The sequence below is a fragment of the Callithrix jacchus genome, chromosome 7 (genome assembly GCF_049354715.1).
Source record: "Callithrix jacchus isolate 240 chromosome 7, calJac240_pri, whole genome shotgun sequence".
Lineage (NCBI taxonomy): Eukaryota > Metazoa > Chordata > Mammalia > Primates > Cebidae > Callithrix > Callithrix jacchus.
In genome coordinates this window covers 100,233,121-100,355,893 of record NC_133508.1, presented here as the reverse complement: position 1 = coordinate 100,355,893, position 122,773 = coordinate 100,233,121, and the positions used below count along the sequence as shown (strand labels likewise).

The 122,773-nt window shown below is 38.8% G+C and overlaps 1 long non-coding RNA gene across 1 annotated transcript; it reads left to right on the top strand.

The window, feature by feature from the left end:
* The first annotated feature begins 8,006 nt into the window (after positions 1-8,006).
* LOC144577163 (uncharacterized) lies at positions 8,007-83,732 on the top strand. Its single transcript, XR_013520506.1, has 5 exons — positions 8,007-8,196; positions 73,077-73,165; positions 73,603-73,657; positions 75,291-75,393; positions 80,582-83,732. It is a non-coding gene; the product is annotated as an uncharacterized LOC144577163 (long non-coding RNA).
* The last annotated feature ends 39,041 nt before the right edge of the window (positions 83,733-122,773 follow it).

Here is a 122,773-nt window from a genome sequence, read left to right as displayed (position 1 = left end):
CCTCTGAAGGGTATCTTTATGACAGCAGTCCTTCTATTACTTGATGGAAGATGAAAAAACAGCATCTTTTGGGGCAGCCGCATTTATAAGTTCAGAAAAAAACTGCTTGAAGTTTATGTGATCATTCTCAGTAGTTCAGCACTGGCTATTAACGCTATACTGATATAAACAAAGAGTCAAGAGGCTTGGGTTTTAGACATTTTATGATCATTAGCTCTGCTTCACCCAACTTAGGCTGCTATCACAAAATATCATAGCCTGGGTGGCTTTAAACAACAGAGATTTATTTCCTCAAAGTTCCGGAGGCTGGAAGTCCAAGATCAAGGTGACAGCATGGTGAGTTTCTGGTGAGGCCTCCCTTCCCGCTTTCTAGGTGGCCACCATCTCACTGTATGCTCACATGACGCTTCTGGGTGTGTGTATGCAGAGAGACAGAGAGGGCATCTCTTCTTTCAAGGACACTAATTTTAAGGTATCAGGGCCCCATCTTTATAACCTCATTAACCTGAATTATCCCCTTATAGGCCCTGTCTCCAAATAGAGTCACGTTGGAGGTTAAGGCTTCAACATATGAATCTGGGTGTGAAGTAGGGCAACATAATTCAGCCCGTGGCAAGCTCATTGTGTGACAAGGCAAGTGCTTTGTCTCATTTTCCCTTCCTATAAATGGGAGCCCATACTTTAATGTCACCTTATAAGGTTACCAGTACATCGAGTGAAATCATGGATATTAACACATTGAAATGTTTAAAGTGCCATACCTATGGCATTATTTTTATTTACTTTTGAATCTAATGGTTACTGAGGGCCACCCTTAGTTCTTATTCTGTTACCTGAGCATTTCTAGGTGGTAGATAGGAAGTTGGGTAATGCTCGATTATGGTCTCACTCCCTTAAGAAAAATCTTCTGCAGGCAGAGGACAGCATGAAGTAGACATTTCATAAAAGGAAATCTGATTTTCCCGTAATGACTGAAAACATGCAGCAACTAGATTCCACAACAAACCCATCCTCTGGTAAGAAATTAGAGTTTAGTTTTATTTTGATGATATTTTTGTAGTTTTTTGTTTTTGTGTTTTTCTGAGGCAGGGTCTAACTCTGTTGCCCAGGCTGGAGTGCACTGACATGATCTCGGCTCATTGCAGCCTCAACCTCCTGGGTTCAGGCAGTCCCACCTCAGCCTTCCAAGTAGCTGAGACTACAGGGACACAACACCACTCCCAGCTAATTTTACAATTTTTAAAAATTTTTTGTAGAGATGAAGGTCTCACTCTGTTGCTGGCTGGTCTTGAACTCCTGGGCTCAAGGGATCCTCCTGCTTTGGTTTCCCAAAGTGCTGGGATTACAGGTGTAAGCCACCATGCCTGGCAAAATTTTTTTTGTTTTTTGTTTTTTTAAATCAAATGCATGAAAGTTTAAGAGACGAAATCTGCGATAGTCCATCTCCAATTGTACTGCAAATGAATATCATGTGAGCACTGGACAGAGAAAATTAAGGCAGTGGGAGTGTTTTCTCATTTTAGTGAGATTGCTTCTGAACTCAGCAGCTTAGCGTTAGGTATATGCAAATGACTAGAGTCCATTTTGATGAGTTGCTGCAAGAAAAGAATTAGTTTTAGTCATTTTTCTGTGTCATATTTGGCATTTTCTTCAAAGTGATTCAGTTAAGATGTCTCTTGGTAATAATCTCTCCGTATTTATTTTGGAAGCAGCAGTAAATGACGATGCAACTAATATTTTAGAATATTTTAATAGCAAATAAGTTCTAAAAACTTGAAGAACTTGAAGCTTATCTATTTGCTCTTTTTAAATGATTGTAGCTGAAGCTTTGCTTCAGAAGGAGAGGCAATATGATTCTTATCAGGAATGTGAAACTGTTCAGTAACACAATCTGAAAATGGAATGTCTGAGCTGGTCTGTGAAGGTCATTGATAACAGGAGGAGTATCCAGGACCTTTCTCTGTGATCAGCCACCATGAATGAATATGGGTGGAACCAACAGGTAGAAGTCAGGTATGACCATAAGATTTCCCACATCAGCAACATGGAATTATAGTACCAGAGATTTTGCATTTTTCTGAATGCCACGAACATAGAATTTTGGCTAGTTGTTCTAGCAAGGTGTTGGGCTTACATACAGCTAAGAGTTGAAGACTTGAAGAAGCAAAATCTATAAAGTGGTATAACTCTCTTTAAAGCTCCCCACCGACCCACCACACTTACAGATAACAAAACCAAAACCAAGAAATATTAAACGATTTGTTCAAAATCACCCAACAAATTAGTGATGGAGCCAGAACCACCCTAAGTTTTCTCCTTCCAGCCCAATATTTTCTATATGCAAGAAAGGGGCAGATGGTTTTCCCATGGAAAAAGTTGAGGCAAAGGAAGCCCCTTGTCTGACCACCAGACCATTAGGATCACAGAGTCAGATTATCTGAATGTTTAGCAAGACTTTAAGTTAGGGTTTTTGTTTTGTTTTTTTTCAGCGATGAGTTCTCATTATGTTGCCCATGCTGGAGCTTGGTGGCTGTTCACAGTATACTGCAGCCTCAAACTCCTGGACTCAAGCAATCATTCTTCCTCAACCTCCGGAGCAGCTTTGACTACAGAAACCCACCACTGTGCCTGCTTTAAGAGTAGGTTTTGTTTGTTGGTTTGAGACGGAGTTTCACCCTGTCACCCAGATGGAGTGCAGTGGTGCAATCTCCACTCACTGCAACTTCCACCTCCTGGGTTTAAGTGATTTTCCTGCCTCAGCCTCCCAAGTAGCTTGCTTGGATTACAGGCATCCACCACCATGCCCGGCTAATTTTTGTATTTTTAGTAGAGATGAGGTTTTACCCATATTGGCCAGGCTGGTCTTGAACTCCTGTCCTCAAGTGATCTGCCCACCTCAGCCTCCCAAAGTGCTGGGATTACAGGCGTGAACTACGGCGCCCAGCCAAGATTAGGTTTTCAAATGTTGTCTAATCCAGTCACCAACAGAACACTTGAATCCAGTCTATAAAATCCCTCTCAAATGGTCAGTCTATGTTTATACACTTAGAATGATGAGAAACTTGGCCTTTGATTTTTGTTTAGCTCAGACTGTTAGAAAGTTTAGTCTTATATTGGGCCTAACTTTGTCCTTCTATGGCTACAACTCAGGTTTTAGTTCTACTTTTTGGTAATTCAAAAATCACACAATTAGCCATGGGAGTATATTATCCTTTACCCTCTTTCATGTGTATTACCTTGTCTTTCCTTTCTTTCAATGCTTTACGTTTTAGTAGGACATACTCAAAGGCCCACTGGACCAATCAAATCTAAAATATGCCTATTACCAACGTCTTTCAAGTTCATTGTGTAAAACAGACCTGAAAACTCTCAAAGAGGGATAATGAAAGGGGAATTAAAGTCTGATTCAGGCCAGTTGTTTGACATCCTTGAGGTCCTTTGCAAATGCTGATTTCATGTGGGTCTCAGTATGACTAATATAATCTACTTGGCCAGGTTATCCCAACCCATTTTCTAAAACTCTTTGCTTGCTTTGTTATCTCTATGTATTTTGTGATACTACAATTTCCATTGTTCATGATAGTAGTGAGCAAATTATATAAAGGTACTATCTTTCATCCAGGTCTGCAAATATACTTTGTTAACAATTTGAGTTTTGTGTACCTTATTTATGTATTATTATTATTATTATTATTACTGAGACAGAGTTTTACTCTGTTGCCCAGGCTGGAGTGCAGTGGCACGATCTCGGCACACTGCAACTACTACCTCTTGGGGTTTAAGTGATCCTCCCGCCTCAGCTTCCCAAGTAGTAGGGATTACAAGGGTGTGCCACCACGCTTGGCTAATTTTTTTTTTTCTTTTTTTAGTAGAGGTGGGGTTTCACCATGTTGACCAGGCTGGTCTCAAACTCCTGACCTCAAGTGTTTTGCCTGCCTTGGCCCCTCAAAGTGCTGGGACTACACTTCGTAGTGCCTGGCCGTGTACATTGTTTTCAGCAAATTTGATATCTAAAAATCAGATTTAGACCCCAAAATTCAGAAAATGGGCCAGGCAGGGTAGCTCACACCTGTCATTTCAGCACTTTGGGAGGCCAAAGTGGGTGGATTCCTTTAGCCCAGGAGTGTGAGACCAGCCTGGGTAACATGTCTCTACAAAGAAATAAAAAAAAATTAGCCGGGCTTGGTGGCACATGCCTGTAGTCTCAGCTATTCAGGAGGCTGAGGTGGGAGAATTACCTGAGCCCTGAAAATTAAGGCCACAATGAACTGTGGCATGCAGAGCCTCCCCACTGCACTCCAGCCTGGGCAACAAAAGTAAAACCCTGTTTAAAAAAAAAAAATTCAGAAAATGATTTCTTTTAAATAACAAGTTCCCCAAATGTCCCTAAAGTATAATTAGACAGAAAATGTTCTGTTACAACCTATGAAATACTTCAATTACTAATGGAACAAGATATAGACATTTGAAATCTCCGTGGGGAAAAATAGAATTACAGAAATAAACTTGAAGATGAACAAATAGAAATGAGGAGATGAAATTCAACATCGAAAGACAATCTGAATATTCTCATATTTTTTAGGGCTACAGACATGCTCCAAGCTTTACTGTTTGAAAGTTAGTGGAGCTTGTTGTGGCTCAACCTAAGAAGTTTAGGTATCATTTCAACCAATCAAATGTTCACAGTCTTGTAGAAAAGACAGGTTGGAAAGAACTAAAACAGATTTAAAAGAAAAAAAAAAGCCCATTCAAAAGTAGGCAAGGGATATGAAGAGACAATACAAAAGAAGACGTATATGAGGCCAACAAACATTTGAAAAAATGCTCATCATCACTGGTCATTAGAGGAATGCAAATCAAAACCACACTGAGATACCATCTCAAGCCAGTTAGAATGGCGATCATTAAAAAATCTGGAGACAACAGATGCTGGAGAGGATGTGGAGAAGTAGGAACACTTTTACCCTGTTGGTGGGCATGTAAATTAGTTCAACTATTGTGAAAGACAGTGTGTCCATTCCTCAAGGACCTAGAAATAGAAATTCCATTTGACCCAGCAATCCCATTACTGGGTATATATCCAATAGATTATAAATTGTTCTACTATAAGGACACATGCACACGAATATTCATTGCAGCACAGTTTACAATAGCAAAGACCTGGAACCAACCCAAATGCCCATCGGTGATAGACTGGACAGGGAAAATGTGGCACATATACACCATGGAATATTATGCAGGCATCAAAGATGATGAGTTCGTGTCCTTTGTAGGGACATGGATGAACCTGGAAACCATCATTCTCAGCAAACTGACACAAGAACAGAAAATCAAACATTGCATGTTCTCACTCATAGGCAGGTGTCGAACAATGAGAACACATGGACACAGGGAGGGGAGCATCACGCATGGGGTCTGTCGGGGGGAAACAGGGAAGAGTCAGCGGGGGGTGGGGAGTTGGGGAGAGAGAGCATGGGGAGAAACGCCAGATATAGGTGATGGGGAGGAAGGCAGCAAATCACACTGCTATGTGTGTACCTATGCAACAATCTTGTATGTTTTTCACATGTACCCCAAAACCTAAAACGCAATTAAAAAAAAAAAGATAGGTTGGGTGTACATCAGAGTCTACTAGGATTATATCCCAACCATCTAGTCAAAGCAGAAACTGGGCTGGGCATGGTGGCTCACACCTGTGAACCCAGCACTTTGGGAAGCCGAGGCAGGAGAACTACATGAGCGCAGGAGTTAGAGACCCACCTAGGTAACATATAAAAGGTCTTTTTTTTTTTGAGACTGAGTTTCGCTCTGTTTACCCAGGCTGGAGTGCAATGGCGCGATCTCAGCTCACCGCAACCTCCACCTTCTGGGTTCAGGCAATTCTCCTGCCTCAGCCTCCTGAGTAGCTGGGATTACAGGCACGCGCCACCATGCCCAGCTAATTTTTTGTATTTTTAGTAGAGACGAGTTTTCACCATGTTGACCAGGATGACCTCGATCTCTTGACCTCGTGATCCACCCGCCTCGGCCTCCCAAAGTGCTGGGATTACAGGCGTGAGCCACCGTGCCCGGCCCAAAAGGTCTTTTTTTATAGAGAGATCCTATCTCTACAAAAAATTTAAAAAGAAATCAACCAGGCATGGTGGCAGGTGCCTGTAGTCATGGCTACACAGGAGACTGAGGCAGGAGGATCACTTGAGCTGAGGAGGTCAAGGCTGTATCAGCCATGTATTGTGCCACTGTATTTCAGTCTGGGTGACAGAGTGAGACCCTGTCTTACAAACAAACAAACCAGAAACAGAATTTGAAACTTTCAGAAAGTTCCACTATTTTTGTTTTTAATCCATTCCAATGTCAGGAAGCTTTTTCTTGTGATGGAATCTAAGCCTCTATTTTGAGTCTCATGAAAGAAAAGTTGCAGCTGGTCAACACCTCTTTGTAAGATCCTATATGCACAGATTCCATTTCTCTCTGGATCATGAATAACTGAACTAGTTATAAGGATTTTATGAGGGCCTAATGAGTGGGAAGATTCTCTTACTCAACTTATTCCCTATGTCCAAGTGAATAAGAGCCAATTAAGGCATGGAGGTAGTGCTCACAGTACTTGTCTGGTTTAGGCTTCTACCTCTGCACCGGCAGGGACCTAATTTGATATTTTATAGTGATGTTTTAATGGCTGAGGCTAAGTACTACTATTATAAGAAGAATAGGAAACATCACTTCATAAGGTCTATAAGTAAAGGGTATAATTATAAAATTTCTGAAATCTTTTATGCTTAGTGGCAAAATTGACTGTATTAGGTTGAAAATTCTTTTTAGAAAATATTATGGGCCAACATCATAGGAACAAAGCACAAAACTGACTTTGGATCAGGTCTAGACCATTTAGTCATTCCTCAGTATCCGTTGGGAATTGGTTCCAGGACCTCTTGTGGATACCCATATCTGCTCATACTCCAGTCCTGCCATCAGTCCTGCAGAACTTGTGATATGCAAAGTTGGCCTCCTCTTTACACGTGGGCTTTGCATCCCTCCAATACTGTATCTTCAATCTGTGTTTGGTTGTTAATTTGGAACTGGCTAGTATGGATGGCTGACTATATTGCAAAAAATTCTTGCGTTAAAGGGACCCACTCAGTTCAAACTCACATTGTTTGAGGACCAAGTGTATTTTGTTTTTTACTGGAGACATTTAAAATATTTTCAAAATTCACTTAAAATTCAGGGTATTTTAGGCTATTTAATTAGTGATATGTCTTTGTATAGCTTTTCTCAGGTTTCATGGTTGTGTTGTTTTGATCAAAATTTAAAAATTTGGGGTCATTATTTCTTCAAATTGCTTTTCTTTTCCCTTCCACTCTCTCTTCTCCTTTTGGGACTTCAATTACTCATATATTAGGTTGCTTCAAATTGTCACACAGTTCAATGGTGTTCTGCACATTTTTTTTTTTGTCTGCCGTGTTAAACTACTGTTAATTCTACATTTTTTTTCTTTCTTTACCTAAGACATTGTATTTTTCATCTTCAGAAATTTGACTTAGGTTATTTATGTATCGTGTCTCTTTTTACCATGCTTTTGCTTTCCTCTCTCTTTTTTTAACATATGGGATATATTTATAATCATTGTTTTAATGTTCCTTTTTCCTAATTCCTAATCTTGGTAATTTCTTGGTCTGCTTCTATGGATTGATTTTTTTTCTGATGATTTTAAGTCATATTTTCTGATGACTTTTATGACTTTGTGAATTTGGGGCTAGATATTGTGAAAATTACATTGTTTGGTGGTAGATTATTTTGTATTTCTAAATATTTTTGAGTTTTGTTTTAGAGTATTAAAATAATTTAAAAGTAGGTTCATTCTTTTGATGTTTGTCTTAGGTTTTGTTAGGCAGGACCAGAGCAACTTTGTTTAGGGCTAATTTGCCCCAACTACTGAGGCAATATTTTCCTGTTGCCTTATATATTATGAGGTGTTTATTTTTAACTCTGGCTATTGAGAATGTGAACTATTTCCAGGCCTTTGTGAGCTCTGAAAATTATTTGACCTGCTCCTGGAAAAGTGGTTCTTTTTCCAGCTTTGAATGATTGCCTCACATACATGTGCTGATCAACACTAAGCTTAAGACTTGAGGGGGACCCTCCACAGAACTTTGGGTTCTCTTCCTTTGGTGCTTTGAGACTGTCTCCTGTTTGGTGAGTTACAGCCTAAATTCTCCACTTTGTCTCTCAACTCAGGAAAACTACCTCATTCCTTTCCTCTCAGCGATCATTGTCCGGTATTGCCTGTTTTCTAATGTCTGAAAAATATTATTTCATCTATTTATCTGATTTTTTTAGTTACTTCATCTTAGGCAGAAATAGCATCCTGAAGGTCAGTGTATTTTAGGACTCCTAAGTGAGAGGAATAGTTTCCAACTTTCTATATTAGTATATCCTAAAAATGTTTAACATACAATATTTAAAGGCATTTATGTAAACAATTGAAATCTTTCTTTGAGGAAATTAAAACAACAAAACTTGATTGCATATTGTGATTTCATATTTTGCAAATGTTAATATTTAATCATATGCAGAGCCATTTAGCTTAAGTGCATTAATGTAACTCATTTAAAAGAGGCCAGTAATTGTCCTATTAACTCCCACTCTGGATATTATCTGCTCTGCCCTGCTGGTAAGGCCAGAGGGGGACTCTTCTATTGGCACCCACAGAGATTGCTCTGATCTGTTGAAAATCCTGTTAAAATCTAATTACTTAGGAGAATCAGCCAGGGAATATCTAATGAGCTCCAGGAAACCCACTAGAAGAAATTCTGTGTTACTAACGAATGGAACGTCTTCTGTCTTTCAATTATACTGATACCACATGAACATAATTGCTGCCTTATAAAATGTGACTCTTGTTTGTTGTTTTTTAATTGCGTGTCATGAATTTTTTTTGATCATGTGAAAATAACTTAATTTCCCATGGAGGAGAAATGGTGCAAAGCTTAAATAAGTGTACTTCATATCCTCACAAATATTTGATTCTTGTTATCGAGTGCTTATAAAAAGTATGTACATTATTTAGTGAAGCCACTACACAGGTGTAAATAAACAAGATGATTAAAAAACCTTGAATTTTTAATCTAGAATGAAAAATATGTTAATCAGGAAACTGAAAAGAATCATTCTCTGCAATCATTTTCAAATATTGCCAAAAGAAAATGATTTATTAAAAATGAAAATTTATTTATCTTATTTTATAAATCTTCTGTTGCTCAGGTTGGCCTTGAACTCATAGCCTTACCTCCTCAAGCACCAGGACAACTGACCAGAGCCACCACAGCTCCCTTATTTTGTAAACCTAACTTTGAGAATCTTACATTTCTGTGGTTTACGTTTCCTTCTCTCTCTAACAGCAACATCTTTTTCTTTTGTTCCCATATCTTACCTAATTTTATATTTCTACTTTGTTGACTTTCCACTTCCCTATATTTGGGACTTGTTTTCTTTTTCCTGTCTTTTTTCCTTTTTTTTTTGAGGCAGAGTCTCATCTGCCAGGCTAGTGTGCAGCGGCACAATCTCGGCTCACTGCAACCTCTGCTTTCCAGGTTCAAGTGATCCTCCTGTGTCAGCCTCTCTAGTAGCTGGGACTAAAGGCACGTGCCACCATTCCTGGCTAAGTTTTTTGTATTTTTAGTAGAGATGGGGTTTCACCATGTTGACCAGGCTGGTCTCGACCTCCTGACCTCAAGTAATTCTCCCATCTTGACCTTCCAAAGTGCTGGGATTTACAGGAATGAGCCATTATACCCAGCTGGGACTTTGTTTTCTTAAAGTTGAATGAGTAATACATCATATTGATTAAGAGCACAGGTTTTGGAATCAGATAGGCCTGTTGTATTCAAATCCTGGCTCTTCTCTTATTTATCTAATATTTACAACAAATTTCTTAACCTTCTGAGTCTCAGTTTCCATTTCTGTAAAATGGGGACACTAATTTGTACATATGGCATTGCATAAGGTTCTTGTGAAGACTCTGTGAGGTATGTAAAGTTCTTAGCACAGTATCTTGCATGTTGTAAGAGCTCAAGAAATGGTAGTTATTATTTTTGAAGACTAATTAAATTTTGGAATATGAAAGAATTGTGATATCTAAGATTCATTAAAAACTAATGTAGGGTGAATTTCTATTATCCTAATGTACTTCTATCACCATGTTCCTATTAAATTTGTTGAAAAAATTAAAATGGGTCTATTTTTAGTAACATGTCAGTGAACTTCATTCCAAAGTTTATCAAGTTTTTAGTCAATGTGTCATTTTATAACATGGATTGATTTCAGCAGATGACACTAGAAACAAAATGTGGTTTGGTGATACATTACTTAGAAAAATACCTGTCTTAGTGACAAATTATTATTAGAATGTTATATAAGATTTTAATGATAAAGGAGAAAAAAGACTATTACATATTATTTCAACAATTAGCAATGTAACTATTAGTTAAAATTATTATCTGGCCTATAGAACTCCGGCAGTTGAAATACTTGTATTGCCAGTGCTTTTATTTTCAATCTTTTAGTAACATTAAAATTAGATTTTCTCTTTTGCTTAACATGTAGACTAAAATATTTTTTTAATCAGACTATTTTGAAGCTTATAAATTGTCTTGTAAAATGGTTCTTTGCATTATAATTAGATAAGGAAGTAGAATTGTTACTATAATGTTTTCACTTAGAATAGGCTCTTTAAACTTAAACTTTCTTTCTTTTTTTTTTTTTTTAATTGGATTTTAGGTTTTGAGGTACATGAACAGAGCATGCAAGACAGTTGCATAGGTACACACATGGCAGTGTGCTTTGCTTTTCTTCTCCCCTTCACCCACATTTGGCATTTCTCCCCAGGCTATCCCTCCCCACCTCCCCCTCCCACTGGCCCTCCCCTTTTCCCCCCAATAGACCCCAGTGTTTAGTACTCCCCTTTCTGTGTCCATGTGTTCTCATTTTTCATCACCCACCTATGAGTGAGAATATGCGGTGTTTCATTTTCTGTTCTTGTGTCAGTTTGCTGAGGATGATGTTCTCCAGATTCATCCATGTCCCTACAAACGACACAAACTCATCATTTCTGATAGCTGCATAATATTCCATGGTGTATATGTGCCACATTTTTCCAATCCAGTCTATTATCAATGGGCATTTGGGTTGATTCCAGGTCTTTGCTATTGTAAACAGTGCTGCAATGAACATTCGTGTACATGTGTCCTTATAGTAGAACGATTTATAGTCTTTTGGATATATACCCAGTAATGGGATTGCTGGGTCAAATGGAATTTCTATTTCTAAGGCCTTGAGGAATCGCCACACTGTCTTCCACAATGGTTGAACTAATTTACACTCCCACCAACAGTGTAAAAGTGTTCCTTTTTCTCCACATCCTCTCCAGCATCTGTTGTCTCCAGATTTTTTAATGATCGCCATTCTAACTGGCGTGAGATGGTATCTCAATGTGGTTTTGATTTGCATCTCTCTGATGACCAGTGACGATGAGCATTTTTTCATATGATTGTTGGCCTCATATATGTCTTCTTTCGTAAAGTGTCTGTTCATATCCTTTGCCCACTTTTGAATGGGCTTGTTTGTTTTTTTCCTGTAAATCTGTTTGAGTTCTTTGTAAATTCTGGATATCAGCCCTTTGTCAGATGGGTAGACTGCGAAAATTTTTTCCCATTCTGTTGGTTGCCGATCCACTCTAGTGACTGTTTCTTTTGCCGTGCATAAGCTGTGGAGTTTGATTAGGTCCCATTTGTCTATTTTGGCTTTTGTTGCCAATGCTTTTGGTGTTTTGTTCATGAAGTCCTTGCCTACTCCTATGTCCTGGATAGTTTTGCCTAGATTTCCTTCTAGGGTTTTTATGGTGCCAGGTCTTATGTTTAAGTCTTTAATCCATCTGGAGTTAATTTTAGTGTAAGGTGTCAGGAAGGGGTCCAGTTTCTGCTTTCTGCACATGGCTAGCCAGTTTTCCCAACACCATTTGTTAAACATGGAATCCTTGCCCCATTGCTTGTTTTTGTCAGGTTTATCAAAGATTGTATAGTTGTATGTATGTTGTGTTGCCTCCGGTGCCTCTGTTTTGTTCCATTGGTCTATATCTCTGTTTTGGTACCAGTACCATGCTGTTTTGATTACTGTAGCCTTGTAGTATAGTTTGAAATCCGGTAGTGTGATGCCCCCCGCTGTGTTCTTTTTGCTTAGAATTGACTTGGCTATGCGGGCTCTCTTTTGGTTCCATATGAAGTTCATGGTGGTTTTTTCCAGTTCTGTGAAGAAAGTCAGTGGTAGCTTGATGGAGATAGCGTTGATTCTGTAAATTACTTTGGGCAGTATAGCCATTTTCACGATATTAATTCTTCCTAACCATGAACATGGAATGTTTCTCCATCTGTTTGTGTCCTCTCTGATTTCGTTGAGCAGTGATTTGTAGTTCTCCTTGAAGAGGTCTCTTACGTTCCTTGTGAGTTGTATTCCAAGGTATTTTATTCTTTTTGTAGCAATTGCGAATGGCAGTTCGCTCTTGATTTGGCTTTCTTTAAGTCTGTTGTTGGTGTAGACGAATGCTTGTGATTTTTGCACATTGATTTTATAACCTGAGACTTTGCTGAAGTTGCTTATCAGTTTCAGGAGTTTTTGGGCTGAGGCGATGGGGTCTTCTAGGTATACTATCATGTCGTCTGCAAATAGAGACAATTTGGCTTCCACCTTTCCTATTTGAATACCCTTTATTTCTTTTTCTTGCCTGATTGCTCTGGCTAGAACTTCCAATACTATATTGAATAGGAGTGGTGAGAGAGGGCATCCTTGTCTAGTGCCAGATTTTAAAGGGAATGCTTCCAGTTTTTGCCCATTCAGTATGCTATTGGCTGTTGGTTTGTCATAAATAGCTTTTATTACTTTGAGATACGTTCCATCGATACCGAGTTTATTGAGGGTTTTTAGCATAAAGGGCTGTTGAATTTTGTCAAATGCCTTCTCTGCGTCAATTGAGATAATCATGTGGTTTTTGTTTTTGGTTCTGTTTATGTGGTGAATTACGTTGATAGACTTGCGTATGTTGAACCAGCCTTGCATCCCTGGGATGAATCCTACTTGATCATGATGAATAAGTTTTTTGATTTGCTGTTGCAATCGGCTTGCCAATATTTTATTGAAGATTTTTGCATCTATGTTCATCATGGATATTGGCCTGAAGTTTTCTTTTCTCGTTGGGTCTCTGCCGGGTTTTGGTATCAGGATGATGTTGGTCTCATAAAATGATTTAGGAAGGATTCCCTCTTTTTGGATTGTTTGAAATAGTTTTAGAAGGAATGGTACCAGCTCCTCCTTGTGTGTCTGGTAGAATTCAGCTGTGAACCCATCTGGACCTGGGCTTTTTTTGTGTGGTAGGCTCTTAATTGCTGCCTCAACTTCAGACCTTGTTATTGGTCTATTCATAGTTTCAGCTTCCTCCTCGTTTAGGCTTGGGAGGACACAGGAGTCCAGGAATTTATCCATTTCTTCCAGGTTTACTAGTTTATGCGCATAGAGTTGTTTGTAATATTCTCTGATGATGGTTTGAATTTCTGTGGAATCTGTGGTGATTTCCCCTTTATCATTTTTTATTGCATCTATTTGGTTGTTCTCTCTTTTATTTTTAATCAATCTGGCTAGTGGTCTGTCTATTTTGTTGATCTTTTCAAAAAACCAGCTCTTGGATTTATTGATTTTTTGAAGGGTTTTTCGTGTCTCAATCTCCTTCAGCTCAGCTCTGATCTTAGTTATTTCTTGTCTTCTGCTGGGTTTTGAGTTTTTTTGATCTTGCTCCTCTAGCTCTTTCAATTTTGACGATAGGGTGTCAATTTTGGATCTCTCTATTCTCCTCATATGGGCACTTATTGCTATATACTTTCCTCTAGAGACTGCTTTAAATGTGTCCCAGAGGTTCTGGCACGTTGTGTCTTCGTTCTCATTGGTTTCGAAGAACTTCTTTATTTCTGCCTTCATTTCGTTGTTTACCCAGTCAACATTCAAGAGCCAGTTGTTCAGTTTCCATGAAGCTGTGCGGTTCTGGGTCGGTTTCTGAATTCTGAGTTCTAACTTGATTGCACTATGGTCTGAGAGGCTGTTTGTTATGATTTCAGTTGTTTTGCATTTGTTGAGCAGTGCTTTACTTCCAATTATGTGGTCAGTTTTAGAGTAGGTGTGATGTGGTGCTGAGAAGAATGTGTATTCTGTGGATTTGGGGTGGAGAGTTCTGTAAATGTCTATCAGGTTTGCTTGCTCCAGGTCTGAGTTCAAGCCCTGGATATCCTTGTTGATTTTCTGTCTGGTTGATCTGTCTAGTATTGACAGTGGAGTGTTAAAGTCTCCCACTATTATTGTGTGGGAGTCTAAGTCCTTTTGTAAGTCATTAAGAACTTGCCTTATGTATCTGGGTGCTCCTGCATTGGGTCCATATATGTTTAGGATCGTTAGCTCTTCTTGTTGTATTGATCCTTTTACCATTATGTAATGGCCTTCTTTGTCTCTTTTGATCTTTGTTGCTTTAAAGTCTATTTAAAAGAGATGAGAATTGCAACTCCTGCTTTTTTTTGCTTTCCATTAGCTTGGTAAATCTTCTTCCATCCCTTTATTTTGAGCCTTTGTGTATCCTTGCATGTGAGATGGGTTTCCTGGATACAGCACACTGATGGGTTTTGGATTTTTATCCAATTTGCCAGTCTGTGTCTTTTGATTGGTGCATTTAGTCCGTTTACATTTAGGGTTAATATTGTTATGTGTGAATTTGATACTGCCATTTTGATGCTAAGTGGCTGTTTTGCCTGTTAGTTGTTGTAGATTCTTCATTATGTTGAAGCTCTTTAGCATTCAGTGTGATTTTGGAATGGCTGGTACTGGTTGATCCTTTCTATGTGTAGTGCCTCTTTTAGGAGCTCTTGTAAAGCAGGCCTGGTGGTGACAAAATCTCTGAGTACTTGCTTGTTTGCAAAGGATTTTATTTTTCCTTCATTTCTGAATCTCAGTTTGGCTGGCTATGAAATTCTGGGTTGAAAGTTCTTTTCTTTAAGAACGTTGAATATTGGCCCCCACTCTCTTCTGGCTTGTAGTGTTTCTGCCGAGAGATCTGCTGTGAGTCTGATGGGCTTCCCTTTGTGGGTGACCCGACCTTTCTCTCTGGCTGCCCTTAGTATTCTCTCCTTTATTTCAACCCTGTTGAATCTGACGATTATGTGCCTTGGGGTTGCTCTTCTTGCGGAATATCTTTGTGGTGTTCTCTGTATTTCCTGCAATTGAGTGTTGGCCTGTCTTGCTAGGTGGGGGAAATTTTCCTGGATGATGTCCTGAAGAGTATTTTCCAGCTTGGATTCATTCTCTTCGTCCCCTTCTGGTACACCTATCAAACGTAGGTTAAGTCTTTTCACATAGTCCCACATTTCTTGGAGACTTTGTTCATTCCTTTTTGCGCTTTTTTCTCTGATCTTGGTTTCTCGTTTTATTTCATTGAGTTGGTCTTCGACTTCAGATATTCTTTCTTCTGCTTGGTCAATTTGGCTATTGAAACTTGTGTTTGCTTCGCGAAGTTCTCGTATTGTGTTTTTCAGCTCCTTTAATTCATTCATATTCCTCTCTAAGTTATCCATTTTTGTTATCATTTCCTCGAATCTTTTTTCAAATCTTTTTTCAAGGTTCTTAGTTTCTTTGCATTGATTTAATACATGATCTTTTAGCTCACAAAAGTTTCTCATTATCCATCTTCTGAAATCTAATTCCGTCATTTCGTCACGGTCATTCTCCGTCCAGCTTTGCTCCCTTGCTGGTGAGGAGTTTTGGTCCTTTCTAGGAGGTGAGGTGTTCTGGTTTCGGGTGTTTTCCTCCTTTTCGCGCTGGCTTCTTCCCATCTTTGTGGATTTGTCCGCTGGTCGTCTGTGTAGTTGCTGACTTTTCGATTGGGTCTCTGAGTGGACACCCAGAATGTTGATGATGAAGTATTTCTGTTGCTTGGTTTTCCTTCTACCAGTCTAGCCTCTTCACTGTACGACTGCTGAGGTCTGCTCCAGACCCTGCTTGTCTGGGGTGCACCTCTAGCAGCTGTGGCACAGCGAGGGATGCTACCAGTTTCTTTTTCTGCTATCTTTGTCCCAGGATGATGCCTGCCTAATGTCAGTCTTTTGGATATAGAGGGGTCAGGGAGCTGCTTGAGGAGACAGTTTGTACTTTATAGGGGTTTAATTGCTGAGCTGTGCACTCTGTTCCTTCAGGGCTGTTAGGCTGCTATGTTTGATTCTGCTGCAACATAGCTCATTAAAAAACCCTTTTTTTTTTTTTTTCTCAAATGCTCTGTGTTGAGGGGTTTGGGCTTTATTTTTGGATGTTCGATGAGGTGTCCTGCCCAGTTAGAAGGCAGACTAGCCACTGTTTGGTTGCCGAGGCTCCGCCCTGCTGTTGTGTGATTCGCCCTGTTCCTGCAGGCTCTGCTGTGGTCTCCGCCACGCCCTGCGGCGGAGTCTCTTCGTTGTAGCGTGTTGCCTCAGCAATGGCAGGCTGTGTCAGCCGTGGGCGTGTATCTCAGTAGGGACGGGTTGCCTCGGCAATGGCTGGCTGCGTCAGCAGTGGGCGTGTATCTCAGTTGGGGCGGGTTGCCTCGGCAACGGCTGGCTGCGTCAGCAGTGGGCGTGTATCTCAGTTGGGGCAGGTTGCCTTGGTAGTGGTGGACGCCCCTCCCCCACAGAGCGTCTCGGACCGTCTGCTCGGGATAGTTTGAAGTCGCGGTTTTGTTCGTCCCACTGGGTATCCCAAACGATCTGTCCCTGCAATCCCCTGGGCTGGGCTACTGTCCAAGTCTCGTTCAGTCTCAAGTCCAGCCCTCTCAAGTCTCAGGTTGCCGGTTCAACAAGGCACCCGGACAAGCGCGCCCTGTGGGGATTGCTGGGTAGGGCTGGCCGCCGCCGCCCCGGCTGCCGGCTTCGCCAGGCAGACCTACTGCCTGGCGTCCCGTGTCTTTTTATACTTGGGAGTTTCCCCATTCTGTGGGCAACAAAGATCAGTCTGGAAATGCAGCTCTGACTCACCATTTGCGGATTCAACGCGAGCTCCAATCCTGGGTTGTTCTCACAGTGCCATCTTGAGTCCTCCCCCTAAACTTTCTTTCTTATATAATTCATTAATTCTTATAGAAACTTTATGAACTAGCCATATAGTGCTGTATTACAGGCAATGAAAGGAAACAGTTTTTGTATACATGCAGTTCTGATTATATTTCAGGTATAAAAGATGTATAAAATTATGTAAGAATTAGAATGTTTCAACAAAATATTTAAATGCTTAAAATATTTTGTTAGTTAACACTTTACATAGATTTTGTTTGGCTTGTGGTAGCTCACACCTGTAATCCTAGCACTCTGGGAGGTCAAGGTGGAGGCCAGGAGTTCTTCACTACCCTGGGCAACATGGCGAAACCCTATCTCTAAAAAAAGGGAAAAAGGCTGGGTGTGGTGTCTCATGCCTGTAATCCCAGCAGTTTGGGAGGTTGAGGTGGTAGATCCCTTGAGGCCAGTAGTTTGAGATCAGTGTGAACAACATGCTGAAACCCAGTCTCTACTAAAAATATATAAATTAGCCAGATGTGATGGTGCATGCCTGTAATCCCAGCTACTCGGGAGGCTGGGGTAGGAGAAGCACTTGAACCTGGGAGGCAGAGGTTGCAGTGAGTTGAGATCATGCCACTGACTGCAGCCTGGGTGATACGGCGAGACTCTGCCTAAAAAATAAATAAATAAATAAAGTAACATAACAAAGGAAAAAAACAAAATTAAATTAAAAAATCCAGTAGAGAGATAATGGTAATATTTGGTAGAGAAAGACGTCAGAATTAATGAATTTATGGTGATTTTAACTGTTGGTTGAAAAGTTTTAAGCAGTAAATAAACATTGTGAACTTATTTTTTTGGCAGAAATTATTATACTATACTTGAGGACCAAGCATGAGCTAATTTGTTCATACAACAAATATTTATCGAGGGCTTATTATTTGCCAGAATAGGGATAGCTAATTCAATTCACCTATTGAATGTATGTGTCCCCAGTGGAGACACTCTACCTTCAGAGGACAGGATACCTAAGATTTAGATGTTCAGTAAGGGTTTATTGAGTGAATGAATAAATCCCAATTTCTATGTCTCTGTGCTAGAATCATAGAATGTTATAATTGAAAGAAACTTGCATGAACACTTACACTTTCATTTGATAGACATAGAAAATACACCATACATACAGTAGCAGCAGAGGTTAGAGGAGACCCTAGGTTTCCTTGGTCCTGGGCTGAGAAGTTTATCACTGAGCACATTGTCTTCTTAGGGTTATAACGGGGGGCGCCATGACATAACACAGAATCAGAAAGAGCCCTGAATCAGAGACTTGAGGATGTTTGTTGGTTGTCTTATGAGGCATCGTTTTAATAAATGGTTTCAAAACTGTTTTCTACCAATTCTAATTCAAGTAACACTTAAAATTTTTGTGTGAATAATATTTTGTTTTTATTTAAATCTTCAGAATATCCCTGGGCAATTTGGACTGAGCCCTTTTGAAGAATACTCATAATTTTATTTTGTGAATGAGTAGACTGGAAAATGTTTGGGTCCAGCTGAGGATGCACAGTTGGAAAGCAGGAGGAATGCTGACTGGTTGATGAAAACCAGCGCAAGAGCATTCATTTGACCCATGAGATCAAGGGAACAAGAGTTTTTGCAAGAAGCCATTATGAGTCATGGAAAACAAGCTGATGAAACCTATGGAAACAGTGAGAGAATTCCTAATCTCTCTCTTTTCAAAAAATCTATCATTATACAGCACAGAACGGAGCCAAGATTTTAATTTTGAGGAACCATAAACAGGATCAAGTATGAAAACCCTTTCTTCTCTTGGCCCACATTGTAGATAACTGCTTTGATAATTTTTTCCTATACAGGTGGATTATTTCTATTTTACAGATTATTTAAGAGGGCCTGAGTTGTTTGTTTATACGTTTGTTTGCATTTATGAATCTTGCCACCTTTTGGCACCAGGATATTTTTTAAAAATTCAAAGATACCAAAATAAAATGAATTTAAATAAAATACTTAAGTACTTAAATCTAAAAAAAAAAGAATATATGTGTCCCTCCAAAATTTATATGTTGGAACTTAAACCTCAAGGTAATAGTATTAGAAGGCGAGTCCTTGGGGAGGTGATTAAGTCATGAGGGCTCCTCCCTCGTGAATCGAATTAATGCCCTTACAAAAAAAGCTTCAGGCCGCTAGGCACTTCCATCCCATCAGCCATCTGAGGACACATTGTTCATTTCTTGTGCCCTCTGCTTTCTGCTCTGTGAGGACACAGCAACAAGGCGCTGTCTATGAAGCAGAGAACAGGCCTTCACCAGACATCAAATCTGCCAGTGCCTTGAACTTGGATTTCCCAGCCTCCAGAACTGTAAGGAATAAATTTCTGTTGTTTATTAATCACCCAATCTAAGATATTTTGTTATAGCAGCATGAATGGACTAAGACTGGGTTGTAGTGTTGAACAAGACAGGTAAGGAAGAAGAATTAGCAGGCTTATTATTAAAGTGAATACTTTGTCACAGTGTCAATTCATGAAACTTCACTCAATCTAAGTCCCTGACAGAAAGTGCTTTGGTTGTTGATATTAGCTTGTTAAACTGCTGTCTAAGCCTGGCTTTGCTGGGGAACTCATATATAACTTACTAAGTTAACACATCTTTTTTTTTTTTTTTGAGACTGAGTTTCACTCTTGTCTCTCAGGTTGTCCTGATCTTGGCTCACTGCAACCTCTGCCTCCCAGGTTCAAGTGATTCTCTTGTCTCAGCCTCTCAGGTATCTGGGCTTACAAGCATGCGCCACCACGCCCGGCTAATTTTGTATTTTTAGTAGAGATGGGGTTTCTTGATGTTGGTCAGGGTGATCTTGAACTTCCCACCTCATGTGATCTACCCACCTTGGCCTCCCAAAGTGCTGGAATTACAGGTGTGAGTCACTGCACCTGGCTTTTGTTTTGTTTTGTTTTGATGGAATCTCCTCTCGTTGCCCAGGCTGGAGTGCAATGGTGCGATTTCAGCTCACTGCAACCTCTGTCTCTTGGGTTCAAGCGATTCTCTTGCCCTAGCCTCCGGAGTAGCTGGGATTACAGGTGCCCACCGCCATGCCTAGATAATTATTGTATTTTTAGTAGAGACAGGGTTTCACCATGTTGGCCGGATTGGTCTAGAGCTCCTGACCTCAGGTGATCCACCCACTTCGGCTTCCCAAAGTGTTGTGATTACAGGCATGAACCACTGCACCTGGCCAACAATCTTTATTAAACCAGTTTCTGTTTAGTAGAAAACAAATACTTCACTTTGACAACGGAAGTAAAAGCAAAATAAATGAAATTCATTTCCTGTATAAAAACGGATACAATGGTTTCATTTACTTAATTAAAATGTATTGAAGATTATAGATATTTGTTTGAACTATTTGTTCCTTAAAAATTTATTTTCATTTTTTGATTTTTTGACTCTTCAACTAAGACAGCAGAAGAGGTGATTTATCCTATGCTTATTACACTCGGCAAATGGGGTCTTTAAACACAAGCGAACACAGAAATGAGTCCAGAATGTTACAGGTCCAGGGTAAATGACCCACAGGGACTGTTTTGGTATGAAAAGGTAGGTGTCTCAGAGGTGGTGTTGGTGATCAGATGGTGATGGAGCTTCTAGGTCCTTTGAGAGACAAGTTCTAGACTGTAGCATGCAGTCCAACAAGGTATACCGACATCCCCAGCCTCTGGCACTCCATGTTTCTGCTCCTGGGGCCTCCATGGGTGCACAAGCTAGTGATTTACCTGGGACCTGTGCCTCATGTTTGAGCTTCAGCCTGCACATTTGATTTTTCCTCCACTTAGCTCTGGTGGAGAGGAGGTTTCCAAGAGGACGGTAAGAAAGCTTCTTTTTTACTTATTATTATTATTTTTTACAAACAGGGTCTTGCTCTGTCACCCAGGCTTTTCATGGCTTACTGCAGCCTCAGATGCCTGTGCTCAAGTGATTCTCCCACTTCTGCTCCCTGAGTAGCTAGGACTAAAGATGTGAGCCACGTGGCCAGCAGGTTGAACTATTTGAAATAGCTGACATTTGATCATATTTTTGACCTACGGAAAAATAAAAATTTTAGGCAATTCAACCTAATAATATTTGCTAAGTTGTTTTGACTTGACCAAAAATGTCAGACAGCTACCAAAATAATCACAACTCCAAATATGTTAGTTACATTACTGTTTATAGTTTTCTTTCTACCTTTCTTTCTCTTTCACCTTGATTGTTGATATTCGCCTTGCTGTCTTTACTGAATGGTATTTTATTGCCAAAAAAATTAATTGGGTAATATACCTGTCACTCTAAATACTAAACTATATATTTTTTAATATTAATGAGCTTAGAGTCAATAGGGTAGGCCTAGCAAGCAGTATTATTTGACTTCTTTAAGGACTTTTAAGCATCAGGGTGTAGTGGGTAGTATTTAATTTCCAAATTTAGTTACAGTTTAAAAAATATCAATTTCTTTCACTATTAGAAAGTATATATAAAACTAATTTTCATTGCTTCTGACAAATTAGAAGACTTCATTAGTTTATAATTTGGAAGTTATTACTATGTTTACCCTGAAAACTAAAATTTCAAGCCCTGTTATGCTCATATCTGATTTATTCTGGTAATGCCATGGAATAATCTTATAACCTTTGCAAAATACAGTTATGACAATATGATATTTTCTCCAGAAATTTATTCTTCTATATCTGAAGAAAACGTAACATCCCCAAAGTTCTTTTTTTTTTTTTCCAGAAAGGTCAACGATTATAATTCTTTTCTTTTTTAAATATAAAGCAACCCCACTGAATGAGCTAAAGTTCCCTTAAGGTAGAGAAGAACATGTGTTCTCTGTTTCACATCTTTTTTTTTTTTTTTTTAATAGAGACAGGGTTTCACTTTGTTAGCCAGGATGGTCTTGATCTCCTGACCTCGTGATTTGCCTGCCTCCGTCTCCCAAAGTGCTGGGATTACAGGCGTGAGCCACCTCGCCCAGCCTGTTCCACATCTTTTAAGGCAAGGCAACGTAATTTAATTTGCCTAGCATTTGCCAAGAAAGATGACTGAAAAAGAGAGATGTAACCTCATTATTTATGCAAATATCAGGAAACCCTAGCAAGTAACTCAAATTAGTGGACCCCAAATTTAAGACTTGTGGCTAGGCTTTTATGGGTTGACAGCAAAATGAGGAAAATAAGAACCATATAAATTTTCCATAATGCAACATTTATTAAACTTAAATGAATGTTTATTTTTTTCTCCTTTTTATTTTTAATATAGGCTATCTTTTATGAAATTATACTTTTTTTTTTAATTGTTTCTATTTGCCAAGATAAACAGCAATCCTATGTGACTTCCCCAAGTCTCTTTTGAAATGTCCTTGAAATCTTAAACTCTTGGAAGCCCTTATTACATTTATATATCTGTTTTCTCACCTGTTAAATGGAGGGTATTGATTCTTATTCATTGGATCAACGTGAAGGTTATATGAGATCTGTAGGTGGAAGCGGCTGGGACAGTACCTGGCATTTTATACATGCTCCCAACATTAATTCTATCTGAAACTCTGACGGAGGTCTCAAGACTTCATCCAGTTTTCTTTTGTGGAGAACAGAGATCATAAGTTCAGATTGGGACACTACTTGGCACATAGTAGATGTCAAATAAATCTCTTTAGTCTATGGAATACTAAAGTAGAAGGGTCTTGTAGGCAGATTGATAGGAGGGTCAGGAGTACTAGAATGAGTTCTGGACAGGGAATCAGTAGAGCATTGACGGTAACTAAGAAAAATACGAAGATGAGAGGCCCTGGGGCAGACAGTAATGATTCTAAGGCCCACGAAGCGGCATTGCCTCCTCTACAAACATAGAAAGGAAGCACAAAAGTTCCTGACATCCTACAATGTCCTCATAGCAGTGGTTTGGACCATGTTCCTCTTAATTTTTTTGACTTTTTAATCTTCAATGAACATCTGAAAGTCTTTGGACTCCCTTTGTTGAATCCTTAATTCCAGAGATAGAACCTCTTTTCTTGTGAGGCTTCAGCCACTTTGGCATTAGAGATAATTCTTTGTTTTGAGACAGAGTCTCACTCTGTTGCCCAGGCTGGAGTGTGGTGGTGCAATCTTGGCTCACTGTAACCTCTACCTCCTGGGTTCAAGCAATTCTCTTGCCTCAGCCTCCCAAGTAGCTGGGACTACAGGCTCATGCCACCATGACTGGCTAATTTTCGTATTTTTAGTAAAGACGGGGTTTCACCGTGTTAGCCGGGAAGGTCTCAATCTCCTGACCTCATGATCCACCCGCCTTGCTCTCCCAAAGTGCTGGGATTATAGGCATGAGATAATTCCCAGCCTAGAGATAATTCTTTATCGTGAAAAAATATGTCAGAACTAAGAGATTATTTAGGGGGTTCTTGAGTCATGTGGGGGTTATTCCCTGTTAAGAATGATATTATTCTTGACAGTATGCAGCTGAAGAAGAGACGTACATGGGAAGGCAAGGGGGAAGGAGATCCTAGCCTAGCCAGCCAGAACTAATGAAGCCAGCCTGGCAATCAATGGGGTGACAGATGTTGTAGCCAGATCACTCTCACACCCAAAAGAGATGTGTGATTTTCCTACTTCTGTATAAAAGGGCAGCCAGAAAGACCTTTTTACAGCCCAGCCTTTGTTACCAGCTGTCTGGCTGTTGCTAGAACTTGCCTTTGTTTAAGGTACCCTCCCCATTGCATCCCAAGGGTCCATTTACTTCACAAACCTCATTCTCATGTGCTGGGTCAGTCTGTCAGTTTGAATACTTTTAGTTTTCTTAGCCTGGCTTTCCTTCCTAGATTTCTTCTTATTGAGAGTGGGTTTCCACTAAATTGTGAAGTTGACAAAGTTCTGGGATTGTTCTGTGACCCTCACTCCCTGGCCCCCAATGCCTTCTCTCCCTTTCGAGAGACCATACACCATATTTGTAAAAACCTTGATTTTGTGGAGATCAGAAAGACAGTTTAATAAATCAATACACTATAATATTTACGGCAAATGCAACTTTCTCAGATCCTAACAAGCTAAACTGTGTTCACATCCACCCTTTACTTCTAGTTTCAATGTGTATTTAGTCAGGGTTCTCTAGAGGGTTAGAACTAATAGGATATATGTATGTATGAAAGAGGGTTTATTAAGGAGAACTGACTCACATGATCACACGGTAAAATCCCACAGTAGGCCGTTTGCAAGCTGAGTAGCAAGGAAGCCAGTGATGGATCAGTTTGAGCCCCAAAACCTCAAAAGTCAGGAAGCCCAGTGCAGTCTTCAGTCTGTGGACAAAGACCTGAAAGCCTCTGGCAAACCACTGGTGTAAGCCCAAGTGTCCAAAAGCTGAAGAACTTTGAGTCTGATGTTCGTGGGCAGGAAGCATCCTGCACAGGAGAAAGATAAAGGCCTGAAGACTCAGCGAGTATGCTCCTCCATTTTCTTCAGCCTGCTTTATTCTAGCCACACTGGCAGCTGATTAGATGGTGCCCACCCAGATTGAGGGTGGGTCTGCCTCTCCTGGTCCACTAAATAAAAAAAAAATTTTTTTTTTGAGATGGAGTCTTACTCTCTTGTCTAGGCTGGAGTGCAGTGGCATGATCTTGGTTCACTGCAACCTTCGCCTCCCAGGTTAAAGCAATTCTCTTGTCTCAGCCTCCCAAGTAGCTGGGACTACAGGCACATACCACCATGCCCAGCTAATTTTTGTATTTTTAGTAGAGATGGGGTTTTGCCATGTTGTCCAGGCTGGTCTCAAACTCCTGACCTCAAGTGATCCACCCTCCTTGGCCTCCCAAAGTGCTGGGATTACAGGCATGAGCCACTACACCTCGCAAGACAAAACACATTTAACTAAAAAATGTTTTTCAGTGATCGTGTCTTGATAATTTATAAAATATCTCATTTTCATTCTTCTTCCTGCTGACTTCTCCCACCTTGTCATTTACACTGATATGTGAATTTATTGATGTCTCCAAACAAATAAGTCCAGATGGGGACAATATATTTGAGTAGATGTGTGCCAACATCATTCTGAAAAATGTTCCCAGAGGTACTGTCACCAAGATGAGTCTGTTTAGAATTTTGTCTACGTAAAGAGAAGAAAGCAATGCTTATCCCATAGAAATTAATCTTTTGTGATAGGATATAAGACCCCTGATTGGAGAAGATGCTTTGGGCTGAGTTGCTGCTCTGAAGCTTTCAAATAAAATCATATAGATGATTGTGTGGATGAAAAGGCAGTGAATGAGGTTTCAGTGCCTGTGTACCAGCTGCAGTGCTGAACCCCTTGCTTATATGGAGGAAAGTTGACTTGGAAAGAATTATAGGACCTAAGAGAAGGATGTTGGTTTCTTAATGACCATACAGAGATAAGAGATTTGGCTAATAAGCCTATGTAAGCTGCAAAACCTGGAATTGTTTCCCCTGTATACAGCCTAGAACTTAGAGGTTCTTACACTCACAGGCTAGAAAAGCTCTTCCTCTTCTTTTGTCCCAGATATGTGGTAAAGAAGTTTGCCATCTGTCTGGGGGCATTGCCATCTGTCCAGGAAATTGAAATCTCAGGCTTATGCTATAGGTATGTGTGGGGTTTAAATTTATTCTACCTGCATGATGTAGGATTGGCAATTCAAGAAACTATTGATACCGGAACTATTGATAGCATTGGAAGAAACGTGTCTGCAGAAACAACGGAAAATATTGTGTTACCATCCATACCTTTACAACCCAGAGGCACCTATCACTGCCACAGAGCATATAAACTCCTCTAAACATGGAATAGAAAGTATTACAAACCGCCAGGCACGGTGGCTCAAGCCTGTAATCCCAGCACTTTGGGAGGCCGAGGCGGGTAGATCACGAGGTCAAGAGATCGAGACCATCCTGGTCAACATGGTGAAACCCTGTCTCTACTAAAAATACAAAAAATTAGCTGGGCATGGTGGCGCGTGCCTGTAATTCCAGCTACTCAGGAGGCTGAGGCAGGAGAATTGCCTGAACCCAGGAGGCGGAAGTTGCAGTGAGCCAAGATCATGCCATTGCACTCCAGCCTGGGTAACAAGAGCGAAACTCCGTCGCAAAAAAAAAAAAAAAAAAAAAAAAAATTACAAACCATATAAAGAAAAAACCCTCCACGAGGAACAGTTAACAGATATAACTGATAGTATTTGCACCCTAAGAACCAGAAATAATAGAATAATTTAGAAGAGCTTATAAAATAAATGTTTATAATGATATAAAATTAAAGGAAGAATAGAAAATATACTGAAGTAAGAGTAATTGTATAAAAAATGAACAAAATATGTCACAAAATCTATATGAGGAAAATCACAAAACTTTTATAAAACATAACTGATTAACGAATTCAGCAAAGTTGCAGGATACAAAATCAACATGTAAAAATCAGTTGCATTTCTTTCTTTTTCTTTTTTTTTATGATGAGGTTTCACCATATTGGTCAGGCTGGTCTCAAACTCCTGACTTCAGGTGATCTGCCCTCCTCAGCCTCCTAAAGTGCTGGGATTACAGGTGTGCGTCACCATGCCCAGCTAATCAGTTAATTAACATGAACAATTCAAAAAGGAAATTCGGTAACTTCTACCTATAATAACATCAAAAAGAATAAAACACTTAAGAAGAAAGCTAACCAAAGAGATGAAAGACATGCACACTGAAAACTACAAAACATTGCTGAAAGAAGTTTAAAAAGACAAAAAAATGGAAAGACATTCCATGATCATGGATCAGAAGACTTAATGTTGTTAAGATGTTCAACTACCCAAATCAATCTACAATTCACCATAATCCTTTCAAAATCCCAATGACATTTATTGCAGAAATAGAAAAATTTATCCTCAAATTTATATGAAATCTCAAGGGAGCCCAAATAGCCAAAATTTTTTAAAAAGAACAAAGTTGGAAGACTCACACTTCCTGCTTTTAAAGTATATTACAAAGCCATGGTAATTAAAACAATGTGGCATTGATGTAAAGACAGACAAATAGAATAGGATAAACAGCCCAGAAATAAACCTCCCATATATGGTCAAATAATCTTGACCATTCATAAATGAATTCAGCAAAGTTGCAGGATGCAAAATCAACACATAAAAATCAGTTGTATTTCTATACATTAACATGAACAATTCAAAAAGGAAATTTTGAATTGCTGAAGTAAGAGCAATTGTATAGAAAATGAGCAAGTAAAGAAGTATGGTACAAAATCTATATGAAAAAAATCATAAAACTTTTATAAAAGCATTACTGATAAATTAATTCAGTAAAATTCATTTACCAAGAATGCCAAGACCACTCAATGGAGGAAAGGACAGTGTCTTCAACAAATGGTGTTGGTAATGGAGATATTCAAATGCTAAAGAGTGAAGTTAGACCTTTATCTTACACCATACACAAAAATTAACTGAAAATAGATTAAAAACCTAAACATGAGACTCAATACTATAAAATCCCTTGAAGAAAGCAAGGGAAAATTTTATGATATTGAACTTGGCAACAATTTCTTGGCTATGGCAGTGAAAGCACAAGTAACAAAGCAAAGATAGGCCAATGAGATTACATCAAACTTAAATACTTTTGTACATCAAAGGGCATAATCAACAGAGTCAAAGGCACTCTATAGGATAAAGAGAAAATATTTGCAAATCATAAATCTAATAAGGGTTAAATTTATAATATTTAAATAATTCTTATGACTCAAAAACAAAAAAGCAAATAACCTGATTAGAAAATGGAGAAAAGACTTAAATAGATGTTTCTCTAAAGAAGATGTACAAATGACCAACAAGCATTTGAAAAGATGCTCAACATTACTAATCATTAGGGAAGAGCGAATCAAAACAACAATGAGATATACCTGATACCTATTAGGATGGCTACTTTAAAAAACAATAGCAAGTGTTGGTGAGAATGTAGAGAAATTGGAATCCTTATGGGATTGGAGAATGGTGCAACTGCTATGGGAAACAGTAGGGAGTTTCATTTAAAAATTAAAAATAGAACTACCATATAATCTAGCAATTTCACTTCTGGGTATATATCTGATATGGTTAGGCTTTGTGTCCCCATCCAAATCTCATCTTGAATTGTAATTCCCATAATCCCCATGTATTGAGTGAGAGACCTGGTGGGAGGTGATTAGATCATGGAGGTGGTGTGACCCATGCTGTTCTTGTGATAGTGAGTGGGTTCTCATGACAGCTGATGGTTTTATAAGCATCTGACAGTTCCTTCTTCACACACTTTCTCTTATCTGCATGTAAGATGTGCCTCTTCCCCTTCCTCCATGATTATAAGTTTCCTGATGCCTCCTTAGCCATGAGGGACTGTGAGTCAATTAAACTTCTTTTCTTTATAAATTACCCATTCTGAGATATATCTTTAATGGAGGGTAAAAATGGACTATTACAATATCCAGAACAGAAAGTAGAATATCAGAGAGACATTTGTGTACCCATGTTCATAGCAGCATCCATTTATGCCTAGTGTTCCATTATTGAAACACCAATCATGTGGGAAACACCAGCAATATCCTATTGCTCAAGGTCATTGCCAAGGTCTGATTTTTCTCACGTCTCAAAATTCAAAAAATTGCAACCTCAAACATAAATGGGTTAAGCAGCATTATTCACAATAGTTAACAGTTGGAAACAACCCAAATGTCCATCAATGGGCAAATGAATAAACAAAATGTAGTATGGACATGCAATGGAATATTATTCAACCTGATAAAGGAAGGGAATCTTGTCACATGCTAACATAGATAAACCTAGAGGAAATTATGCTAAATAAAACAAACTGTCCCCAAAAGACAAATACTGCATGATTCTACTTATATGAGGTATGTAACATTACTAAATTCATGGAAACAGAAAGTAAAATGGTGATTACACACATTTACCTATGTAACAAACCTGCACATCCTGCAAATGTACCTTTGAACTTGAAAAGTTAAAAAAAAAAAGAATGGTGATTACAAGGGACTAGTGGGAGAGAGGAAAGGGCATTTGTTTAATGTGTATAGTTTCAGACATGCAAGATAAAAAGTTCTGGAGAACTGTTTCACAACAGTGTGAACATATTTAACACTACTAAACTGTAGAATTAAAAAGTGTTAAAATGGTAAAGAAAGGGGAATTATGAATCAATTAAAAATTATATAAATATACCTCAATATTATATATAATTTATAAAATATATAAACACACCACAATGACAATATTAAGTGTACATGAATGTTTGTTACATTATTCTGTGTAACTTTACATACATTAGAAATATTTCATAATAAAAGTGTAATTCATTGCTCTTAAAAATTCTGATGAAAGAAATAAAAGTACAATTAAATAAAGGAAGAGATATTCTATGTTCATGGGCAGGAGACTATATTGTCAAGGTGTCAGTTCCTCCCAGCTTGACTTATAGATTCGATGAAATTGAAAACACTGCAAGTTATTTTGTAGATATTGACAAGCTGATTTTAAAGTTCATATAGAGAGGCAAAAGACCCAGAATATATAACACAATAATGAATTAGAAGAACAAAGTCAGAGGACTGATACTTTCTGACTTTAAGACTTACTATAAAGCTACAGTAACCAGGACAGTGTGGTATTGGTGAAAGAACAAATAGATCAATGACATAGAATAGAGGGCCTAGAATAGACCCACATAACTACAGTCAACTGATTTTTGACAAAGGGGCACAGGTAATACAACAGAGAAATGACCATCTTTTCAACAAAGGGTGTTGGAACAACAAGACAACCACATACAAAAAAGTGAATCGACACACAAATTTTACCCTGTCACATTAACTCAAAGTGGGTTACAGATCAAAATGTAGAACACAAAACTATAAATCTCCAAAAAATAACAAAGCAGAAAATCTAGATGGCTTTGGGTATGGTGATGACTTTTTAGCTGAAACAACAAAAACAGAGTCCATGAAAGAATTAATTGATCAGCTAGAATTATTAAAATTAAAATTTCTTCTCTGCACAAAAGACACTATCAAGAGAATGAGAAGAGAGGACACAAACAGGGAGAAAATATTTGCAAAAGAGATATCCAATACAAGGCCTATTTTTTAATTGGGTTGTTTGGTTATTGTTGATTTGTAAGAGTTATCTGTTATCCAAAATATACAGATAACCCTTATAAATCAACAATAAGAAAACAAACAACCCAATTAAAAAATAGGCCAAAGATCTGAACAGATACCTCACCAAAGAAGGTATACAGATGGCAAAAAGCATACAAAATGCTCAATATCATATGTCATTAGGTATTTGCAAATTGGAACAAAGAGATACGAATACACATGAATTACAATGGCCAAAATCCAAAGCAATGATGAGACCAGATGCTGGCAAGGACATGGAGCAACAGGAACTCTATTTCATTGATAGTGAGAACGCAAAGTAATATAGCCACTTTGGAAGATAGTCTGGAAATTACTTACAATACTAAACATCCTTTTATCATACAATCCAAAATTGCAGTCCTTGGTATTTACCCAAATGAATTGAAAACTGTGTCCTCACAAAAACCTGCACACAGATGTTTACAGCAGATTTATTTAATTGCCAAAAACTTGAAAGGAACCAAAATGTCTTTCAGTAGATGAATGGATAAATAAACTGTAGTACATCCAGGCAATGGATAGAGGTGCTGAAAAGAAATGAGCTATCAAGCCAAGGAAAGACATGGAAGAACCTGAAAGGCATATTACTAAATGAAATAAGCCAATCTGAAAGGGCCACATAGTATATGATTTCAACTACATGACATTCCAGAAAAGGCAAAATTATAGAGACAGTGAAAAGATCAGTGGTTGTCAGAAGTTAGGAAGTTGGGAGGGATGAATAGGCAAATCGCAGGAGATTTTTAGGGCAATGAAACTTCTATATAATACTATAATGGTGGACATATGTCATTACATGTTTGTCAAAACCCATAGAATGTAGAACACCAAGAGTGAACCCTAATGTTAGCTACAGACTTTGAGTGATAATGATAGGTTAATTGAGATTCAATTTCGGTTCAACTGTACCACCCTGATGCAGGATGTCCAGACTGAGGAAGCTGTATTAATGTGAGACAGGAGATATATGAGAATTCTTTATTCTTTCTGCTGTGAACCTAAAACTGATCTTTTTTTTTTTTTTTTTGAGACAGATTTTCGCTGTTGTTACCCAGACTGGAGTGCAATGGCAGGATCTCGGCTCACTGCAACCTCCGCCTTCTGGGTTCAAGCAATTCTCCTGCCTCAGCCTCCTGAGCAGCTAGAACTACAAGCATGCACCACCATGCCCAGCTAATTTTTGTATTTTTAGTAGAGACAGGGTTTCACCTTGTTGACCAGGATGGTCTCGATCTCTTGACCTCATGATCCACCCGCCTCGGCCTCCCAAAGTGCTGGGATTATAGGCGTGAACCACCGAGCCCGGCCCTAAAACTGATCTTTAAAAATCAAGTCTATCAAGAAAAAGAGCAGGGGCAGGGCACATTGGCTCACACCCATAATCCCAATACTTTGAGAGGCCAAGGTGGGAGAATTGCTTATGCCCAGGAGTCTGAGCTTGTGGTGAGCTATGACTGTGCCACTACACTCAGCCTGGGAAACAGAATGAGACCCTGTCTCAAAAAGAAGGAAAATAAAATAAAATAAAAGAGAAAAAAAGCAGGAATTCTGAAACAAACCAAAAAACAAACACACACGCACATACACAAAGCAAAACCCAAATCTCATAGAACTAATAGAAATAAAAAGCTCAGTGGATGGTGTGGCAGCTATTTCTACTATTCACCAACATTGTTTTCTGGATACCTGGAAAACTATACTTCTTAGCTCCCTTGAAGTTGGCCATTTCTGCTCTGCACAAAAAAACACTGTCAAGACAATGAGAAGAGAGACCACAGACGGGGAGAAAATATTTGTAAAAGGCATATCTGATACAGGACTGTTATCTAAAATATACAGATAACTCTTACAAATCAACACTAAGAAAACAACCCAATTAAAAAATAGCCTAAAGATCTGAACAGATGCCTCACCAAAGAAGGTATACAGATGGCAAAGAGCATACAAAATGCTTCTGGATTTTGGACCGTATGATAAAAGTATGTTTAGCTTTATAAGCAACTTCCAGACTGTCTTCCAAAGTGGATATAGCATTTTGTGTTCTCACCAGCAACGAAATAGAGCTCCTGTTGCTCCCTATCCTAGCCAACATCTAGTGTCATCATTGCTTTGGATTTTGGCCAGAACAGCCCCGTCGCTAGTTCTGGCCAATCAGTTCTAAGAAGAGGTCATTTTTGGGATCAAAGTATTTAATTGCAGATATGAAAAATGTCAGTGCTTGTTTCCTGTTTTGTTGACACAGGAAGCCACTCATTTAAAATAGTGGAGTTTCCTCCACCAGAGGAGATGCATCATGGCTATCTCGTTCTACCTTCCCATATAATATTTGCTTTCTAGCTGCCTTGCAGCTTGGGATGGCCATGGGTCTCATTCTGTCCAATGAGACGTAAGGGAATGCCTGATACAGGGCTTTGAGGAATGTTTTCCTTCTGTGATGAAAGAGAACAGCTTCATGAGGAGAAAGCTTTTTATGCCCTTCTTCTCTGCTTCATACAGTGGTGTAAGGACATTATGTTAGGAACTGTGGCATCTCCATCTATGCATGAGGCAGCAAGCATAAGACTAAGGACAGTGAGGAGCAGGAGAATAGAAAGAGCCTGAGTCCTCAATGACATCATTGACTGCTCTGAGCTTTCAACTCCGAAGCACCCAACCTCCAGACTTCTAGTTCCATAAGATAAAGGCCATTATTGCTTAAGTCTATTAATAGAATATTCTGAAACATTTCACATTGTTTCCAGTTGTCCATGTAATATTTTTAAAAATTGACTTATACTGGGCCAGAAGGAAGTTTAACATATTCTTAAGAACCAAACCCAGACAGAACACACATTCCAGTTATAAGATAAAAAATGAATATCAAAAGAGTGTTCAAAAGCCCTTATATTTTAGAATCTCAAAAACGTACTTGTACTTTCATATTTATTGATCTAAGAAGAAATTGCAATGGGAACTATGGAATATTTAGAACTGAATACCAATGAAAACACTACATATCAAAACATAGAGCAGCAGAGGCATACTTAGAGGAAAACTCAGTGTAGCTTAGACTCATGTATTGGTAAATAAGAAATATTAAAAATTAATGAACTAGAGACAGAAAGTAGAATGGTGGTTGCTAGGGGCTGGCGGTAGGCAGGAATGAAGAGTAAATTGTTTAAGGGGTACCAAGTTTCAGTTTGGGAAGATGCAAAAAATTCTGAAGATGAATGCTGGTGATGGTTATACGATGTAAATGTACTTAACGCCACTGAACTCTATCCTTAAAATAGTTAAAATGGTAAATTTTACAGCAATAGAAAAATTTTTGTAAAAAATTGAGTGAACTAAAGATTAGTTCAAGAAATAAGAATAAAAATAAACCCCCAAAAGGAAAAGGAAGAAATGATAAAGATAAGATGATAATTAAATAGAGAAAAATAAGAGACAAATCCTATGAACTAAAAGACGGTTAGGAAAACTTCTAGATAGATTTATTAAGAGAAAAAAAGAATAGAAATGACAAGGGAGTGGCTTATTGAGTCCATTGTCTCAGTGATGTCTAATAAGATAAGGACCATGACATGTCCCTTTGAATCGGAAACAAGTGTGGAGTGGCAAGGGCAGTCTCAGCAGAATGATAAGGTCAGATGCTTCAGTCACTGTTTTTGTTTAATAAATAGGTCGGAGAATTGGAAACACTGAGCGCAGCTAATTTTATTTATTTATTTATTGTTTGAGAAGGAGTCTTGCTCTGTCACCCAGGCTGGAGTGCAGTGGCATGATCTCAGCTAACCGCAGCCTCTGCCTCCTGGGTTATAAGCAATTCTCCTGCCTCAGGCTCCCGAGTAGCTGGAATTATAGGCATGCACCACTACATCCTAATTTTTGTATTTTTAGTAGAGGCAGGATTTCACTATGTTAGTTAGGCTGGTCTCAAACTCCTGACCTCAAGTGATCCTCAGACTCCCAAAGGGTTGGGATTACAGGCATGAGCCACCACGCCTGGACAAGTATAGATAATTTTTTAAAAAAACTATTGTGAAGGAAAGGAGAGAGTGTGAGAGAACTAGAGAAGAAGGGAGAAAGCAAACTAACCAGAGTGGGAGGAAATCATAGCACTCCTACTCATGGTTGAGGGATTTTGCTCCAATCGTTTCCAGCAACCTATGTAAAAGAAGGAAAGCAATTGGTGTAGCATAATGGTTGGGGACCTGCCGTTTGTGGCCATTTTTAATCACATGACACTACTTTTCCTGGCCATAGCTAATTAGTGGGGGTGAGGCGACCACTCAGATTCTCTCTCAGAATTTGTCCTAGGAGACAGAGATCATAGACATTTGGTGTGCTGGACTTTTGTGATAAAGACCTGGGGCTGGTAGGCATGCAGGATTTGTGTACCCAGAAGAAGCTTATTGAGAGAAAATAGGAAGAAGAGTGGATGGGGGTGGGAGGGAAAGAAAAGAGGTGAAAAAAGAGGGTAGGGAAGGACAAGAGAGGGGCAGAGGGGAACCAAGAAGACAAACAGACAGGAAAATAGAAAGAAGCAGCAGAGGTGAGAAAATTCACAGGGGCTCTAAGAGAAGAAAGTTTTGATTATTTTTAAAGCTTCATTTCTAGATCTTGTTTCCATAAATTCTGGCTCTATCAATATGTGGATCAGGAAAATTGCGCTTTTCAGATCTTATAATAAAAATCTATTATTTGCAACAAAACAGCTTGACAATTATGGTTGCATTATCTTAGGCATTGAGAATGACATGAATAAGGCCATAGGCATAGGCATGGGAATTTAAATCCAATTGAACTAGGGAGAACTCATAATGAGAGTGGTACCTAACATCAGTGAAAGTTAAAATTGCAGGAATAGGCCACCACAAGTTAATGACAGAAGGAACGCAAAGTATGAATTACCCAACCAACTAATTCACCTGTCAATCAATCTCAGGGGTAAGTTTAGCCCAGATTGATCTAACTAAATATTGCCATGTCACCTGTCTCCTTACCAAATCAGTCTTTCCCTTTTACTTAAAAATAGTTAAATAAAATTCTTTAAAGAAAGTGCTTTACACAAGACTGCAACTAAATGTCAGCCCCAATTAACAACAAGTTTAGAAGAAGGGGATAGAGTAAATTAAAGCTTTTGGCAGTAGGAAACACTCTGTATTTTTCTCCTTGCTATGGCATGTTATAGTTTCCAAAGGTGGTAGCAGCAGTACATTCCCTATCCCACATATTCTTCTTACTATATAATGCTGACATGCTTTTATTGAGAGGCGGCATCTATGTTCCCCTTATTCAAAGCTGTGCAGAATTTTTTAACTGCCTTGGTCAATAAAAGCTGCATTTAAGAGATGTTGCATTACTTCTGAAGCCAGTCATAAAAGACAGCTTTCACAAGGCTCTCTCTCTTGGGATGCTTGCAGTTGGAGCCCAACTACCATGTATTGAGGAAGCCCAGACCACAGAGAAATGGTATGTATGGGTGTTCTGGATGACAGCCTTAGCTGGACCCCCAGGAAAGAGCTAGCATCAAATGAGAGTAAGTGACCTTTCAGATGATTCCAAATTTCCAGTCTTCTAGCTAAGGCTGCAGGAATCACATAGGGCATGCTGTCTCCACTGTGCCCTGCCTATATTTCTGACCTGTAGAAACTATGAGAGATAAGAAATAATATATGATTATTATTGTTTCAAGTCACAAGGTTTTGGGATAATTTGTTATGCGGCAAAGATAACGAATACATTACTCACATATAAAAATTCTCATTACTTGTGTAATGAATAGGCACTTCTCTTACAGTGAGAATTTTCTCAATATAAATAGGATATATGGAGATAGAGTAATTAGAGAACATGATTTGTATTACACGCAGCTGTTGGTTATACATCCATTACAAGAGAAAGATTATTATTCATGCAGCATTGGGAACACATGCATGTTTGTTTTGAGTGGCTGGCTGTTTGTTTGACAACATATTCTTCTGATTCTTCCTTGCATTTATGAACTGTGCTACTGTTTATTTGGATTCTGTGCTTTTTAAAATACCAAGTTATTAACATTTTTTTGTTTTGTTTCTCATTTGATAACAATGAATCTAGAGTCTCATTAATTTTGATATAATCTTATATGCTGTTAGAATTTGCTTAATGGAGATTTGACTAATATATTTTTAACTTTCAAAACTAAAATATGTATTATAATTCCCATGTTTCTTCTTTGTTGCTAGAAATCTGAAACTCTGTAGCAGAAGAAACCCTCTTTTATTTCCCATTTACACCATTGTTTTTACATTGTTTTCATACCACTGTTTTACATTGGTTTTACAGGAGTGCAAGAAATTACATTATAAAAAGCCAGCTGCACTTCAGAAAAAACACACACCAATAGAGGAAGAGAAAGGCCTCATTTCTTGTGAAAACCATGGAAGGTTCTTTTCAAAAATATTTTCAAAAAAATCAGTATATTCAGAGAGCCAATAGAAACTTCATTTTAGTTTAGTTTTTTTTTTTTTTTTTTTTTTTTGAGACGGAGTTTCGCTCCTGTTACCCAGGCTGGAGTGCAATGGTGCGATCTCAGCTCACTGCAACCTCCGCCTTCTGGGTTCAGGCAGTTCTCCTGCCTCAGCCTCCTGAGTAGTTGGGATTACAGGCACGTGCCACCATGCCCAGCTAATTTTTTGTATTTTTAGTAGAAACGGGGTTTCAGCATGTTCACCAGGATGGTCTCTATATCTTGACCTCGTGATCCACCCACCTCGGCCTCCCAAAGTGCTGGGATTACAGGCGTGAGCCACCACGCCCGGCCTATGCTTTCCTTTTAAGAGATTAATCAATAAACCTAAGTAAACAAGAGCTTCTCAATAGGAATGCGTGATTAAATGTGTGTACTTCTCTTCAATAGTGAATACCATCATGAAATCTAGAATTGTGAAAATGAGAGCATACCTGGTCCCCTAGGCTTGTCTTATTACGTTGTATAAGGGCATCCCAGCAAACAGACTACCTCTACATGGAAAACATTAAATAAATACCTCCTTGTATAAACAGGCTATCTGGAGGACTTTGCTTTGGACCCCAAAGAGGAGTGTAATTATGAATAGAGAGGGAAAAGGGATGATGGATAGTTGCATGTGGATTGTGATGGAGAGGGTAAGAACAGGACTTCTATTTTTCTAGGCAAACATGAAATATTATGATTGCTTTCAGCATGCTGGACACACCCCTATCACGATCCCAAAATGTGTTGTGGCTTTATTACTACCATCCGCTACCTTCCCCATGTTCTTTTCTGCCAACAAATTCGTATCTCCTAGGTAATTTTATTCAGGAAAGAATGCTGTTTACCAAACTTACTATCCTTTATTTTTGACCCAAAACATCCAGTGTCACCTCTCCTCAACCATTTTTACCTGCAGTCATTTAGCCTGGGAATAGTCTCAGATGCCCCATGGCACACCTTTCCTCTCCATTTAGACTGCTGCCAAATCTCTTGTTCAGGGTCTAAGTTCTACTTTATCCTGCCGTGGCTACTTCTTTCTGTGTTGCTTAGTTCCCAGTATTCCTATATTTCGAAGTACAAGAGAGCATGTGAACCGTCATAATAAATGATCATAAATAGAGAAGTGGGAAGGGATGAAGAGGAAAATGCATATGCCTGTAGGGATTTCTGTGGTGACTGTCACAGAGGGACTTACTAGCCTATCTCTTTTTAAGTACAATACTTAGCCTAGTCCCTAGCATACAGTAGGTGTTCAAAAACGCCAGCTTGAGACTACTCAAGTATGAGAGTCCTGTATACCTTACACGATCTCTTTTGATTTTTTTTAACAACACATGATGATTGTACATATTTAGAGGTATATAGTGATGTTTTGATACATACAATGTGGAGTAATCAGAGCAGGGTAATAAGCATATTCGTATTCTCAAATGTTTATCATTTCTTTATGTTGGGAACATTCAATATCCTCTCTTTTAGCTATTTGAAAATACATATTATTGTTAGTCATAGTCATCCTATGGGACTACAGGATAGTGGTATAGGACACCACTACAGTGGTGTAGAACACTTAACTTTTTCCTCCCATCTAGGTATAATTTTGTATCTTTTAACACGTCTCTCCCTATCGTCTCCTTTCCCCTACCCTTCCTTGCCTCTAGTAATGTCTATGGTACAGTTTACTTCTGTGAAATTGACTTTCTTCAGCTTCCTCACATGAGAGAAACATAAAGTGTTTAAACCTGTGTCTGGTGTATTTCATTTAACATAATGTCCTCTACTTCCATCCATATTGCTGAGAATGACAGGGTTTCATTCTTGTTATTTTTAAAATTATTTTTTGAGACAGGATCTCTCTGTCACCCAGGCTGGAGGGCAGTGGCACAATCTTGACTGACTGCAACCTCTGCCTCCTAGATCAAGTGATTCTCATGCCTCAGCCTACTGAGTAGCTAGGACTACAGGCATGCACCCCCATGCCTGGCTACCTTTTGTATTGTTAGTAGAAATGGGGTTTCACTATGTTGGCCAGGCTGGTCTTGAACTCCTGGCCTCAAGTGATCTTCCCGCCTCTGCCTCCCAAAGTACTGGGATTACTGGTATGAGCCACAATAGTTGGCCTCATTCTTTTTTATAGCTGAAAAATATTCCATTATGTATATATACTATATTGTCTTTATTCATCTGTTGTTGGACACCTAGGTTGATTCCACATCTTGGCTATTGTGAATAGTGCTGCAATACACATGGGAATGCAGATATCTCTTCAATATACTGATTTCCTTTCCTTTTGATAAATGCCCAGTAGTGGGATTGCTGGATCACATCGTAGTTTTCTTTGTAGGGTTTTTTTTTTTTTTAATAGAAAACCTCCATACTAGGCCAGGCATGGTGGCGCATGCCTGTAATCCCAGCACTTGGGGAGGCCGAGGCAGGCAGATCATCTGAGGTCAGCAGTTCAAGACCAACCTGGCCAACATGGTAAAACCCCATCTCTACTAAAAATACAAAAAAAATTAGCTGAATCAGTAGCCTGTAATTCCAGCTACTAAGGCAGGAGAATCGCTTGAACCCAGGACACGGAGGTCATAGTGAGCTGAGACTGCGCCACTGCACTCCAACCTGGGCGACAGAGCAAAAAACTCTGTCTTAAAAAAAAAAAGAAACCTTCATACTACTCTTCTTAGCGGCTATACTAATTTACATTCCCACCAACAGTGTATAAGAGTTTCCTTTTCTCTGCATCCTTGCCAGCACTTGTTTTTTGTTTGTTTGTTTTGTTTTGTCTTTTTGATAGTAGCTATCTAACTGGGGTGAGATGGTATCTCATTGTGGTTGAAATTGGAAAGAGTCTCTAAACATCATCTTGTGGTTTTGATTTATATTTCCCTGATGATTAGTGATATTGACTATTTTGTCATATATTTGTTGGCCATTTGTATATCTTCTTTTGATAAAAGTCTGTTCAGATTATTTGCCCATTTTTTTGATTGGATTGTTTGTTTTTTCTTGCTGTTGAGACGTTTGGTTGTTATACTAATCCAATGAGGAAACCAAGACAGATTTTATTATCTTCACTTTGGGGAAGAGAAAACAGGATACCAGAATCTCAGGATTTTCAGATTTATAGAATCTCAGAGATTATGTAACTTCCCAAGATCACCCATCAAGGAAGTGGTTGTATTAAGGACTTTAGAGGATTCTCCTAATCAAGGTGATTGACAGGGCTGGGCTCCATGGCTCACACCTGTAATCCCAACACTTTGGGAGGCCAAGATGGGTGGATCATTTGAGCCCAGGAGTTTGAGACCAGCTTGGGCAACATGGCAAAACCTTGTCTCTACCAAAAATACACAAATTAGCTGGGCATGGTGACACATGCCTGTAGTCCCAACTACTAGAGAGGTTGAGGTGGGAGGATTGCTTGAGTCCAGAAGGCTGAGGCTGCAGTGAGCTGTGAGCATGCCACTGCACTCTAGCCTGGGTGACAGAGATTCTGTCTCCAAAAAAAGGAGAGGGGATGTGGGGGATGGGAGAATAGAGAAGATAGAATTATGAAAAAGGCTTGGGGATTCAGGTGTTTTTCAGTCAGAGGCCATTTTTAAAGATATTTTTACATAATTATATATATGATTTATATATATAATTCTTAAAAAATTATTAAGCACAAGAGCTGATGATGATATTTTCAAATGCTTTTATGTAAATTTGTAACTTAAGCTTTACGGTAACTCTAAGAGATGAGTAGGGCAAAAATTATCACCTCTCAATTTTCCAATAGACAAAATTGTGGCTCAGAGAGATTTTGTGCCCAGTGAAACTTGAATCGTTACCTTTGAATTCCGAATTCAATGTGATTTTCGCCAGGCTACATTCAATATAATATCTTTCTGCTTTTGGTGGGATTAAACTTGGAAGTAAATTTATTACAAGAATAACTTGTTGAAATTGGAGAGTCTGTAAAGACCTACTGATTATGATTATATATTATGTGAAGTTGTATTCATATTCCCTTTAGAGGAGATTTGGATTTTCAGAAATATTAGTTGACTTTCTCAAGCATAATATTTCTATGAAATGTTGTAAATAAATCAACTTTCCAAATAGCCTCTTACAGAAGAGACTATTTGGCTTTCATTCAAAGTTTTTAGATTCATGAACCCTCTTCTAAGTAGATTTAACTGTCAAGTAAAAGAACCAAGGTGGTAGAGCAGGAGACAAAAGGATTTTTGGCAAGTTTTCTACTTCCCCAGACAGTTCTCTGCCTTTCTACCCCATTGCCTTTCCCCTTCTCCCAACGAGGTTTCCATAGCTGACCTTTCTCTTGGACAAGGCAGTCTGCAGTTCACCGGCATCTGCTGCCGTCCAGGACTGTTAGAGGCTGGAAGGCTGTAGATATATTGTGATGAATTGGGCCTGAAAGAGTGTTAGCAACTCAATCTGCTGCCACTGAGAGATCCACACGTTTTAATTATGGGCTTAGTTTCTTAGGCTTTGGAATTATCTGCATGTATCCCTGGCTTGCACGTTTAGGGATGTGTTCTCATCTCAGTTTGTGAGAATTTATGTGCACAATTCCCATTAGCATTAATGGGAGTTGAATATATAAATCGTTGAACGTCAAAATGAGAATATACCCTTTAGTCTCAAGGATGAATGAGCCACATCTCTCTTTCCAGCTCTTCTTACTAGTTGATCTTCAGAATTTCTTTGGCAAATTTTTGACGATCTGATAGTCGATTGTGGGGAAGCCCTAAATATAGCACAAAATCATTTTGTTTTACCAGTTTTATAAACACAGTTTTCAGTATATTCAAAGACTATGTGCTTATTTTAAGAGATTCTCCAAATACCCTATTAAAGCTGATTGCTGTATTATTTAAAATATTTTTGAAACATCATAAAATATATTAAAATTGTTAATAACCATCACTGAATGTGCTTTCATTTATTCATTTAGCATTACAGAACTGCTGCTATATGGCAGGTACTGTACTAAGCTCTGGGGATACTAAGAGCTTTATTTGATAAGGACCACAGATATAAAAACAAACAACTCCAGCACTTTGGGAGGTCGAGACGGACAGATCATAAGGTCAAGAGATCAAGACCATGCCAGCTAACACGGTGAAAACCTGTCTCTACTAAAACACAAAAAATTAGCCAGTCCTGGTGGCACCTGTAGTCCCAGCTACTGGGAGGCTGAGGCAGGAGAATTGCTTGGATCCAGGAGAATGAAGTTGCAATGAGCTGAGGTTGCACCACTGCACTCCAGCCTGGGAGACAGAATGAGACTCCATCTCAAAAACAAACAAACAAAAAACCTTTACACTACAAAGTGATAAAAAAGAAAGTGCAAGAGTCATGAGAACAATGAGGAATAAAAGAATGGCTGGGAGAAATTTAAAAGGCTCCACATGTACGATTGAACGGAATGTACGATTTGAGCAGAATATTGAAGATTGAGTAGGAATTCTCCAGGCTGAGAAGTTGGGGCAGGTTATGGAAGGATAAAGGGCATTCTAAGCAGAAGAAACTGAATATCTAAAGACTAAGTGAGAAATGTATTGTAGCAGCAGTATGAAAGAACCTGAAGGGGATCAGAAAGAGAAAAGCCTAGAAGGTAGGATGAGTTAGATTAAGAAAAGTGTCCTTTCGAACTATATTCAGTGGGGAACAACGGAGGTTTTTAAGAGGAGGAGTTATGGGAATGCCAAACGTTTAAAAAAGTTAATCCTAGGGACAGAGTGAAGAATGAATTGGCAGGGGAAGAAGTGATTTAGCTGAAGTAATTGGGAGGCCATTAACTCAATATCAGAATAATTTGTTCTTTGCAATACATAGAAATATTTACAGTCTTCAGAATGATTTGTTGTTTGGAATAGATAGAAATATTTATAGTTTTCTTTAGGTAAAATTGACATAAAATAAGCTGTATATATTTAGGGTGTACAATTTGGGTTTGTTTGTTTGAGACAGTCTCACTCTGTTGCCCAGCCTGGAGTGCAGTGGTGCAATCTCAGGTCACTGCAATCTCTGCCTCCTGAGTTCAAGTGATTCTTGTGCCTCAGCCTCCCAAGTAGCTGGGATTACAGGTGTCCTCCACCATGCCTGGCCAATTTTTATATTTTTAGTAGAGATGGGATTTTACCATGTTGGCGAGGCTGATTTCAAACTCCTGGCCTCAAGTGATCTGCCAACCTCAGTCTCTTAAAATGCTGGGATTACAGCATGAGCCACTGTACTCAGCCTACTTAAGGTGTATTAATACAATCTGATAAATCTTGACATATATATATATATATATATATATCTGTGAAACCATCACTACCATCATTACCAATATTATGAATACATTTATCACCCCCAAAAGTTTCCTTGTATTCCTTTGTAAGTACATAAACCAGTAACATAGTCGTTTATTATCATTACCCAGTAGTATGTATTGTACTTAATTGTATGTGCTGTATTTTTATACAATTGGGAGAGCAGATTTGTTTATACCAGCGTGACCACAAATACATGAGTAATGTAATACACTATGATATTATATTGACTAGGATGTCAACAGGAATTTCTTAGCTCCATTATAATTTCATGGAACCAATGTCATATATGTGGTCTGTCATTGACTGAAATGTCATTATGTGGCACATGACTTTAACATACTGTAAAATACATCCTTTTAAAGTGTACAAGTTGGTGATTTTTAAAATCAGTGTATTTTATCTAATATTTTATAGTGATTTTTAAAATACCAGAGTTGTGCAACTTTCACCACTGTCTAATTCCAGAACATTTTAATATTTATATTTATTTTTAGAGATGGGGTCTTGCTATATTGCCCAGGCTAGTTTCAAACTCCTGGGCTCAAGCAATTCTTCTAAGCCTCCCAAAGTGCTGGGATTACAGGTGTGGACCACTGCACCCAGCCCAAATTCCAGAATATTTTAATCACCTCATAATGAAACCCCATACCCATTAACAGTCATTCCCCATTACCTCCTCCCTCCAGCCTCTGGCACCACTCATCTATTTTCTGCCTCTAAAAATTTGCCTATTCTGGACATTTTATATAAATGGAATAATATATGGTCTCTTATGTTTTTCTTTCACTTAGTGTAATGTTTTTGAGGTTCATCCATTTTGTAGCATGTATCAGAATTTCATTCCTTTATGTCAAAATACAATTGCATTATATAGATACATACCAAATTTTTATACCTCTTGATCGGTTGATGAACATTTAAATTGTTTCTATTTCTTGGCTATTATGAACAATGTTTCTATAAACATTTTTGTTCAAATTTTTGTGTGTAATATATGTTTGCATTTCTTTTGAATATATACTTTGTAGTAGAATTGATGGTTTACATAATAACTCTCTGTTTAATCTTTTGAGGAACTGCCAGGCTATTTTCTAAAGTGGCTGCACCATTTTACATTTCTACCAACAATGTATGAGTGTTCCAGTTTCTCCATATCCTCACCAATACTAGTTATTCTCTATCTTTTCAATTATAGCCATCCTAGTGGTGGTGAAGTTGTGTTTCACTGTGATTTTGATTTACATTTCCCCAATAAGAATGATGAGCATCTTTTTATATGTGCTTATTGGCTATTTGTTTGTTTTTTCATTTGTTTTAATATCTATTCAAATTCTCTGTCCATTTTATTTATTTATTTATTTTGAGACGGAGTTTCGCTCTTGTTACCCAGGCTGGAGTGCAATGGCGCGATCTCGGCTCACCGCAACCTCCGCCTCCTGGGTTCAGGCAATTCTCCTGCCTCAGCCTCCTGAGTAGCTGGGACTACAGGCATGCACCACCATGCCCAGCTAATTTTTTGTATTTTTAGTAGAGATGGGGTTTCACCATGTTGACCAGGATGGTCTTGATCTTTTGACCTCATGATCCACCCGCCTCGGCCTCCCAATATGCTGGGATTACAGGCTTGAGCCACCATGCCTGGCTTCTTTTTCCATTTTTAAATTGGGTTATTGATGTTTTATGGTTGAGTCACACAAATCCCTTATATATTTTGGATACAAGTCTTTTACAATATGTGATTTATAAATATTTTTTCCCCATTCTGTGGGTTGCCTTTTTTAAATTTTATTTTGTGTTGCCCAGGATAATCTCTATAGGTGGTCTTTTCTTAATGGTATCCATTAAAGAAAAAAAGATTTTCATTTTGAAGAATTCCAAAGTTATCTATTTTTTCTTTTGTCACTAGAGTTTTTGGCATTATATCTAGGAAACTACTTCCTAAATTGAGGTCATAAAATTTGTGCTTATGTTTTTGTCTAAGAGTTTTATATTGCTTGTTTTTACAATTATTTCTATAATTCATTTTGAGTTAATTTTTGTATATGGTGTGAGGTAGGAGTCCAACTTCATTCTTTTGCATATGAATATCCTGTTGATAAGAATTTAATGGGAAAGATAATTCAACGGGAAAGAATATTCTGTTTTCCAAGCATCATTTACTGAATAAGTAAATGCTATTGAATAAACATTTGGTATATGATTGTAGGAATTCAGGATAAAAGTCCAAGTAGTGTATATAGATGGTATTTAAAGACCAGAGACTGTATGCCATCATCTAGAAAAAGAGTCTAGTTAAAGATGATGTCTCAGGTCTGAACCTTGGGAGACTTTAGTATTAGAGCTTAGGGATATGAGATAGTCCAGCAAAAGAGAATAGAAGGAGTTACCATTGCAGTAGGAGGAAGATCAAGAGAACACGCTGTCTTAGAGTCAAGTAAAGCAAGTGTTTCAAGAGGCAGGACCAATCAACTGTATCAAACACTGCTGATTGATTGAGCAAGATGAGGACTGAGACTTGATCATTGGATTTGGCTGTATAAGGGTCATTAATGACCTTGCCAACATCTGTTTTCGTGGAGAGGTGGGGAGTTAGCCTATTTCAAGTAGATTTACAAGAGAATGGGAAGAGAGGAAGTAAAAGATTATAAACAACTCTTTCAAAGGAAATTTCCAAAGGGAGCAGAGAAATGGAGCATTAATTGCCTTGAGAAGGACATGCTGTCAACAGGGGTGTTAAAAAAAATCTTTTTACCTAGGAAAATTTCAAACCTACAGAAAATTGGAAAGAATAATATAATGTACACCCATATATCCTTCACCTGGATTTAACAATTGTTAATCTTTTGCCATATTTGCTTGCTGTCTTTCTCTTCAGGTTTTTGCTGAGTTTTAAAAGTAAGTTACACATATTGTGACACTTTACCCATAAATACCTCAGTTTGCATATCCCTAGAATAAAGACATTCTTCTGTATATGCAGTATACCACTATCACATCTATGAAAATTTAATAATTCCATATTACCTAATATCCAGTAATATTCATATTATACCAATTAGTCAAAAATATATATTTTTTGAGACAAAGTCTCCCTCTGTCATGCAGGCTAGAGTCTAGCTGGGACCACAGCTGTACACCATCGTGTCTAGACAATTTAAAACTTTTTTTAGAGATGGGGTCTTCCTATGTTGGGCAAGCTGGTCTTGAACTGCTGGGCTCAAGTGATTCTCATGCCTTGGTCTCCCAAAGTGCTGGGATTACAGGTATGAGTCACCGCACCTGGCCCAAAAATATTTTATGTATATTTAAAACCCAGAAACCAAAGTTTACACATTGTATATTAGTACGTCTCTTTAATATTTATTAATATAAAAAGTCCTGTTTCCTTGTTTTCTTTGTGACTTTTTTCTTAACAATGTTTATTTTGTAAAGCATTTATGCTAGTTGTCCTATGGACAACTGTTTCTAATTATTTTTTCATTGTATTATTTAACTTTTTTTCATCTAAACAGCCTATAAACTGGAAAATAATTCTAGAGGTTTAATTAAATTCAGGTTAAACATTTTTGGCAAGGATATTTCTTTAAGTTATGTGGTGTACTTCATATTACATCCAATCAGAAGGCACATAACATTTGGTTGTCCACTGTTATTGATGCTAAATATAATTTCTTAGTTAAAATAGCAATTGCTAGATTTCTCCATTATAATGTAGCTTTTCCATTTTTCAATTAAGTAAAAAAATCTATGAGTAATATTCTAGTGCTGTATAAATATCTTATTCATCAAGAAAAGGCTTTTTTTTTTTAAAGATGGAAGTAAGTATAGCATGTTTATTTGTTGATGGAAACAATCTAGAAAAGAAGGAAAAATTGATGGCAGAGGAGAGAGAAGAGACAATTGCTGGAGCGTAGCTCTTGAGTAGATGAGAGAGGATAGGATCCAGTGCACAACTGCAGAACTAGAACGTTGATAGAATCAGAGACATTCTCCGTCATAATTGATGGAAGATGATTATATGGATATGAATGCAGGTAGGATGGTGTATATAGTGGGGAGAGCTTTTGAAATTCTTTTCTAGTTCTTTCTATTTGCCAGTATAATTAGTGATTATTTCAAGTAAACTCAGACCAATTTAGAATTCCAATCTTCTCTCTCTTTCTCCCTAGAGTGGCATTTAAGTTCTTTGGAATTTAATTGGCCATGGTCTCAGGAGAAGGAAAAATTTGGTCTATGATCTCCACTAATCATTAGTCACTCTCATATCTGCTTCAGTGTCTGTTTTCATACCATGACTTACAGTTCATATAGTCCATGCCTTAGGCCAAGGTGTCTCCTTATCCTTCAGACTATTTCTGGTACAGGGGTTTTCTTAATGAATTTTGCTGTATTTCTGGACTTTAACCAGGAAGCAAATCACAAATGATGTCTTCTTGGAATCTCCCAAACCTACCCGAGATTTTTTTTTTTTCTGTTTTTGAGACTTGCTCTGTCACCCTGGCGGGAGTACAGTGGCATGATCTCTGCTCACAGCAACCTCTGCCTCCTAGGTTACAGCAGTTCTGGTGCCTCAGCCTCCTCAGTAGCTGGGACTACAGGCACCCACCACTATGCTTGGCTAATTTTTGTATTTTTAGTAGAGATGTGGTTTCACTATGTTGGCCAAACTGGTCTTGAACTCCTGGCCTAAAGTGATCCACTCGCCTCAGCCTCCCAAAGTGCAGGGATTACAGTCGGGAGCCACGCGCCCAGCTGCTCATTTCTGAGGTTTCCACTGCCATTCCACCGAGGCTTGGGCCTGGAGAAACCAGAGCACAGGCTTCCTTTTCCGAGACTCACATCAGTGGCGAATTTCATCCTCTCCTTTCTATTCTCAGATCTTTCTCCAGCCTAACTTTCAAACACGGATCTTCTATCACCATGCCTTATTTCCAGTTCTGTTTTTTTTTTTCTTTCTTTCTTTTTTTTTTTTGAGACGGAGTTTCGCTCTTGTTACCCAGGCTGGAGTGCAATGCCGCGATCTCGGCTCACCGCAACCTCCGCCTCCTGGGTTCAGGCAATTCTCCTGCCTCAGCCTCCTGAGTAGCTGGGATTACAGGCACACACCACCGTGCCCAGCTAATTTTTTGTATTTTTAGTAGAGACGGGATTTCACCATGTTGACCAGGATGGTCTCGATCTCTCGACCTCGTGATCCACCCGTCTCGGCCTCCAGTTCTGTTCTTTAGCTACAGACTTTATGTTCTGACAAGTTTACCCTCCACTTAAAAGAAAACCTTTTTTCTCTCTCAAAATCAAGCAACCAACCATACCAACAGAACAACGCAGAGCGCTTGAAGGCTTTCAAGATTATTGTTTTTGTCAGGAATTTAACAACTGTGTTTCGTTGTTGTTGCTGCTGTTATTTTCAAATGAAGAGAACTGAATCTGTTGTCTGGATTTTACCTTTCCTTGAGTACATAAGCTTTAGCACCAAGCTTTCACTTTAGTAGGAGACGACTAAAGGACTTCTTGAGAACAAAAATTATTGAGTAATATTTAAAATGTTCTGCAGATGTATTTTTCAAATACATATTTCCCTGTAAGTATTCTCTGTTGTGTATTCATCACAATATTAAGGATTTATTTTTAAGAGACCAAGAGAAGCATTTCAGAGTATACCAGGGAATGAATAAGAATGGAAAGAGAAGGACTACAAAAAATGTAGACTGAAATTTAAGGTGGAAGGGAACGTGCTCCGTCTTTGTGCACATTACTGACATTCAATCACTATTGGTCCATGGAGTGGAAAATATGAAAGGAATGACTTGAAATAGCATGCCCTCATCAAGAAACGTACTGGGTTCCTTTGAAACCACGTCTTATTTTTGCTCTCCGAAAGCGGACAGAGAAAGCAGTGTCATCACCTTTCTGATATTCCAAGGGGAGCTTGGTAATTGCTACTTGGTTCTGCTGCTCCTTTTAATATGTACCCAAATGGTGCAACTCAACATCACATTAATTTAAAAATATGTGCCATCCTACTTATACATTTTTTTGTAGGCAAGAAGAAATAACTTCCAGGCTTAAATTCAATTTAGTGACATTCCGTTTAAAAAAAAATGATGACAGAGATTTGGAAGCTTGTTTTAGAGAATGTACTGAAAAGTGACAATTCATTTTTAAATTTAGGGTAAAATTTTTTTATCATTTCTCTTCATACATAAATATTAGCTTTATCAGCATATTTATAAATGCATGTGATGTTACTGGCTATATTATACTTACACAGTAGTATTTGTCATGAAACATATTTATGTAGATGCCCTAAAGTTATGGAATCTTGAAGGACACTGTAAGTGTAAATCAATTCAGTGCTTCAAGATATGTTGCTGAATAGTGGAGAAGGTAGTCTCTTCTAGAGAGTTCACTTGAATATTCTGTCCTAAAGGCAGCTTTTGTTTCTTAGGTACCTGATTGATTTTAGGGCTGATTCTTTCACTGCAGAAGTACTTGGAATACTACCTAGTTGAAAATGGACAAAGCAGCTTTCTCAAGGTTTATACAACTGCTTATGTGAGGATCCTTTATAATGTATGCAAACTGAAAGACACATTTGAGGGTGCCTACTATTTGTCCTAGGTGCATTCGTTTAAAATGAATATCTCCCAAATTATGTGCATATGCTGACTGTAAATACAATCTTTTACTGGGTGATACACAGTTGTGGGTTATAGCCTGTCCCTGAAATGCCACCCCCCCTTTTCTATATCCATATCAATCCTTTCCATTCATTAAGGCCTAGCTGCTGCTTCTCCATGAATCCTTGCTTGATTTTATTATTAGCTCATAGTGATTTCTCTATCTCTCATCTCCGGGAACATTTACTGCCTGCCTCCTCTCCTTGGTTTTTCCCACTTAGGCTTGTAACCAGTACAGTTTGTAAGATTATTTAAATTTTTCTGTTTATATGTCACATCCCTTCACCTGGATTGCAGACTCTGAGATCACGGACCATGTACAGCAAGTCTTAAGATCACCTTACATTACATAGCATAGGGTGAATGCTTTGTACTTTGTTTGTTAAGTGAATGAATGAAACAAATGTCGGTTTCATGAACCACCACAAAAGGCCTTTACAAATGTGGTCTGTGAACTAGAAACAGCATAAGATCTATGTTTTCAAAGGATAATGGTGTTTCAGGACAAGCAGACACTTTGAGGATTATCTAGTTTATCCAGCACCCTGATGTGTACATTTCCTCTGCAGGGCAGAGTTGACCCCTTCAGACTGAACATCTCCCGTGATTCAGAATGAACACCTTAAGTAACATGGAACTTTCATATACTATAGTAAAATGGAGAAATTTTCAACCAGATTATCTGGGTTTAAATCTACCGTTCCCTAATATCTCCATAACCTTGGACAAGCTCTTAAGTTTCTTTACCTGTAAAACTGAAATGATCAAACGGACTTTCAGTTTACTATTTGCAATTCTAAAATCCAAAATCTCTGAAAAACAAGAGTTTTTGTAACTCATTTGTCAGGAAAAACCTGCCCTGATCTGAACTCATAAATCTAACTTAAATGGATATGAGGTTATTTATCATCTTTATGTACCCATTAGTGAATATTTGTATGCTTCTTTGTAAAGATATTAATGTATTTGACTATGGGGCATTGCCCAGATCCTGCTAGAGGTGTTATATATAGTATATATACTCTATTAATTTTCTGAAGAGTTTGAATACCAAAACATATCTGGCTTCTAAGTGATTCAGATAAGAGATCATGGACTTATATTATGTGTTCATAGCATTGTTATGAAGATTAAATGAGATAATAGATGGGAACCATTTAGCACAGGGCCTGAAATATAATAAGTCCTTAATAACTATGATCCGATATATCTCAACCCGGTTAAAATGGTTTACATCCAAAAGACAGGCAATAACAAATACTGACAAGGATGTGGAGGAAAGGAAACCCTCTGTTGGTGGGAAGGTAAATTGCTATAACCACTACAAAGAACAGTTTGGAGGTACCTCAAGAAACTGAAAATAGAGCTACCATGTAACCCAGCAATCCCACTGCTGGGTATATATCCCCATCCCCCAAAAAGGAATTCAGTATATCGAAGAGATATCTACACTCCCATATTTGTTGCAGCACTGTTCACAGTAGCCAAAATTTAGAAGCAACCTAAGTGTCCATCAACAGATGAATGGATAAAGAAAATGTGGTATTTATACACAATGAGGTACTATTCAGTCATGAAAAAGAAGATCTTGTCATTTGCAATGGCATGGGTGGAGCTGGAATTCATTATGCTAAGTGAAATAGGCCAAGCACAGAAAGACAAACATCACATATTCTTACTTATTTGTGGGATCTAAAAATCAAAACAGTCAAACTCATGGAGATAGCAGAAGGAGGATTACTAGAGGATGGGAATGGTATTGGGGGAATGGGATGGAGATGGGGATGGCAAATGGGTAAAAAAAATAGTTGGAAAGAATGAATAAGACCTAGTATCTGATATACAACAGGGGGACCATAGTCAATCATAACTTAATTGTGCATTTCAAAATAACTGAAAGAGCATAATTGGATTGTTCATAACACAAAGGATAAATGCTTGAGGGGATGGATATTCATTTTACACGGTATGATTATTATGTATTTCATGCCTGTATCAAAATGTCTTATGTACCCCATAAATACATATGCCTACTATGTACTTACAAAAATTAAAATAAAAAAATGTTAAATAACTCCTGAATAAATATAAGCTAATGTTATTGGTACTTATATTTTAAATTACATTAGGCTTTTCGTGAAAGTTAAGTTTCTTTCTTTGAACATTTTATGTTTAGTATGTATAGGAGTACTGTGATTTTTCTTATTCCCTAATAAACAAATGACTTTCCCAGGAAGCTAAAGTGTCCTTAAAAATAAAATTACATGGCCAGGCGCGATGGCTCACGCCTGTAATCCCAGCAATTTGGGAGGCCGAGGCAGGCGGATCACGAAGTCAAGAGATTGAGACCATCCTGGCCATGGTGAAACCCCGTCTCTACTAAAAATACAAAAATTAGCCGGATGTGGTAGCATGCACCTGTGGTCCCAGCTACTCGGGAGGCTGAGGCGGAAGAATCACTTGAACCCAGGCGGAGGTTGCAGTGAGCTGAGATTGCGCCACTGCACTCCAGCCTGGCGACAGAGTAAGACTCTGTCTCAAAATAAATAAATAAATAAATAAATATAAAAAATAAATTTAAAAAAATTACACTCATGATTGAACTTTTATTATTTTTATTTTAGAAGAGCCCTTGGAAATTGTTCTTACTCTTATTCATTTGTTTATAACTTCATTCATTTTACAAAAATATATTGGGCAATTTGTCAGTTTCTCTTGGTGTAACAATAAATAGACATTGTTCTTGCCTTCCCACAGCTTGTAATCTAGTGGACACGAATTGTTTTTTTTCCCTGCTGATTCATTCTTTCATTTATTCAACAAATAATTATTAAGTACTTATTATATACTGTTCTAGGCAATGGGGGTACAGGAGTTATCAAGGCAGACAAGGTCTGTCTATAAAATTCATTTTTTAGTGGCAAGAGACAGTAAACAAAGAAGCAAACAAACAAATACAATATTTTCAAATGATGATAAATTCAATGAAGGAAATGAAATAGACATGTGCTAGAGCAGTGATCCCCAACCTTTTTGGCACCAGAGACCAGCTTTGTGGAAGACAATATTTCCACAGACCAGTTGGGGAGATGGTTTCGGGATGATTCAAGTGCCTTACATTTATTGTGCACTTTATTTCTATTAGTACGTTGTAACATATAATGAAATAATTATATGACTCACCATAATGTAGAATCATTGGGAGTTCTGAGCTTGTTTTTCTACAACTAGATGGTTCCATCTGGGGGTAATGGGAGACAGTGACAGATCATCAGGCATTAGAGTCTTATAAGGAACATGCAACCTAGATCCCTCACATGCACAGTTCACAATGGGTTCACACTCCTATGATAATCTAATGCTGCCACTGATCTGATGGGAGGCAGAGTTCAGGTGGTAATGCGAGCAATGGGGAGTGGCTTTATATACAGATGAAGCTTTGCTCACTCTCCCACCGCTCGTCTTCTGCTGTGCAACATGGTTTTTAATAGGCAATGGACCAGTACTGGTTTTTGGCCCAAGGGTTGGGGACCCCTGTGCTAGAGAGTGACATAGTACATGTGAGGATGGAGCTACTCTAGATAGGTAGGGTAGTCAGGGAAAGCTTTGTGAAGAAAAGATATTTGAATGGAGGCCATGGACTGGATGTAGATTTGACTGAATGTGACAGACTTAAAAAAGGTAGAGGTTTGGCCATGCGCAGTGGCTCACACCTGTAATCCCAACACTTTGGGAGACTGAGTCAGGTGGATCACGAGGTCAAGAGATTGAGACCATCCTGGTCAATATGGTGAAACCCCGTCTCTATTAAAAATACAAAAAAATTAACCAGGAGTGGTAGCGCGCACCTGTAATCCCAGTTACTTGGGAGGCTAAGACAGGAGAATCGCTTGAACCCAGGAGACAGAGGTTGCAGTGAGCCGAGATGGTGCCATTGCACTCCCGCCTGGGCAACAAGAGTGAAACTCCATCTCTAATAATAATAATAAGAAGAAGAAGAAGAAGAAGAAGAAGAAGAATAGAGGCTTAAAACCAGATAGACATTAATTTTTTTTTTCCTCACCAAGTTTTTCATGAAGTTCTGCTTCACTAAGTTGTCTGGGGCCTAGAGTCCTTCTGTCTGTTGCTTTACCATCCTTTGAGTGTCACACACAAGACCCAACATGGTTAACCACTGGGGCTACACTCCAGCCAATGGGAAAGACAAAGGAGGAGAAAGAAGGTACCCCTTTATAAAAATGTACTCCCTTTCACGGAATAACCTCCAAACTGGACACATCATTTTCCTCTCATCTCATTGGCCAGAACATAATGATAGGGCTATATGTCGTTTCCTGCTGGGAAATGTAATTTTTACTTGAGTAATTGTGTACTCAGCTAAATATTCTATTAGTATGGCAGAAGGGGACAGTGGATATCAGAGGGCTGGAAATCTCTGCTAAGACCTGAATAATGACACGAAGCCTGGGGAAGAACAACTTGGACAATCACATTCCAAGCAGAAAGAACAGAATTTCAATGACCCTGAGCAGAGGTGGGTTTTCCATGAAGCTAAATGAAGCTTAAGCATCAGGACATCTCACTTGCATCGGCACCATCCAACACCCCACACTTAATTTTATATTATTGTACCTAAACTGAATAAGTTTCAAGCCCTACAAAATCTTTATCAGACTCTGGCTCTGAGGAAGTAAAGTGGTAGGCATGAAAGGAGATCACTATGTATGGAGCAGAATGAGCAAGACAGAGAGTAGAACTGAATGAAATTGGCAGGTAAGCAGGGAATGGCTCATACAGAATGTTGTATGAAAAGTTTGATTTTACTTTAATGTCATGGTAAACCTCTGGAGAACTTTAAGAAGAAAATAATGAAATTTGATTCATATTTGCTCTGAAAGAGACACATAAGAGAATCTTCACTGGGATATTTAAAACAACCCACTGGACATAAACAGAATGAATTAATAAATTGATCAGTTGTGATATTCATGGGGGATATTTTGAAATAGTGAAATGAATAGTTCTATATATCAATATAGTTAAATCTCAAAAATATAATTTTGATCAAAAGGAGAAAATTGAACAGTAATATACAGTACAATTTATGTGTGATGTTATTTATATAAAGTTTAAAGTCATTCAAATAAATATCTTACTTAAGTGTACATACTGTAGAAAAGACTGCGAGTTACCTATCAAATATCTTGTCTCCTTTTCTTTCATAATGGCAGAAATTTACTTTTATTGTGATAAGAATATGTCCAAGTAAAAAACTGTTTTTCAGCTTCTCTTGCAGATATTAGGTTATGTTATGATTCTGAAAAAAGAATGTAAGCAGAGGTTAGGAGGCTAGGCATGGTGGCTCATGCCTGTAATCTTGGAAGGCCGAGGCAGGCAGATCACTCGAGCCTAGGAGTTTGAGACCAGTGTGGGCACCGTGGCAAAACCCCATTCCTACAAAAAATACAAAAAATAGCCAACCATGGTGGTGTGTGCCTATAGTCCCAGCTACTTGGGAGGTTGAAGTGGAAGGATCACTTGAGCCTGGGAGATGGAAGTTGCAGTGAGCTGAGATTGCACCACTGCCCTCCAGCCTGGGCAACAGAGTGAGATCTTGTCTCACAAAAGGAAAAAAAGAAGTTGTGGTTAGGTAGGAGAGACTCAGCTGATGTAATTTTTTGCTATCAGCTCTTCTTTCTTTCTCTTGCCCCAAAATGGATCACAAATGATTCAAGCTGGAGCAACCATTAGGGGAAAACCAAGAAAATCCCAAACGATTTATCTCTAGTCTTTGAAACAAGAAGCCAACGTCATTGCTTCAACTGCCCACCCCAAGTCTCTCAATTATGTAAAAATGACAAAACACCCATTTATTTATAAATCACTATTGTTTGAGTTTTCTGTTACATTCAGATTAACTCAATCCCAAATGATATGCATGAATTTGTAATAAAAGTAAAATGCCATTTGTAGAAATGAAAATCACTAAATTAACCAAATTTAGGACAATTATTATTTCTACAGTGAGAAAATGTGAATGGAACTGGGAATGGATACACAAATCCCTCAGTTATATTTTATTTCTTAAAGAAAAAGAGCTGAAGCAAATGTGATAATATTTTTTAAAGTTAGGTGATGGACCCACGGGTATTCATACTTTTTTGCTTTTTTACATGTGGGAATTATTTTATTTTAAAAAATATCTGGCTGCTGTGTGCAGAAAGAGTGGAGCCATGGAAATCGGAAGCTCTTACAGCAAAGCAGGTGAGAGACAATGATGGCTTACCTTAGAGTAAGAAAGAATGTATTTGTAGTAGAGTTGGGAGTAGAGCCTACAGGATTTCATAAGAAATTGTACGGGAGTTGTGAGAGAAGGAGGCAAATCAAGGATGACTCCTGCATTTTTGGTATGAGCAACTGGGTAGATCATTGAGACACGGGTGACAGAGGGAGGAACAAGCTTAGGCAGGGTGGCAATCAAGAGTCTGATTTTGGACAGTTGAGGTTAACATATTGAAGTGGAAATGTCAAGTAGGCAACTTGATATAGGAGATTGTGAATCTAGGACTTGTTCAAGGACTTCTAGAATACGGAATCAGATTTGTTTTTCTCTATGCATCCCTATGGAGTCTTGTTTATTATCTCCCCTTTGACCTTCTTTGATAGCGATTTGGAACTTGCAGAAAGGAAAGTGACAGAGTTGGGATAATTCTCTGTGAAACCTGCCATACTTGTTTTCAAGTGGCTCTCTGGAAGTGAGCACAAGACAATAGTGCAGGGTTTAATCATCAGTGATTATTACTATAGATTTCATGCAGTATCCTCCCTAAATTCAAGGGGGCAGAGTCTAGTATTTAATAAATATTTTGGCAAAAATAGTGAACAATTATTTACATGTGTTAAAGTAAAATTTTCGCTAAATTATTCCCAAATAAGTTAGGAGAGCTTTTTTTCCCCCAACATATAAAAACAAATGCAACCATTTATAGAAAGCCTGGTATATACCATACACTTTACATACATTAATATTAATCCTTGCAAACCTTTTATGAGGTAGGTACTTTTATTATTCTCTATTAGTCAACTTTAGGAGACTCACTCTTTTTTCAAAAACAAGAATTATAATAGTATATATGTGAAAGATTTTTGCTATAAGTAAACTTTGATTAAACTGATACCTGTGGAATCTTTTAATGCCATAAATAGAAGCCAGCACAGAAATAAATTGAATTATTGTCTGAGAAAAGTGATAGATATAAAAAAACTTCAGGCTTGAGTGAAGGGCTCTAATTCTTTTCAATAAAGAGCACTTTTATTGAAATATAGACATATACAGTGGCACATTCTTAAGTAAATGGATTTAATGTATAAAAAGCCAGTGTAGGGAAAGCAAACTGTGATTAAAATTTAAAAGGCTTGATAAATAGCTTTTAAATTAATTGTGTGTGTGTTCGTGTGTGTGTGCATGTGTGCGTGCATGTGTGTGTGTGTGTGTGTGTTATTTCTGGGTAGAAGTTTTCTGGCTTGCTGTAGAATCTTTTGTCCAAATAGTCATCATTTTTCATGGTCTTCTGAATATTTTCCAGTTTCAGATTATTTCAGGTTTTAGCTATAGAAAAACAAATTACACAGAAATGTCAACATAAAAGACTGCAGCTAAATGTAAAAATTTAAGTGCATAGGATAAAAAATAATAAGATCACTGCTATGAAATTAGAAGAGACTAATCAAAGTAAAAGTAGCTGTGACTAAGGACTATGAAAATATAAAGGGATTAACATGTGTGATAATAGGCTAATTAAACCTTAGCTTTTCACTGTGATGATTTTATAGCATCTTCTTCTTGTTGCCAGTTTGGAAGCTGCCAGCAAATATTTTCTTAATTGCAAAAGGAGACAATATGTGTTTCACTGTCTCATTCATAACATTTAATTTAATTCAGACATTATTAGGACACTGTATGGAGGTTGAAAAGGACCATGTTATTTGGAGAGCCAGGGGATGATAGAGAAAGGGGAAAGAGGATGTGATTTAAAACAAAAACCAACACAAATCCTCAGAAGAAATATTTAACTAGAATTTGTACAGAAAAAGTCTACTTGTCTTGATAGACTAGCCTGCCCCTCTAATAAAACCTCCCAAAGTCAACAGTTCATAAAGTCTTTTGTTCTAGTAAAAGGGTCTTTAATTTTTAACACAAACTCATACTTTGGTATGCATGGGCTTAAGTAAAATTAGAAGACATGTATATAATAGGATTTAATGGATTATCATCTGCATTTTCCAAAGATGTCAGCTTCTCTCAGCCCTGATGGAGTAGCACTTAATGTAAATTTAATTTGAAGTGATGTATGGAAGGCTTGAGGTGGTACTCCGTGATTCCCTAACTGCCTGGAGAGCCTCTGTGGGTAGCATCTGGATTTGGCGGCTCCACATGCCCGGCAGCATCTACTAACTAGGATTAATGAGGTAGCCTGTTCACCAGTGATCCAAAGGAGGTATGCTACATTTACTCCCAACAATATGAATAGGAGGGCTAGTTTCCTTTGGGGGCACACTGTATGATGAAACTTAATGATGGACTTGATATTAGGTGTAATAAATATACTGTATTGGAAGCACTTTTGCTTTGTCAAATTTAAATATTATTTAATCATAAAATTGTGTTTGGTGGCTAGGGTTGAATTGAAGATTTTCGTGTGCATGCGTGAGTGTGAGTGTATGTGTGTTGACACTTTTACAGCTAATACGTGTTTTTTAAATGAGACTAAAATAGTAAATTTTCCTTTCATGACATTAAAACACTTCAAAATTTTCAAAAATAAAACTTATTTTTAAAAGTTATTGAACATTTTAAACAGTTTTGTGGCTAACTGCGTGGATATATGTGTGTGAGCGAGATTGCCAATGTTGTGTGTGTATTAAGTATGAGTAAATTAGAGACTGCTGAGTGAGGCGAAACTTCTTCATTCATCCTCAACTCATTTAGGCATCAAAATTTTATTTAGTCTTTGTGTCTAACTGAGCCTTGAATAAAATCGCAGCTAATTTCAAATTCCCTTTGTCATCATGGTTTTCAGCCAAAAGTGTATAATAAATGGTCAGAAGATGAGCTGAGACTGAATGAATAGTGAGTGGTATTCATCAGCCAAACATAGAGTCCAGATCCAATTATATGTATTCATTAAGTGATAATGATATCATGGTCTTTAACTAGGAAGAAAAGAGTGTAATTGAATAATAACAGTTGTACAATCCCAACGGAACACACTTTCCATCCCAGCCCAGCGACCCTCGGGGATGATGCAGGATTGATGGAATTCTATTACTCTTTGATAGATTTATTATGAAAGGCTGAGTGGACTTGCAGCACCACTTTGTCACTCACACTAATCAGTATCGTAAGGGCCCCGAGCGGGCAGGCTTTTGTATCCCTTTGACAAAGACAAGGTTAGGGGAGGATGACAGACACCCAGACCTTTACAAACCCATACTGCAAGATAAAATGGGCCAGCTGAGCTCTGAGCTGGGACAGAATTTTAATTTGTTTATCAATGGCTCTCACATGTGCAAGACCATAAGGATATTTGTCAGAGGAATAACACTGAGGCTAAACTCTTTTGTTTGGCCAAGTGGAGCTTGGAAAAATATGTATTGAACTGTAAAAAAACAGGCTAAATGGGGGGAAAAGGTAAACGTCTAAAGAGAAGGGAAATAACTCACATTACTATACATGTGATCTGAGCCTAACAGTTTATTTTGATTTTGACTTTTAAAAAAATGCTTTTAGTTATTGCTTTTTTTTATTTTAAAGAGGTGTTTCAGGAGCAACAGAACAGTAATGGGATTTTTTTTTTCACTTCAAATTCTCTGATTTCTAAAGGAAATCTAAAAACTATGAAGGGATCTGTGGGGACATTTGTTAATGGGAAGATAGGTGTTAATTTGTTGCTTTTTGTTGTCTGTTACAACATTGTGTAACTTAGCAGCAAAAACAGCGGAATTTGCCAAACATGCTTTTTATATGTAAAAAATACTTTTTGTAACTGCCAGCAGGGCTCTATCAGTAACAGCTTTTCACATTTAAATGACGCTTGCTCTCCTGTGTCTGCGTCAGAGCCCCTGGATTTAAGAAACTAGATAATTTGTTGTGCTGCCGTCCCAGTTCTCTCAGGAACTGAGACGACAAGACGGGCATGCACCAGGGCCGCTTATCACAGTGGCCGCCAGGGTTTATTTTTTGGTTATTGTTGTCGAATGATGCTTATTTGTAATCTCTTTTTCTGCTTGAGATCCCCTTTTATTTTTCAGAATTGTGGCATTGTATGAGGAGCCTGTGAATTCAGAGGCAAGGCCGCTGAGGACCGAATGTTCCTGTCCATAAAAACAGAAGTCTGGCCTGGGCTCCTCTCTTGGGTGAATTTGCAATGCCAGCTCCTCTCTATCAGTTTGGTTTTGTTTCTTGTATCTCTGGGAAGGCAGGCAGACAGCACGGTCACCTGTGAATGCAGCCACAATTGGCTTAGCTGCCTCACTGATAAATGTGCCCCCAGTAAGCTGCAAAGGGATTACTAGCGTTCTCAGCAGCTAAAGGTGATTTTCAAGAACAGGAAGGATTGCTTCAAACTGTTCTCCTAGCATTTCATTTTAATATTTTGCGTGACAGAGCACAGAGCCGATGGATATGAACACATTTAACTCCTATGACCAATGTGGTGCAGTCTCTGAAAACACGGAGCCCAATTCTGCATCTTCTTTTGGATTCCATTTTCTCAATGTTGGACATTCTCCAAAAGGTCAGCCAGGAAAAGTCTCTGGATGCCAGACACCAGGCAGGCCAGGCAGACCAGCAGACTACTGGTGTTCATTCATTCCTCCTAGAAATGGGCACAAAGTAAAGGTTAATTCAGACCACTTGGCAAGTGCTTGCTTGTCCACCGAAGTTTACAAACCAATTCATGCAGATTGACCACAGAACTATATGTACCTTATTTAGTCTTTCACCATGTAACCCATCTGAACAAAATCAGACCTTGATTGAAGAATAACTATGGTTTATAGGAAATTACACTGAAAGCAAGAAGAGTTGGAATTTAAATTATTAACATACTTTTAGGGCATTACCTAATACACGTTATGAAGATATTAATTTTTTTTAATAGGGAGGAACTAGAAAGCTCATGTCCTAGCATACTGTGAAACCTATCTTTAATAGCTTCTTTTAAATTCAGTTTTGAATCTTCCTGTGTTGAAATGTACGCTGATCTAATGTATGATCTAGATGGTCTCATCTGAGAGCGATGTTACAGAAAGGAGGTGGTATTTATAATAATAGTAGCTACTGTTTATCGATTGCTTTGTGCCAAGTACTTTCTTTACTAGCATTATCTTATTTAATCCTCATAAAACCTATGAAGCAGGTACTATTATTAGTTGCATTTTATAGATAAGGGAAATGAAATTTAGAGAAGTGATATAACTTGGTCAAAGTCACATAGTGAGTAAAGGGCAGAATTAATATTTGGACTCTGGACAGTTTCCAAAGCCTTTTGTATTTACCAGGGTAAGTACAAACTTACCCCAGGCACAACACTGCCTCCTCAAATTATCTGGCTCTGTTCTCTCATGTGTAAGATAAGTATATAAAATCTTCTGGAAAAAGTCAGTCAACAGGGCTGGGCATGGTGGCTCATGCCTGTAATCCCAGCACTTTGGGAGGCTGAGGTGGGCAGATCACCTGAGGTCAGGAGTTCGAGGCCAGCCTTGCCAATATGATGAAACCCCCTCTCTACTAAAAATACAAAAATTAGCCAGGCATGGTGGTGGGTGCCTGTAGTCCCAGCTACTTGGGAGGCTGAGGCAGGAGAATCACTTGAACTCGGAAGGCAGAGGTTGCAGTGAGCAGAGATTGTCCCACTGCACTTCAGCCTGGGTGACAGAGTGAGACTGTCTCAAAAAAAAAAAAAAAAAAAAAGAAAGATACTCAACCTCTCTGAACTCAGTTTCCTCATCTTTAAAATGGAGATAATAATATCTCCTAGATAGGCTTATATGTGAAAGTTTTATAAAAATAAAACCCTATATACAACCAATTATTATTATCTTCTTGAAAAAAGATGTCTTCAATTGAAGCAAGTAACAACATGGTTGACAAATCTTTTAAAAACATCATTTTCTTCTTTTTTTTTGAGATGGAGTTTGGCTGTTGTTACTCAGACTGGAGTGCAATGGCGCGATCTCAGCTCACCTCAACCTCCGCCTCCTGAGTTCAGGCAATTCTCCTGCCTCAGGCTCCTGAGTAGCTGGGATTACAGGCACGCACCACCATGCCCAGCTAATTTTTTGTATTTTTAGTAGAGACGGGGTTTCATCTTGTTGATCAGGATGGTCTCGAACTCTTGACCTCGTGATCCACCCGCCTCGGCCTCCCAAAGTGCTGGGATTACAGGCTTGAGCCACCGCGCCCAGCCTTCAAAAACATCATTTTCTTAGTGACTTGATCCTTCTTAACACTCTGTGGTGTCTCTCTGCTGTCTATTAGGACAGGCCCGGATGCCTAAGCCTGGAAAGAAGCCTGGCTCGTGTTCTACCCATTAAGCTTGTGGCCTCATAGAGACAGAACCTTTGCAGAGCATGAACTGTGCTTTTATTGTTCCATTTTGTGTTTGGCTGAATAATGGCCTTCCAACGATGTCTACATCTTAATCCCCAGAACCTAGGCAACCAGTGAATACATTACCTAACATAGGAAAAGGAGCTTTGAAGATGTGGTTAAGGATCCTGAGATGGTAAGGCTATCCTAGATTGTCTGAGTGGGCCCAATAATATAATAACAAGGGTTCTTTTAAGAGGGAGACAGGAGAGTCAAGGCAATCGTAGGAGATGGGACTATGGAAGCAAGAAGCTGGAGTGGTGGGAGGAGGGGGCCATGAGTCTAGGGATGCAGATGGCCTCAGAAGCTGAAAGAAGAGAGGAAACAGATTATCCACTGAAGCCTGCAGAATGAACACAGCCCTTCTGACACCTTGATTTTAGATTTCTAACCTCCAGAACTCTAAGAAAATAAACGTGTGTTGTTTTAACCACTCATTTAGTGGTGGTTCACTACAGAAGCAGTGGGAAAGAGATGCGTTTTTCATGGCATGATCGTTCCCATTGCTGCTCTTTTGCTCAGGCTGTTTCTATCCCCTGAAATATTTTCCTTCCCCTTCCACTTTTCTAATCTTACTTTCATGCTGAAGTCTCATCTAAAACTTACAGCAGATAAATTATTTACCATAGAACCAACAGACCACTTGACCATACTCTAACATGTATTGCTCATTTATTCATTGATATCTCCAATGTTTGTTGAATACCTACCAGGTTCTTGAGACATAAGCCTTCAAGAAGCCTGTGGTCTAAGAAAGGAAGCAACAGGGACTTATTCATATAGCTATGAGAAAGGAGAATGTGGAAAGCTTTGTGGAGAGAAACCTGAGCCATCTGGGGTGGGCAGGGAAGGCTTTATGGAGGAGATGGTGCTTGGTGGGAGTTTCGAAGCTTCAGATCTCCAATTGTTTCATGTTTCCAAAATGACTGGAGAAGAGCAGTAGAGTAGGTAAGAATATGGCTCGAGAAGGAGCACATCTGAATTCAGATCCAAGCTTTGCCACCCCTTGATCTGTTTCTTGGTCTGTAAAATAAGGATGATGGTAATATCAGTATCTAACTCATGAACTGTAATCCACTTATAGAAATGCTATTTATATAGTAAGCATTAAATGCTTATTTGTTTATTATCATTCAATTTCTCAAGGGCAGCTACTGTTGTTATATTAGTCTCATTTTGCATTTACATAGCGCTGGATACATAAGCTGGCTGTTTGAGAGTATGTCTACAGATATGTATACGTTTTATTTTTTTGAGACAGAGTCTTGCTCTGTTGCCTAGGCTGGAGTGTAGAGGTACAATCTTGGCTCACTACAACCTCTGCCTCCTGGGTTCAAGTGATTCTCCTGTCTCAGCCTCCTGGGTAGCTGGAACTACAGGCACATGCCACCATGCCTGGCTAAACTTTTTTGTATTTTTAGTGGAGACAGGGTTTCACCATATTGGTCAGGCTGGTCTCAAACTCTTAACCTCAGGTGATCCACCAGCCTCGGTCTCCCAACGTGCTGAAATTGCAGGCTTTTGTATTTTCTGCAAGTTTGTATATTAGCATAATGCTCAGCACATAGCAGGTGCTTTATGAATGCTCACTGACTTGACGTGGAGCACCAGAAAGTCCTATCTACAGTTTCACATTTGAAAAATGATAATGCTATTTCCTTGCTCTCTTCACTCAGCCACCTTCTAGGCATTTGTGTTAGGGCAGTCTTTATTTTAACAACAGAGCTCATTCTTAGGGTATTGCATAGAGGCACAGATGGGTTTACCGTGAAGCCAAAGGCAGACTTAATGTGAATCTTATAAAATGCAAATCTTTCATGGGCCCCTTCCAAGGCCCTGTAACTAATTTTGTGTTTGTAGTGTTGTATTCTTTTTTCTCAAAGAGAGCTCCTAGAATTGTGTAAGCTTCATGTCCTGCACAACCCGGATATCCCACTGTATATTGGCTAAGCATGTGAGCTTTGTAGCCAGACCGCCTGGATACAAAGCCAGTTCTACTACTTATTAGCTGTGGGAGCCTCTCTGTGCCTTAGTTTTCTTATCCGGAAAATGGGATTGATAATAATGCTACCTTCTTCACAGGGTTGTTGAGAGGATCAAACACACTAATTGTAGTAAGCATCCAGTAAGTGATAGCAGTTATTATAAATTACGGAGAACCTTAGGAAGTGCCCAAGGCTTTTAAGTTAAGAGTAGCAGTTATGAGAGAAGGCCAGAGTGGAAACTTCAAGACAGCAGGAACCATTTTTCTTGTTCATTTCTATCCCCAGAACCTTAAAAAGGTGAATGCGGCCGGGCGCGGTGGATCATGCCTGTAATCCCAGCACTTTGGGAGGCCGAGGTGGGCAGATCACGAGGTCAGGAGTTCGAGATCAGCCTGACCAACATGGTGAAACCCCATCTCTACTAAAAATACAAAAATTAGCCGGGCATGGTGGTGCGCACCTGTAATCCCAGCTACTCAAGAGGCTGAGGCAGGAGAATTACTTGAATCGGGAAGGCAGAGCTGAGATCGCACCATTGCACCCCAGCCTGGGTGACAGCAAGACTCCATCTTAAAAAAAAAGGTGAATGCATATTGTGCTCTTAACTGCTATGCCAGAGTGCTGCACTTATTACATATTATTTAATGGTCTTATAAAATAAGACCTTATTTCTCCAACTGGACTGTGATAATAGCAGCTTACTTTTATATAATTCTGAATAGGATTATTATACAGGATTATTCTATGTAGGATTATTATTTTACATAATTCTATATAAGATTATTCATTCTTCCAGTATATATTTATGGAAAATGGAACGTACTCAGTAAGATAGCTCTTAATTGAATCATGACTAACCTGTCCAAATGCAAAAAATTGAGCTCTAGTCTTTTCTAACTGTTAATTTCTTGGTAAAATCTACATAGGCTAAGTCTAAGGTACATTTTGGCATGGTGAGAAATACATTAACTACACAAATAGACAAGTCAACACATCGAAGGCAGAGAGATAGCATTGTCGTCCTCAGCTTCACGGTTATTGATCATGTACTTTGCATAAGCACTTGTTATCTATGGTACAATGCCATGGGCTCAAAGCAGAGAAGACACAGGATACATGGGAGTGTGGTAGAAAGACGTTGATTTAGGGGTCAGGTAACATTCGCTCTGCTCTAGCTTTGCCCTCTGACTACCCCCATGGCTTTGGGCAAATTATTTAGCCTCTCTGAGCCTTACTTTGCTTATCTGTAAAAACGTATTAATATTATCCTCATTAGCTATCTTACAAGATTGTTGGATTAAATGATGCATTTTGTGAAAAAGTGCTTTGTAACTTTTGTCTACCTAAGAACTACTGTAGCACTTGGGGTATAATACATACACATAAATGCTAACTAAATGAATTAATCATAATACATAGAACTTTATAAATAAGTTATGATTATCACAAGCTAAGGAGATCAGGCCAAAAAGCATGATAGAGAGTATAAAATAATAAGAAGTAAAAAATGTGGCATGGTAGTTAAGGATATGAAATATATTTCTTCATAACATAGTCTAAATCTGACCATCTCTCACGATCTTCCATTAGCCTTCCCTGGACTATTGCAATACATTTCTAATAGGTCTCTTTGGTTCTACTCTTGCCTTCTTACAGTTTATTTTTCGTGCCACAGACAGCATAATCTTTCCAAAATATACATCCTATCACATTAGTCCCTTACTTAAAGTCCTCCAATGACTTTCCATTTTACTGGTAACAAAATCCAATCTTCTCTCTATGGCTGCCCAGCCCGCTTTGACCTGGCCCTGCCTACCTCACTCCAACTTTGCCTTTTGCCACATCCTCCTTGTTCACGGTGCTCCAGCTACATTGGCCTTGCTGTTCTCAAGCCAGATCAAGTTTTTACCTGCCTCAGGGCCTTTACACTTTCTCTTCTTTCTGCCTGTTCTGCTCTTTTCCTAGGTATGTGCATGGCTCTCTCATCATTCAGATCTCAGCTCAAACGTCACCTCCACAGATAGGGACTCCCTGGCCATCTGCCTAAGATCGCCTCCCCATACTCTTATTTTACCACCTTCTGAAAATTGTACCATTCATTGGTTAATTTACTTATTGATGGTAATTGTGGTTTGTCCCCCTTTGATGAATAAAAGCATCATGAAGGTGGGGGCATTATATTCTGTTTATCTCAGTTTCTGTTTTTCTGGTCTTCATCATAACATTCTCCCCTTTCCTGCTCCTTGATGATTTTTACTTTACATTTTCTTCATTCTCATTTTCATTTACCACCTTATGGTTTAATTCATTTTGGAGTTCATAAGGCCCTGCTATCTTGGTCGTTCTAAAAGGGCTGTGTGTTTTTATAAACAGGATTTCACATTCTGAAGGTCCCTGGCTCATTCAAAAACCCCATTGAAATAACAATTTTTTTTTTGGCCAAAATTATACATGCCATACTAATTGGCTCCTTCCCATCTTAGCATTCTGTGAACATTGCCCATGGCAGACAGTGCTGCTGTGCTGTGTAGGGGCTGTGTGTGTGCACTCATCTGGGTATGCGTATAGGTATTGACATTATTCTTGGAAGCAGCCATCCTACTCAGAGCACTTCACGTCTCCTCATACCCACACTGCCACATTTCTTTTTTCCCAAATAACTAGAATGAAAATGTTTATTTTATCTTAAATGAAAGAGGCTGCATCTCCTTGGCATAGCTCTTATGAAGTCCTGCCATTTGCTTGCTTGCCACTGATGGGCATGGCTACATCTTGGGTTCTGGGTTCAGCTGTTTTCTCTCTGCCATAGTTCATTTTTCTCCTCTGCTGCCTAATAGAACACAACATGCTGAAAACTCAGCTTTCTACTTATATGTATTAAGTTTTTCCAGCGACTATTTAGGTATATCAAGTATCCTCATCCCTTCTCTGTGCTCTCATAACTTCCTCTATATACCACACTTAACACATTGCTCTTTCTCGGTTTGTAAGTCATATACCCCTAGCATCTACCCACACTGTCCAGCCCAGAATGGGCTGTCAGTCATGTTTGTCAAATCAATGTTTTGTGACTATTTTTAATTTTCCTTTTGAGTTTTGATTTTCTTCTGGTTTGGGCATCTGCATGTCTATAGGTATAATCAAGTGTAAAGGGGGCATGTGTCACCCAGGCTTTCAGAGAGACGACCCTCCCCATAAGATAGATGTCTCTGACTATGCAGTGGAGCTTGCCCATGTAAACCTCTTGCATTGTTTGGAGACTCTATCCCTTGCCAAGGATCTAACCACCCACAGGCAGACACATTGCTGTCCAAACAGATGGACAAGGGAGATAGGCAGGCCAAAGCCCATGGATGAACATGAAATGAATTGGTGCAGAGAAGCCAAGGGTTTTGGAAATGAATGCTAGTCCTTGTGTGCAGTTTCCAGCATAAGGATGGACCAGCATGGTTGAGGTTTTAAACTGAGCTGCTTGCTAACAAAGAAATAGGTAAAGTGAGAATGAATGTGCAATGAAGTGGATGCTTTAACAGGTGGATGAAAGGCCCCAAGAACACTGTTTAGCTCTAAAATTTTCAAGTCAGTTTAGCAGGGGAAGTTAACATTATCTTCAGCTGGGTTAATTCTGAGAATCCACATCTGGTCCAATCATCCATCAACATTCATTCATTCAACAAATGTTTACTGAGCATCTAATATGTGCCAGAGGCTGGTAGGTACCAGGTGGGTAAAAAAAACCTCACACGGTCTCTGCCCTGTAAAAACTTATATTCCATTAATTATTTCATAACCAGTCATTTAATTAAAGTTATAAGTACTATTAAAGAGTACTTATAACTTTAGGAACTAAGGCAATATGCAATGGGGGGGTCTTAGTGTGGAGGGTCTGAAAGAATGTCTCTGAGGAAGTGATATTTAGGTTGAAATCTGAAGTCAAAGTAGAAGTGTGATGTTCTGGTTTAGCACAGAACAGGTGAACATTCTTGGCATATGGGAATAATATCCATAATGTCTCTTTGAAGTGGCAATTAGCCTATGTTTACACATCTCCTAAGAAGAGAAATTTTCTTCTTCCAGAGGCAACATTTGGATCACTCCGTTCATAAGATCTTCTTTATTTCCAATCAAAATCTGTCTCTCTGAAGCTCTGACCATTGGTCTCAAATATAATATATGCTTCTTGGGGTCTTGTAGAAAAAGCCAAGACCCTCTTCTTGTGACAGTAGTGGTTTCCTTCATTAATTAATGCCCAATTAATGTGTTTTCTTTATCCATTAGGGTCCCACAGAGATTTGCTCAGTATATAGTTGCTTATTTGTGCATTTAATAACTCAACATCCATCTACTTCCAAAAAGTATTAGTTCTGTTGAGCAGTAGCTATTAAATATTTGTGAATGAATAGAATCGACAGACGAATGAAATTTACCTTCTTAACAACCTTTCTTATGTGGGAACTGGTGAAGATCTCCCCAGCAAAAAGTAGAAGCTCAGTGTTTCATAGATGAAGACTGGGGAGACTGCAAAAGACCCATCTAGGTACTGATGCAGTCTTCTGGGACCAGGAACCCTACTCATGCCCCAAGCTACCTGTAATGAAAAGTCCATTGTCTGCCACTTGTCTCATAGATCTGTCCTGAGGATTAATGAGATAATGTCTAGAGAGCCATGTGAAGCCTTTGGAAGAAGATTACAGGTGAAAGTCCAGTTCCAGTGAATTTGGCTACTGATAAGAGTTCTGGATAACATAGCTGTGATCAGGCTTTTAAGATGTTGTTTTGTCGATATTTGATTACATCTGCTTTAGACACTGAACTAGCCAGTGGAGCAAGTTCTTTCTCAGGTCCCTGCATTTTAAACAGTCCCTCTAGAACAGTCTTTCTCAAAGTCTCAATCCCAGGAGAATTGTCTGTATCACCTGTGTGTTTGTTAAAAATATTATTTCCTGGCCTTCAACTTCAGAACTACAAATTTGCAAAACTTCAGGAAGCACCATTTATATGCAATACCATGTGAATGATGCCCCCTGGTGTTGTTCAATGTGGCAGCAGTGCTTACCTCTGACTGAATGGGGAATTCTGACTGTGAGGCCTGGGAATTTACATTTTTAGCAGGCACTTCAGGTACATTAGCATCGAGAACCAATGTCAACACTGAAAAAAGTGTGACTGTCATTTCCTTTGTAAGTTGGAAAGATAACAGGTTGCTGGGGGAGAAGGGAGCAGAGCTGAATGATAATGAGTTCTTCACACTTTCACTCTCTCACTGAGTAATAATAAACTAATTAGGAAAATAATAGCTAACATTTATTTTGTAAATTTATTAATGTCAGGCAAGGTGCAAGGCGCTTTACAGGCATTATCTCATTTCATCCTTACAATAACTTCAGAAGATCAGTGTTAATATTATTGTCTCCGTTTTGTAAATGAACAAAATGAAGTTTGGAGAACACAGTTTTGGTATAGGGTAAATATTCAAGAAATGTTAACAATTATAAGCTTATCTGTGAAAGAACTTTTAAAAATACAAATCCTCGACTTTAGCATTCAGATAAGAATGGCAGCATTTTTTTCTCTACTCCCTCTGCTTCACTTGACTAACATTAAAGAAATAAGGATGGCAACATTGATAAGAGTAATGACTGGGAAATGGAAACAGGGATAAGCTTATGTGAGATGTTTGGCATGGTATGAAGGGGACAGGCACCTTTGGAAAGGAGAGTAACAAGGAAAAAAGGTGTTGAACTGATCTACTTGCTTATTAAGGTCAGTCTTTTTGTTTTTCCCATGAGTAGGAGAGGAAATTTCATTCTTCTCCTATACTATCCAAAACTCAGCAGGTTTCATAGTGTTTGTCTAAATAAGATAAATTACATAGTATAAATAATTTATCCTACGTAGTGAGTTGGTCTGTTATTATTCTTCTATCAGAAAATACATTTTAGTAAACTCACAAGTGAACTTGTGCAACACAATCCCTTCATAAATTGGGAACTAAGAGGCCATGTTCAGGAAGAGTCTTCTAGCACGCACATTTAACTGGGGGCTAAACACTGACAAATATTCTAGGGAGAAGAATATTTTAGAGAATTGAGGTTTCATTTGCAATTCTATTATGTCAGAGATAACCTATAGTCTATAAAATACAGTCTTCTCTTCCTGGATCCAGAGCTTGACTGTATTTTCCGGCTTCTCTTGAAGTTAGATGTGGCTTTGCGATGTGGAATGTAAGGGGGGTGATATGTAACACTTTCAAGTCTGGCCCTTAAAACCTTCCATTTAGGATCCTCATACCTTTTCCTCTTTATGGCTGACTGGGGTAACGATGCCTTGGAAGCCATGTGTTGAAGATGGCAGAGCTATTATTAACTGAGTCGTTGAATGACCATGCAGAGCAGAGCTTCCTACCCCTGACCTGAATTCCTTCCCTGATTTTTATGTGAGAAAGGATAAACTTTCTTTAAAAAGTCCCCTCATTCTAGCAAACACATCTGTGATGAACATTAATCTTCTTTTCCCCCACAGGTATTTGGTCTGTTTACTCTTTGAATATTAATGTTCATTTGGTTAACTCTATGCTATTGTTTGTAGACACTATTACTTAAATATCTCCAGTTTAACCAATGGAGACTCCTACTAAGAATGCAGGATTAGCCTTAAAAAAAGGAATATATGAGTAAATAAGGATTGATATTTCTTTTGGCAATTTCAATGCAGGCAATATTTAATTTGAAATCAATGCCATTGCCTCAGGATGATGTTTAATGTAAAAAAAAAGAACCAAATTAACTGTAAATACATTTTCAGTATGTGATTGCTGTTTGTGGTTATGCCTTACTCACTTTTCTGTTAATGGCATAATTAACTACTAAGAAATTGATAGTTAATTCTCCATATCCAGAGAATATGGAGTTTATTCAAGATAATGTATTCGTCAGCAATTAGTAAAGATTTTTATACCAGATTCTGTAGATTAAGTATGAATAAGAAAGTCTCTTAAGAAGTAGAGGAACACATGAATGACTTTATAAATTGCTCACTCCTAAAGAAGGGGGATTTCTTGTTTTTTGATGAGCATTGACTATTCGCCAATCTAGTAGCTTTGTAATAGCTATTCAGATGCTGACAAGATTGTTAATTCAGAAGAGCAGAGATTTTGGTCTTGTTCATTACTCAGTAGTATTTGTTGAATATTGAATGATGGAAGGGACTATCATAGGTCGTCTACCTCACTGACCATCTGACACTTGTACTCCCTTTAGAGCATGTTTGCCCGCTGGTGGTTCAGTGTGTTTGAATATTTCTAGAGAAGGAAACATCTTTGCCTCTTAAGGCAAATGCAACTTTGAACAGATCTAATGTTAAAAAGTCCTTCTTATAAAGAAATGGGAGATAAAGTGATATTGGATTTTTGGAAAAGGTTATGGATTCTAATAATTTTTAGTTCTTGCATTAACAATCACCAATAAATGTTTCCTCAGTACTATTCTAGGCATTATGATCAGGGCCTGTGTTAACAGAAGCAGGGATATGACATGATTCTTTCAAATAAATTGCTGCCAAATTAGGCAAACAAGATATATATTTCAGACATGCTTCTGCCTTGTGACATTTTTTTTTTTGAAGTAGGATCTCACTATATTATCCAGGACGGTCTCGAACTCCTGGCTCAAGTGATCCTTCTGCCTCAGCCTCCCAAAATAGCTGGATTACAGGTGTCTGCCACTGCACCACGTGAGGGTAACCTTGTGACATTTACACTTGCTATTTTCTCTGCATAAAGATTTTTCCCAGATACAGACAGCATGGTTCATTCCTTCACTCCTTCAGGTCTTTGTTAAATGTCACCCTTTCAGTTAGGCCTTCACTAACTACCCTATTCCAAATTGCAGAGCCTCCTTCCCCTCAACAACTCAGCACTCCCTGTTCTCTTCCTTGCCTTATTTTTCCCCATAGCACTTACTATTTTACATACTACAAATATTTTTAAATTTGTTTCTTCATAGTCTGTCTTCCTCCATTAGAAGGTAAGCTATATGAAGGCAGGGAGTTTTACTTGTTTTGTTCATTGTTGACAATGAGTAATCACTCAATAAATGTTTATTAAATGCTATAGAATGAATATGTACATGGACACATAAACATAACAGTCTAAAGATATATATATACACACACATAACTTTCTATGTACATATATGAATATATATATGAATATGTACATGGACACATAAACATAACAGTCTAAAGATATATATATATACACACATAACTTTCTATGTACATATATGAATATATATATGAATATGTACATGGACATATAAACATAACAATCTAAAGATATATATATATAATTACTGTCAAATAAGTAGAATAAACAATACGTGCTCCACTGGGTAAGGGCAACTCACCTTTCTCTCTCACTAAGTAATGGCTCATCCTTAAAATGTTTCTTAGGCTTTTAAAACAAGAAGGTGTTGGGGCTCAGAACATGGTATTCCAAAATATGGCATCTTGGCATACCGAGTATTTTAAGTCGAAGGAATGTCACAAAAACAGAAAGGTTTCTGATTTTCTCCCATCCTTCTCCCCTGAGGCCATGAAAATAATTCTTCTTCTTTTCTCCCCTGAAGACCTTCATGTGACAGGTGTCCTCTCTATACCCTGAAGAAAAGAATGAAGACTCAGGGACACAGAGAAGGATCTGAATGAATAGGCCTTGGTACGTTCCCTTCAGTTTATTACCATGAGGTTATATCCCCTTTTTGTCCAATCATATTTCTACATGAGAATCTATTCTTCATCAAACCTGAGCATAAAAATACACAATTTTCCCCACTTCTTTTGGTCTTCATTTCTGAAGTTTCCCATGTCACATAAATCTTTGGTTAAATAAATTTGTTATGCTTTTCTCTTACTAATCTGTCTTTTGTTACAGGCATATCAGCCATGAACCTTGCAATGCTTAAGGAAAAGCGCTTACTTTCTCCCCTAAAAAAAAAGTCTTAATTTTATGGTATAGTGATTTATTTTTATGCCATTATGAAAAAATACTCTTTGTTTATTTATTCATTTATTTTTAGAGATAGGGCCCCTCCGTGTTATCCAGGCTGGAGTCCATTGGCACAATCATAGCTCATTGCAAACTCTCTCTCCCAGGCTCAAGTGATCCTCCCACTTCAGCCTTCTGAGTAGCTGGGACCACCATGCTCAGGTAATTTTTAAAGTTTTTTGTAGAGATGAGGGGTTTCACTATGTTGCTCAAGCTGATCTTAAACTCCTAGGTCCAACCAATCCTCCTGCCTCAGTTTTCCAAAGTGCTGGGATTAAAGGAATGAGCCACTGTACCTGGCTCTTTGGCTTTTATTAAAAATGTTTTTATATTACTGAAGAGAGCATATATATTATAGATAATTTGGAAAATGTGGAAAGTTTTAGAGAAGAAGAAATACATGATTTGTAATGCCAATGTTTAGAGACAACTACACTTAACATTTTGATATAGTTCCTTCTAGACTTTTTTTTTTGACATGTGGCCCCTGAAAATCCTTCTTGTCTTTTTTTCTTGAATATGTTTTTTACTTTAACAAAACAAGAATAATACTCTATGTGTTTTGATGTATCTCACTTTTAAAAAAATAGCATCTTTAAGTGTGTTACTTTAAAAAAAAATAGCATCTTTAGTGTATTATATTCTATGGCACGAAAGTCTCATAACTCATTATATATTTCTACTGGTTTTGAATTTTTGGGTTCGTTCTAACAATGATTTATTTGCTAGTATAAATAATGCTGTCATAAAGGTCATTTTTTCTTTCTTTTTTTTTGCAACTGAATCTCACTCTGTCCCCAGGCTGGAGTGCAGTGGCACGATCTCAGCTCACTGCAGTTTCTGCCTCCCTGGTTCAAACAATTCTCCTGCCTCAGTCTCCTGAGTAGCTGGAATTACAGGCATGCACCATGCCTGGCTAATTTTTGTAGTTTTAGTAGAGACAGGGTTTTACCATATTGGCCAAGCTGGTCTCGAACTCCTGACCTCAAGTGATCCACCTGCCTTGGCCTCCCACAGTGCTGGGTGACGTGAGCCACCCTGCCCAGTCCATAAAGATCTTTATAAGTAAACCTTTTCTCTTGATCTCATCTGATCTTGGAGGCCTGGTTAGTAGTTGGATGGGAGACCACCCGGAAATATCAGGTGCTACAGGCTTTAAAATATATAAAATAAAAAAATACTTTTTGAGACTGAATATTTTCTTAAGGTAAATTTCTAACATTGAAATTGTTGGCTAAACCATTTGAAGATTTTGTTTGTTTCTTTTTTTACTACAAAAATTTCTAAAAGAACAGAAAAGTAGAAAGAACTCAATTTCTAATTTTTAATAACCTAAGTTTTATAGTTATTAACATTTTGTCATATTTACTTCATACTTTTAAAACTAGTTTTAAATTTAAAAAGCTAGTTAAGAAAACTAATTTTGAAATCTCCAACTGGTAAGGACTTCAAAAGGGCTGTTTTAAAGTCATAATCATATTATAATGTTCACACACAATAAAACAAATAATGATTCTTTAAAATCATGTTTGATTTTTCCAAATTGTCTCAAAACATCTTTTTCAAATAATTGAAACAGGATTAAATAAAACCCACCCATTGATTTGGTTGTTATAGCTCTTAAGTTCCCTTTAACTTTTAATACCTTTCTTTTCCCCGCCAAGTCATTTATTTGTTGAAGAAAATGGAGAACTGATGGCATAGAATTTCCCACACTCTAGTTTTGTTTGACTGCATCCTCATAGAAGTATTTAATACATTATTCTATCCATTATGTTTTTTTGTAACTTTACAGTCGTGGTTCTCAGACCTCAGTGTGCATCATAATCACCTGCAGGGCTTGTGAAAACATGTATTGCTGGGCCACACCGCCAGAATTTCTGGATCAGTAAAGCTGGGTGAGTAGGAGAATTTGCATTTCTAGCAAATTTTCAAGTGATACTTTTGCTGATGGTCCAAAGACCACACTTTGAGAATTTCCACTTTAGAGAAAAGATTAGATCCCTTTAAAAGACTGGTTAGATTTAGAATTTTAAAAATTACGTATCTATGTCATATAAGACAGGGTTCAAAGCATACTGCCCCCAAATAAGGTGCATTGGCATTTGAGGAAACACCAGAAACAGGAAGGTCACTCTGACTTTATGCCACCCTTCTCCTCTGAAGCAGGTTGTAAGGCTCTCATTGGAGAAGTACCCTTCCTATACCTGGAGGAGAGGGGCATCTTTATCCCTGAAGACACGAGGACACAGAGAAGAATCGGAATAAATAGGCTTTGCTATTCCCTCCAGTTTATCACTATTAGGTCATATCCACTTTGTGCAATCACACTTCTCCACAGCTATATACTTCATCAAACTTAGCACAAAATCCCACAGGTTTCCTTGTCTCTTTGAGTGTTCATTTCTGAAGGCTCCTGAATCATGTAAAACTTACATATGTATGCTTTTCTGTTGTTAATCTATCATTTGTTAGTGGTGCCTCAGCTATAACTAGCAATGTGTAAGAAATCTTTTCTTCTGTACAATATATTTGAAGTATTTACTTAAGAAAATATGGGCTGGACGTGCTGCCTCACGCCTGTAATCCCAGCACTTTGGGAGGCCGGGTAGATCATAAGGTCAAGAGATGGAGACCATCCTAGCCAACGTGGTGAAACCCCGTCTCTATTAAAAATACAAAATTTAGCCAGGCTTGGTGGTACATGCCTGTGGTCCCAGCTACTCGGGAGGTTGAGGCAGGAGAATTGCTTAAACCTGGCAGGTGGAGTTTGCAGTGAGCAGAGATCTCACCATTGCATTCCAGGCTGGTGACAGAGTGAGACTCAGTCTCAGAAAAAACAAGAAAGAAAATATGTATTGGTTTTGCTATGAGGATGCTTTCTTCTTTTGATCTCTCAATTTTTTATTTTGAAAAAGTTCGGTTTTACAGGAAAGTTGAAAGATGTTGGAAATTTTAAAGGCTTAGCTTTCTAGAAAGACACTAATGTAGCAGTGAATGAGTTTGTTCATTTTACCATACTCTGTCCCAAAGTAAGTATTAACATTTAGACAAAACTTGATCTATCTGATGGGTGAAAAAAAAGATTTCTTATTTTAATTGAAAATTATTTGGTTACTGATGAGGTTTAGAGTATTTCTAATACTTTATTAGCTATTTCTTAGCCTTGGTTTTATTAATTGTTCATTTCCTTTATTCATTTTTCTAATATATCTTTCATTTTTTTCATTATCAATATCTATGGGTTCATCACCTATGAAAGATAATCATTCTCATATTTGTGACATATTTTTCAGGTTTATTCATTTATTTTTCCAGATTCTTATTTAACCCTTAAAAAATTAAATTACAACGTGTTTGTGTCATCAAATATTTTAACCTATTATTTGGAATTTTTACCATGACTTTGGATAGTCCTGCCTAATCTGAGACAAGTAACTATTAACTTACATTTTCTTCTAGTTTTTATCTATTTGTTTGTTGTTATAATTAACTGAAGTATTCAAATGAAATTTATTTGTGTGTTCTATGAAGATTCTTACTTTGAGTGGCCAACCTGCAGAGTACAGTAGGATTTTGGGAGGTGCCCTCAACACCTGGCTTTACTGCTGGGGCCAGTACAGTATACACCAGGTGACTTATCTGTGAACCATGGAAACGTTTTGAAAAGGTAAAGCAGACAATACCCTGAAGAATCATTTGTCACAAGTAATTGCAGACAGTCAAAAATTGCTGGGAGAGTATATGAATCATGACGTAAGAACTGTGAAGAGCAGGCATTTGAGTTCGGTCAGCGGCTATTATTGAACAGGATGGTCCTCAAATGAGATACAAATTTTATGTCAAAAGGGGCAAGTCTACAGAACAAATCATTCTGGTTTGTGCCCCAGTTTCTGTAAAACGGAAGTGTTTTTCATCAATTTTTGCTCTCTCATTTAAAAAAATTAACTATAGTCCATAGTTCATTTGTGTTTCTTTAATTTTTTGAATTTATTTTTAAATTGACAAAAAATTGTATATATGTATTGTATACAGGTTGTTTTGAAATACATATGCTATGTGAAATGTCTAAGTTGAACTAATTAAACTAATTAACTCCACATTTGTCCTTTTTGTAATGCAAACACTTCAAGTCTATTATTTTAGCAGTTCTTAAGACTATAATACATTGTTATTAACTACGGTCACCATGTTGCACAATAGGTCTCTTTAATTTATTCCTCCATCTAACTGAAATTTTGTATCCTTTGCCCACATCTCCCCAATCCTTCATTAAAAATGAGCCCCTCTAACCACCATTTTACCCTCAATTGTTATGAATTCAACTTTTTTATACTCCACTTATAAATGAAATCATGTAGTATTCATCTTTCCATGCTTAGCTTATTTCACTTACCATAATGTCCTCCACGTTCATTCATGTTATTCCAAATGATAGGATTTTCTTCTTTTTAAAGGGTGGACAGTATTCCATTGTATGTGTATATACTATTGTATTCCAGTCTAATATTCTCCTTTCTCTCTCTCTCTCTTCTCCTCTCTCTCTCTCTCTCTATGTATATACATACAAACTCACATACACATACACACAGGCTTTAATCCATTTATTGATGGACACTGGACACTTAGGTTGGTTTTACCTCTTAACTACTGTGACTAATGCTGCAATTAACATGAGAGCGCAGCTGTCTCTTTGACATACTGATTTCATATATATATATTTTTTTTGAGATGGAGTCTCACTGTCACCCATGCTGGAGTGCAGCAGTGTGATCTCTGCTCACTGCAACCTCCCCGTCATGGGTTCAAGCAATTCTCCTGCCTCAGCCTCCCAAGTGGCTGGGATTATAGGTGACTGCCACCACACCTGGCTAATTTTTGTAGTTTTATCAGTGACGGGGTTTCACCATCTTGGTCAGGCTGGTCTTGAACTCCTGACCTCATGATCCACCTGCCTAGTGATCCACCTGCCTCGGCCTACCAAAGTGCTAGGATTACAGGCATGAGCCACTGCGCCTGGCTTGATTTCACATTCTTTGGATGTATACCCAGTGGTGGGATTGCTGAATCATGATAGTTCTTTTTATTAATTTTTGGAGCAGCCTCCATATTGTTTTTCATAATGGTCGTACTAATTTGTATTTCCACCAACAACAGGCAAGGATTCCCTCTTTTCCACATCCTCTTCAACACTTGTCTTTCGCCTCTTTGATAATAGCTGCTGTAACAGGTGTGAGATGATATCTCATTGTGGTTTTAATTTGCATTCCTCTCACGATTAGTGATGTTGAGCATTTTCTAATATACTTCTTGGCCATTGCATGTGGCTTTTTTTTTTGAGACGGAGTTTCGCTCTTGTTTACCCAGGCTGGAGTGCAATGGAGTGATCTCGGCTCGCCGCAACCTCTGCCTCCTGGGTTCAGGCAATTCTCCTGCCTCAGCCTCCTGAGTAGCTGGGATTACAGGCACGCGCCACCATGCCCAGCTAATTTTTTTGTACTTTTAGTAGAGACGAGGTTTCACCAGGTTGACCAAGATGGTCTCGATCTTTTGACCTCGTGATCCACCTGCCTCGGCCTCCCAAAGTGCTGGGATTACAGGCTTGAGCCACCACGTCCGGCCGCATCTGTTTTTTAGAGAAATGTCTGTTTAGATCCTTGGCCCATTTTAACACTGTATCATGTGTTTTCTTACTATTGAGTTGTTTGAGTTTCTTGTATATTTTGGATGTTAACCACTTATCAGTTGCTTGACTCTCTAATCTTTTGCATCCTTTAATTCTGCTTTTTATCCTTGTCTTTTGGTCATAGTTAATCATAGTATCTATAGGTAGGAAAGTTTGGCTTGTGCTATTTATGTGTGCTACTGGGAATGTGAAACAAAGCTGAACCATGGCACCCAAACCTGCCTTATTGGGGTTCAGTGTGACTTGATGAACCTGCATAGATGTAAACATCCAAAGTCTTCATTTCTAATTGAAAAATAAAAATTCATCTTCAGCTAATAAGAACATTTTAATTATGTGTGGCCCCTAAAAAAATGTTGAAAGCTCGTCTTTCTCCCAAGATCTTTGCCTTGCACTATAGGGAAATAGCATCTACACTTTTGTTGATACTTGGCATTGCAAAAACCACTTAGGATCTTGCTACTCCTGACTGCATCAACACCCTCAGTCCCCGCCAAAATACAGTCAGCCAAAGGAGAGAAGTAATAATTCATTGAACAACTACCATGAGGCAACTCGCAAGTATATTTTATTGTATTTATTGTTAGGAATTTCTACTATGTAGCTATTATTATTCCCATTTTATTGATGAGGAAATCAATTGAGTAACTTGTCCAAAGTCACAGGGCCATTTGCATGGTTGAACTGGAATTCCATCAGAGATCTGTACAAGACCAAAGCATGCCCTTTCCCCTTCACTTCGCTCATGTTTAAAGCCCCTTTCTTTATAGCCAACATTAAAATTCCACAAGAACCTCAAAGAAAAGGGGAATAGGCCAGGTGAATTGCAAAGCTCAGGTCTTGCTCAAAGAGGACAGCTACGAATCAGTTTCAGCCACTGCTCCTGCTGTTGTTTTTCAGGAATGTAGATCCAGTGTTTCTTGATCTGATTTTTCAAAGGAAGGTGAGAGCCTGCATTTTGATGTGAAATCTGTCAGTGTTTAAGTGCTGCCAATCAAGGACAAATTGTTTTAATTGTGTGGGCCAAATAAAACTTTTTTGTTGGTTGTATTTAGTCCTTGCCTTAGTTAAATGATGAGGCAAATATCATCGTTGTCTTATTTAAGAAATTGCCACAACCATCTCAGTCATCAGTAACCACCACCCTGATTAGTCAGCAGCCATCAACATCAAGTCAACATCTTCCTTCCACAGCAGGAAGATGATGACTTGCTGAAGGCTCATATGATCATTAGCATTTTTTAGCAATAAAGTATTTTCAAATGCAGGTATGTTGAACATTTTTTAGACATAATAGCACACTTAATAGACTACCGTATAGTGTAAACGTGACTTTTATATGCACCGGAAACCAAAACATTCTTGTGACTCCCTTTATTGAGATACTTGCTTTGTTGCAGGAATCTGGAACCAAACCCACACTATCTCCGAGGTATGCTCGTATAATGATATGGCCGCCTCCAGAAATGAAGACCCAAAGAAACTGGGTAAACTGCATTTTTTTTTTTTTAAATATAGTTTCACCCTTGTGACCCAGGCTGGAGTGCAAGGGTGTAATCACCGCTCACCGCAACCTCTGCTGCCCAGGTTCAAGCGATTCTCCTGCCTCAGCCTCCTGAGTAGCCGGGATTACAGGCATGCGCCACCACACCTGGCTAATTTTGTATTTTTAGTAGAGACAGGGTTTCTCCATGTTGGTCAAGCTGGTCTCGAACTCTTGGCCTCAGATGATCCACCTGCCTAGGCCTCCTAAAGTGCTGGGATTACAGGTGTGAGCCACCATGCCCAGCCTGGAAAACTGTATTTTTATGGACAGCCATCAGGTATGATTGGAGGACAAAGTCTATGATATAATTGTAATAAATTGGGGGAACTTAGGAGGGCTCATTTGTTCACATTCCTCTCTGTCTCCATGTCTTCAGAGACAAACACATTTCTTTCCTTTGGGTATAGCGAGGATCCCTTTTGGAGTGAGGTTCTTGTGTCCTACTTTTTTTTTTTTAAACCAAGTCTCGCTCTGTTACCCACGCTGGAGTGCAATGGCGCTATCTCAACTCACTACAACCTCCACTCCAGGTTCAAGCTGCTATTCTCCTGCCTCAGCCTCCTGACTAGCTGGGATTGCAGGCACACGCCACCATGCCTGGCTAATTTTGGTATTTTTAGTAGAGGTGGGGTTTCATCATGTTGGCTCGGCTGGTCGAGAACTCAAGTGATGCGCCCACCTCAGCCTCCCAAAGTGCTGGGATTACACGCATTAGCCACTGCACCGGGCCTTATGTCTTACTTTAAAGGAAGGCCAGGTAATTTTTTATGGCCTGTTTCATAGGAGAAAGGTGGGAAAAGGGGAGAGCGACCCTCCTGCTCTCAAGTGTTTTCTCAAATACCAAGGTGACATATTTGGGATTGTGTGTCCTGAATGTCATCACCTATTTTGAAGACTAGGAAACCTAGTTTCAGAAAGTCATGTATTTTTCATGGGTCAATCAACTAGGCGGTGATAGAACCAGTATTTGAATCCCTTATCTGCTGACTTGACTGCTCTGGCTACTCTGAACAATTGCTGAGGTTGAGGCAAGCCTGTGTCTTCATATTCTTTCTTCCTGAAATGTCTTTTAAGGGTTTTATAAACATCTTCCCTCAACAAACAAGGGACTGGAGTGGAGCCAAGGGGAACTATAGAAAATTAGTTTAGGAATCAAATAAGCCCACTCTTCTTCCGAAGAGACAGCAGGAGGGTGACAACTGAGTTGGAAGCAGAGAGCCTATATCAAGTCAACCAGCTGGAGTGAGAGATTCTGGAGGGGAAATATGAGACCTGCCTGGAGAGATTTCTAGAGACAGCCAGGCCCTTTTATAGGCACTCTGTGGCTTTCGCTATGAGTGAGGAGGGAGCATTTAAGGTCCCTAAGTCAGATTGGCCTCCTGTTACACTCATCACCATTTCATTTGGTTAACACCTCCCCTCAGGTGGCCTGTGTTGAAGTTCACGCTTACCACATTCTGTGTAAAGTTCTATTTGATTCTCTGTAACAACAGCTTTCACGTTTAATCTAGTTGGGGTCTAAATCATTCATCTTTTAGGTGGTTGATAATGCTGGTATGTGGCATTAATGAGGGAGTATTTTTCCATTGATAATTGTGACTGTGTTGTGGGCATCTCTGAAAATTCCAGAGCTTATATATGATGTTTTCAGAGAGCTTTCTTCATCCAGTGAGAGTTTACCAGGGTCTGGAGGAAAACACCAGTGAGGAAAACAGATGAAGATCCCTGCCACCACAGAGCTTGCTTCAAGTTGGTAGAGGTAGAGAGATAATCATACAATATAAATAATAAGTAAGCAAATGATATAGTACATTAGAAGGTGATGTGTGTATAAAAGAGCAAGCAGGCTAAGGGGGATGGGGGAGTTGGATTCCAATCCTAAATGGACTGGTCATTAGAATTAGATCTATTTATGTCAATATGACTTTCACAGAGCAGCTCTGTGTCATTACTTTCATTTCCTATGCTAGAAAATAGAACCTCTCAGATTTATCTTTTGTCTCTCTACTCTCTTTTCTTTTCCCCTCTCCATTTTTTTTCTTTCTTTTCCCTTCTTTTCTTTCTTTTTTTCTATTTTCCAGTGTCTTGAAACAAAACAGAAAAAAAATTAGATGCCATAGTGCCTCCCCTCAGGATATTTACAATCCAGTCAAGGAATAAAAAGGCCCAAATTGAACAATATGAGCGCAGTAGGCCAATGATAATATGAATAAGCTTTTCTAATTCTTTTTTTATCCACACTTTCAATGTTCTTTAAAATGAGTGGAATAAATGAATGATCAAAACAGAGTGGGGTTATTTCAGGATCATTGCTGGGGTGGCAGGTGCATTTTGATCTGGGTTGAAAGAACAAATGGGAGAAAGAAGGAATTACATAAGTAAGTACTTGTAGGCAGGCTTTTTTAGCAAGATATGTTCAAGGATTTGTCGTGAGATTGGCTTGGATGGAGTGAACATATTTCAGTGGACGAATGACGCTGAAGGAATCACAAAGTTGAGGAGTATGAATTAAGTATAAATTAAAGATGTAGAATGTTGGTCTGAGGGGTTTAGATTTTTTGCAATACTTTATGAAAGAGCTGAGACTACAACTTGGAATTCTCTGAATCTTAGTTAAGCCACTGAACCATGTTGAGTAAAAATGACCTCTTCAACCTTACTAAAATTCAGAAATTACTTACTGTTCCTAGACTTCGGATTTAGTACATACGTTAGGTTATAGGAGATACTCTGAGAGGCAGGGAAGAGTGAGAGACTACATACAGTTTTCTTTGGGACCATCCAGTTCCACTTCATCTCCTTCTTATTTGTAATCTCGTTCTGTTGCCTGTTGACTTTTTCTCTCTCTTTGGTAGTGTTCATCTCAATTTGGTGTTTCTTTTATATTCAACAGACTATACTATCTTTGAAGTTAAGAAGAAAGTTCAAGATAGAGACATGACTTTCGAGGAACTGAAGCAGGGAATCTAGAATGAAGTGCCCTGGAACCTCACACGTCGGGGGCCTGTTGGGGGGTGAGGGGCTAGGGGAGAGGAAGCAGAGGGTGGGGGCATTGGGGAGGGATAACATTAAAAGAAATACCTAATGTAAATGACCAGGGGATGGATGCAGCAAACCACCATGGCATGTGTATACCTATGTAACAACCTTGCATGATCTGCACATGTACCCAGTTAAAGAACTTAGAGTATATTTTTAAAAAGTGCCCTTAACCTCCACCTAAAAGTCCCTCTTAGCTAGGCAGTAACAGTGTTCTTTGTTCTTCAACTTCTACTTATTTTTTTTTGCTTTCTCTCTCTGCCCATTCATTTCCTGCAGCAGCTTCTGAGCCGATTTTCAATGGACCATCTGAATGGTTTACATACATCCCATCCTTGAGCACTTTTCCTGTGCAGCTTCTCAAGAGGGAAATTCTTTCTCCTTGGCTACGTGGTCTAGGTTTATTTCTTTCTAGATACATCTTAAAATATCTTACTTGGGACATTCTAAATTTCTTTCTCTTATTTCTGAGGAGTCTTGCTCTGTTGTCTAGGCTGGAGTGCAGTGGTGAGATCTTGGCTCAGGGCAACCTCCGCCTCCTGGGCTCAAGCAATTCTCCTGCCTCAGCCTCTTGAGTAGCTGGGATTACAGGCACCTGCCACCATGCCCATCTAATTTTTGTATATTTGGTAGAGATGGGTTTTCACCATGTTGGCCAAGCTGGTCTCAAATTCCTGACCTCGGATGAGTCCCCCTGCCTCAGCCTCCCAAAGTGCTGGGATTACAGGTGTGAGCTGCCACACCCAGCAATGTTCTAAGTTTTTATGTCTTTCTTGTTCTCAGGACTGTTTCTTCTATGTGTGTTACTCATTGCCGTGGTGCTTATGGCAATGAAAGAAAGGTAAAAGTGCTTTGGTAGAGCCTTTGAATTTACTTACTGTTTCCTTCTGTATTATTTCTGATTCATAGTTTTTCTGGCTGATAATGAGATGGGACAGGAATAATGTGGATAAAAAATAATATTTGGACTGGTGCGGTGGCTCACGCCTGTAATCCCAGCACTTTGGGAGACTGAGGTGGGTGGATCACAAGGTGAACAGATTGAGACCATCCTGCTCAACATGATGAAACACCATCTCTACTAAAAATACACAAATTAGCAGGTGTGGTGAAGTACACCTGTAGTCCCAGCTATTCTGGAGGCTGAGGCAGGAGAATCGCTTGAACCCAGGAGGTGGAGGTTGCAGTGAGTTGAGATCATGCCACTGTAATCCAGCCTGGTGACAGAGCAAGACTCCATCTCAAAAATAAATAAATTAATAATAATAATAATATTTATTTAAAAACTCACTTTATTTCTGTGTACATTCAAATAATATATAATATGTACATATTAAGAAATATGTTAGAGGCCAGGTGTGGTGGCTCACTCCTGTAATAGCACTTTGGAAGGCCAAGGTGGGCGGATCACTTGAACTCAGGAGTTCGAGACCTGCCTGGGCAACGTGGTGAAACCCCATCTCTACCAAAATACAAAAAATTAGCTGGGCGTGGTGGTGCGCTCCTGTACTCCCAGCTACTCAGGAGGCTGGGCAGGAGAATCACTTGAACCCAGGAGGCAGAGGTTGCAGTGAATTGAGATCCTGCCACTGGACTCCAGCTTGGGCAAGAGAATAAAACTCTGTCTCAAAAAAAAAATATATATATATATATATATGTGTTTGTGTGTGTGTGTGTGTACATATATATATGTTAGAGAAAGATATGTAAAAATTTAGGACATTCATTATAAGATGAGATGAAAACAGGAAGTAAAAAAAATTCACCTGTCTGCCTAGAAAAAAAGATAATAAAATTTCAACAAATATTATCTCTTATTTTTCTTTTGAAACAGAATCTCACTTTGTTTCCCAGGCTGGAGTGCAGTGGTGCGATCTCAGGTCACTGCAACCTCTGCCACCTAGGTTCAAGTGAGTCTCCTGCCTCAGCCTCCCGAGTGGCTGGGACTACAGGCGCACGTTTGTAGAGATAGGGTTTCCCCCATGTTGTCCAGGCTGGTCTGAAACTCCTGTCCTCATGATCCACCCACCTCGGCCTCTCAAAGTGCTGGGATTACAGGCGTGAACCGCCATGCCCGGCCAATAAAGATTATCTAGACATGGTGGAATGACCAGTAATTTATTTTCTTCCTTTTTTTTGGTCTGCACTTTCTACAATAATCATATATTTTCTTTTTAGTAAGCAAAAAAGTCAACATTATTTCCCTGAAAAAGTAACCTTGGTTGGTTATTAAACAAATTTAATGTTCTAAACAGGAGTACGATAGGTACTCTCGTTAAGCAAACAAACAAAAATAAATACACTTAAAAGCAAACAAACAATAAAATAAACTAACCATCTTCCTCTTCAGTCTCTGTCCTTTCACCAGAGTTGCTGACGAGCCCAGAATGGACTGATTTGAATCTGCTTAGTTGTTCATTCATTCATTTATTTAACAAGTATATTAAGCACTTTCTGTGTAGAAAGTTCTGTGATGGTATTGGGATACTGGCTTGGGTAAGTGGGATAGTAGTGGGATACTGACTTTGGCCTGACTGACGGGCCTTACTGTCTGGATACTGTGTATATATCTAAATACAAAATGAGGCAAAATGAAAAAAGAGCAAAAATGATTTCAGGGGGGATGGTCTCCATTTCCTATTACCTATTTATATGTAGATCATGTTGGGTGTTATCATTCACATTTTTATTAGGAAAGCATAGTCCTCATAGCTAATTGCAGTTACGTGTTCATAACAAAGGGAATATGTTCTGAGAAATATATCATTAGGCAATTTTGTTGTGTGAGTATCAGAGTGTGCACTTACACAAACCTAGATGATATAGCCTACTACACACCTAGGCTATATGGTACAGCCTATTGCTCCTAGGCTACAAACCTGTGTAGCATGTCATTGTACTGAATATTGTAGGCTGTTGTAATACAGTGGTAGGTGTTTGTGTATTTAAACATATCTTAACATAGAAAGTAAAGGTAACGTATTGTGCTAGGACGTGATGAGAGATGACAGCTACGATGTCACTAGGTGATAGGAATTTTTCAGTTCCATTATAATCTAATGAGAGCCCTGTTTTATACGCAATCAGTCCATCATTGATTAAGCACATACTACACTGTAGACAAGCGGTTCTCAGATTGAAGTTCATGTGTCCCCTGGGTTCCCCGAGACTTTTTCGGTAAGTCCACAACGTCAAAATAATTTTCACAATAATACTAAGACACTATTTGCATTTCTACTGTGTTAGCATTTGCTCCATTGTAAAAGCAATGATGAGCAAAACTGTTGTTGCCTTAGCACGAATTGAAGTAGTGGCAGCAGAATCTGCCACTAATGCATTGTTGTATTTATCACTGCCGTGCACACACGGGGGGAGAAATCCTGTTTCACTTAAGAATGCTTTGATGAAGCAGTAAAAATTATTAATTTTAATAAATATAGAGCCTAGAGTCCACACCCATTCAATATTCTACATGACACCATGGAAATATGCATAAAGCACTCCGATGCACACGAAAGCATGAGGCTTGTCTTGAGGAAAAACACTTGCATGAGTGAGTGGCCTCTTTTTTTCATGGAACACCATTTTTACTTGAAAAGAACAACTGACAGGGAAACTACACTTATTTAGACACGGGTATTTTTGGCTGATGCTTTCTCAAAAATGAATGAAGGGAGCCTGTCACTTTGAGGAAAAATGACTGACAGTATTTGTTACCAATGATAAAATTTGAACTTACATATGAAAATTAGAATTCTGGAGGACTTTTATTCATCACTGTGAAATTGTCAGCTTCCCAAAATTTAAAGACTTTTCTGATGAGATGTGCTATTAATGAATGCGATTTTTTTCCATGTTGCATAATGAAACATGTCAATGTTTTGTAGATCTGCATAACCCAGTGAACCAACACTATTTCAAATGACCAATGCATGATGGTATAAAATTGTATGTGAATGAAAGACCCACTCAAAGTGCGAGATAGCCACTGTATTTTAATACAACAGAATATGAAAAGTTGATTGATATTGTTTCAGATTCCACATCTCAACTTACCTAACTAACCAGATAATACTTGTCAGATTGATAGAGTATTTAAGAAAAATATCTACAGTTATCTGAAAAGACTATTAAAATGCTCCTCTCTTTTCAACTACATGTCTATGTGAGGCTCAATTTTCTTCTGATTCTTTTTTTTTGAGACGGAGTTTCGCTCTTGTTACCTAGGCTGGAGTGCAATGGCGCGATCTCGGCTCACTGCAACCTCCACCTCCAGGGTTCAGGCAATTCTCCTGCCTTAGCCTCCTGAGTAGCTGGGATTGCAGGCATGTGCCACCATGCCCAGCTAATTTTTTGTATTTTTAGTAAAAAAAAAAACCAGCATACTGCAAGAGATATTAAAGCCAGACACTAAAGATACATACAGATATGAAAAACAATGTCAGTCCTCTTGCTTTTTAAAAAATATAGTTTTCTTCATAAGACATGTTATTTATGCTAACATGTAATTTGTATAACAACATTTATTATTGTTATTTTAAAATAAATTAGTAAAGAAATATTAAAATGTGACTATTATATAGATACAACCCAGGAAAAAGCTCTTTGGAGTTTGTACAAATTTTTAATAGAATAAAAGGGCTCTGAAACCAAAAAAAGTTTGAGATTGACTATTCTAGACATTATAGGAATCATTTGATGTGTATAATCTTGCTTTATCCTTACAACCGTTCTAAGTATTGTATCTAATACCATTATTTTCATTTTACAATTGAGGAAAATGAGTTTGAGAAAGTTAAAAAAAATTTGTCCAAGATCGTATAACTAGTAAAAGAGAGCTACAAACTCAAGAAGTAAGTGTGATCAACAATTCCCTTGGAATGATGAAGAGGGAGAAAAATATATCACAAAGAAGGCAAAATTGTGTAAACTGTGAAGGGGGGATCAATAGGGAAAGGAGGGTAGGGTATTTAGGGTAGAGGGATAGCATGAATCAAGGCTTTGTGAGTGGACAGTTAGGTCAGGGGTTCCTAACCTTTTTTGTGATAGAACCATTCGGCCATCTACCAAAGTCCACTGAACCCTTCTCAACATAATGTTTTTAAATGAATAAAACCAAATACATAAGAGTATGAAGGGAACCAGTTATATATTCTATATACAGCTATCAAACTACAAAAATCTCAAAGACATGATATAGTAATATATATGCTTCATTATTAATGCATGAAATAACAATATCCAGTGGTGAGAAGTATTGATGAACATAAATGCTATTTCTGTTACAACTACAAAGACGAAAATATCTGTGATTTCTAAGAGTGACAACGTCATACATACTGTTAATGTCACAGTGATTACATCGGAGGATAGTAAAGGTAAAGATGTAAACCTTTTCCATTCAAGCTCACATATTCAAGGGTCTCTGGATGCCAAGTTGAGAACCCCTAGGTTTACGGTAAGCCCCATCTTCTTTCATTTATGTTGCCAGTACTCTGGTAAAGGAAGTGCTAGTGAACAAAGATAGAATAGCAGCAGCAGTAGTAACAGTAATCGTAATGATAAGAGTAGAAATAGAGCAGCAGCACACGCCTCAGTAGGATTAGTAGTCATATTCATAGTCATAGCAGCAGTAGTGATGGTAGTCATAGGTACTGAGTACTTACCACCTGCCGAGAACTCTTCTAAGTGCTTTACAAATAAAGGCCAGAAGTGAGGCAGCTCTCTATGAAAAGGAAAGCAGGGCTGCGCGCAGTGACTCGTGCCTGTAATCCCAGAACTTTGGGAGGTTAAGATGGGTGGATCATTTGAGGTCAAGAGATGGAGACCATCCTGGCCGATGTGGTGAAACCCTGTCTCTACTAAAAACACAAAAATTAGCTTGATGTTGTGGTACACACCTGCAATCCCAGCTACTTGGGAGGATGAGGCAGGAGATTCGCTTGAACCTTGGAGGTGCAGGTTGCAGTGAGCCGAGATCGTGCCACTGCCCTCCATCTGGGCAACAGAGTGAGCCTCTGTCTCAAAGAAAAAAAAAAGAGGAAAGAAAGGTGAATAATCCACAGACTATGTAAATAACCCAAAGAACTAAAAATAATCATGTTCTTAATGTATTAGGTATTCTTAACTTCGGAAAAGGAAATAGAAAAGTTTGACTCTATTTGAGTTTGAAAATGGTTAGAATCACGTCTAAAATTCTAGAATTTTTTTGAAAGTCATAGGTGTTGAAATGTTGAGTTACAACTTCGTAGCTTATGTGATTATGTATTTTTAATAGAATTCATGAAAATACAGGATATAGTATACCATAGCTTAAGTGTTCCATAGCCTGCATGAAAAATGTATAAAATTATAAGTTTTGAAGGAAAGTTATTAATCTGGTTAAAGTGAACTTTGCAGTATTTTTGTATTTTGAAAACTCCAACTTTTTATTATATTCTTTTTTCATTTTAGCTCCAACTAATCATTTTCTCAGAATTAAAGAGATGCTTTCTCAGTACCACCAATTTAGCATTAAAATATTCTGAGCCCTCTCATGTATCTTCCTTCCACAACTGTATTATAAGTTCATTGAGGGCAAAGAGCCCTCATATATTTTGCAATCGTCACAGCACCTGGGATTGTGGGCACTTCAGTTGGTAGATGAGTTACTTATAAAATAGTTTGAAAGGCTGATAGCAGTGGCTCACTCCTGTAATCCCAACACTTTGGGAGGCTGAGCTGGGCAGATCACCTGAGGTCAGGAGTTTGAGACCAGCCTCGCTGACATGGTGAAACCCTGGCTCTACTAAAAATACAAAACTTAGGCAGGTGTGGTGGTGCATACCTGTAATCCCAGCTACTCAGGAGGCTGAGGCAGGAGAATCACTTGATCCCAGGAGATGGAGGTTGCAGTGAGCCAAGATTGCGCCACTGAACTCCAACCTGGGCAACAGAGTGAAACTCCATTTCAAACATAAATATATAAAATAAAATAGCTTGAAAAAGTCAATTTTCAATTTCAATCAAGACTTCGTGTTCAATCTTATTCTAAGTATCTAGACAATTCCATGCCTTCCACATTAATGTCATGAGATTTGCTGCTTTTGTATCTGTTTATATGGTGATCTAGAACTATTTCTGCTGTTATATGTTAAAAACTGTTTAAGACACATGCATTGTTCTCTAATTGAAGGCACAAGCAGAAATGATTAAAGAGCAGATATCTGCAGTGAGCCCAGGTCTGAATGGCATGCGATTTCTTTGGTATGTAGATTCTTCTGCAATTCAGTGTCCTTCAGTCAGTAAACTTGTACTGAATGCCTCCTGTGGCCTAGGACAGATCAATTCAGGTACAGAGAGAAGCCAAAGCAAAGTTATTGAACCTGAGAGAAGGCATGGTGAGGGTGGGGTTCCACATGTTTGCTTTTGCTGAATCTTAGTGTGTACTGAGTGACAGGTAAAGAGCTGGACAGAGGATGGAGCTGTGAGAAATGGAGAAGACGCCTCCCTTCCTTAGGAACTTAGTGGGTGTTTTTGGGGTAAGTGGGGATAAGGGCAGAGAGGGACTTAAGGAACTGCTAGCTTTGGAAATTCTGCCTAATGGCCTGATAATCAAACCATTTATCCAACTCACTGTAGGCTCCAAAAGAGGCTTTGTATAAAGAGGCAAGAAATTTATCTTCTGATTTGATAATCTATAAAAATAAAATCAGAATGGATGTTCATGTATTTCTTCTTGGTATAGAGACAGCTCCTGTAGAGAAGAAACTTAATGGAAGAGAATGCTTTTTTTAAAAGAAATCATCTTTTACTTTTATTATCTAAGTAATGACAGGCAGCATTTATTGAGCATCTATTATGTGCCACCATTGATGTTAAGGGCTTAAAATATTATTGTCACTATCATTACCCTTATGATTGTTAACAACTAATGTTCACTCAATATTTACTATGTGCCAGGCTCGGTTCTAAGAGTTTCATATGTTTTAACTTATCTAATTCTAACAATCCTATGAGGTATGCACTATTATTATCTTTATTTTACAAATGTTGAAAATAAGGCCCAGAGAGGTCAAGTAGCTTGCCCAAAGTCCCACAACTGTCAAGGAACAGAGCTGAGGTTTGATGTTAGAAGGGTGAAAATACTATATATTTATTAAAAAGGTAATGTTGACCGGGCATGGGGGCTCATGCCTGCAATGCCAGCACTTTGGGAGGCCAAGGCAGGTGGATCACCTGAGGTCAGGAGTTCTAGGTCAGCCTGGCTAACATGGTGAAACCCTGTCTCTACTAAAAATACAAAAATTAGTTGGCGTGGTGGCGGGCACCTGTAATCCCAGCTACTCAGGAGGCTGAGGTGGGATAATTGCTTGAACTTGGGAGGCAGAGGTCGCAGTGAGCTGAGATCGTGGCACTACACTCCAGCCTGGGTGACAGAGGGAGACTCGGTCTCAAAAAGAAAAAAGAAAAAAAGGTAATGTTATATAACATGCCTACTAATTGCCTATCACATAATAGATATCCCTAAATTTTTGTCTCCTCCGTCTTCCTTCTTGTCCCCTCATCAACTTAAAGAGTGACTTTTGAGTTCACAGGAGAACCCACACCAATACTCACACTGCTTTTGATTTTCTCATCATCATTCTTAGGCTTTTTGGTAAAGGTGCTTATACGATGTGAAACACAATGAAAGAAAAGAATTTCCTTTTTTGAAGAAACATGAATGCTTTATTTACTTACCTTAAGCATTTTAGTGGCCAAAACTGTAGCTTTAAAAGAGTATATTGGAAGTCCTAGAAGACGAAGGATGGAGGGCAAGGAACAAACATTAAAAACTTCTTGGCTCCTGCATACTGTGCTAGAAACTTAATGTGTGATTGCTCATTCATTGCTCACAACAACCCCTGTAAGGCATTGCTTATCAGCCCTATTTTGTGGATAGGAAGTCCAAGACTAAGAGAAGTCAGACAGCTTCTTTGTTATAAAGAGATGGAGCCCAGAACTTTCTGATGTCTATAGCACTATTGCTTCCCCCTCAGACCCGGGAACCATGTCTTTAGAATATTGATCCCAGGAAGTTTCCAGCTTGGGAGTTCAAACAAGAAAGAGATGATGCTAAAGAATTTACTAAGGCCGAATTTCACAGGCAAAAATAATTATTCTTTTATTCCAAATTCCTGAACAACACAGCTGTTTCCTCTTTTGAATCCTTGCTGGCCCTGTTAAGCTGCATTTGGCTGAATGCTAATCCTTAGATTAAGCATCTCTTAATCAATTTGTCCATCATTACTTTGAGCTTACAAACTGTTGTTCCATGAATAATGATTGTCTTTAAGAGGCAACAAGAAAGACATTGTTTGCTATTTTGTACCCCTGTGACAGTACTCACTGCCTGTGATGGTGGCAAAGGAAGTGGGGCAAAGGGGAATGGTTATGATTTCATTTCCACAGGCAGGTGACTGGTGCGCATATAGTAACATTGCTAGGGCCCTGTGCTTTGGCTTAAGGCTAGTTTCTGTTTTCATTCATGCTTCGCCAACTTGACTCCCTGTTTGAGGAGAAGGAAAAATATTTATATCATCTGCATCATCTGGATCCTGTTGGTGTGACATTGTGCACTGAAGGATTAATCAATATAACAGTTTTTTTTCATTTTTTTCAGTCTACATCATGCTTTGAACGTTACAGTTTTATAAGTTAAATCTTTCTTCATTTCTATAGCTTCTTTTATCTGAGGAGCTTAAGCCATTTTGTAAGTATTGCCTCAGTCTTAAATAATATGTGAAACAAGGTAAGTAATTCTTGCAGCTCTTGCCAATAGCACGTGAACCCAGTGATGCGGAACCGTGTTTCTGTCCTTCCACACAGGGTGCTTGGTAAATACTTTGTTGAGTCTCTTCCCATTTCAACTGAGGGTAGGAAATCAGATCTCGTATTGGCCGTAGTCAAGGCTCATTTTCTCCAGATTCATCCCTACCCTTCTTTTCTTTCCCAGCACCTCCGTCAGTTTAAAAAGAAGCAGAGTAGGCCGGGTGCAGTGGCTCATGCCTGTAATCCCAGCACTTTGGGAGGCCAATGCAGGTGGATCACTTGAGGTCGGGCGTTCAAGACCATCCTGACCAACATGGAGAAACCCCATCGCTACTAAATTAGCCAGGCGTGCTGGTGCATGCCTGTAATTTCAGCTATGTGGGAGGCTGAGGCAGGAGAATTGCTTGAACCCGGGAGGTAAAGGTTGCAGTGAGCCGAGATCACGCCATTGCACTGCAGTCTGGGCAACAAGAGGACAATTTCGTCTCAAAAAAAAAAAAGAATCAGAGTAAAGAGAGTCAGTCCTAAACTCAGTTCCTATGGACTGCTAATTCTAACATTTGTGACAGTTTTGGCTCAGCTTTCTAATTTGTCATCACCGTCTACAATTTCAAGCCCATCTGTCTGACAGTCCCTGTCTTCCTCCCATTCCTCCTGCTCAGCTTTGCTGTTACCCACCCGTGCCCCAGGATGCCAGGGAACCTGAAAGCAATTTTTTTTCTGTTGTTTTTGTGGGTGTGGATGCTGAAATCTATACAGCTTGAGAAAGATGCAGGTTGATCCCATGCTCAAAGAGCTGCTATGTAGTATCCTCTTCGACAGGCTCAGAGCAATTCATTCAAATGGCAATCACTATATGGCTCTTTGTCAGGCATTTTCTAGGTGTGAGGAATATAGAGATTCATAAAATAATCCCTTCTTCAAGGAACTCACAGTCAGGAAGAACATAGCCTGCAACACAAATAATTGCAATATGGCAGAAGTGCCGATAGGAGCTCAATGAAGGGCGTGAAACAGGAAAAGCTACATTGAGGAGATGGCCGGTGAGGAATAAGGAGTCTCTATTCCACTGGGGCATCATTTCAGTGTATGGGTGGGGATAACTGTGGCATTATTGCCTAGCCCCAATCTCTCTCCCCACAACCTGTGGGAACTTTCCAGGCTAACCAGTGTGTTTTCTTTTGAGGTTTGGTAGGTTACTCTGACGAAGTAGTTTACAACTGAAATGTGAGCAATTTCTAGTGGACGTCTATTGCCTTTTCTTTATCCAGCCTCTCTTTATCCCAGACTCCTCCCCTGCAATCTCCCTCTTAGAGACCGCCTCTCTGCCCTCTCAACCCAGAGATAGGCATGTGACTAAAGCTTGGCTAATCAAAGCATCCAGTGCCTTTAACCACAGTAAGAGTTGGAAGACTGAGCACACGGCCTATGCAGAGCCACTGCGATGGAAGAGAATGTTTGCTGAAACTTCTGAAAAAGAAATTAACTTTCCTGCTGGACTTTATTCATGAGAAGACATAAGTCTGAGGCTGCTTCAGCCTTATTCCAACAGAGATCAGAACCAACATGGTGGACGATAATGCTGAGAGAGATTGGTCCTTCCTGGTGTCATTAATTTGGCCCCAGATGGAGTTATGCCAGCAGCTAAGACATCCTTGGCCTTTTCTACTATATAAGCTGATGAGGTTTCTTTTTGCTTAGGCCAGTTTGAATTGAGTTTTGAGTTTTCACTCACCCATGGTTAATAGATCTAGAAATGTTTACGCTGAAGGGGAAAACAGCCAGGAGCAAACGAATGCATTACAAATATTTGAAGGATGTTAGGTAGAAAAATTATTAGAATATTCTGTGTGTGGTAGAACCAGAATTAGTGGGTAGAACTTTCAGGTGGTCAGATTTCAGGTCAAAGTAAGAAACAGCATTTTAACTCTTACGGTTCTTTCCCAATGATTCAATGTGAAGAACTGAACACTTTTCTAAGTTTCTTCTAAAACGAGGAGAGTGGAAGAAACATAGCAGCTGCCCTCATGTTAAAAGCACCTCGAAATGGTCCAAGACAATTTAAAAGGTGTCTGATTGCCTTTACTAATGCATTGAGATTTCAACACCAGAGCTTTCATTTAGTTTTGCATTCCTCTATGTTGAAGAGCAAGTGGTTACTTACTCTTAATTCTCTAGACGCACTGTGGATTGTGACCTTTTGGTGGGACATGAAATTAATTTGGGGGTTTAAGAGCATCATTGTTTTAATAAAACAGATGCTCTTAAATCATCTGCAATAAGGGTAAGAATTCTTTTGTGAAACTTTTAATTCTTAAGAATAAAATGTACATATAGAGAGGCAGTATAGAGTCATGGTTAAAGGCATGAACTTTGGAATTATACTACTCCAGTTCAAATTCTAGGTCTTCTATTTATTAGCTGTTTAGGGAATTAAATGAGAGATACAGGTAAAGAATCGAGCAAGAGCCTGGTACTTAATAAGCATTCAATAAATGTTAGCTACTCTGTTATTACCATTATTACCAGATGGATAGCTCTTAGGATTCAAGGTCTGACTCCTGTGGGATAGAGGTGAAAGTCTATCCCTGCTTTCCAAGTCCCCAGATTTTGCCAAACAAACTGAAACTTTCTTTATAATTTTGTTAGTGAGGAAAAATTTACCAGATGTTTCTTTACATTCACTGGTGGTCCAGAAGGTGCTACGTTGCCAATCACCATCTGAAGCCAGTAGCGGGACCATGAAAATAACCAAAGTCATTAGCTTATAAGTTTTCACATTAGACAGAGGGCATGTTTATTCGTCTCTATGTCCTAGTACTTCCCTGAGTGCCTGGAAAATAACTGCTCAATGTTATTAAACATCTCGTATTTTGATGCTCTTTCTGCTACCTAAAATTCCTCTGTCCTTTGTTTCATCAAGGATTCTTTCTTGGTTCATTTAAAAAAAAAAAGAAAGAAAGAAAACCAACCCGGCTTCCCACCCCAGCCCCCCAAAGGCTCCAGGATACTCAAGGATCATGTGTGCACACACACCCCACACACATACTTGATATCATATTAATGACTTTGCAATCTTCAGGGATATTGGCGGTTTTTAAGCATCTATTATATATCCTTGTCACTGAACTCGTGATTTCCCACTTTATCTCATTCAGAACCATGGATGAATACCATCTGGTCCTGGTGATTTACTGCACAGAGTCCCTCAAGTTGCTCCATACCTTTCTCCTCAGAGACTGAAGAATCTCTGTCAAGGCCATTCTCTGCTTTGCCATAAAATGTGTCCTTGAAACAGGTATTTCCCCATTGTCTTCTTCAATAAATACTGATTCAAAGTATTCATTTAGCTGCTCCTCTCCTTCATCATTCCATTTAACATTCTCTTTCTACTAATGAAAGTCTCTAACATGACGTCGTCACCTTACTAAAATGCCATGGATGCTTTATTACTATTATTATTTATCTTGATGTTTCTACATGTTTTTTATATTATCTCTTTGACCTCTAACAGTCCTCAGCTGATACAGCTTGAGCTTCCATCAGAGTGTGTGGCCCACAAAGCATGTTTGCTTTTCAGTAGAGTGGCTTTAAAATTGTTACTGTTGCCAGGAGCGGCGCTCACACATGTAATCCCAGCACTTTGGGAGGCCAAGGCAGGAGGACCACTTGAGGCTAGGAGTTTGAGACCAGTCTGGGCAACATGGTGAAACTCTGTGTTTACAAAAAATACAAAAATTAGCAGCACTGTGGTGCATCTGTATTCCCAGCTACTCAATGAGCTGAGGTGGGAGGGTTGCTTGAGTCTGGGAAGTTGAGGCTGCAGTGAGCCATGATCATGCCACTGCACTCCAGCCTGGGCGACAGAGAGAGACACTGTCTCAATAAATATAGAAAAAATAAAAATTTCTTTAAAAGTTATTGTTAGTTTTTCTACTATAAAATGAGAGTATGTGGTACGTAGAAAATCTGGAAAATTTAGAAAAGTAGAAGAGGGTGCATGTTTATTAAAAAACACTTATGATCCTCTTTCACTTAGATGGTGTGTTCAGGGTCCTTCATTTGCACTTCTTCCTGAAGCCTAATCTCTGTGATTTCCCTCTCTTCCTTGCTTTTATTCTTGTGTGTTGTGCGCTGAGGGTGATGAGAAACAGCACCTTTTCTATCCCTCAGGCATGGTCGGGGGTCTCCTCACTCAGCCTTTATAAAGGCTGTGTTATCAGGTATGTCCTGCAGGGAGCCCTGGCCCCCAAAAGCTTCAGCTACTGCACATCCTCTGTTTTCACGGAATCCTACTTCCTCACAACCACCGGGACCTCACCGGCTTCTCTCTTTTGCATCGAATCCCTCTTTTATTCCCCAAGCCCTGTTTATGTTATTCTCATGGACCATCGTCTCTCTTATTCCTCAGCAAATTTCAGACAAATCTCATGGCAACTGAGCTCTGACTTGGCCCCCAGGAATTTCTCTGATGAATGTCCCCTCTGTGGTGAACCAACACTGACCGAGGTTCAGGGCCCTTTGGAACAACCATGGCAATTTCTTTCTTCTCAGCTTCCCTCTGGGCACTGTGGTGCAGTAAAAGAACATGGCTTTGGAGTTAGGCAATGCAAGTCTGAATCATGGCCTTTCACTCTTTATATATATATATACATACACACACACACATACACACTTTAAGTTCTGGGGTACATGTGCAGATAGTGCAGGATTGTTACTTAGGTATACACAAGCCATGGTGGCTTGCTGCATCCATCCTCCCGTCACCTACATTAGGTATTTCTCCTAATGTTATCCCTCCCCAATCCCCCCATCCCCTGCTATTCCTCCCCTAGCCCCTCACCCCACCCCTCAACAGGCCCCAGCGTGTGATGTTCCCCTCCCTGTGTCCATGTGTTCTCGTTGTTCAACACCTACTTATGAATGAGAACATGTGGTGTTTGGTTTTCTGTTCCTGTGTTAGTTTGCTGAGAATGATGGTTTCCAGCTTCATCCATGTCCCTGCAATGGACATGAACTCATCCTTTTTTATGGCTGCATAGGATTCTGTGGTGTATATGTGCCACATTTTCTTTTTCCAGTCTATCATTGATGGGCATTTGAGTTGGTTCCAAGTCTTTGCTTCACTGTTTGAGCTAGTAACTGAACTTCACTGAGCTTTCTAGTCCACATCTGTAAAATGTAACAATAATACAGTCAGCTCTTCTAGAACATAATTTTTATTTTATTATTTATCTAACATATAATGTATTCTATGTGTTAGGTATTTTGAGTGCTTTACAGATGCCCCTATACAGTTAGTTACAACCGTGAGAAAGCGTGGTTTATTTGTTCATCTATATAAATTATGTATTCATTTATAATGAAACCTCCATTACAAAGCAACTGTTTCAGTGGAGGAAAAAGGGTTAGGAGCTAGAGAGTTTTAGGCTTGTCATAACAACCTTTTTGATTTTTCCTATGGGATTTTCAGTATCAAAGTTTGTGTTGAAAAAGATAGCTATAATTATCATAGTGGAAATGGTACCTCCTCCTTCCTCCACCAGATATGCCCACCAGGAACCTGTCAATTTGACCTTATTTAGAAAAAAGGGTTTGATGCAGATGTCATTAAGTGAAAGATCTGGAGATGATGTCATCCTGTATTAATAGGGTGACCTTTAAATCCAATAACATACATTTATTTCTTTCTTCTTTTCCTTTCTTTTTTTTTTTTTTTGAGACAGAGTCTTGCCCTGTCGCCCAGGCTGGAGTGCAATGGCGTGATCTTGGCTCACTGCACCTCCACCTCCCGGTTCAAGCAATTCTCCTGCCTCAGCCTCCTGAGTAGCTGGGATTACAGGCGCGCACCATCACACTTGGCTAATTTTTTGTTCCTTTAGTAGAGACGGGGTTTTACCTGGTTGGTCTGAAACTCCTGACCTCGTGATCTGCCCGCCTTGACTTCCCAAAGTGTTGAGATTACAGGTGTGAGCTGACACACATTCCTATAAGAGACAGAAGAGAAAAGACATGCAGACTCAGGGGAGAAGGCCATGTGAAGATAGAGACAGGTTGGATTGACATAGCTACAAGCGAAGGAAGCCAAGGCTGGCAGCCAGCCTCCAGCGGGTGGAGAGAGGTCTGACATGGGCTCTCCCCCACAGCCTCCATGTGGAACCAAGCCTGCCAATGCCTTAATTTTGAACCTTGAGTCCCCAGAACTATGACAATAAATTTCTGTTGTTTTAAGTCACTAAATTTGTGATAATTTGTTATGGCAACCCTAGGAAACTAATAACAAGTATATTTTGTTCTTGTAGACTAAAAATTCTAAGTTGAGGGATCAAAACTGAGCAGAAACAACCCTAAAAGCCCCAAATTATGAAGAAAACTTAAAACCAGATTAAAAGCAACAGGTTCCTGGGCGTTTAAAATAAACAGTATCAGAATTCATAACTACAAACGGTTAACAACAAAACAGAAGTCCAGCCAGCTTCCCAAACAAAGCTGCCAGATGGTAGTCTACTGGAATACCAGCTTTTTAGAGGGTGAGCCAGCAATTTACAGTTGTGTAGTGACAATTGAAGTTCACATGATGCAAAAAAGCTTGGTTGCATAATCAACCAAGTCATATCCAAGTAGTCAAGTACAAACTAGAGTAGAGGAAATCTCTGCGTATACCCTACTGCTTTACTATGAAGCCTACAAATGAAATAATGCAAATACAACTCCTAGCACATTTACTGGCACACAAAAAGTGTTCAACGCATGCTCCCAACTCCATGTAGAAAGTAGCTGGTCATAGCTGGTCATCAGGAGATGCAAAGGAGGCGTTTTGTAAATATCGGGATGTATATTTCTTCCTTGAATTACCTTGCACTTTTACAACACCGAATACCCTTTGTTTATAAACCAGGCTACCAGGCTTTCAATACACCTTATATATGGCAAAAATTATAACGACTAGTGGATAATATTATTGGTATGTTAAGAACTGAAGTTTAAACTTCCATAAGTTAAAAAGAAGTGCTTGTTATTAGTGTCTTCAGGGGATGAAATGAATGGAATCCAACATGATAAAACATAGCAGCAAACATTCAAAGACTGTCCTCATGCAATCTCTTCCATTCATTCATTTGTCCGATCATTCGGCCCTCTTGGCTAATTATTTGTTGTGTGTCCAGAACTACATCAGGCATTCCAGAACTTAAAAATAATGCAGGTGAAGAGTCCTGAGGAACACTTGAGATAAGATGTGTAGTGTCAATTAGTGAACGATTCTGAGGTGGCAGCAACAAGGCTGTGTGATGCCATGGAACAGAGTAAGTGGATATGGTAAGGAGAGGTCTAAGTGGCATTGGAAGGGAATGCTTTATGGATGAGGGCTTTCAAACTGGTTCTTAAAGGATTATTGAGAACAGACTTTTTAAATGTGTTTGCAGCTCTGCTAATGACACACCATCCTTCCAATCTCCAAGCCTAAAAGTATTGCATGGTGCCTAGCATATACTAGCTACTCAGCAAGTATTTATTGAATGAAAAAAATAAAAGAGTGAATGAGTCATCATTGCTCCTCTATGCAGCTCCAAGGCTAATCTACCCAATGCATAGTTCTGTTGCTATCATTTCCCTCCACCAAAGCCTCAGGGATTCCCTGCTGCCTCCCCAGAAACAGTGGAACATAATGAGCCCATGATCTTCAAGTCGAATAACCTTGGGTTTGGGTTGCAAACACTTTTGATCTGGTCCTGTTTCTATTCTGTCTAATCCTGTCTCTTTTTCATAGCTTTACTGTTCTTTTGCTGCCTAACTCTAGCCATGCCACCCTGCTGCACCCTCCAACCTCCATTCTACCCTCTGTTCTCAGAACCTGGCATCTGCCAACCTCTCCAGCTTCTGCTTTCTTGACTGTATCCTTTAAACTCCTCACTGCCTGGAAGATGCCCCATTTTTCCCTTTCATCTGGACCTGTGCATACACTTGGAACGCTCTGTTTGAAATATTCTCTACCGTATTCTATCCTCACCCCACCCCCATTATCAAGCTAACTCCTGTGCATCTTTTGGGCTTAAATGCCACTTAATTCTTGAAATCTTCCCAGTCTCCCTGGACTATTGGGCTCACAGAACACCTTGCGCTTCTTCCGTGTAGCACGCAGCATACTTGATTGTGATGATTTCTTCATAATGGTGCTTTTCTTAGCTAGATCGGAGGTGTTGTGAAGACAACGACTATGTCTGTGTGGTTCATGTTTATCTTTTGTGCCTAGCACAGCCCCTGACATCATGAATATCTTTTTTCCCTTTCCTTTTCTTTTGTTTTGAGACAGGGTCTTTGTCACTCAGGCTGGAGTGCAGTGGCACAAACATGGTTCATTGCAGCCCCAGCCTCCTGTGTTCAAGCAATCCTCCTGCTTCAGCCTCCAAAGTAGCTAGGGCTTCAGGCAAGCACCATCACACCTGAGTAATTTAAAAAAATTTTTTTTTGTCTTAGATGGAGTCTTGCTTTGTCACCCAGACTGCAGTGCAGTGTACGATCTCGGCTCACTGCAACCTCCACCTCCCAGGTTCAAGTGATTCTTCTGCCTCAGCTTCCCAAGTAGCTGGAATTACAGGTGCACGCTACCACACCTGGCTAATTTTTGTATTTTTAGTTGAGAGGGATTTCACCATTTTGGCCAGGCTGATCTCAAACTCCTGATCTTGTGATCTACCCGTTTTGACCTCCCAAAGTGCTAGGATTACAGGCGTGAGCCACTGCACCCGGCCAATTTTTTAAATTTTTTTGTAGAGGTGGTGTCTCTCTATGTTGCTTATTCTGGTCTCAAACTCCTGGGGTCAAGCAATCCTCCCATTGTGGCTTCCCAAAGTGCTGGGATTACAGGGTGAGCCACTGTGCCCTGCTGCAAGTATTCTTTGAATCAATTAATGAGATGTGAAGCCTGCTGACTGCATGCTTCTGAGTGGGTAACTTTGCCTCTCTGAACCTTAGGTTTTTCTTTTGTCAAATGAAAACAGTAGTTGTCCCATGAATCGTGGACACTCTAAAATCTCACCTAAATATCCACTTTTAATGACCTTCTGTAAGTAGTCTCTCACTTGTCTTTCTACCTTATCTCCTGCTTCACTCAATAATGGACAGCTGGCACCAAACTGGACTTCCTGCTTTTTCCTGAACGTGTCCTTTGTTTTCCCATCTTTGTGCTCATGATGTTACCTCTGCCTGGAATCTCCTTCCAATCATCTCTCCATTTCCAAATTTTCTCTATCTCAGCTCCATGGAGTTTCCCTTGATTGTTTTAGTTAAAAGTCGCCTCTCCCTCTCTAACTTTTGTGGCGTTTTATCTGTCCCTCTCCTAGATCATGTATCACTTTCAGCTTTGTATTATGGTTACTTACATACAACTTCCAGTACAGCAAGTTCCAGAGCCAGTCTTTTTGTGTTCATATCTCAGATCCAGCTTTTTATCAGCTAGTGAGTGGGCTAGTGAGTGAGGCTAGCTAAGCCTCAGTTTCTTTTTCAGTAAAATGGGGATAACAATAATATCTATCTTATATGTTATTGGGATGGGGACATTAACTCAGATTATGTAAGATCATTTGGCACAATGCCAGACACATAATCAATAATTGTGTTCTTAACATAATCAACCTCGTCATCATTGTCATCTCTTCTCTGATTAAACTGTGATTCCTGAAAGACAACGATGGTATTTTCATAGGATCCCTTATTGCATCTAGCCCAATGCCTGGCCCCATAGTTGGTCCTCAATAAATGTTTGTTGAATACAGGCATAGATAATAGAGACAAATATAGACAAGTATGACAAAATAATGACCTTTTCTTTTGCTATAAGATGATGCAAGTTTACTGCATTTTGGGGCTTTTTAGAACTACTGTCCCTGTAGATTTTCCTAACGAGCATGAACATTTGAAGTAGTGTCTAGTAGAATAGGCCCACTATGTTGCCATCAGTCTGGAATTTGGAAAATTACAAGCAGAATTAAAGAACAGTATTAGAATTATTTATTCTTTCTATGCCCCTTTATTGCATTCATTTTGGGGGAAATTATCTATTCTTATTTAATAAGAAGATTACATTACATATTCATGTAGAAAGAATTTTACCAATTTGTGGAAACTTTTCTCAGATCTTGCCACATGTTAGATGTCAGGCAATGTCTCATTTGGAAAGTGAAAAAACAACTAGAGCTACTGTGATTTACAGCAAGGCAAGCTCTGAATTTCCCTGGTCAAAAGAAAATGGAAACTACATTCGTAAAATATAGTGGCCCGTCCTTCTAAACAGTCTCTTATCTGGAAAATATATGTAGTCATTTGTCTGACTTAATAAGAGGACAAAGCAAGTTTCACTTATCTTAATTTTGCCTGTAATGAATATTCCAGATGAAATCTTGCTATGATATGTGACTGCTCTTTCATTAACAGATTAGATAATTGCCTTCTTGGAGCAGACCAACTTTACTATTTCACACCTTACTTAATCCTGCAGTAATCTAGAACTTACTTGGTTTGCAGAAGTCTGGTTAAAGAAGAAACACTCTATACTGGGCACTGAGGAGAATTCATGTGTTTCCATAAGTGGGGAAGGCTTTTGGGAGGTGGCCCATTGCCTGCATGGCAAAGTTTCAGAAGCAGTTGAAAGATTTGATTGCATTTAACTGGGAGTTCCATTCATTCTACCTGGTCATTGGGAGGACTTACAAGAGTTGGGAGGTTGGAAGGCAACCTGGTATAGAGCAGGGGTTGACAAACTATGACCTGGGTGCAAATCCAGTCAACTGTGTTTGTACAGCCCATGAAGTAAGAATGGTTTCTACATTTTGCAATAGTTGGGAAAAAATCAAAAGGAGTAACATTTCATGATGTGGACATCATGTGAAATTTAGATTTTAGTATTCATACCTAAGGTTGTATGGGAACACAGTCACGTTCATTAGTTTACATATTGTGTATAGCTGCTCTATGCTCCGGTGGCATAGTTGAACAGTTTTAACAGAGTCTGTATGGCACCCAAAGCCTACATATTTACTCTCTAGCCCTTTATAGAAAGTCTATTGACCTCTGGTGCAGAGGAAAGAGCATTAAAAGCTGTGGAATCCATTTCGGAGTTGAAATCTATCTCTTCTATTACCTCACGCAAGGTGACATTCTTTCATTCAATGAACGTTGATGGAACTTTTCTTTTTTCCCAGAGACTGCACTTGACATTAGAGATGCAGTGATTTCTGTAGCTGAGGATCAGCAATGCCTACTTTGGTGACCTATTGGGAGGATTAAATAAAGTTACTATTCAAAATGCTTAGCACATAGTAGTTGTTCAATAAATAAGTTTTGAAAGTCTACCAATAACCATTCTACCCTATTTTGGAAGGAAATACAGTGGGATGAAGAAAGGCAGAAGGATGAGCTGATAGTTAACTGGGAGTTAGACTGGTGCCGCAGGTAGTGGTAATGTTTAGAAATCTAGCTGGGAAGAGGGGCACTGAAAGGCAGGGGAAGGGAAGTAGACAAATGACTTTACAGTTTTGCTCCTGGTCTGTTTTGTTAAGTTATAAATTTCTGTGGGAGCCAATCTTGAGTGGCACATGGTTCCTTAATAATAGCCACTAGTCAAAATAGCTAACACTTATTGAGCATATGTTAAGTGCTGGGCACTGTTCAAAGTGTTCTATGCAGCAATCATAGGAGATATATATTTATTACTCAAAGTTGCATGGCTCATCAGTGATGGAGGCAGAATTTTGAGTCACAGACATTCTGATGCTGATGCCCTTACCATTTTACCAGTACCATTCAAATTAGGGCCTAGGGTTCCATGATGTATTATCGGGGTCCTGGAGTTTTCTAGAAGAGCTTTTAAATTTAGGGCTTCCATTTTAATGATAATCCTAGAAAGGAAGAGAAAACCAGCAGTAGAGGCATATTCTGGACACTCAAATGACCACCTTATAGCCTAATATTGTAGCGCCTTCCTGTAAGAACATTTGTGTTTAAATTAGATGATTTTAGTGGGCTAATGAGGAAGGAACAGAAGAAGCAGACCTAATAGGAAAATGATGAGTTGACACTATAGGAAGGTCAAATTATATTACTGCACATCTAAGGGCACAGATTTCATAACAATTCTAAGAGAAAATCAGGTGGGAGAACCGAATAATCTCATAGCAGAGAGGGTACTGGTGTGCCACACAAAACTTGGGCATGTTTTGAATGGCAAGCTAGTTTTAGCAAAACTACAGCCACCATATCACTTGAATTCCATTAGCTATGTGGTTTGCTTACATTTAGTTTATAAATTTGTTCTGGTTTTATAAATTGTGCAAAAGCTATGTACATAAAGGATTTTTTAAACCTAGTTGTTTAAAACCAAATTTTATCGCATAAGTGACATGATAAAAATAATATGGTGATATTCCAAATAACTCTTTATTATTGTGTGCTGCTGCCTTATTTCATAATGTAAAGCTTACTGAATGGGGGCACTCTCAATTCTTTCCTAAGTGTTCCAAATCATGGCCCAAATCTGGAGAGAAGGGAGGAGATATTTTTCCCTTTAGCGTGTGGATATCCTGGGCTTCTGTTGATGAGGTTATATTTTCACGCACAGAAATATGTCCAAAAGAGAAGAATACTTGCTTCAATATGGTTATTTAAATGATTATCCTTCTTCTTTCTGATGTTATTTCAGATCATTCAATTTCCATTTGTCTGATTTTTGCTTACCAACGAAATTCCTTCTCATCAGGGACTGATGCCTGTGTTTCTGTCTTCAGAATGGTTCTTGGCTCTTATTAATCCAGAGAAGCAGAGGGGAAAGGAACTATCAGTCCCCTCCATCCCTCCACATCTGAAATTATGTTTATTTATAGTCTATCTCCCCCACTAGAATGTAAAGTCCATAAAGGTAGGAATTTTCTCTCATTTATTTCACCCAGGGGTTCTAAACCAGGGGAGATTTTTCTCCAGGCAACATCTGGTAAGGTCTGGAGACATTTTGGTTGCTAAGACTGGGTCGGGACTTGCTACAGGCCTTTATTTCGTAGAGGCCAAGGATGCCACTAAACATCCGACAATGCACAGGACAAGATCCCTCCCCATGCCCAGTAATAAAGAATGGAGTTCAAAATGTCAATGGTACCGATGCTGAGAAACCCTCCGTTCAAAAATAGTGCTGGCAAATGATAGGGATGTGTTTTTTAATAGCTGAAAAAATAATTGGCATATGCCATGTGTCAAGGAGTATGTTAGAGGCTTTACAGATATAGCAAGAAAGTTCATTGAGATAATAGTTTAGTTTTAATTTCCACCGTATTTTTTCTGGTCCTGCTTCCAAGGAGGTGGCTGTTGGGCATTTGCTGTCCTCAAGCTGTGAGATAGGGCAGAAGAGTGACAGAAAAATGTTCTCTGCTTGTCCTTGTGAAGGGCAAGTTATTGTGATTCTGTGCCCTGATGGAGAATGGGGTGTGAAGTGGAGTCCCTATAATGACAAAGTTGAATTTCTTTCCAGCCTGATGGGCTATAGGTTTGAAGCTGGATTTATTTTAATAAAAGAGTATGTCATTTATTGTATACATAAATTTGTAGAATAACATTTATATATGTTATACATTATTTGATTAAAAAATTTGTAAGACAACCATACAAGATAGGTATTATTATTCCCATTTCATGAGAAAACTGAGATTCAGAAAGATGAATTAACTTACTTCAGATCATATGTATTATAAGTGAAAAAAAATCAGGTTTGAACCTTGTTCAGTCTGACTTCAAAATCACAAACCCAGACTGTCTTTCTGTGCATGAAGAAAGCTTATGGGTGAAGGGATAAAGCTGAACTTCCATATAGTACCAAACTTTCCTCCTACACCATTCAGTTTCTCACGATTTTTTTTCCTCTAGGTGTACTGTTGATTAATACTAGCAACTACCCCACCCAAGGTGTTGAGCTCCCAGAGATGGCTTACAAGTTTTATTTCCTGTGTCATCGCTGAACCCTTTGTAGTGGCTTGTGAAGTATCGGGCTCAGCTGGCAACAGAGCCATCATCAGTTAGCTGTGTCTGCTGTTGGGACTAGGGGTGACACACATTCCTCACATTTACATTCCCTGTGCTGGGCGCTAGGGGGCAATCAAAGACGAATAAGGCCCCCAATGGAACTATCCATCCTTCAAGATTCAGCTCCATTTCCAACACCTCTAGAAGCTTTTCTGATAGCTCAGGTTCTCTCTCTTTCCTATTCCTGGAGCCACTGCATAGCAGGTGAGACAGAGAAATATAACAGTACACATGACACTTAGCACTGCTGTAGCTTAGTACTCTTCATGTATGTATCACTTCCTTAGCTGCACAATAAAACCTTAGAGATCAGTGACATGTGTGCATGGAGTTCCTGGCCTAACACAACAGGCATTGAATGAACATTTGTTTAGCCCATAGTTAAATGAATTAATGAATGAAGTGTGACGCTACATATCAGGAATTTTTATTCCTATTGCATTGAGGAACATACATATAAATACATGATGGCTGGGTGCAGTGGCTCATGCCTGTAATCCCAGCACTTTAGGAGGCTGAGGCAGGTGGATTATGAGGTCAGGAGTTTGAGATCAGCCTGACCAACATGGTGAAACCCCGTCTCTACTAAAAATACAAAAATTAGCTGGGCATGGTGGTGAGCACCTGTAATCCCAGCTACTCAGGAGGTGGAGGCAGGAGAATTGCTTGATCCTGGGAGGAGGAGGTTGCAGTGAACCAAGGTCACGCCACTGCACTCCAGCCTGGGTGACAGAGTGAGATACTGTCTCAAAAAACAAACAAACAAATAAATACATGATCCTCGAACTAAACAATGAATGCCTAGCACAGCAGGGGACCTCTGGGGCTGTTCAGTACTATGGTCAGCATCTGTTCTGCCTGGTTGGGGTTCCTTGCCATCTGTAGTTGAGTATTTTGAATATCTACACTGAACATTTCCGTTGAAAACTGAAACCCCCCCAGAAACATCACCCCTCTTTTCAGCTTCATTCATCTTCCAGCATTTGTCCCTATTTATCATGTTCCATATTTTACTTATTTATTTATTGTCTTTCTCCCCTTCACAAGAGATAATAATGCAATGAATACAGGACTTTTGTCTTTTTCAATAACTGCTTGTTTCAATGATCTATTGAGTTGCCACATAAACAACCCCAAATTTTGTGGCATAAAATAACTATTCATTATGCACACAGATTTTGTGGATGAGGAATTCAGACAGGGCCCAATAGGTATGTTAGTTTTCTATTGCTGTGTAATAAATTGCCACACGGCAGCATAAAATATCATATATCTAATATCTCAGTGGGTCAAAGGTCTGGGCACAGCTTAACTGACTTCTCTGCTCAGGGTCTCACAATGTTGCAATCAAGGTGTTAGCTGAGCTGCATTTCTTGCTGGAGCTGAGGACCTTTTTTAAGTTCACGTTGTTGTCTGAATTCAGGCCCTTGAGGTTGTAGGACTGTCAGTACTTTCTTGCCAGCTGTCAGCCAGGGGCCCTCTCAGCTCCCAGAGACCGCTGGTAGTTCCTTGCCATGTGGCCCTTGCAAAATACGGCAGCTTCCATGGCTGGCAAAAGAATCTCTCTCCTCAGGAAGGGCCAGTACCTCTTTTAAGGACTTTCACCTGATTAAGCCAGGCCCACCCCAAATAATCTCCCTATTTGTTAACTCAGAACCGTCTGATTTGGGGCTTAGTGATATTTGCAAAATCCCTTCACCTTGCCAGCATAACCTAACCATAGGAATGATATCTTGTCATAGTCACAGTCTTCCCATCCCCCACTCAAAAGAGAGTGAATTACACAGGATACGTACGTATGGAGGGGTGGATTCTGGGGACCATTTAGAATTTTGCCATCGTAGTAGGAATGTCTTATCTCTGCTTCAGACAATATCTTGGGGGTCTTGGATGGGAAAATTGAATGGCTGAGAGCTGGAATAGTTTGTGAGCATGTTTATTTAATTTTCTGATCCCTGGTCAGAGAGGACTCAGAGGGTAGGCTCACAGGGGCTAAAGACCAGAGGACCCTATGTGTAGCCTCTCCTTGTGGCTTGGGCTTCTCACAGCATAGAAGTTGGTTCTGAGAGAAAGTTTCCCCAAATGGATCATCCCAAAGTGAATATGTCAAGAAATCAGGTGGAAACAGCATGACCTTTTAAGATCTCACTATGGAAATCACATAGCATCACGTCTGTGCCACAAGCCTGAACAGATTTCAGAGACATGGACCCTGCCTCTCAATGGGAGGAATGCCAATACATCTATAGCCATTATTTTTAAACAACTGCTAGATTGTTATTTCTCTAGTAAGCATGCAATGATATTTGTTGAGTGAAAGATTTGTCTAATGAATCTAATTCAGACGAGGATAGTATTATATCAAGGAAAACTGTCTAGTGGAGACAGATCTCAAATGATGAATGAGTTGAGTAAAAGTACAGGGAAAATATTTAGGCAGAGGGAACAGCGTATGTAAAGTCAGAAAAACATGAAAGTACTGAGTACATTAAGGCAACTACTTCAGTATAGCTAGGGCATAGGGTGTGTGCAGAAGAGTGGAAGGTGATGAGACTGGAGAGATGGGCAGGGGTCAGTTCATGGAGCAATTTATGGGTCATGCTGCGGAGTTTTTCTGGGAGAGCTGGGAAGCAACTGAAGAGTGCCATAAGTGCAGGTAGGCATTTTAGAAAGGTTCTTATGTCTGCAATATACAGGATCAATTATAGGTATAGAGTACTGTGATGAGGTTACTACAGTAATTCAGGTAAGAGGTAAGAATGAATTGTGGCCATTGCATTGGAGATGGAGAAGAGAACACGCTTCCCACATGAGATTCTCATTCAATAATTTTAGCATTTTTTTACTTTTTTTCATCTTCTTTTGCAATCTGAATTCTCGTTCTTACTATTCATCACAGTTTGATGCTCATCTGGAATGCATGAGCCTTGAAACTCATTGGTTTAAGTCAGGCATGGTGTACAGTGCATCTGAGCAATATTCCCTACACAATCTTTACAGCTCAGCTTAGGGGTGGCTCCCTTGGTGATCAGGGTTGGTGATGAGATATAAATACATTGAGATGAAGCTACAACATTCACCTTGGCTTGGGATACAGCAAGGAGATAGAATCTGATTCCTGCTTTGCTTGTGTTCAAAGCAGCATGACATATTTGTACAGCAGTGTTCTCTCTGGAGTGTCAAGTACTTAATAAATATCACCTCTGTACATTTTTGCAAATCAAGTCAGTTGAATCCCCAGGTTTCCAGTCCTTTTTTCAGAATTTCTGAAGTAAACAAGCCTCTTCTATTTCTTTTTCCAATTAGAAAATTATAAAAGGGCTGGTCTCTTTCAGGACTAAGACAAATTCTTGACTCCTTGTTACTGATGGAGGGGCAAGGACCATGACCCTTTTTAATATTAAGAATTGAGAAACCAGGCGAAGGGTGGGATGAAGTCTTAACAGCTGGCCAATAGGGAAGCCCAGAAGAAAATTTGGATTACATAACATCCCATCTCATACAACTAATGAACTTGTCATCTTTGGTACCTAAACAAATGTATTTTGTTTAATATGTGTTAAGGAAAATCTAGACACTAAGAATTTCTTACTCATTTCAACAAATATTTATTAAGCACCTGGTATATGGCAAGTGATTGATGAGTGATTGATAATCATGGTGCGTGGTTGATAATGACAAAAATGCCTACTCTGGTGATGATGCTCGCATCCTAGTGAGAAGAGCAAACAATAAATAACAGTCCTGATAAAGAAATTATAACTAAAATTATATGCATGTAGCAGTAATACATGAACATAATAGTATGTTAGAAGGTGATATGTTTTGTGGAAAAAAATAAAGCATAAAGCCGAGTAAGGGAGTTTGGGAGGACTACAGGGCATGGTTTGCAGTCTTAAATAGGGAGATCATGGTACGCTTTTTAAAAGGTGTCATTTTTACTTTAAGCTCCATTCAGATGCAGCATTCAGTTGTATTTGAATAAAGGAATCCTTACTTTTTCTTTTTCAGACAGGTTCTCACTGTCATTCCCCAGGCTGGTGTGCAATGGCATAATCACGGCTCACTGGCCTCGACTTTTCAGGCTCAGATGATTCTTCCACCTCAGCCTCCTGGGGAGCTGGGACTATAGGCATGTGCTACCATGCTGTATTATTGTTCTAATGTTGCTATGAAGAAATACCTGAGACTGGGTAATTTATAAAGGAAAGAGGTTTAATTGACTCACAGTTCCACATGGCTGGGGAGGCCTCAGAAAACTTACAATCATGGCAAAAGGCACCTCTTCACAGGGTGGCAGAAGAGAGAATGAGTGCTGAGTGAAGGGGGAAGTCCCTTATAAAACCATTAGGTTTTGTGAGAACTCACTCACTATCACAAAAACAGCATGGGGGAAACCACTCCCATTATCCAATTATCTCCACATGGTCCCACTTTTGACACATGGGGATTATTACAACTCAAGGTGAGATTTGAGTGTGGACACAGAGCCAAACCATATCATGTGCCCAGCTAATTTTTGTATTTTTGGTAGAGACGGGGTTTAACCATGTCACCCAGGCTGCTCTTGAACTCCTGGCCTCATGTGATCTGCCAGCCTCAGCCTCCCAAAGTGCTGGGATTACAGGTGTGAGCCACTGCACTTGGCCTGGAATCCTTACTTTTAAGCTACCTACATTGCTTAATTTTTCTGAGTCTCATGTATTTGTTGTATTAGGGTGATGTTCTTATTTATGCTTTGGAAAATATTGATAAATAAGACAGACACAATCACTACTCTCATGGTGCTTTCTAATCTAGCAGAAAGACAGACTTGAAACAGGAAGCTCTCATAAGGTACAGTGGATGCTTGGAGAGGGAGAGCTTAGAATGCTATGAGACCAGATCATAAGGGATGTCTAATCAAACTGAGGCACCTGAGAAATGCCATTTAAACTGAGGCCTGAAAAATAACAGGTAAAATGGGATCAGCTAGGATGACAAAGGGTGTTCCAGGTAGAAGAAACAGATTGAGTAAAGGAGAGTTTGGGACCTTTAATAATGTAAACAAAAGAATGAGGGAGAAGTTGTCTGGAGAGATAAGTAGAGGTTAAATCACATAGGGCCTGAAGCCAAGTAAGTTACCTGCACCATAAAAACAAAATATGATTCACGGCATCTTGCATTGAGTAGGTGCTCAATAAATGATGGCTGTTAACCATATAAATGATGACAGTAGTCATAATTAATTAGATCCTAACCTTAAACCAATTGAAAGTTGGTGTCCTTAGTTTATCTCTGGGTAAGGTAAGCCTCATGGTGGTGGTAGGAGGCTGACGTGGGTTGGTGTTTAAGGGAAAGATAAAAAGACATTTTCTTTCTTGACTTCTCAGCCCAATATACACAATCCCTGGTAGGGTGATAAAGGAAAAGAATTTGAAGCTGGAGACAGATAGAGCTGGTTTTCAGTGTTAAAGTCTGACACTTCCTAACTCTGTGACCTAGCACAAGTCTTTTATCCCTGTAGACCTCAATGACCTTATCTGTAAAATGGGGTTATAATATTCTTCATTTTCAAAAGGCTGATGTGAGGGTCAAGTGAAATGATATGTGGGAAATTTTATTGTAACTTCAAAAGTGCTACAGTTTACTTACTCTTGGGTGTATTGGTGGAAAATGATCATAAGAAAGGGCCTCTTCTTTGTATTTTCCCCAGATCAGGTCTTTTCCGTTATAAGTGCAATATAGTTCAACATATATCTTTATGTTCATATGTCTATATATGTTCAACATATATCTTTTATTCAACATATATCTTTTCCTTACAAATCAAAGAAAGCATTAGCACACCCCTGTGTTGCTAATGCTTTCTTTGATTTGTAAAGGAAATACTTGTTTTGAGGCCCCACTTAATTGAGGTGTTGCTCTAAAATTCAGTGTATGCTGAAAACAAATACAAAATCAGGAATGGGGTGGTTAGATCATGTGACATGCATTCACACTTCTCCACAAATAAAGGGGATCTGTTTGGGTGGCAATAGACATGTCTAATCTCCCCCATATTACAGTAATTATTAACTACTACTCTTAAAATCTATCGAGTTATCATTATTGTTATTATTATGAAACCCAATCCCATTTCCATGTCATAAAGATAAACCAAATCTCATTTCAATTAGTTACAGCAGGAGGGAATGAACTTTAAACAGACATTTAATTTCTGAAAAAAAAAATTAGGAAGTTCTTCATGGAAATGTTATGGCATTTTGAAACAGATTAATAGTTCAGTGTGAACACATCCACCCTGCAGCTAAATGATGGGTGTATGATGATGAGGAGACAGGTTAAATGAGCAAAACCAGTTGATACCAGTGGTTTGGATCTAATCAAACAGTATTCATTTTATGACTCTTTAATGCTATTCTTCTTTTCATTTACTTTACAGATTGAATTATTTGTCTTACATTATGGATGATTTTATTTATTAAGGGAAAGTAGTTGACTTTCAGAGTGATAATAAAATTTAACAAAATATTCCCAAACTAGATGCTGTGGAAAGACTCAAATATTTCCCCAAAAGGTCAGTCTCCCAAGATGTCAACCTGTAGTTTAGGCGGGGGTAGAGAGTGTCCGGAGGTGATTCAGGAAGCTTGTCCATTTTTTTTTCTTTTTTTATTAACATTCATTTCCAAGAGTGTGCCCACTTTTCAGCAGCTGAACATGACAAGAGGAAAAGGTTTCAATGATGAATTCTTGTGTGTGTCTGTAAATTTCATGCTTGTGAAGTTGGATTAATAGCAAGGGAGACTGAAGTCCTTTTGTTCTTGCACAAACAGCTACAAAGCAGAGAGCAACAGTGTGAGCGTCTCAGTCTAGTGAGGCCTGGAGGCATGACTGGAGGGACCTCACAGTCAATCTCAGGCCTCTCTTCTGAGGCCTGATTATGGCATTTGTTCCACTGGACCTGGATGGAAACCACGAAATGAATGTCAGCAAGACTTCACATTTCTTTCAGTATCCATGAATGCTGGGTTTCAATGAAATCTAGATTTAAATGTGTTGCCACGGAAGCACCATCCACGGCCCTCACATACTTTCTAGTTCTCAGGGAACCAAAATATAAGCTAAACTGGCTGGTGCATGGTTACCGAATGATTGGTCTTTAGATCTCTGGAACACAATTATTTGCTCCAAGGTACTGGAATTGTTGCTAGATGTATGATGGGATTCAAAACTTCTGTTCCTGGAGAGGAGAGACCACCTCACTGTGCTACACTGTTGTAAAAACAACATGTCCTTTTGATGGGATCTGTTGTGCACAATTGAGATAAAGTTAATAAGGCCTTGACTTTGTAATATAACATTTTTAAAGGAGCTCAAAGTATTTCACCTAATTCGGTTTAGTACGTATTCTTTGTATTCTACTAGTTAGGTAGCCTAGTGGCTAGACACAGTGGTTCCCAAATGAGAGCTTGTTTTCACTAACTCTTTCAGAAAAATGAGAAAAAGAAATACAACTTAGCAAGCTTTTCTATAAAGCCAAATTTATTCTTCTATTTTAAAAAAGGTATTAAAAAATATCCTTTTTTTTAACGAAGTGACACTGATGGTAAATGATAGTTTTTTATTTTATTTTATTTTTTTAAACCACCTTATTGAGGTATGCTTGACATGTCAAAAGCTATACACATTTAATGTATGCAACTCAATGAGTTTAGGCATGAGTGTACGTCTGTGACACTATCACCGCCATTGAGGCCATAAACATATCCATCACCTTCCAAAATTTTCTCCCACCCTTGTATTGTTATTATCCTTATTTTTTTGTGAATGGTAAACACTTAACATAAGATCTACTCTCTTAGCAAATTCCAAGTATATAATATGGCCTTGTTAGCTACAGGCACTATGCTGGGTAGTTGTTTTTTTAAAATGCCCTTTACAGAATACAAAAGATGTCACATTTAGGCTCATTCTCATATTTCTAAATATATATATATATATTTTTTTTTTAAATATTTAGGTCAGCAAAATTCCCAAATCTAAAAACCTTGACTTAGAGCAAAGGCTTTGGAGTTAGAAATATTGGATTCTGTGACTTACCAGCTATTTGACCTTGAGCAAGATAATTACTTTTCCAAGCCTTGCTTTTCTCATTTGTAAAGTGAAGATCAGAGTACCTGTCTCAGAGATGTTATGAACTAATATTATTCATAAGCCAAAAATTGAAAACAGTCTGCATGTCTATTAACTGGTGATTGGACAAACAGACTGTGGTATACCCATGCAATAAATGGAACATTATTCAGCAATGAAAATGAATAAATTACTGATACATGATACAACATGGATGAACCTCAGAAACATTATGCTAAATGAAAGAAGCGAGATACACAAGACCACATATTATATCATTCCATTTATACTAAATGTCCAGAAAAGACAAATCTATGTATAAAGAAAGTAAATTAGTGGTTGTCTGGAGCTGAGCTTGAGAAGAGGGATTGACTGCAAATAGAGATGAAGGATCTTTTTGGAATAATGAAAATGTTTTAAATCAGGATCCTGGAGGATGGCTGCACAAGTAGCTGCATGCCTACTAAAACTTACTGAATTATGCACTTAAAATGGGTACATTTTGGATATATAAATTATACCTTGGTAAATCCATTTTAAAAAATTTTTAAAGAATTAAAAGAAGAACTAATATCTGTGACACACATAGCTTAGGGATAGAACATAGTATATGTGCAACGAAGAGAGCCAGACCTACAGAACTATGTTAGCCGACATTTCAGAGAATTCCTTCTTCCACCATGACTTGAGAAATTCTCTTTGCATGAGTGAGAAATTAATTTAAGCTACTGTGATTTCAGCATCTATATGTAACTACAGCTACTGTAGTTGTGCCTGCAAAAAAAATGCAGGCTGGCTGGGGAGACAAGACCATAAAATAATTAGATGTTGAAATAAGGCATTTTAAGATTAATTTCAAAAAGTCATATAGGTGGCTGTTTTTCTGGAACTTCAGAAGGTCTCTATGTTGGGGGGTAGTCCCTACACTGGATCTTGAAGAATGAGGATTAAAAAAATCAGACATAAAGGAAAAGGTAGAGGGATGTTCTGGGAAGGAAAAGTGGAATAAGCACAGTCACAGAAAAATGTCAACCATGGCCACTCCGGGAGCTTCGTGGGAAAGAGTTTGGCCTTGGGAGGTAGACAGACTTGGGTTCAAATTCTGGCCCTACCTTTGCAAATTAGGTAAGTAACTTAATCTCTGAGACCCAGTTTCATTAACTATAAAGTGGTACAATAATACCTATCTTTCAGTATTAATGTTAGTATTAAGTGAGATATCCTGCATAATTTTTTAAGTGCAATGCCAACCTTATAGAAAGTATTTAATAAACATAAATTTCCTTTCCTCTTATGCCCTTAAAGAGGTGATAATTTAATTATGGAAAAAACTTGGAATTATTTTTAAAAAGACAATATCAAACTAAAACCAAGTAATTGTTAGAGTTGGACATTTGTACTCACTTGAAGATGTAGTTCATCTCCCAATGCATCCTGTATTTCTTCTTGACAATGTTCACGGTAGATTTTGAAAAATCAGGTCTTGGCCAGGCACGGAGGCTCATGCCTGTAATCTCAGCACTCTGGGAGGCTGAGGCGGGTAGACCACCTGAGCTCAGGAGTTCAAGACTACCCTGAGCCACATGATGAAACCCTGTCTCTACTAAAATACAAAAAATTAGCTGGGCATGGTGATGCACACGTGTAGTCCCAGCCTCCCAGGTACTCAGGAGGCTGAGGCTGGAAAATTGCCTTGAACCTGGGAGGCAGAGGTTGCAGTGAGCCGAGATTGTGCCACTGCACTCCAGCCTGGGTGACAGAGTGAGACTTGGTCTCCAAAAAAATAAAATGAAATGAAAAATCAGGTCTTATGCTGTAATTTACATGTAACATACTGCACCCATTTTAGGTATACAATCAAGATACAAAACATTTATGTCAAACACAGAAGTTCTTTCATACCCCTTTGCAATTTATCCCTCCCTTTGGCACCTGGCCACAGGCAATTTAGTGTGTTTTTGGGGACTCTTGGTTAGTTTGCTCTTACTAGAATTTCATGTAAATGAAATCCCACTATATGTATTCTTTTGTGCCTGGCTGCTTTTGCTCAGCACAACGTTGAGATATATCTATGTTGTATTTTAGTAGTCTGTCCCATTTTATAGATAAGTAATATTCCATTGTCTGGATATACTACAATTTGCTTATCCATTTACTTGCTAATGGAAATTTGGATTGCTTCAGTTTTTAATAAAATGAATAAAACTTCTATAAGCATTTGAGTGCAGTCTTTGGTAAATATGTATTTTCATTTCTCTTGGGTAAAAACCTAGGAGGGCAGTTGCTGTGTCATAGAGTATAACTGACTTTACAAGAAACTGCTACACTTTTCTGAAGTGGTTGTACCATTTTACGTTCTCATCAGAAGTATATGAGAGTCCCAGTTTTTCCACATCCTCATCCACATTAGGTATTGTCCATCATTTATCCATTGTAATGAATGTGCAGTGGTATATCATTATTTTCATTTTCCTGATGTCTAATGATGTTGGTCATATTAGCCATTTGTATATTTTCTTTTGTGAAATATCTCTTCAAGTTCTTTTGTCTATTTAAAAACTTGGAGTGTGGGCTGGGCATAGTGGCCCATGCCCATAATCCCAGAACTTTGGGAGGCCGAAGCAGGTGTATCACTTGAGGTCAGGAGTATGAGACCAGCCTGGCCAACATGGTGAAACCCCGTCTCTACTAAAAGTTCAAAAATTAGCTGGGCATGGTGGTGGGTGCCTGTAATTCCAGCTCCTCGGGAGGCCTAGGCAGGAGAATGGCTTGATCCCAGGAGGTGGAGGTTGCAGTGAGCCAAGACCACCCCACTGCACTCCAACTTGGGAGACTCCATCTCAAAAAGAAAAAAGTTGGGTTGTGGTAATTTGAATCATTTTTAAATGTATGTCTTACATTGAAGACTATAGACTTTACGAGTTATTGCATCCCTAGGCTCTGCCACAGTTCCTGGTAAATAACAGAGATTCAATACATATTTGCTAAAGGACTGACTTGGTTGACGTATGTTTTATTAGAAGGAGCAAAGTAGCTCTGTTAATGCAAGTGGTCTGTTTATTTCTTTCAGAATCAGGAGAATCACTCACTGTTAACTGTTCCTGGTGATTTAATAGTGAGTTCCTTGGGGTGGTCATCTGAAAACTCCAAGTTTGAAACAAGAGAGAGTGTCATCATAATTATTAAACATGTATTAAATTCCCCCCAAGTTCAAGGTACTATGCTAGGTGTTTGCGAAAGAGACCTGATTCCTGTCCACAGGCAGCTTATGAGTCTATCTGGAGATATTAGATGCAGGGATCTATCTATTTATAAGGACTATACTCAGAAGTCAAATAATGAGGGGGTGATATGGGCAGTGGTTCCCAACTCATGAGTCTGGGAAATCCTGAGGAAGGGAACATAACATCTTGCTTGGGGAACTGAGAGAGGAGGAGGTGGCATAGAAAATTAGTTTGGAGGATTGGGATGTTTTAAGATAGAAGAGTAGGGAAAAGCACCACAGATTGGAAGAGGAAATAAGCAGAGGTAGAAAAAGTCAGGGAATGGCCTGTAGCCCAATTTGAAATAAGACTGAGGAGTTGGTTGGGCATTGTGGAAAGAACCTTCAATGTACCTGCCTCCCTTAGTTCCTGGAAAAAATTTACTCTAGAACTGAAAAAGGCTTTCTGGAGGAAAACTCATAACACAAATTCTTTCTTGTTTTTTTCTGGTTAATAGTAAGTGGTAAATGCCCTATTCAGAGCATAATTAAACAGATTAGCTCCCATGCTCCAAACTCCCATAACACCTCTATTTCAACATTCTATGCCACTATTTCAACATTCGCTGTGTTTGTGATTTACTTGGTTTGAGGCTTTTGCACCTGCTAGGTTATAGGCTAGATGAAGACAGGAAATGTCGGTTTTGCTCACTGTTGTACTTCCGAGGCCTATGTTTGTCTAATGAACAAATAAATGAAAAACAAAATTTATTTCTGAGATTTAGAATGTTTGCAACAAAATATTTGTGAATTTCTAAAGTTGTTATAATAGTAAACTACCCAACTGGTTGAAATGTTTGACTGATTTTTTCAAGTTCTGGATTTTATTCCAGTTTGTATTTTTTAGCAAGAATATTTTCTTTCTGTAATAATGAGAGCTACCATTGATAAAGGCACATAATCTGTGCCAAACACTATGTTAAGATGTTTCCTATACAAGATGAGAAAACTGATGTCAAGAGAAACTGAATTATTTGCCCGTAGTTCACAGTAAGTGGCAAAGTTGGTGTGGATTCAGCAAAGTTCTGCCTTCCTCTGAGTCTGCTGAGATTTGAGATGGGAGATATTTTAAGTTAGATGCGATCAGCTGGGCTGCTGGCATGGCTTGGTTACGGTGGATGTCCAACCTAAATTTGCACCTCCTTGCTTTGTAAATTTTGTACATCTTAAAAATTATATGTGAAATATCTGCTATCAAAAGAAAAGAAGACAGAATTCAAGGGGAATCAATGAGACTTGTTCTTTATGCATTAACTATATCATAGGGACATGTGATTTTAGAAATGGCGTTGGGGATATCCCCTGGAGGCAATCTTTAGGCTAAAGTCTAAACACTCGGGTATTTTCAGCTGGCTTAAGGAGATATTTTTCCATGTTTTTTTCTAGGTATTTTTCAGACAAATTCTGTGTGCTTCCATGTACACACATGTGCTGGCATGCTTCTTTAAAGTAAATAGTTTTGGTAGTGTAAAAAACATATTCGAAGTAAGACATGGCATTTGTCACATATCCTATAAGCCTTTCAGCAAAATTCCTGAAATTCAGTTAGTGGGCATTCACTTAGAATTTTCTGAAGAACAATTTCTCTGTAAATTATTAACTTTTTATTGCCACATTTCCCAGATTCAATTAGATTAACATTTAGTGTCATTTCTCAGACAGAAATAATCCTCCTGATTATGCTTTGAAAAAAGAACTTGCATGTTATATACCTTTTAGGCTTTTAATTTATCTTATCAATTTGGCAGGTATGTGTATGTATGGTGGGGGAGAGAGAAGCCAGAAAGGATGACACTTGATGTGAATTGGTAAGTTGAAAATCATTCAATATTGAGTTTATGGCATTTGGTTTTCTCTGCTGAGGGCATATCAGAGAGCCGATGAAATATGCAGGCTCAAGAGGATGAAATCCCTAAGTGGCTTCTGAATACAACTTTTATTTCTAGCCAGTAAAGTTTAGCAAACCATGTCCACTGCTGTTGACAAGTAGCACAAACCGAGTGACAACAGCAAGCTTTTGATGTGTTGGCTAAGGTAGGCTTTGGAACTTACGGCTTTACTGCTTCCCCACAGTATGTGGTAAAGTCCAAAGGAGCAGCAATGGCCACACCAAACCCCCTTGCTATGGTCGCAGCTACTTCAAACATAGTTTCATGAATAGAAGCTCATTTGACCCTTGACCAGAACCAGGCTCTAAATTGGCAGACAGAGAATCGGAGTAATTTGTATCATTTCAATTAGTTACTCGCTGCATAACAGGGAGGTCATGACTTTCTGCCATGATTACTGCCCATGGCAACCAAGCTTGAATGTACCATCAGTTTCAAAATACTTTCACTTAATAAATGTAAGTTCATAAACAAGGCTCAATTGTTGGGGGTGCACAACAAAGTGAATTATCCACTCTGCAACTGAACGAGCGGAAGATGACATAACTTTGGCGGCAAGATCCTTTCAATTTTTTTTTTTTAAGAGAGAAGCTGATAAATGGGGTTAATAACATTGGCTGAATGAGCAGTATTGATCTTTGGCTATGTAAAACGGCCAGGAGAGAAGCAAGTTTGTGTAAGAACACTGTTGTAGTTCTGAAAGCCAGCAGTTTTCTTTCACTGTTTGCTCTGTACAACCAAAATTCAAAAATCTTAAAATCAATGTTACCATTGTCAGGTCCAAACAGCACACCCTTCCATAGACAATGCAAAGAATTTCAAAATATAGATAGCTCCCGGATACATACAGATCTGATTGTAAGAAACATTGGGTTGTTTTCTTTCTTGAAAGAAAGGGCAGCTTGTTCCAGGGTGAAAACAATGGTGTGTCTAGATGCCTGTGAAACTTCATGAACCCAGTGCAATAATTCAAGCCTTTTATTTGAAAAATGTTTTGTACGTCTTCCTCCACATCTGCAAATACCTCCACTTTCCCTTGATGCCAGCCAAGAGTTGTTAGCAAGTCAATGTTTTCCACTTGAGGAAGAAAAAAAAAGTTCAGCACGTACAGAAGTTTTGCTATTTGGCTTTTGTTTTTTGAATTAAAATAAAGGTTTCCTTCTTTCATGTCACAATCTATTAGCCACCAGGAAACCTAGTATCACAGTTCTCTCCCATTCACCCCTGCATTTGTAGCAGATTTGACGGTGTGTGGAAACCAACACGGGCACTGCTCTGTGACTGTGTCACCTACAATCAGCTTGTGCTGTAGCTCAGATTAATCATGACAGTAGGCAATATTTCCAACATTATTAGAAGAGAAACCTAATATTTTGGGACATCAGGGATCTCTGAGCTGTTGTCCATCAAACTGAGAACCTTCATTTCCTACTCCTTGGATGGATAACCTTAAGTTTTAACCACTTAATGGACAAAACTCTTCTTTAAGCAAAAATAAATAAATAAAAATGGAAAATTAATAGAAAAAGGAAGATGTGGCTATTCTGTTATTTAAAGGTATGTCTTGGGTCATCCTCAAAAGAGTTGATAGTCCATGGTGGACTCTCATTCTTTCTAAAAATAGACCCACTCAGTGTCCTGGGTTTTCCTGAATTTTCATCCTTACAGTGCTTTGTTACTAAGTCTGTGAATGATTGTAAGATGATGATCTTTACACTACGGTTGAACTTTTATCTAATACAGCTTATATCATGTAAACAAAATGAAGGTTTGCCAAAGATGTCACATGAAAAATTTACAGGAAGAAGATTTAGGGTATATTTGAAGAACGCTTATTAAAAAGCTACGTTATTTAAATATGGATTAAAGAGATGCATGCCAATGAACA